At 38.6% G+C, this 121,896-nt stretch overlaps 1 protein-coding gene and 1 long non-coding RNA gene across 11 annotated transcripts; both read left to right on the plus strand.

The window, feature by feature from the left end:
* Positions 1-49,849: 49,849 nt before the first annotated feature.
* On the plus strand, positions 49,850-62,402 carry LOC141567123 (uncharacterized). Its single transcript, XR_016021443.1, has 5 exons — positions 49,850-50,095; positions 51,735-51,792; positions 55,576-55,791; positions 57,503-58,554; positions 60,661-62,402. It is a non-coding gene; the product is annotated as an uncharacterized LOC141567123 (long non-coding RNA).
* Positions 62,403-64,822: 2,420 nt separating this feature from the next.
* Positions 64,823-120,491, plus strand: TCERG1 (transcription elongation regulator 1). Of its 10 annotated transcripts, XR_016021358.1 has the most exons (25): positions 64,823-64,965; positions 70,807-71,032; positions 73,247-73,399; positions 74,402-74,867; positions 79,407-79,649; positions 83,839-83,901; positions 85,056-85,256; positions 85,863-85,975; positions 86,678-86,766; positions 94,166-94,326; positions 95,515-95,571; positions 95,722-95,788; positions 96,864-96,914; positions 97,159-97,257; positions 98,279-98,414; positions 99,235-99,324; positions 104,510-104,628; positions 108,873-109,023; positions 112,878-113,042; positions 113,313-113,495; positions 115,364-115,543; positions 116,728-116,811; positions 118,143-118,243; positions 119,055-119,148; positions 119,427-120,491. XR_016021358.1 is itself a non-coding variant. In XM_088798691.1 (24 exons), exons 1-24 carry the CDS (start codon positions 64,907-64,909, stop codon positions 119,626-119,628), a joined length of 3,459 nt encoding a protein of 1,152 aa, XP_088654817.1. In that variant the 5' UTR covers positions 64,823-64,906; the 3' UTR covers positions 119,629-120,491. The 10 variants fall into 10 exon arrangements, 8 of the variants coding, with proteins under 8 accessions (XP_088654817.1, XP_019594649.3, XP_074169826.2 ...); XM_088798691.1 differs by lacking the exon at positions 119,055-119,148; XR_012489816.2 differs by lacking the exons at positions 96,864-96,914; positions 97,159-97,257.
* The last annotated feature ends 1,405 nt before the right edge of the window (positions 120,492-121,896 follow it).

The raw sequence follows: 121,896 nt of genomic DNA on the forward strand, positions 1-121,896 counted from the left end.
ACCATACTGCATTACTGCATTGTTGGGGCCACTCCTTCTGTCGCTGCAGGGTCACCAATTGCATGGATCCAGCTTGACATGGCCCTCCTCTGTATATGACCTGTTGAGATGGACACATCTTCTCCAGAGCAAACCAACTGCTGGCCTGTATGTAGCTGGACTCCTCAGAGTTGAAACCCAGTTTAAATGGTTTCATAGGATGGGGGAGCGGAGCATGAGAAGAGCTGCTTCTTTCCTGAAGGATGAGAGGTTTGATGCCAACGAGGGAACACAGACTGTGTTCTAGAAGCTTAGATAGGAAGTAGTCAGTGCCTATGTTATTCCCAAGGGTCAGAGTAGGATTTCTTTTTCTTTTTAACGTATTTTAAAAATCAAAGTTATATGTGTCCAAAGTTTAAAGACTCAAATAGTTTAGCAAGACTTGTTATGATAAAGAACTATATGCAGTTCTACTCCCCTCATCCCCTGATTCCCCAGGGCAATTCACTTTCAACCCTGTTAGTTGGTTCTTTGGCTATTTACCTCACTACCTCTAAATACCATGTTTATATTGCTAACTCTTGATCGTTCAGTTGTAGGCATTATCTATTCACTTGCCTGTAATGAGGTGAGGATTTAGCGTTCTCTCATGCCCGACACCAACTACCATCCCCTCACCATTCTGATCTAATTAAATCTTAATTTTGGTTAGATCAATATTCAGTGTTCATCTATTTTACTCTAAATAACATTTACTGCTGAGCCACGTAAGGTACTGTGTTACTTTTCCTTTCTGCATAATATTTTATTTTTCTTTGCATTAATAATGATTGCTTTTTCCCTTTGTTTTGTTCCTTCTGTTTGTTAATAAGCCCAGACTCTCGCCGTTTAAATAAATCTCCTCTCACAACTTTTAAACACACAAATTGTTCTATCTAATTTAATCTTTCTAAAGAAACCTCTCTTGGAACCTTCTGACCTACTTCAAGCTGAATTAGTTGCCTTCTAGGCCTGCCGACAGCTGTTATCCTAGGATCCCCTTTTAGGTTGAACCCTCAGTTTCACAGAATCAATATCTTCTGTTTAAGTTTATATCCCATTTAGGGATATAACTACTTACTGTAGTTTGAGTTGAGTTTGATACTTCTTTCTTTTGATCTTTGCAGTAGCTTTTTAAATGTCCAATTTGCTGTATTTATTAAATATTTGACTTTCTTTACCTGTGAGATTTTTTTTCTTTCTCGTATTTTCTTATTTCTGGTTATGGTCTTTCCCTATCTGCTTAGAGAAGACCATTTAACTTTCTTATAAAGCTGGTTTAATGGTGTTGAACTCCGTTAGTTTTTGCTTGTCTGGGAAACTCGCTCTCTCCTTCAATTCTGAATGATAATCTTGCTGAGTAAATTATTCTAGATTGTAGGTCCTTTATTTTAACACTCTGAAGATGTCCTGCCACACCCTTCTGCCCTGTAAAGTTGCTGCTGAGAAATCAGCTGAGAGCTTTATGGGGTTTCCTTTGCATATAATTTGTTGTTTTCCCCTTGCTTCCTTCAAGATTGTCTCTTTAACTTTTGCCATTTTAATTACAATATGTCTTGGTGTGGGTCTCTTTGGGTTCATCTTGTTTGGAACTTTCTGTGCTTCCTGGACCTGGATGTCTGTTTTCTTTCCCAGGTTAGGAAAGTTTTTAGCCATTTCCTGATCTGCGCTTCTGTATTAGCTAATCTGCTGTTGGTTTCTTCGAATGTGTTTTTCATTTCAGTTATTGTATTCTTCAGGCTTTCTAACTCTGTTGAAATTCTCCCTCAGCTCTTCTAGTCCACTCTCAAGTTTGGTGAGTAGCCTTATGACAGATACTTTGAATTCTTTATCAGGCAAATTACTTATCTCCATTTCCTTAGGGTTTTTTCCCCTGGAGATTTTTCTTGTTTCTTCATTTGAGAGATAGTCTTTTGTCTCTTCATTTTGTTTAACTTCCCATGTTTGTTTATATGCATTAGACAAAATAGCTCTCTCTCCCAGTTTTGGAGAAGCAGTCTTATGTAGTGGCAGCCTCTGTGTAGACTGTGTGTATTGACTGTGTTTGGCAGGCTGGTAGCAGCCCCATGGGTGCCTATGGCATCCGGGCACCTAGCTGAGTGTCTCCAGGTGCAGGGGGCCAGGTGCACGTAGTAAAGCCCTGTTGATCTTGCTTGCTCCCTTTGTTCTGGACCTACATGGGCTCGGGATGTGTGGGGGAACACGGGGAACACACAGCAGCAACCTTACAGGTAGGCCAGAGCACCTGCATAGAGCTCCTGCCCGCACACCATATGAAAGTGGAAGGGCAGGTAGACAGTGGCCCTTACCAGCGCCTTAGGCCCTGGAGAATTCTCGCAGTCCCGGGAGAGCTCCCACTGCTCCCCAGCCTTCTCTATACAGTCTCTCATTTGTTGTAGAGACATGGTGTTGTGTGGAAGGGACCTCTGTGTAGGCTTTAATGTTGGATAGTTTTGGCAAACTGCTGAGAGCCCGCAGGTGCTTAGGACGCCTGGGGCACTGGCCTACTAGGCTCGAGCAGAGGAGAGGGCCTGTTATGACACCCAGTTCATCCTTCTTGCTCTTTGTTCACAGGCAAAAGGCTCCAGGCAATATGGCTGGGAAGGCACTGCCCTGAACTTGCAGGTAGGTCAAGCACCCACATAGAGCTCCCACCCACCCTGTGGAAATGGAGGGGGTTGTAATGGAGCTCATCAGCCCTGCTGACCCGGAGATGTCCCCCAGCTCCCCGAGGGTTCCTGTGGTTTCTTAACCTCCTCTATTGGGTCCCTTTCTGCAGTTTGTTGTCAGAAGCTGTTCATTCAGCCCTCAGTTGTCACACAGGAGTGATTAATAGCTCTCTATGTACATGTATATTTGAGTTTCTTCATGGGAGCGAGCTAGTTCAGCATCCTCCTAAGCCCACACCATCTTGCTAAATTTTATATTTCAACCATTCTATTGAGTTTTTCATTTCTCCAATCATACACTCTAACAGATCTTTTTTTTTTTTTAAAGAAAAAGAAATCTGGTTTGTTTGTTTGTTTGTTTCATGGATGCCATCTTTTTAGTTATATCTGAGTTATATCCCTAATATTACTAATAGTTTATTTTAAATTTCTTATTCCTTCAGAGTTTGTTTCCCTCAAAGTGCATGTATTTCAATATGAGTTTTGGTCTCTGTGCCTTGTATTAGACATTGGTTAGTTAAGTACAAAGTTTAATGGAAGCTCTGTACCCATGAGCTGGCCTGCTTTGCTTTCCTTTTCTATTAGAGTGACTGGGTTGGGGTGTTTCCATGGAATTCCCCAATGGCAGTGTTTGTTGTTGTTGTTGTCTGTCTGTTTGTTTTCTTTCTTGGACTGGTTAGATTTCCAAAGAAGAATCTCTCCATTTTCTGCTTGGAGCACATATACCTGGCTGCCCATGTTCAGGGTGCTAAGTGGAGGAAAAGGAAAAAGGCATTTAGAACGTAAAATCTTATTTAATTCCTTTGTTTTTTTATATGGTTGGTGTTCCAAATGTAATGACTTAAGAAAAACAACAAAAAACATTTTTCAGTGAATAAATGATCATTATTCTGCCAGGTTTGGGTGAGGTAGTTGCCTACCTGTGCCAAGTGGGTGAGGTAATGTGAGCGTCTAACCACTTCATTTGCTTATTTATTATTTAATTTTCAGTTACAGTTGACATGCAATATTATATTAGCTTTAGGTGTACAACATAGTGATTAGACATTTACATAACTTATGAAGTGATCACCCCGATAAGTTTAGTAACCGTCTGATACCGCACATAGCTATTATAATACTAACCTCTTCTTAAACAAACTCTCAGTCAGGCCACCCATTTGCAGCCTCACCTTCACTCCCACTTCCAGAGATGTGTACTGCTATCACTTCTCAAGTCTCTTAGGGAATCTGCTGTGCATTTCTGTTTGCTTATCAGCTTTTCCCACTGCTGACCAAGGATTCAGCTTTCTTGAGTTTTAGTAAACCAATCGCCTCTTACCTGTTTTCTTTCCAGTGCCCCAATTTTTTTTTTTTTCAATTGTCTTTTTTCTCATTCTTTTTGTGCCTCTAGGATCGTGCTTTAAATACCCCTGAATGGTCATTTTAAGGTTAGCTTTTGGGAGAGAGTGGAGCTGAGGCCTGGGTTCAATCTCCTACTTTAAATGGGAGTCTCCAGATTCTAAAGTAAGGTCTGAGGATTTCTGGGAGAGCTGGGAACGTGCTTTAGTGGAGGGAGACTTTGTACCCACTAAAACTATATGCAAAATTATGTCTCTTTATTTGTATATTACCACCCTGACTAAGTCTACAGCTTTTAGCAAACTCTCAAAGTGATCTGTGACCTCTTCAAAAATCTAAGTACCAAGCCTCTAGAGACCAAGTATGTGTTACATTGCAAAGAGGATGCCATCGGCTTAAAGATACTCAAATTTAGAAAAATATAAGGTCAGACCCAGACTCTTCAATCCTGCTAACCGATGAAGCTTCCAATTACAGAGACTGAAGCTTCCAATCACAGAGACTGAACGGGTCCTTGAAAACCAATTCATTCCTATTCATTGTTTCATAGATTACCTAGTTCTCGCCTAAGTCCAAAGAACTACCACACTATCCCTGAGAAGAGAGCACTCACATATTTAAAATTGTAGGTGGAATGTAACTGATCAAACTTTTGAGATGATCTAATTCACAGAGTAACAGACTCAAATTCCAGAAAGTCTTGTAAATAAGAACAACAAGCCACAAACAGGGCTACAGAGGGGTGCCCATCTCGTGGTGATCTCGAGAGTACGGGCCTAAAGGGAGCAGAAGTTACTCAGCATCAGCCAGTGACTGCCATGTGGGCAATGATCCCAATGTGAGCAAATCTTAATGATTTTTCAAGATAAGCTGGAAATCTAGATTTCTAAAATGTGATGATCTCTTTTTGTCTCTTTCCTTAAAAGGAAAAAAAAAAAAATCAGGTAGGCCAAACTAAACACCTATGCAGGCCAGATTTAGCTCACAGACCATCAATTTGTGATATTTGAGCTAATCCAATCCAATCTTCTTTTGATAGTGGGAGCCTGTGGCCCAGAATGAGGAAACTCCCATGTCAGTGTGGCCCAGGAAGGTTCTACACTGGTCCTTAGACCCCTGGATCCTTGTGTATAGTCAAAAGGTGGAAATTGGTGGTGGTAGAGTGTGTGTGTGTGTGTGTGTGTGTGTGTGTGTGTGTAAGAGAGGTAGAGTGTGGGGGGTAGGAGGGGTGAACTTTAGTGAGGAGATAAGATAAAGAAAGAATATTGGCTTTGGCCCCAGTGGCTATACTCATACTCCTCAGAGTTTGCTGGAAGAGGAATACAAAATTGGGTGGGGGTTGGGATAGTGAGTGATGTAACAATGCTGAGTAGTATTGAAAGATTCTAGAAAGGAAGTGCTGTCCAATAAAAGTTTCTGCAATTATAGAAATGTTTTGTATCTTCACAGTCTAATATGGCAGCCACTGCTACATGTGGCCATTGAGCACTTGCCATGTGACTAATGCGACTAAGGAACTGAAATGTTAATTAATTTAAATTTAGAAGTTACCTGTGGCTAGTGGCTACTGAACTGGGCCATGCAACTGTGATACTGTGATTTATAATAAGAAATTTGATCTTCATTCTGGTTCTGGCACAGAGCTCCTAAAACCCTTGGAACTTCCTAGGTGATGAGAGCATAAAAGTATCTTTTGTTATGTGAATGGTGTGACTTTTGTATCAAGCAGTCACTGATCCAGAGAGGGGCTGGAAGTTGAATTAGTTGTCAGTGACTTTCTGTGCCTCCCCATCCTGTGCAGACCTGTCCCTTTGACAGCACTGTGCCCTATAGAAATGTGTCCTGAACCCAACAGGGAGCTCGAGTGGGCTGCCTCTGGGGCAGCTTCAGGGCCCTGGAATGTGCAGGAGGACATTCTTTTGAGGACTGATTGCTCACCAGAGAAAAGAAAGGTAGCCCCAGATCTCGGCCACCACCAAACTGTAAAAGTAGGTGGAAAAGGGAAGAGGATGCGACACAGGGAGCAGCAGCTGCCAGTGTTCAGTTTGGTCGAACATTAACCCGAATTTGACCTCATGGCAACTTGAAAGTGGGGTGAGTGGAAAGAGCATGGGCTTCGGTGTCAGAAAGACTTGGGAGTGAATGCCACCTGTGCCACTTACTAGTTCTGTGACCTTGGGCAGGTCCCATGGCTTTGCCTTGCTGCCCCTACCTGGAGCAGGTAATGAATAGTAATAGTAAGTAATGTTTATTGAGTATCCACTATGTGCCATGCAGGCACCCTACTAGGCTCTGTACAGGGACACACAAGATGCCTGCCCTCATGGAACTTCCATTTTAACTGGGTCATGGGCAGTACACAGTAATTTAGAGAGGGGCAAATTGTGATACACACATGATGGAAATAAATTGCCAGGGATGGAAGTACCCAGTTCAGCTGGGGTTGAAAGGGACGGGCTCCCTGTAGAAGTGACATGGAAGCCGCGGACCCTTTATTTATTGAGTCCTTACCGAGCCAGTCACCTACTTTTAAAGGCTTACCTCATTGGAGGTTAGCACTAATGTTATCCCCATTTTATTAGTGAGAAAACTGTGGCACACAGAGGTTAAGTATCTTACCCAAGGGCACACAGCTAGAAAGTGGCCAAGTAGGGATTTTAACTAGGACTTTCTCACACCAAACCCCCTATTCTTTCCTTTACACCTCTCCTACCTCACAAAGTGTGCTGAAGCTCAAATAAGTATATATATGCAATGCTCATATACTCATGCTCATATTAAATGTCAGCCCTGCCCTTAATCACCCCACTCCTCCACATCAAATCCATCAGGGTGACTTCCTTGGGATCTTCAGGTTAAACCATTAGAGAGCAGGCCCCCAAACCTTGATCCTGGAGAGTCCTGTGGATTTCTACATTGAAATAATCTATAGGAAACGTTAGACTTTCTGCAGCCCAGCAAAGGGGCAAGGGAAGCAGGGGTTAGATCAGGGCAGGAAGACAGTGCTCCCTTACCTGGACTTCAGGTGAGTTCAACAAACTGTGAATGCTCCAGGGACCAAAAGTGATGGACAGGCTAGGTGTCTTAAGGCGGGTTTCTGAACCCTGCACCGGCCCCCACCTCCCTTTCCCATTCTGGCATGCTCCCTAATATCCTTCTCTGCTTCTCCTGAGAACTGGTGCTTCAGAGATGAAAGCCAAGAAAACGCAACAAGCCATCGGCAGCGCTCACTCAATTGATTTTTACACAAAATTTGCCTTCATGCACGAAGGATGGAAAATGATCCCATAAATAATGGATAACGAAAACAAATGCAGGGAGGAAATCAATAGTCACACACTTGATACCGCAGGGAGATGGGAGAGGAAAATATGGAGCCTGGTGCAGCTAAACAGCACCCTGGGGAACCCCTTTCTAGCACTTCCTGCTGGGGAGGGAGAGGCACATCTTGCCCTAGCAGGCCCCAGAGCCAGTGAGCTGAACCCCTGGGGAGGGCTGGGAGGGAGCTGTATCTTATGGAGCCTCTGGCTTCAGTGGGTCTTAGGGAGGTCTAGGCTTCTCCCAATGTTTCAGAGTCAGGATGTTGGAAACAGCTGCCCCTCAAGGATCCCCTGATTCCAGCCCACAGACCAGGGAACATGCGTTGGCTCTTTTCCTAAGCCACCCGTGGCCTCAGGGGCTCCAGAGGTCTTTGAGAGATGCCAAAAGTCTTTCATGCTCTCTGAGGTCCCTCTCTTTTTCTGTTCACAGCAAGTTGCCCCCAGATCTAGTCACTTGCTGTGCTGCTACAAAAGCCCCCAGAGTGGCATGGGGGTAGGGGTTTGAATCGAGCTGTGTGACTCTCGATAAGTCACTTCACTTCTCTGAAGCTTTAGTTTTCTCAACTGTCAAGTGGGGCGAATAAAATCTCTTATACTGGTAGGAGAAATTAAATGACTCGATACATATGAAGTACCTGGCACACAGTAAATACTCAAAATAAGGTAGGTCAGTCACATCACTCCCAAAGGATGCCTGAAATCTGTACCCTTCCCTCATGCTCACTTCACTGAATTCAGGGCTTCCCAGCCTCCTGGCCACGGCTGGATGGGGGCCGTAGCTAGCTGCTTTAGTCTCCTTGCCTCTGGTCTCTTTCCTCTTGGGTTCTCGCTTCTCACAGTCCTCACCTTCCTGAAAAACACATCTGATTATGTCATACCTTTCTTTTTCAGTTTTAATTGTGATCAATTTATTTGACTAGGTGGCACATTCGCGTGGTTCAAAATTGAAGAGGTGAAAGTGGTATACAGTGAAAATTCCCCTCTTCTCTTCTCATCCACCCAGCACTATTGTCAATTTCTTGTGTATCTTTCCAGAGAAGTTTCATTAATTATAGGCATCTATATCTGCTTTTATATATGTGTATGTCTCTGTGTATAAATACGTATTTATGTATCTGTGTTTTTGTGTGCTCTTTTTTCTCCAAATGATAGCCAATTAAGCACACTCCACTGTCCTATCCTTTTCGTATTCCACTTACTATATCTTGGAGCTTATTCCCTGCCAGTACATAAGGAGTGTGCTCTTTTTTTTTTTTTTTTTAACCGCTCCCCATATGTCCATTCTAGGGATATATTGTAATTTATGTAACCAGTCCCTGTTGATGGAATTAAGGTTTTTCCCCCCCAGTCTTTTGCTTCTATGAGCAATCCTGTAATGAGTAACCTTGTACATAGGGAATTTCACAGTATCTGTAGGATAAATTACTAGATGTATCATTGCTGAGTCAAGGGGGTGTGCTTGTTACTTTTGATCGATATTGCCAATTTGCTGTCATAAAGGTTATGCTTTGAACGTACCCAGCAGTCACGTGAGAGGCTGCCCCTTTATCCCCACTCTGGCCAACACTCCCAGGATGTCTTCAGCGTGCCATACACGTTCCTTTACTTATCTTCTCAGCCTCTACTCCACATACTCAGACTCTGTGTGGATTCTCTGCTCCCAACAGGCAGTAGTGTCACAGTTTCCTCATTTTGTCATACCCTTTGTTGCTGCCATGAATTTCACAGGCTGCTCCCTCTGCCTGGCAAAATGCCATTCATCCTTCAAGTCCGTACTCAAATGCCACCTCTTCTGTGATACTTTCCTGTCTTCCCTGGGCAGAGTCCGTTGGTAGCTTTTCCTTCTGATCTCCCCCAGCACTGTGTCCATGTCATTTTTATAGCACTTATCGCACGTCATATGTGTTTATGTACTTATACTCCAGGGTTTACTCATCTGTGTATCCTCAGTGAGAACTGTAAGTGCTGAGTTAATATTTACTGGATGGATGTGCGAGGTATTGTACTAAACTCTACTGGGGAAACAATGAGAAAAAAGGCAGGATCCCTGCTCTTGAGGAGTTTGTAGAGCTTATTAGAACTCTCTGGTCCTGGTAAGTGGATACCTGTCCTTTTTAATAATTTCTATAGCCATCACAGAATTCACAGGAACCTTGCAATGAACTGTACACAGAGGGCATGTATGCGCACCCTGGAGAGAAAAGAACACACACACAAACCCATGTCCATCTTAAATAAGCCCTCCCTCCCTCCCTTCTGGAACAGGTGAAGCAAAAAATGACTTTGCCAAAGTAAATAGGAAACTTTGAAATGTTAGGTGTTTGACAAAAACAAAACAAAACAACAAAAAACAAAACAAAATAAAAACACCACAGTCCCATGCTTTCTGCTTCTAGAAGGACATATTTTACTCTAAGACCCGATGAAATAGATGCCAAGAAGTGATAGCAAACACAGTTTACAGTTCAAGAAACCACAATAAGGTAAAGGCAAAGGTACAGGAAAGAGAAAACAGTGTCATGAGAGAAAGCAAATACTGAAAAGTTCAGCTCGAACATGCCAGGACCAATCACTTAACTGAACTAGGAGAGAGTTTTGAGCTTCTCATTCTCTTCACTACCCTATTTGAAACCCCAAACCTATCAGAGGAGCTTGATCCTTAATGTGGATTATTATTTTATAAATTATTAAGAAGAGCAATATCTCTCCATTTACTGAATGTCATAACAAAAGAGATAGGAGGGAAACCAAGACATTGTCTACCCAAAGAGCCCAGCATTTGGACAGTGTAAAGTCACTAAATAATTCAGCAGCTATTTGAAAGTATAGTGTTTTGTAATTTCGACAGAACCATCTTAGTCTGGCTCTCCATAGCGCAGAATTTTAAAAAGATGCTTGTCTTCATGAAGATCTATTTCTAGGAGAAATGGGAGTTGGTGGAAACGCTGGGCAGGAGAGAGGGCTGTCTAATTAGAGAGCCTGTGTTTACTCTGATTTTAAACTTTCATGAGACTGCCGAGGGTGAGGTATAACCATTTGCTAGTAATATCTTTGATTTCTTTCTCTGCGCCCACAGACTTGTGCTATAACCATACATGTCTGTGCCCTGTATACCCCTGGAAAGGGAAGCCATTGTGCATGAGGTGATTTAACGTGTTGACAAGAAAGGTTGGAGCAAATGAATGTAGCCCCACGTTGTGTTGTAGTGAGGGTGATTATGTCCTGGCCTGGCTTGTTCACAGCATCAGAAGCACGAACTCAACAAGGCCTGGAAGAGGCTGCACGCTGGGAGGGCTGGGGTGGGCTGAGGCAAGGTGTAGGAGGGCTGATCCTCAAGGGAGCCATCATTCATAATTTTTTTTTGGTTGGTTTATTTAATATCTGACCCTACTATAGGGAGGATTTCCTGCAATTTACCATGGTACATAAAACTGAACAAAGCATCCTCAGTATTACTAGGAGGCAGAATAGCATTATAATGAGAGAGCACTTGGGTGGGTGTCTAGACTCTACCACTCCCTGGCTGTATGACCTTGGGCAGGTCATACAGGGCACAGTTCATCTCTGTGGGCCTCAGTGTCCTGATCTTTAAGATGGGGATAATAATCATGGTTGCCGCCCAGGGTTGTTGTGAGGATTACTCCAGAAAATAATGGGAAGTAGAATAGCAATGCCTGGCATGTGGCAAGTGCTCATATGTGTCAGCTGCTATTATTCCTTTGCCCTTAGTTCCTCTGACCCCCAAGAATTAGGGTAGGTAAGTAGCTAGTTACAGAGAATAGAGCCCTGTATTTAATGTGGCTGTTGAGTGAGGGCCTCTGCAAGTACTTATTGGCAAGACAGACTCCTGTGGATGAGTTATGTAAGTGGCCTCCCAGAGGTCCCGGCATGGATGCAAACCAATTAAGTTAAGCACTTACCGCAATCACAAGTGCAACTCATAGGTTTAAAAGTGGGAAGAGAGTGTATGTGAACTTGGCTTTGCAGTACTTTGCTTTGTCAAATCCATTAGAAATATAGCCTGTGAATTTTCTTTCTTGCTTTTCTAAATTCTGGAGCATTTTTTTGTCTAATTACGTATAGAATTCTGGATGTATATTTTACTAGCTGTATAATCTTGGACATTTATTTATATTGTTTAAGACTCCATTTTCTTATCTTTGAAAAAAGGTTCAGTGGAGTAAACAGAAATCACCCTAGGAATTTTGAAGCACAGAGGTATTTAATACTGGAAATTAATTACTTAGAACATTGTCGGAAAGGCTGAAGGCATGGGCTGTAGGTTGGGCATAGAGGAATGACTCCCAGAATATTATGGGAGCTGTGACTTTTGTCACTATTGGGATGGTAAGTAATCAGCAGCTTGCCACTGTAATAACTGAAGCCTGGAACATACCATTTTGGATGCTATCCAGAGATCAGGAAAGTCTCCATTGCAAACGCAGTTGTCTGGACACTGGACCACTACAACCAGATTCCACTACCACTACAAATGCCTCTGGAAGCTGGGGATGAGACATTAGTATCTCCATACTTTTCCTTGCCAGGTGAAAATAGCAAACACAGCAACAAATTGCCCTTCACTTCACTTCTGCCATCTAGATCTTGCCCGAGTGCATCTACTTCATGAAACCTGTCTCACATCTAGAATCCTAGCTGCAAGGGAATCTGGAAGTGAATTATTAGCTTTCTAGACTCTTGAAAACAGAAAGGTACCTAAAAGAAGATGGAAATTGCTGGTGAGTACTAACTGACCATAACCAGTAAATATGTTCTAGAGTTATTAGGGTGATTAAATCAGATAATTAAATAGTTTGAACACTATCTAGCAAAAAGTAGGCAATCAATAAATTCTTTCTAACACTACTACTGCAGTGGAATTTAATGCTTCATTTTCAAAAAATAAGCAAAGGGAATCATTCTTTCTTCAGATGCCAGGTTGATTTTCCTCTGAGGATGGGAAAAATCTCTCCCTGGCTCAGTGTCCTGACTGGCCTCAGCGGCTCCCTCCCTACCTGAGGTCATAGTAGAAATGCCTGTAAAAGCCCCCCTTGTCTATATGCCAGAGTTTCAGGGACCTTTCCAGGCTATTCCTTTTTTCCCCCATTCAAAACCCCCCTCTCGAATCTGAACTCCACAGTTCCCATCCTGTTGGTTCAGGCCAACTTTCTGATTTTTTTGCTTGCCCCTCCTGTAGTGAGACCTGAGTAGAATGAATTTTTTGGCCTAATCTCAGTTTCATTTTTGGCTGGTATTGTTCCCACTTTATACCCAATCAAGTTTTGGAACCCTGTATTAAGCATAGAGCCTAAGACCCCATTAGTCATAAAAAAACTATAAATAATTAGGTAGAAAGATGGAAGATAGTACCGAGAATTCCAAGATAAAGCTCTAATAAAACAATGTGGTCTAAGGCAAACACAGAGAGAAAATTTATCTTCAAGGTCTTCTCACTCCCATTTTGTTGTTAAGTATTTTCCACTTACACATGGAACTTGGGAGTTGCCTTTTCACTTGGGATCGTAATAGTCATTCTCAACAAACCTTACTTATTCTGCATCTCATTTTTTTCTGAGTCTTATAAAATGGACAGTTTAGCGCAGGGATTCTCAAGGCTGCCTGGGCCTCGGTTCAGCTCAACTGAGTCAGAAACTCAGGGGTGGACGGGTGCATTCTAGGCAGCAGTAATTTTTAAAGCCCTCCAGAAATAATACTGTGTTTCCCCAAAAAGTAAGACCTAGCCGGACAATTGGCTCTAATGTGTCTTTTGTAACAAAAATTAATATAAGACCCAGTATTATATTATACTATATTATAGACCTGGTCTTATAGTAAAATAAGACCTGGTCTTATACTAATTTTTGCTCCAGAAGACCCATTAGAGCTGATTGTCCCTCTAGGTCTTATTTTCGGGGAAATACGGTAACTATAATGTGCAGCCAGAGTGGAGAACCACAGGGCTAACTAATCTAATCTGATAACCTAACTTGGGTTGACATGTCAGTGGGTGCAAATGTCTCAGTATACTATCCCAACTAGGGCAGTTCTATTTTTCTTTCACAAGGACTGTTTGCAGGCAACGACCATAGCACAAAAAGTAAGTTCCTGATGGCATCTCTAGGACCCATAATGGGATAAAGCAATAGGTAGAGTTTTGGGGGTTACGACAATCTTTTAATATCCTTGAGGTCATACGATTCAAGCAGGCGACTTTTCCACTTATGCATAGAACCAGTTCTGGCAGTTAATGTTTAATCCTTGGTAAAAAAGAATTTTAGTCTAGAAAATGAAATATATTTTACTCTCTATTCTTCTGCATAATCCCGGGCAAGTTACTTAACCTCTCTGAGTCCCCATTTCTACATGTATTCCATAGGGAAAATAGTAAGAGCTACCTCAAAAAGTTGTACAGTGACAATATATGTGATTGATTATATATGTAAAGGATCTGGAACATTAGAGGTGAAAAAGAAATTTGATCTATTATTACTATTACTAAATTCTCATTTATTCATTGGCATGGTGTTTAGAAGCTGTTTGTAAACTAGGTGATGTCAGCAGGTAAATAAATTGGACATACTCAGGTATGTGATCAATGGAAGGAATTAGCATGTGCCCTCTCCAGGAACTTGTGGAGTACTACTTAGCATGGAATAACCCTAATGGAAGTTTCCAATAAGGATGGCAAGTTTAGTGTTACCTGCCCGGTTTGTTTATCCAAGTTAAACTGCTCCTGCTGGTAAGCTGCAGAGCCAATGAAATAGGTTACATGTTCTGAATTGCTTGCTCTACCACTTTTCACATGAACTGGATCGCCAAAGTTTGTTATATGAATACTACTAACAGGGAGAGCAGGGGTGATAGAAAGTCTAAGGCATTCTAAATGTCATATGTTCATAACAGCATGAATGACAGTCTTGAAAATTTGGAAACAATTCACATGGAGCAATAATTAAATAAATAAATAAACAAATTTTTAAAAGCCAAACTATGGTGTTTCACCCATCAATTTAATGAACCTTAATGAACTTAATGTATGTCAAGCACTGAGCTAGTGCTATGAAAAAAAGATAAACAAGACATAGACCCAGCCCTCAAGAGGTCAGGGACCCCTGGGAGGACTGACAAAGAGATAATTATTAAACAGTGCTATTGCAAGGAACGGTTTTAGAACTAATTGATAACATTGAAAGAATAAGGAGACCTTAAGTCAAACATTAAGATATAAAGTGGCATATAGAGTGTAAATCTCTTGTTATTAAAATATGCCTAGAAAAAGACTGAAAAGAAATACAGTATATAAAAATGGTGGCTAGTAATTTTATATTCAGGTGGTGGTATTATGGCAAGATTTTCCCCCATCAGTTCTCTCGTTTCCAAATTTTCTCTATTTCTTATATATTATTTTCTTAACGTAAAATTCAAACATAAAATATTTTAAAAAGATGTCCTAAAATCAAACAGAAATGCTGTACCTTCTATCTCTTTGCTACCTTCAGCTAAATATCTGCCTCAGTGTAGGTTTCCCGAAAGCAAAAACCGAGACACAAGCTTGGGTGCAGGAATTTCCTTCAGGAGGTGAACCCAGGACGGCTGGCTGACAGAATGAGGAAAATGTGACACAATGAAGGAAAGCTAATCCATCCATGGTGCATTCTTGAGCTGCTTGCCCCTGGAGCAGCTGGAGCTCAGCCTCCCTGGGCACCCACTGAGGAGCCATGAAATCTGTGCCTCAGCTGAAAGACAGGAAGCTGGGCATTTATCCATTAACTCCTATGTCCCATTGATTGAGGGTTGCTCTTGGAAGCGTTAACACTCCCCAGCATCCAGGCTGTGCTGGGCCTGGACTAAGTGGTCACCCTTGGCCTGGGAAGAAGCCTGGGAGCAGAATAACAGCAGAAAGACACCAGAGCGGGAGCTAGGTGCTAACCACGAGCTGTCCACCACTGCGCTTCTGAAGTCAGGTGACAGAAGCCACGGGCATGGCACTCAAAACCCCTGCAATATCCAAATACATCTCACTTCCAGAGCTTTCTCCTCACTTCTGTTCAATGTTTCTCAACAACTCCAAACCTGGAAGGCAGGCTTACCACATTTAGGAACATCACAGAGCTGGGAGCTGAGGCCAAATTCAATCAGTACCAAGTTTTGAAAGATCTCAAGGAGTTGGAATGATGGACCATATTTAAAAATCGAGTTTAAATAGTGAGAAATGCAAATTTAAAATGTACACAGAGTGCCAAACAAACAATTACAAAGGCCAAGGATGGGAAAATATGACTTAACAAAAGGGAATATGATGCAACAAAATACAAGTGGGTTGGAGTTAAGTCTAAACATAAAATACGGGCCAACAGAAACTTCATTCTGTCTCACTGAACAAGGGGCTAAAAGGCCCACGGTACTCGGAACCAGTCAGTAGGGATGCTGGGAGCGGTTGTAGCACCCTCTTGAAGTGGGGCACAGGCCAAGTAGAATGTGGATACAGGAGAATCACCAGGGTTGGCCCCCAGTGATGGGGAGGCAGAAACCATGTACTCTGGACTGGAGAGATTGAGCATGTTTAGCCTAGAAAGAGAAGCCAGAGGGAGGCACAAAGGGAGGGGGAACCTGAGTGCTTACTTCAGGTATCTCCAGGACTCTTGAGGGGAAGCAGTGAGAAGCTGTGTGGCATTATGGTGGAAAGCCTGGGCTATAGAGTCAGACACACCTGGGTTTGTTGGAATCCCATTCTGATGTTTCCGTGCTATGTAGTCTTTGTCAGGTCATCTGTAAAATTTGAATACTAATGATAGCTGCATCACATGGTTGTGTGCGGATTAAACTAGATGAGAATGTAAATTGTTTAGCACAGTACCGACTCACATACAGATGCTCAAATAAGGATGACAGCTAGAAACTTACATAATAGAGGAATTAGATTTGGTCTCTGTGGCCACAAGTTGTTGAACCAAAACCACTAGAAGCTAAGTGATTCAATCTTAATCTATAGAAAGTCTCTGGTACCATCAGAATGGTCCCAAAATTGGACAGGCTGACTTTGGAGCAGTGTGGTCCCTGGCACTGGATATATAAAGATACTCTCTGACTGAACCCTTGGAGGAGATTCAAGAGCTTTTTAAGTTTTCTGCATCCTATGTCTGGGGTCTTCATGGGCCTTTGCTGCCCCCTATACCCTGTCTGGAGTCACCAGTGGTGAAGGTTTCCATGGGAACTAGAAAGGCCTCAGAATTCTGTGTCTGAACACTGCATCCCAGAGGAAACACACGAGCACTGAAGCAGATTCTCCAGCAATAGTATGCATTTTTATAAACTGTCTAATTAAATATTAACCCCAGAGACAAGCATTAACAGGTCTCTTATGTAAACTTTGTGCATCTCATAACCATCCAGGAAAGGGGCTTAGGTAGACTACTCCACGCACATTAAATCTGTATACCCATCTCTTTCCTCCATGCCATCATTGACAAAAGGCACAGAGGGCTGCTCTGGACTCACTGTCCTCTCTGTATCTCCTGTGTTGACCAGGGTTTTTGGGGGAAGGTGGGTGGGAGTGTCACAGGGCTCAGGACAAACTTGACATCGTCTTTGATGCTTTCCTGCCTTTCCTCCTCACCTTCTACTTTTCTTCCATCTCTGGAACCCCAAAGTATTGGATTCTTGAGAGAGGATGCAGGCAAGAGGCAGAAGAAGTTGTGGAGTAGTTAAAGAGAAGACAGGGGGGTGGAAGACAGGGACATTTAGTGGAGTAGCTGGGAATCAGAAGACATAGGTTTTTGCCCTAGCGTTGTGATCTTGAGCAAATCCATTGATCTCTCTGGGGCCCTCTAGAAAAAAAAAAATGAGGATTTGAAGTACAGTTCATTGATTTCTTGTGCAAACATTTTTGAGCATCTCCTGTGTACCTGGGATACAGTGAGGGAAAAGGCCCAGTCCCTGCCTTTGAGTTCACAGTATAGCTCAGAGGGTCTCAATCTGGAGTCTGTGTATCCCTTAGAGGTCAAGGAATGGCCTTCAGGGGAGCTGCAAAATCCTTGCTCTTGTACCCTACATTTATGTGTATGTATAAGGGTAAGGCATCTGCTTTCATGAAGTTCTTATAGGAAACTTGACCCTTCAAACAATTAAGAATCGCTGGCCCTCTTGCACTTCTTCCCAAACCTCTGTCGTTTGTGTGCCCTTTATCATCTTTGCCATGTCTGTGTATCACCAGTGCTTAATTAAATTTTTATCTAAAATAAAATTGGATGCCAGAGTATACCTACTTTAACAACAATATCCATAAAATTGTGAGTGTGGGTTTGATGAGCAAGATTATCGCTATATCTATTTATATCTGTATATCTATGTATAGGTATCTATCCATATCTATATCCATATCCCTCTCTCTCTATCAACTTTAAAATAACTACCAATCCATTACAATAAAAAATGCTCCTTATGCGCCTCAAATACTTTCCATTGCCACTGATACTACACTTCTCACCAGCAGCAAACTTGGGGAAACACCTGTCCGGGGGTTCCCCCCAAACTGGTCCAGCTCTAGGCTCCTTAGGAGTTTTCTGCCACCTTCCATTTACTCCCTCCTCAACCTCTTCTGTAGCCAGTCAAGGACAGATATTAATTTCCCTCTTTTCCACATTGTCTGCCTTTGGGACCAGGCATGGTCTGAGGCTGCTGCCAATCCCCGGAGTTATCCCCAGACCTAAGCTGGCAGCAGGGGACCCCGAGTTTCCACATTGAGCATCCCCTCTCCGCTGTGGGGGCCTGCGCCGCCGGCCTTGGCTGACTTTTGCGTGAGTGACAGGGGCTGGCAGAGGGCTGGCAGTGAGTGGAAGCAGTCCTGACACCCGAGCTGTGTGCGGCGCGCTAATTACACTGATGTGGGGTCTGGGCCGCGTGGTCCATTGCTCAGAGGAAGGATGCGATGCAGGCACCGGGAGCGAGCGGCACTACAGAGGAAATGGGGGAACAGCAGCACCTAGGCGCATCCATAATTTATAAAATGCCAGCAGCAACAAAGACAAAGAGGGACCAGAACGAGGAGAACAGAATAGCATAAAGCTTTTTAATGGTCTTTTTCTATTAATGTCAGATGGGTGACCGTTTTTCAAGTGGGTGGAAGAGTTCCAAGGCCCCCACAGTTCAGTCACAAAAGCTAAATGCTACCATTTACCCCTCCTCTCCCAGCTTTATGGATGAGCTTAGCTGTCCTATAAGCCAAGAGTAATATTTAAGCTTTGAGTGAGCGTCTGATCCTCCCAGAGAAGCTGCCTGCTCTTTTAAAGGAGTTTCTAGCAGAAGAATTGAAACAGGCTCTGTTCTCTTATAATATCTCTTGTAATCACATCACCAGCAATTGAGTATTTCTAACATTTGTAGAAGACCCTACAGTGTAGATTTTAAGTTCACAGGCTCTGGAGTTGGAACTCACCAGCGGTGAGATCTTGGAAACCTACTTACCCTGTCTGTGCCTCAGTTTCTTCACTTGTCAAATGGAGATAATAAAATTACCTCTTGAGACGATTGTGACGATTTAGAGATAACATACATAAACTTACCTAACAGAGTATATGTTTGTTAGTACGCACAAGGCTTTTAACCCTTTCCAAGTGCTTGCAAATTCAGTCTTCTTTTTTGCTATTCACATTCCTCCAGAAGTAACCGCTATGCTAAATTTATGTCTGTTCTACTCGTGCACATTAAAAAATTGTTTTTGCTCTAGAATTATCCTTAAACAACTCCACGTTTTTGAGATTTGTCCATGTTGCTACAAGGTATAATCAAACAATACAGTGAATGTTTAAATTAAAAAAAATTATTACAGTAAAACACACATTGCCATTAATCCCCCTCAAAACACTCCCCCTTGCTTCAAACACACTTATCCCATCATTCTTGCCACTTTCTGACGCGGTTCTGGAAGTCCTCTTTCATGAGTGTCTTTAGTTGTGCTGTCGTGGCTGCCTTGATGTCCTGAATCGATTCAAAATGTTTTCCTTTCATGGCCATTTTGAATTTGGGGAAGAGCCAGAAGTTGCAAGTGCCAGATCTGGTGAATAAGGTGGATGAGGACACACCGTAAGGTTTTTATTTGACAGAAATTGCCGTATCAGAAATGATGTGTGGCATGGAGCCTTTTTGTATAGCGTTGGTTCACTTGTGAGCTCTGTTGTACAGTGTCCCATAATTGATTTTTCCGCTCTTTGATTGCTGTTCAAATTATGTAATAATTAGGCCATTTCAATTCCTTTGCTTTACTCATAGACCTCACTCTGTCTGAATTTCTCTCTACTCTATCATGGATTTTTCACTTGGATTTCTTCTAAGAAGTCAACACCATTTCCTCCAAAGTATCTCTCCCACTGAATCAACATGTCTTAGGCATAGGAAGCAGAAAAAAAAATGTCCTTACCAGTGTTTTCTTCCCACACATTTTCTATAGGCAAGTTTTCTTCCCACTTGAATTCCAGGAACACCCTGGAATCAAAGATATCTCTTAAGTCTAATGTATCTTCCTTATAAGCAGCCTGAGTCATTGAATACCAAAACTGGAAAAATAATCTTACATATTAAATAAGGAAAAGGTAAATGCTCTCAGTTACATAATTGAATAATAGCTAATCACAAAAGGACTGTACAAAAGTTTTACGATCAAAGGAAATTCAAGGGCTCAGTGGATGGAATTACGCCTAAAGAACAAAACACACAATCGTAAAGAGCTTCCAAAGAGAAAACAAAAATAACCCCCCCCACCAAAAAAAAGAAAGGAAGAAAGAAAAGAAAGAAAGACCATGCACAAATGTGCCTCAAATAAGAAAATCTGACTTTTGAGAGCATTTTGGCAAAATCAATTAAGGTTGAAGATAGGCATAACTTCCAACCCAGCCATTTCCCATCTAGAATTACAAGAAGATATGCGCAAGGATGTTCACTGCATTACTGTTTATATTATCAACAAATCCCAGGAAATAGCCTAAAGCTCCAGCAGTAAGAGAGAGAATGGATAAATCTATTGTGTGGTTTTGTACAACAGATTAAATAAATGCACCAAAGCAGCGTGCAGCAACACAAATACATCTTAAAAATATAGTGTTGATTGAGGATACTTATATAGCAAAACTAATTTTTTAATTTGCCTTCAGAGAGTGGTTACTTTGGGTTGCAGGTGGGCTCAAAGGTCATGTTCAGTGTAATATTTGGGTCTGGGACAAGCATGTTACAATGCTAAAATTTATTAATTTATGTGATAGGTTCTTGGTTTTATGTTATTCTCTGTGCTTTTCTCAATGATTGAAATATTTAATAATAAACTTAAACTGCTTTATGGAAAGCATTTTAGAGATCTACTAGATTTTTTAAAGAGCTTTTACTTTTCTAAAGGAGTCACCTCATATGTTTACATAAAACTTGTGCATGATTGTTCAAAACTGCTTGATTCATAATAGCCAAAAAGTGAAATCTACCCAAATGTTCATCAACTAATAAACGGATGAACAATTTGTATTATACCCATAAAATGGAATATTAGTCAGCTAAGAAAAGGAATGAAGTACTGATACATGCTACGACATAGATGAACCCTGAAAATATTGTTGAGAGAAGCCAGACACAAAAGGTCATATATATTGTATAATTTCATTTATATGAAATGTCTAGAATAGACAAGTACTTACAGATAGAAAGTAGATTAGTGGTTGCCAAGGGCTGGTGGGAGTAAGGAATAAGGACTGACTACTAGTAGGTGTGGGTTTCTTTTGGGGATGATGAAAATATTCTGAAATTAGGTAGTGGTGATAGTCGCACAACTTTGTAAACATACTAAAAAGCACTGAATAGTACACTTTGAAAGGATGAATTTTATCATATATGAATTATATCTCAATTAAAATTTGTTTTAAAGATTTATCCACATGAACCTTTAATTAATAGTTTTGTTGTTGTTTTTAGTATTTTGAAGAACTGAGTGCAAAAAAGGCATCTACCTATCTCTCAGGGGTGCAATTAAGGGACATTTTTTGTTTTTTTTTAATTCTTTTTCTATATTTTTCAAGTTTTCCACAATAAATATTTTCTAATTTTACAATAAAAAAAATTTTTTTAGAGCATTGTTTTCAAGTGGTGTTCAACATAGCTGTAGAGCACAGAGATTTCAAGAAGAACTAAAATTCATTGGCTGTTATTTTGTGCTAAGTACTGTGTATTATTGTGTACTCGTCACTAAGACAAAGACAAACTGTTTTACAAACATAGAAAATGGGATTCAAAAACACTAAGTAATGTATTTAATGGGACATAACTTGTAAAAAGTGGAGTTGAATATTTCAAAAGCCAGAACATTTTATTGTCACTTTATTGTGCTTCTAAAAACTTAGAAGTTTAGGCAGAAATGAAGCTGTTCTGAACTCATTAGCCAGAGGGAAAATGGGTGTTAGTGAATTTGACAACAAAACAACTCCCCAAATCATTTACATGTATCTCTCCAGAAACACATCTGTTTTGCAAAATAAGCCTCCTGTTTAAGGAGAGACATATTTGCCTATCACCTTTTTGCTCGGCAACTACTCCTCCATGTTTGAGTTAAAAAGAGGAAGACCTGACATTTCTCTTTGCACACAATTAACTAATGACTGGGATGCATAATGGTAGATTTGGATAACAATGAAGTGTGTGAGGTTATTTACTACAAAGGCGTTGGGACGCTCAGCTTGGCACATGTGCCCAGTACGAAGGAAAGTGGGTATTTGATAGCTCTCCAGTTCCTCTGTCTGGGGATTCAGCCAAATGGAATTATCCAGACTCCAAACATACTTCGGGGTCTGAATTGTCGATTTCAGCTGTCTCCACTAATCAGATGAGCCAAGTAGGGGAGGTGTGGAGTTCAGCTTCTCCATCCATCAATGTCCCAGGCTGAATTTTGGGATTTGAAACTAATTTGGAGGAAGGAGGTAGGCGGGCCAGAAAGATGCAACAGCATGTTCTGCTGTAGTGCATGAAGATTTGTCTATATGTTGAAGCCTAGCAAGGAGATGGGGAAAGAAGAGGCAAGTAGAAGTCAGAGCCAAATAAGGAGCGTTGCTGGTGAGGAGAAAGCCAGGCTGCAGGGAATGTTGGTTTCAGTGACCATTGCTCAAGGCTCAACCATAGGAGGTCATGTAGGCAGCTAGATGCTCCAGGACTTGCATCTCTTAGGGGCTGTGGTGAATGTCCAGCCTCAGCTTTTCTTGGGAGACGTCCATTCCTCCTCTTGATGGGACTGTCAATCAAGGTGTCCTTCCCTCTCCTGGCTAGCAGTAGGCTTGTGACCCAAGGAAGCCACGTACCTGAGGATGCTGCCCTGGAGATAGTTCTTATCAGTTCCTGCCACATAGATGCCCCAAGATGCTTTGTTTTCTGTCCTTTCTGGTTCTTTAGAAACCTCCTTCTAAAGAACCAGAAGGAGGTGAGCTCCTTCTTAGCCTTCTGATAAATCCCCCTCTCTCCTGCCCTTTTTTTGCTTAAGTTAACCAGTTAGTTTCTATCACTTACCTAGTGAGTCCCTACTATGTAAACTTTCATCTCGTGATCTTTCAGTGGTTAGAGAGCAGCTTGAAGAATTTGGAAAGCACTCTGAGGACAGTCACAAATATAATTAACAGGTGACAGGTTTGTAAGGTCTACCTAAAGAAATATAATTTTGCCCCCAGAAAGGAAATTTAAGCTGAGTTAGAATAACTGTCTTTGACTGAGTTTATGCTCTCACACAAGATGGAGAGTTGAGAAAATTATCTTGGAAACTCATGTGAAAATATTTCCCCTGAGATATTTTGACACCTAAGACCCATGTGTCTTTTAAGAGATAATTCGTGTGAATATTTGCATCCGATTCTCCTTTTTTTCTTTTTTTTAACATATAGACATAGCAAACTTCTTCAAAGAATTGTTTACATGTGTTGTCTACAATTTCTCATCTCATAGTCATTCTTCAGTTTGCTGCAGTCTGGGTTCCGACCTCATGGCTGCCATAGTCAAATTCAATGGGCCTTTTCCCAGACCTCGTTTTATTCGGCCTCATGGCTGTATCTGACACTGTTGCCCACTCCTTCCTTTATAAAGCCTTCTCTTGCCTTGGCTTCCATGATTTCACATTCTTCTGATTTTTTTCCTCCTACATCTCTGGCTGATTATTCTCAGCTTCTTTTGGAGGCTACTTCCTCTGCCTATACCTTAAACGTTGGTGTTCTTCAGGAGTTTGACTTAGACCTTCCTTTCTTCATGCTCTACACAGATGATGGATTGTTTTATCCATTCCCATGGCTTCAATTACTATCTGTTTGCAGATAATTCTTAAATCAATCTCTCTCTCTGTCTCTCTCTCTGTCTCTCTCTCTCTCTTTCTCTCTCTCCCCCCCACCCCCCAGATGTTCCTGAGTGCCAGATCCTGTGTACAAAAGCCCTCAAGAACATTCTTTTGGATATATCATGGGCACTTCAAACCCAACATTTCCAAAACTGAGTATTCCTTTGTTTGTTAGGTTTCAGCAAATGGCATCACCAGCCACCCGGTTTTCAAAATCAGAAACTGAAGTATCCTCTTCGAATCTTCCTTTTCCTCAACACTCCACAGCCAGTAAATCACCAAGACCTATCAATTCAGACAACTAAAACAGCTCTTAAGTCTATCATTTCCTTCTAGCTCTGCTGCCATGTCCCTAGGCCAGGCCATCGTCTTCTCTCACTCCCTGACTGCAACCGTCTGCCATCCTCCATCTCTTTACCCACACCAGGCAGCCAGAGCAAACCTTTCGAAGTACAAATGAATGATCTCACTCCTCTGTGTAAATCCCATCAGTGCTTCCACTGCCTTTACGATAAAGCCCAAATTCTTGGTGGAAAAGGCCAGCGACTTCCTCACATTCTCTTGCCAGCCTCTCCAGCCTCATCTTTACTGGCTTTCTCCTGCCTCCGTCTGCTCCTGCAACGCTGAACCTCTCACTTCCTGCTTCCTCTCTCCACCAGCCTTTTACACATGTCCACATTGCCTGGGATGATTTTTGTCCCCCCTGCTTTTCACCTAACTCCTGCTCAACACATCTGCTTCCACATCTCTTCTTCCTGGAAACCTTCCGTGAGCTTCCACTTTCCTCCTTCTCCCCATGAATTCAATGGTGGTGGGACGGAGGGGAAGAAGGGAGGAAGAGAACTGAGTACTCAAAACCATTTCCTCAGGGTAAATATCCAAATCTCTACAGTGGCCCACAAGGCCCTGCATGACCTAGATTCCTATCCCTCTCTGACCTTACTCTCTACTGTTCAACCCAGGCTCATATTCTGGCCTCCCTGCTCCACTCTGCCTCGGGGTCTTTCCTGTAGCTGTTCCCTCCTTTTGGAAAACTCTTCCCACAGATATATCTATTTGCCTGTCTTCCTCCCCTCCCTTAAAAATTTGCTCAAACTTTACCACATAGGATGGTCACCTTCTGACATCCTATATATTTCTCCCCGTGTCCAGTACTCTTGATTTTCCTGAACTTGTTTAACTTTGTCCTTTTTCAGTAGTACCTATCACTTTCTAATTTAATTAGTGTTTTTACACTCTGTTTTCAGACTCCTTATAGAATATAAATTTATACATTTATACGGGGCGGGGCAAAGAAATATATACAAGTGGAGACTTTGGTCAACGTTGCTCAAGCAGTAGTTCGCCATAATCAGAAATGTCTGGACCCTGATGGTAACCACTTTGAGCACATCTTGTAATTGCAGAAGTCAAACGGGACTTATATTCATCTTTTGTTATCGGCATATATTGAGTATTACAATTTTAATACAGTTTTCCTTTCTTAAAATGTGTATACATTTTTTTGGCATCCTCTGTATATTCCACAAGAGAAGGGATCTTTGTTTCTCATCCTCAGCACCGTTGACCTTTGGGCTGTGGAATTCTTTGCGATGGGGTGTTGTTCTGTGCACTGTAGGATGGTTAGAGCATGCGTGTCCTCTAAGCATTAGTAGTCAGTAGCCCTCCCTAGTGTCTCCAGACATTGCCAGGTGCCCCTGGAGGGCAAAATAGTCCCCGGTTTACAACAACAGTTCTAGAAGATTGCCTGCCAAGATTAGGCATTCAATAATTATTTGTTGAAAGAAAGGAAAAATAAAAAAGGATGAGCCATTTTAGGCTTATTTTTAGGTCTATTCCTCCTGGATCCCCGCCCCCCCCCCCCAAGCATTCATAATTTACCATAGTCTTCACCAGGAGCCGCTGCCACCCAAGAACAGTAAAAGCTAAATCTCAGGCATGCATAGAACGCAATGACTGCCTCTGTTATTGTTTTTGTGCAAGACAACTTCTGGGGGAGAAAGGTGTGACGTTAAGGGAAATAGAAGAAAATTAGGCAGGAGAATAAAGACACACTGAGAGGTCTGCTGCCTAGAAGGTACTGCTTACATGAGTTATGTGGATTTGCTAAGTAGGATATATAGAGCTTGGGACACCGAGCATTTTTCCATTCCATTTTGCAGCCATCTTTCCTCCTCAATACATCTACAATTCCATTTGTGGTTTCAACATCTTGTTCACTTCAAGGATAGTAGTAATGAAAATAATATTAATAATAAGTATAATGTTTGTTGAGCTCTATGTGTCAAGCCCTATGCACTATCATTTAATTCATAATAACCGTGAGAGGCAGGTCCTACTATCAGCCACCATTCTACATATGAAGAAACTAAGGCTCAGATAGGTTAAATAATTTATCCAAGATAGCATAGCTAGTAAATGTCCAAGGTAGCCCAGCTGGGATTGAGAATGAGCTGGAAGGATATAGCAAGTATAGTAATTTAAGCATAGTATAAGTTATTATATATAATACGACTTATAAATAAGAGGTATACTGAGTAATATAGTACAATCACAAGATCCATGCAAAAGTTAGTCTCATTAATTGACAACTGTATATGCCATCTGAGGTTATCATTTCTTTTCCACAGTCAGAAAATATACAACACACATAAAGACAATAGTAATTTACGACTCTTGCTGGTTCTTGGATTTGAATCTTCTTTTTTACTTTCAAAGGAAAATGCTTTGTAGGAAAAAATGAGGCCATCACTTCTGTCCAGTGGAAAGACTACGTAGTGGGCTTTAGCATGAGTATTTTTTCTAGAGGATGTGTCCCAGGAATCAAGATTCCTTTGAGTTTGTTTGTTGGTTTATTATGTTGAAAGGTAAACCATGCACATGTTGCAAAATTTAAAAGAACAACAACAACAGAAGGATCTAGAGTGAAAAATAAGTCTGCCTTCCTCTCTTCTCTCCCAGTCACCTAATTCCTTTTCTAGAGGCAATTCCTGTCTCCAGTTTTACATGCGTCAGTCCTTCCAGTTCTCGGCTTAAACAGGTGTGTGGGTGAAGGCAGGGCTTCACCTGGAGAGGGTTTTCCTGTTTCCAGAGCACATCCACGTACACCTTCTCTTCTGATCGCTGAGCAAATAGCCCAATTACAAGAAAGGAATTTATTGATCAGCTCCATGCTTATCTCCTTCACAGTATTCATCCCGTATCCTTAGGCATTGAACGAAGTCGGGTTGCTCCCACTCCTCCCTCTTGGAAAAATCTGAACACAAAATGTCCCACAGGTATTTAGTGATAAATCCCAAGTAAAATAAATAAGCGCTCTCCAAGGTTGGCTTTTTAAAAAGTAGTGATCCTTGAAATTCCCTTCACATGCATGTTTCTCCCCATCTCTGCTGGGCTCAGATGCCAGCTGTACGTTGCCATGGTCCGGAGAAGGACCTGTGGGTCTCCCCTGGCAGATGCTGCCACTGTTTTAGCCTGAGGGCCCTGCAGGCAGCCTCTGGCAACATTTTAAATTCAACATCAAACTTCAACTTGAAATTTGAAAAGGGGGGAAAATGACAAGATGTCAGTGTCTCGGAACCTAGCAAGCTGGGCTTGTAAATGTACCCAGTCTGGGTTGCTTTGAGCTGGGGGAAGTTTCTTGTTCTTTGTGGCCACTGAAAGTTACTGTACTCCATCAAAGGGACCCTAAGGAATGCTTGAAGAGCTCAAAGGAGATGCTATGTCTCAGGAAGAGATTTCCAGATCAGTCAGAGAGGCTTTTAAATGAAGGCAGGTGGAAAGCTCTCCAAGGTATATTTTTAAGTTAAAAGGGCAGGTTGCAAAACAATGTATATAAAAGGTCCCATCGTTGGGGGAAAAAAATATGTGAGTGAATGTACAGCAAAAAGTTTGAAAGGCCATACCCCTGAAATTCATAGGTCTAAGACTGTATGTTTTTAATTTCATCTTTGTATCTTTCTCTATTGTCTGAATTTTTTTTTGATAAAGACTGTTATAACCACAAAAGTGCTTTCTGTATAAAATTTGAAATTAAAAAAAAAAAAAAGATAACCAAGGTGGGTTCCTGTTCCCTCAGTGGCCACAAATTCCAAAACAGAAAACAGCAAGTCCTCCAATACCCAGATAGGTGGGCCAAGTGCTCAACTTTCCAGCTAGAGTTCTGGGGACTTGTTCACCAGCACGTGCTTGGTACCATGTCAGCAAGAGCTCAATATTAACACCTTCCATCGGAAGAGAACTTCAAAGTACACCGTTGCTTTCATTGTCTCATTTGACCACACAGCACCTCTTGGAAGTTTACCGAGTGGCCATTTTTATTCTGAATGTTCATACAAAGAAACTGGGGCTCAGAGAAATTTAGGAGGTAAGCAGTCGGCGTGGATAGAAACTTTACCTTCAGACTGGAAGTCCATAGCATTTACCGCCACGTACTGAAAGAGGTGTGTGTATTTGGGAACAACCTTGTGGATTTCGAACCATCACTGCTCATTTGGGGTGGTGATGAAAACTTTCCTCTAGAACCAGAAGTGTCAATTTGGGAATCATTTGGGGCAATGGCTTCCGAAGGCGAAACATTATCAACCCCTGTACGTTACTTTGCTGGATAAAAATCTGATGTTCACTGAATTGTGCTGTCTTACTGGCCTCCAGTGAAGATTTTGCAGGATCTTAAGGGACTGAAATTTCGGCAGGAGTGCCTCTGGTTCTAGATTTAGCTCTGGCACTTACCACATGTTTCACACAACGTGACACTCTTTTTTTTAATGAACAAAAGAATGAATGAATTTGGATCAGAGCTTTAGGGGAAGGACAGCCTTCCTTTCCCTGCCCAAGCTCTGGGCCTGGTTCTCCACATGGTTCTCCTCTGAGCCTCTCAGCTCCTCATCTCCTCCCTGACTGCAGTTCTGCCTGCTGATTAGAACTTCGACTCAGAAATGAGTGGAATGGAAACATAAAAGAAAAAGGTATGCGAAGAACAGCGAGGTGGATAGTAAAATCCAAGACGTAAAAAAAAAAAAAAAAAGAAAAAAAAATCCCTTTGCTCCCCCATCTCCCAGAATAAAGATACAATTTCCCCTTAATTCTAGTTGCTCTGAGCACTAACTATAAAAATAAAAAATGAGAAATGGAGCGGGTTGTTGTCATTTCAAATACAAATGGGCCCGTACATTCAGCCTTTATGGCTAGATAACTTCCACTTCCAGTGCTCTGTCTTTATTGGCTTTGACTTATTGATAGAACATCCTGGGGCCTAAAGTCCTCCTTCCCACAGAGCAAAGACACCATCAGCAACCGCTTTCTCCTCTCAACCCATGAGTAATAATGTGGATGATGATGACGACGGTGTTATTATTATCATTTGGTATTTAGCCAACAGTTTTTCCCCGAAGTACTTAAAGCACTTTATAGGCATTGCCTTATTATTCCTCACAATACCTCCCTGGAGAGAGGGCGAGAACAGAGATTTGATTTCCATTTCACTGAGAGGAGAAGCTGAGACCCAGAGCAATGAAAGGGCTGCTCCAAGGTCACCTGAAGAAACTGGGCTGAGGTTAGGAGAAGAACCAAGGGCTCGTAATGGCTGTTTAAGGGCGCCTTCCCACCCACCCCATGGGAGAATGAGTCATTAGTTCATTCACTGAGTTGTGAGTGTAATAGGACATTAAAAGGGAAATTTGGCCCAGGCACATTCTAAAGTGAGATGCTGGAAGAAGATACAAGCATTTTCAAAGTAGGTGGCTGAGAAACCCCCTACTCACCTCAAGGGTATAAAAGGGCCATTAGCTGGAGATTAGAGGATGTATGAAGAGGGCTTCTTCACCCCAAGGGGAGAGGAGGGGGCTGTACTTTTTACCCCATGCCCAAGGAAAAAGACTTCAAGGAGACCACTCAAAGAGCTTAAAATGAGTCCCTTGCTATTTCCGGTGTACAGCGGACAGGTGGTGTGAGCTGTGTCTGAGAAATCTAAGGAGCATGAGATTGGCTGGAGTGGCCTCTGGTGCTGAATGGAAAGCTGAAACTTGGGAAATAATTGCTCTCCTAGAATATAAGGAGCAAAGAACACATGAGTGTTTCCCATGATCAGATGTGGACCATGTGTAAGAGAACGTCAGTGTGGGGCCATCTTAGATTCGGCCCAAGAGAGCCACCAGAAGAGGTAAGGGGGAGCTGGTAGAAAGAAGCTAGAAGTGGAATCCAAGAAGCCTGGACACTATGGGTGGAGCCATGAGCAATCAGCTAGGACATGAATGCATTCATTCACATTACGGAAACTGAACATTGATGGGGGTCTCCAAAGAACCCAAGAAAGCCCCTCCACAGAGTCAGCCTTACACTCTGCCAAGGCTAACATTGGCGTTGTCAAGTGAGAACTTTACTGCTCTTATTACCTCTTCTTCCTCAGCCTGCCCAGCCCTGCAGGAGTTAGGGATGGGGGTGGAGAATTAGAAATACTTACAAAAGCCTATCACATCCCATTTTTCAACTTCAGGTCTAAGGGAGGGTGGGTAGCAAACATTTAACTTTAAGTCATATTAGCTATATCATTACATGGTGACTAGGCATCTTAAGTACCAAATTGAGACAATGTTGTATGAATTAAGGTGAAAAAAATACTTAAGAGTGAACAGAGCAGTCATGGGACCTGCCTAAATTTTCATACGTGGCAGAAGTCTCCCCACGGGGAAAATTTAAGTGGACAGAGGGGGCAAAACTTAAATCGCTTTATGATTGCATTCCATGAGAGGTGCTTGTTTAACAAAATAGTTACATACGTTTTCATGGGGTCAGGGGTTGTGAAAAAAAAAAAACCACTGAAATGCTGCAAACACTTGATACTCAGCATTGTTTATGCTCAGTTTTATCCAATATCACAACAGCAGATCCCACTTTAAAACGCTGACTCTGTGTCAGGCACCGACAAAGCACTTCACATATATCATCTCATCTGATGCTCTCAGTTACCCTAAGAAGTAGATTTTCCCTTCCATTTTCATTTGAGGAAACTGAGGCATGGAGATGTAAAATAAATTTGCCCATAGGCACACAGCTAGTTAAATGGTGGAGCTAGAATTTATCCCAGGTTTGTCTGAATCCAAAGCCTTGCTCCTAAGCCATGCGATGTCCCAACTTCAGAATCTTACAAGCTGTTGTCACTTCAATGCCCAATGCTCCCGCCAGTCACTGTGGCACACATTTAATTTTCTTCCCTCTGCATGACTGTGTCACAATCTGAAGCCAGCCCAAACTGAGTACCCTGAACTCAGTGCAGGGTCTTGGCACATAACTGACACTCAATAAGTAGCTACCGATTGGCTGGTGACATTTATTTATTTGTTTAATTTTTTTTAAAGGAGGGCACAGCTCACAGTGGCCCATGTGGGGGCAGAACCGGCAACCTTGGTGTTATTAGCACCACACTCCAACTAACTGAGCTACCTGGCCACCCCATGGCTGGTAACATTTATGTACAAGTGTGTGCTTTGGAGTCAAACCAACATCTGCCATTTAATAGCTGTGTGACCTTGGGTAAATTATTTACCATCCCTGAGCCTCAGTTTCTTCACCTGTGAAGTATATTGATAATGCCTCCCTGTGAGGGCAGTGGGGAAGACTGAATATGCCTATCACCACTCTCTATGCCTTCAACAATGATTTGCATGAATTATTTGAATGAATCACCAACTCCAATGCTGCCTTGTGTTGTTGCTTATTCATATGTGTAAGCCTTATCTTTCCAAGCAGATCAGCAGTCCCACAGTGGTGTGGGTCACTCTCATCCTCTGTACAAGTGTTAGGCAGATGGTGCTTGGTGGACACTAGGAGCTGATTGCCACTGTCTTTTCCACGGAAGCCTGCACGGTCTGGAAGGCTTCCTATCGATGTAGGGAAGTATACAGTCAGGAGGAAGTGCATTTCAGGAAAGGGAAGTAAGAACATATGGCTAATATAGTTGCCCAATAAAGTCGTTAGATGATAAAAATATATGTTATGAGCCAACTCATATCTTAAGTGCCTTATATATAATCTCATTGAATCCTCTATTAATGCATTCTTTTTCTTTTTCTTTTCTTTTTTTTTTTTCTTGGAGAAATTGAGGCTTAGAGAGGTTAAGTAACTTGTCCAAGGTCATACAACTATTGTGGGATGATGGTATCCAAGCCCATTAACCACTGCTGGAGTTACCCTTAGTAATTCCTACCTCTCATATCCCTTACTTATATATAATTTTAGTGCTAACCTAGCGTGAGATTAGTTGTTTGCATGTTTTTTTCATACGTATTACTTTGTAAGCATTTTGAGTGGTTACAAAGTCCTCCTCATCTTTGTTTCTTTCCAGGGCTTTGCTCAGAGCACATGCTTAATAAATGCTTGTTGAATAGGCTATTGGCCAGATCGACATCAAAAAGAATATGTATCACATCTGTCTGCTTCTCTCCACTCCAGTGCAACTCTGGTTCAAGTTGCCAACATCTCCCATGGAGAACTATAAACCAGCTTCCCACTGTCTCCACTTCCATCCTTGGCCCCTTTAATTTCCACACTGCAACTGCAGTGATTTTTTCCATAGCATTTGTAGCAGGAATACTAATTTGAAAATATTAAACCAATGTATCATTCTTTTTCCCATAAAGAAGAGTCTCAAGCAGTTAATCTGCCACTGCAGCCTCTGTTAAGAGTGAATGGTGATGTCATTCCTGGTGGAAGGAACAAGTGAGGCAGGGAGTACACACCAGAGGAAGAGGGAAGCCTTCCACTCCAGGGGGCTGAGGGGAGGGTTACGGGACAGGCATGGTAGAGTGTGTGCCCAATTGCTCCTGTTAGGTCAGTGGAGGGGAGACTTTTACCTGGCTTCTTCATTCTGATTTGGACTCTGGGAGGAGACTGCCTTGCAGGGGGCCATCTAGGCAAATGTGGCACAGCCACCTCGGGGTAAAACTGATGGCAAGACATAAGGGGAGTTAAATCACAAGAAAATCTGCCCTTGGCCCCTGAGAGCATGGAAAGTACCCAGAAGTTCCCCTGTGTTCTGTGAAGGGAGGTAGTGGAGCTCTTGGAAAAGCTTACTGACCATGGAAAAGCTGAGGACTGCAGGGCTGACCCCAAGCCTGGGGTTGAATGGGAGTCAAGGGTAGGCTGCAGGTCTGCAGCACCGGCAAGACCAAGATTGGGGCCAGTCAGTGGGGCTGGGGTGTTGGAGGTTCGGGAACAACACTAGGGATAAAACAGGCACACTCACCAGTTACAGTCTTCTGCAGCAGGGACGTAACGAGAGAGAGCATGGCCCATACTGCTGGAGGGGCTAGAAAGGACACTGAGACCCTCACAACGACCCACATGTAGGTCCAAGGCCCTCCCCCGGCTACCACAAGGATTCACGTGTAAGCTCCCTATACCTCACAGGCCATTTGGGGGGAGGGAAAAGGCCAAATCATCCTGGCATTTTCTGTGAATGAGATACTGTGTTTCCCCGAAAATAAGACCTATCTGGACAATCATCTCTAATGTATCTTTTGGAGCAAAAATTAATATAAGACCCGGTCTTATTTTACTGTAATATAAGACTGGGTATAATATAATATAATACCAGGTCTTGACTTTTCACGGTATGAACGTTGAAAAGTCAAGTTTCTACTGTTCTTAGGAAAAGTTTAAGATTGGATCCACGCAGGGAAGTAGAGACTACATTTTCTTTGCGCATCTGAATGCATTGAATAAGGTTTCCAGTTGCTGGTAAATTCAATCTAAGCTCCTTCCAGTAGTTTAAAAGGTGCAGCACGCATTATCTGGGCCATGTCAGATGCCCCCAACTCATCTCTGACCTTGCATTGGTTCTTACAACATGCAACCTCTTTTCCTCAGCAGCTGCAGATGGCGGCTGCTACTGGTTCACAAACTTGTATTCTCCTCAAAAGGGCTGTCTTTTGTTGCAGAGCCTCTTGGTGGGAGATGCCCCGGAGGTTACCCCACAGCACACCAAGTGTGGGCGTGGCATGGCCTTTGGCTGACTGATGAATGGAGTGTAGGAGCCCAGCCCCTTCACCTGTGCAGGCCAACCTCTAAGATTTTTTGTTTGCTTGTTTTTAAAGATTTTATTGGGGAAGGGGAACAGGACTTTATTGGGGAACAGCGTGTACTTCCAGGACTTTTCCAAGCCAAGTTGTTGTCCTTTCAATCTTAGTTGTGGAGGGTGCCGTTCAGCTTCAAGTTGTTGTCCTTTCAGTCTTAGTTGTGGAGGGCGCAGCTCAGCTCCAGGTCCAGTTGCCGTTGTTAGTTGCAGGGGGCGCAGGCCATCACCCCTTGCGGGAGTCGAACTGGCAACCTTGTGGTTGAGAGGACGCGCTCCAACCAACGGAGCCATCTGGCTGCCCGGGAGCTGAGCGGTAGCTCATTGTCTTCATTCTAGTTGCGGAGGACGCAGCTCCCTGGCCCATGTGGGAATCGAACCCACAGCCCCGTTGCCCAGAGCTCGTGCTCTAACCAACTGAGCCACCCGTCCTCCCCATCTAAGTTTTTCATTTGTCCTGCAGAGCTACCAGTGGGATCCGATCCAGGCCAGGCTTTTCCTAAACCTCATCTTTGCCCAGCTCCTTCCCCTGCCCTGTCCTCTCTCTCTCCCTTCTCAGTGCCCTCCTCCCCATTACTGGTTTCTTCTGAAGGCTGTCCCTCAATAAATCACTCACACAAGAATTCCCATCACAGCCTCTGTGTCCAGACCACCCGACCTAAGACAAACCTCTGTCACAGCCTCTGTGTGGGACATGGGAGAGGGAAGAGGGGAAATGGAAAAGAGAGCATAAGCTACCTCTGAGGTGGGGAACCATAGCAGTGTCCCCGTCCTCTTCTCCATCCTTCCCACCTTGATGCAACCACGCAGCTGCCATGAATGTGCCACTCAGAACTCCATCAATTATTGAAGAAGCCCTGAAAGGAGGGAATGTAAACGAAGATGAAAGATTCCAATGGAAGGCAGACAGGTCCCACTGCTTGGGGAGGACCTAAGCTATCATGTCTGGGAAAAAAGCGTTTTAGTTTCCAGCCGTGAGAAAGCTCCAAAGGCTTTGGAGGCTGAAGAAGCAGTTCTGACAATGACGCGAGAGAGCGGGCAGGGCTGATGGGTCTTTTTCATCTCCCCTCCTCTTTTGCTGATCAAGAGGCAGACGCTGTAAATCTGATGGCAAGGTCTGATGTGGTAGCAACCCTCTTTTCATCCGCCCTGTTGTTTTTTGGAGACATAAAGGAGTGGGAAGCCAGCCAGACTCTGACTGTTAGGAATGTGGCAGCCTCCAGAAGGAACTGACCTGGCCAGAGGGAGTCTAGCCCTGGTCCTCAGAGGGATAGACATGCTTCTGGGAGGCATGAGATGTCAGTCCCTTTTGAACCATCCTTAGAGTTGTGACAGGCGCTTGCAAGTGTAAGAAGAAGGAGAACAAATTCAGGTCAAGAGTAAAATCAAAGCGGGAACACTTTCAGAGGGATCTTTACATGAAGTATTGTCCATCTGAGACAAATCTCCCCCTCTCTCTTTTGGAAGCCTAAATGTCAAACAACTATAAATATTAATAAATATTAAAAATAAAAACTTATCATGAGGCAGACACTGAACTAGGCACTGAAATAAACCCCAGGCCCAAACTGAGAAATGCTCAGCAGTGGATTCAAACCAACCCGGGAATCCAGTCATCCAAAGACAAGACCCTCCATTGCATCTCTGGGTGTAAGTCCAGATTTATGATTCAGGCTTGATTGGGAAGCTGGGGAGATTGCAAACTCCTTGAGATGAGGGGGTTTGCCTTTCTTGTTCCCCACTGTGTTTAGAACGGTGACTGGGACCTAGAAGGGGCTCAGTAGATGTTTGCGGAATGAAAGAATCAGTGGGCAAGATAAGGGTGCTGACTTTGGATTCAGTTGATAATCCAGTTCCTTTTCTTATGAGCAAAGTTTCTTGGGCAAGATATCTTGCACTTTCTCAGATTCAGTTTCCTCAACTATAAAGTGAGAAAAAATAGCGTCTGCCTCCTAGGTTTGTTCTGAGGTTTGAACAAGCTATGACGTACAGATACAGTGAATGGCGCAGAGTAAGCACTGGCGAATGTCGTTAGTAAGACTTGTATATTTCTTATGACAAATGAATGATAAAATCAAGATTTTACAAGAGTAAAAACTGAATTCCAAGGAGATCTGTGAATAAAAAAAAATAAAGTATAACAGGGTAGTAAAATCCCAATTTTCCTGACCAATCATTGGAAAAAGTTTTAGAAAAAAATTAAGGCTGTTCTTAGTTGTCAAGAAACTTAAAGTAATAATTTGGAAATAAAGGAGGCAGTAATGTGTTACAAAATCCAGTATGTCTATTCCCATCTATTTCAAAAGACTCAAAATTAAATGATCATAAAAAGATCTTTGAGAAATACTATCAAGGGAAGAAAGAAAGTTATCTAATTATGTATTGTGTGAATTATATCTAATTCTAATCCAAATTTAATACAAATGCATTCATTTATAATAAAAACCTAATGATGATTTAAAAGCATCCTATTCAGCTTTGATTTTTAAAGTGAAATACTTACTTCCTCACACAGATCCGATGTGATATGTCTAGGAGAGCCCATGAATATTCATACCCAGTATATGAACTACATGTCCATATCCATAGAATACACTTCTTACCCAAGCTGAAAGATGCACCCTTTTTTTCTCTGGAAACAAAATCATTAAAGTGTAGTTGAAAATGGAAAAGCCAACAGTTCCTTAAATAAAAGTTGCAGCATCCAGAGGGGCTGCCAGTCTAATAAATTGTTTGTTTAACTGGTCTGGGATGATGAGGTTGACAAGCCAACATGAAACTTGCAAAGGAAATCTGCCAAGGTGGGCGATATGCCTGGGGCTCAGGCTGCCTCCGGTCCCTCCATCAGGCATGGTGAAATTCTCAGAAGCCCCACCTGCTCTGCTAATAGCAAAGGCACAATTTGCTGACTGGTGTCAGTCTGCGATCTTGCCTAGCCCTTTCCCACCGCAGGCAATCCCTATATTTGGGGCCCAAGAGGTTCTTCTCTACTTAGCGCTGCCTTGGGCTGCTCCACCTCTTGGAGGCCTGCCAGGTGAAGACATCTCAAATGAGAGTTTGAGGTCTTGAGCAAGAATGCTCACATTCGCCGGTGTACTTCCTTTCACTGACTAGCTGTGGTCCTCAAAATAACTTGTGTGTTTAAAAAGATTTTTCTACGTTGACCCCTGTCTTCCAGGTACTAGATGGTAAAAGAACCCTATACCAGCTTCTGTTGTAAAATAAGGAACGCTTTTGGAAAGCTGCTTTCTCTTCTGCGGTAATGGGGTGGAGTCAGGCACACACTGGGGAGTGGCTCAGCAATGAAATGCATGACCTTTGGAGTCATACACGCGACCCTGGAGTTCAGGTTCTACCACCGAGTTGAGTAGGGTTGTTTGCACCAGCTCAGCCTCAGAATAGAGGACTCTTCGTCTCTTAGATGGGGATAATATCTGTGCTACAAAGGAGCTGAGAGAAGGAAATGAGCATGGGTACAGCGACGCAGGAAGCCCGCAATAGATGTGAGCATTCGATACAGTTGATGCTCCTGGAAGTGGGAGAGTTCCCCTGCAGGACCTGGCTGAAGGAGGGCTGCGACCATTACCGGGCCGAAGAGGGGGGACCTCCAGGCAGATGTGATGCTCCGTCCCTGCCCCCACGGCCTTTGCTTGAACCTCTATGAAAGCTCTTATTCCACTTTCTCCTGGTTGTTGGCAGGTCTGTCTTCCCAGATAAACTGAAGGCCTTCTAGGGTCTTATTAGATGTTGAATCACTAGGGCCCAGTGCAGTGCCTGGCCTAAGTATGGAACAGAATTAATTCAAATTGCAGCTTCCAAGTTTTCCAAATACGGTTTTGGTATCAAGTAAAAGGGAAAGAAGACTATGTAGGTGGGGATTCTTTTATTTGTCTGTATAGAAAACCCAATCTATACTGTCATAAATACAGGTAACTGGGAAGTCCAGGAGGAGGTAGGGTTGATTCAAATGATGCCATCAGCAACTGATTTCTCTCCCTCTATCTCTTGGCATTGCTTTCTCTGGTTGGCTCCATTTCAGACAGGCTTTTTGCTTCTAGCTAGCAGAATGGCTGCATAGCTCCAGACCCAAAACTTTCCCAGTTTCTAATGCAGCAGGAAAAAAATCAAGAGTATTTATCCCAGCAAAAGACTCATTGCAACTTTAACGTGGTCATGTGTCCATCACGGAGCCAATCATAACATTGTAAGTTGATTGGCTTAAACCTGAGCTGTATACTCCTCCCTGAGCTGGAGGTGAGAACAACTGCCCTGTAATCGTGAACTGAGATTGGAGTTGGGGTGGGTTCTCAGGGTTGATAATATTTTAAAATGTACCTGGGATTTAGTTTTTTTTTCAGGTCTGGCTGGACCAACCCATCAGGATGTGATTGCCATTCAAAAGATAGTTTGTTACCCACAATTCCCAAGAGGAGGGGGCATGTCCCCACTGCATAGGACCACATAGGGGAAGCGCCAGGAGACAGGAGGAAAAAGCATGGGCAGAAGCCTTTATTGTGGTTTCCAGGGGAAGGAATCTTGCCTAGCCCCTTCCAACCGGAAGGGTAAATAGCTGAGCAGGTTTAGGATTGGATAGTTTGAATACTTTCAGTGGCTTCTGGGCTACAAGGTGGTCCCTAGTTGCCTGACATGGCCCTGGGGTGATTTAGGGCAGGGGAGAGTGTCTGGGACTGCAGGAGTCTGAGGAAAGGAGGGGGATGGGGAGTAGAGACTGCGGATTGATTGGTTTGCATATTAAAAGAGTGTGCACAGGCAAGTTGTTTGCTATTTCTAGGAATTAGCTACCCCTGGGAGAAGCAGTCCCTCTCCAGGTCCACAAGACCCAAGATGTCAAAGCATCATAAAAAATAGGAAAATTGAAAACATGATTAATACAGTACTGGTTGGCAAAAAGCCACAGATATCGACTACCAAGACCAACGTCTACTGTAGGGATGCCGTTTCATTCATTTAGCTATTCATTCATTCATTCACTCATTCATTTAGTCACTCCACACTTATGGGTCATCTCTAATGTGCCAGACACTGAATTAACTGCAAGGGACAGAGATGTGAATGAACCAGACATGGTTCCTGTCCTCCTGCTTTTTACAGCCATTGATCAAATAATTAGAATTCTTAAGAATACTTAGTTCAGGCCTGCTAGGACCTCTCCCAAGTGATATGGGATCCAGTAATTCATTTTAAAAGGCTTTAATCCACTTATTTATTTTAAGCTGTAGTGAGATGTTTGGCTTGGAACATCTGGGCCCCTGGAGAAAAAAATCTAATACTCATAAATACTCATAAATAAAAATACCCCACAAGTGAGCAGATGCCATCAAGACCTGTATGGCATTTTAGAGATTATGAAATGCTTTAACCGTTCTCATTTATTTCTTACTATATCCCTATTAGTGATGGTCATCACCTCATTGGACAGCTGGAGAAGCTGTTTTCAGAAGACGCGAAGTGATTTGCCTGAGGGTTTATAATCAGAAAGTAGCCAACCTAGGGCCCGAAACCAAGTTCAGGTCTCTTTCCTCTTTACTGGTACTTTCCAACCTGTGGGACCTCAGCAGTAGCACATGGATAGAGCATCAAAATACACGATCTCACAGAGCGAGAAGTTTATTTCCATTACAGTTCTCCTTCAATCCTTCTAGTTCTGTCAAAGGCTAAGTCTCACATCCGTGCTAATATCTCTTTTAACACCTTTCACTTCTCTCTGTCTCTCTCTCTTTCTCTCTCTCCCTCTCCTTCTCTCTCCCCCAAGACCATGCAGGATGCAGGACTCAATCTCACAACCTTTGGCAGGTAAACTAGATCTAGAATCTAATAACATTGGTTTGCTTTATTTATGGTAAGCAATATCGTTTTTCCCCCTTATGGTTGAGATATTACATTTCCCTTTGACATACATTTATTTTTAAAATAAAAAATGTTGATTTAGAATAAACACTAAATAAATAATAATGTAAGTGGTTTGTAAGTATGTGGAAATCATGAAAACAGTACTCAAATTACTGTAATCCGGGAGCACTGTGTAGACCAAGCAAGTAGGAAGAGACCCCTGGAAGGAATAGAAGGTTCCTCTTTTTCTGTCTTGTCGAGGGCGGACAAAGACTAGGTCAGATCCTGCTGCACGTAGAACAGATGGTCACAAACCTGTAGGACAGTGGTTCTCAAGTCAGGGTCCACAGACTGATGGCAATCCACAATGTCGTTCCCAAATTCTCTGTGAAAAGAAAAATAAGGACCGTTGTATGTCAGTGCAAGAATGCCAGTTGTTCTTTCTTGGTAAGAATACACTTTATTCTGGAATTACCTTTTTTTTCCCGTATGAATGTGTTAAAATGCTCATTCTTTAGCGATTACTTGATGGAAGTAGATGGCCATTGTTTATTGTTTTGTGGTTGTTCCAGTATCTTTAGGTGGCACAACAAAAAGCTGGTAATCTTATGTTAGCAACCCCCTCCTCTATTTTTTTCAATATATCACTGAACCTCCGTTCTAGGAGACTTCAATTGCAGGAAACAGCTTGCCGTCTATTGTTAGAGGAAAAAGGTATTGATAGACCCAGCATTATAATTGTGGTTACTAGCAATGCAAAACAGCAAGCCATAAATCCTTATTGAACCCAGGCACTGCTGTTTATCATTGAAGAGATCCTTCTTTCTGTCCAGTGTAACTAAATAAAGATGGGAGATTAGTGAAATGAGATAGCTGTTAAATTAAAGAGGAAAAAAGTTCAAGTTTCAAGGAGGCTGTTACAAAAACAAAGAAATATACAAACCAACCAACCCCCAAACTCCTAGACCGATGTGTCGCTCTCAGTGACCTCTTAGACCATCTCACTTGAGGTGAGAGAGCTGACAGCCCATTAAAGATGACAAACCCATGGTGTCCTGCCTCTGATGATGCAAATGTAAACTGGTATTATCAGACTAGCTAACTCTTTGACCTAACAATTCCTTTTCCACTCATTTTCCTGAGGAAATACCTTAACTGGGCACAAATAACCATAAGGATGCTCATGAAAAACATCACTTGTAATAGTGAAAAACTAGATACAACTTAAATCTCCACGAGATTGATTGGGTAAATCATGGCACATTGATACAGTAGAACACTGTGCAAATACATAAAAATATGCTGCAGAAAAACACTCCATGTGGTGTAAAGATGTTAAGAATCTAGTATTAAACGAGAAAAGCAAAAGAAAAACACTCCATGTTGTGTGAAGATGTTAAGAATCTAGTATTAAATGAGAAAGGCAAAACAGTGAAACATAAAGAACACGGGATACAGTATGATTTAATTTTTATTTAAAAGATTGGTAGAATACACTGGATGGTGAAATTATGGGTGAGTTCTCTTTCTTCTTCAGTGTGGAGGTACTTTCTAAAAAGGTCACTAGTGACAATGTACTACTTTTGCTTTAAGGGGAAAAAAGTGATTTCCTTAAATTGGGCTCCATTTAACCTGTTTAAAATGGATCAGCAACCATACGCATGAGCTTAAAGGTGGGCATGTGTGGACTTGCATTTTGCAGTGCTGACGCGCTTCCTCTAGAACCAAAGAAAGACACTAAACCTCTCTGCAAACTCTTTGTAGATTCCCATCTGTGACTTAATAAATATTTGATGCAGTGGCCAGTCAACATCCCTACATTAGTGAAACTTCTGCCCAGGAGCAACTGCACAGCTCTCAGTGATGAGATCCGAGTAAGTTAAAAAGAGTGTATTCATTAGCCACTTCAAAGGGTTTTGGTTTTATTAGCTGGCGATTTTGCAGACTGGATTATTGGCTCTGCTGTCTGCTGCATGATGACCAAAAAACACGCTACTGTGAGGAGCCTGCTTCTTCCCCTAATAATTTTTTCTTTCCTTTGTGCTCACAGCCTGGAAGGCAAATGCAGCATGACTCTCCCCTGCAGTAACTCTTGTTTAAAACAGCTATGAATATCTAAAGTGAATTTAGGATCTGCCCAGTAACTTCAAAGCCAAAATCTTGGAGTCTGGTCCCCCTGTCTGGTGTAGTTTTGTAAAATGGGTGGACTACTTATTCTCTCTACACTTGCATGGTTACAGCTGATAATAAAGTCAGCACTTGGTCTCTAACTGTCCTAAGTTGACAAGTTGAATGGGTGAACAAAAAAGTAGCAGGGTACAACCGTGTTTCCCCGAAAAGAAGACCAACCTAGACCATCAGCTCTAATGCATCTTTTGGAGCAAAAAATTAATATAAGACCCGGTCTTATTTTACTATAACATAAGACCAGGTATAATATAATATAATATAATATAATATAATATAATATAATATAATATAATATAATGTAATGTAATGTAATGTAATGTAATGTAATATAATATAATATAATATAATATAATATAATATAATATAATATAATACCGAGTCTTATATTAATTTTTGCTCCAAAAGATGCATTAAAGCTGATGGTCCTGCTGGGTCTTATTTTTGGGGAGACACAGAAATCTTACTGCTGGTGCCGAAATCTCTTCAGAATAGTGATCCTGATTTCAAAGTTTGTTTCGAAATTTGTAAGCATCAAGTGTCAATCAAAACTGAAGATGAAACTAATGAATGTTGAATTCTCATGCTTTAAGGTATACTTCCTTTTTCGAATTTTTCGTTCTCTACTATTTTTACTGTACTGTTTCATTTAAATTTCCTACACGCTAACTTCATTTGTGCGATTGAAATAAAATTGCAGTATATACAAAAAAAAACAAAAAAGCAGGGCAGAGGAAGGGACCTGAAACTAGCTGAAATTGAACCCAATTGCAGGAGCTTTCAGAAGGACGTTGGCAAACCTCTACCTGTTCCTGAAACCTCAGTTTAGATGTCATCTCTTCCTGGAAGCCTACCACGTTCCATCTCCACTCTTCCAGGCTTGATGACCCTTCTCTGAGCTTCCATAACTTCTGTGCTTTTCCTGAGAGAGCCCTTAGGTTATATTGTACCTGCTTGTTTATATCTCTCCCTACCAAATTGAGTTTCAAGAAGACTGTCCTGTCTACCACGGCCTGGTGTAGTATCTGGCACTTAGAAAATGCTGAAGAAATATTTACTGAATAGAGTAAACTTTCCTTGATATCACTGCTGTAGAGGACTTAGGAAATTCAGGATCATAGGCCACCACATTTGAAAGTTTCCTCCATGCACTACTTGATACCCTACTCCTCGTAGCTCTTCAACCAAGCAATTGTCCAGTCTGCTTCGAACTTATTATGACAGGGAGCTGACCTCCCTTTGAAACAGTCAGAGGTAGACTTTGAAATGACCAAGGAAGAGGAGGAAAAGAAAGGACAAACAGGGTAGATACGGAACTAAATTGGGAAGTAGTTAATTCAACTGCCCCTTTTTCTGCAGGGCCTTGATATCACCTGAACGTCAAGTAAACCTCACCAAAGTGGCCACTAATAGCAGTTTAAGGCTCTGCCTTTCAAATCAGAGGACCAGACCTTTCAAACCAGAGAACCAGACCTTGAACTCTAAGTTCTTAAACTCTTAAGTCCTTGAACTCTAAGAGGAACATATTGGAATCTCTTCTGAAATATCATTTTTATTTGAAGATCAGCAGGGAAAACACTTTTATATTAAAAATATATATAGTATGGAGAAAAACATATGCACGATTTTAAAGAGACAGCACAAGACTTGAGAAAAATTGATGAGAATCTTTGGGGCTGAGCCCACAGACTTCTAAGGGTTAAGAATTCACTCTTGGGGGGCTGCCAGTTGGCTCAGTTGGTGCGAGTACAGTGCTCATAACACCAAGGTTGCCGGTTTGATTCCCACATGGGCCAGTGAGCTGCACCCTCCACAACTAGATTGAAAACAACGACTTGACTTGGAGCTGATGGGTCCTGGAAAAACACACTGTTCCCCAATGAAAACTGAAAAACAAGAAGAGAATTCACTCTGGGTCTGATGGGTTACTTTGGTGGAAAAAATATGAGAAATAATGGTGGCTTCACCTGCTTATATCCCTGGAGGTATTTACATTTTCTTTGGTTTCTTTTGGAAACTAAAGAAGCTTTAAAACTAAAAGGAATTAGTGCACAATGGTGGAATTTCAAGCAGCATGAATTGGAGGAGGACAGATATTTCCCAGAAGAGGCGTTGCATTTTATAAAGCCCATTCCCTAGTGCCCTGGCAGCCCTTAACAGCTAGTCCCAGAGCAGGATGGGTACAGTAAGTGTCCATTTAAGTCAGCTTTGACTGTGTTTGGGTGAGTGACTTAACCCTTCCCTCTAAGCCTCAGTTTTCCTAGCTGCAAAATGAGATTAGAATATTTACCTCTTAGAGGTGTTGTGAAGTACTGTATAAAAAGTACCTAGCTCAGTGCCTAGCATATAACAAGCACTTAATAAATAATGGCATTTATTATAACATTAGCATATTCTCAGTCAGGCCCACCCCTAAATTTGTTGGCTTGATTCAAAAATATAAATGGAGAAACTTATATCAAATATTGAAAAGTTTTATTATATAATAAAATATATTCTGTCCTTCTACCTTTGAAACAAAATTGAATACTGGCCTCTTATTGTCCTTTAAAAAAATTCATTTTATTGTGCTAATAACACTTAACATGAGATCAACAAGTTTTCATATGATTGAATATCAGCAAACTTCAAAGTTGACCAATCTTTAATATTTTGCACATACCTGGGAGTTCTGCTGTTTGACTGATGTTTAGATGAGTAATGACAAAGGTATATATCATTCATACGTTATGACATATTTATTACATAAGATTTATTTTTTCTTATCTTTTTAAATGCAAAATTACTAATTATGTTGTTATAATCAAGATTTTTGAGTTCTAATGATTATAGTGCCAAATTGGTCAACTTTTCTTAAGTCATTGTATTTTTATTTTTAAATTAATTTTAATATTGAGAAAACTTGCTGTTTAGCCAGCCAGTAGCAACTGAAATTGTTAATAAAGTTATTGCAGTACCATTTACATTCAGAAATCAACAATGGCTTTTGCATATAAAGTTCGAATAGTATGATGGGGTCTTCTGTAAATTATTATCATAGAAAATATAAAATAGTCTAATTTTATCATATAAATCACTATCACATTGCAATTTTCATGTTCTCTGAAAGAAATATCTAGATCCATAAAATATTTAAGTTCTTTTTTTCAAAAATTTTAAGGCTGGAATATTATAAGACCAAAAAATGACAATATGTTCTGTGATTTATTCAAATCTCTCTTTAACTATTCCTTGATCTATAGTAACCCCAAAGTAGACTCAATAGAAATTAGTTTGGTGATTATTTGTGTGTGAATATTCCGTTTTATCGTGATGCAAACATTTCTATTTACTTGGTCTGGTTTTCTTGTATTTAACAGGAATGTCACATGTATTACATACTTCACATCTAGTTTATTTTAATTTAGAATTAATTTAGAATAAAAGGCAAATAGCCACACTCCTATCAGTTTTAGTTTTTGGAGTTTCTGCAAACTTTGGCTAACATTATTACCAGAAAGCAATGGTTCATACCAGATAACTCGGGATAGTGCAAATTCAAAAATAATTTTCTATCAAAGATCACGATTCTCTTTACTTAAGATTCATCTTTTATTTTGTGTACAATTCTAGTGCATCTTGTTATCTTGTGTAAGTTAACTTTTTCTGCTTTCATGGAACTTACTCAGCATTCCTTTTGCATTTCCAAAAGTGGTTGTAGTGACATATATGACATGATTTTTATCAAGATGTTTCATCTTTGGGCCGATACAGAAAATATCCTATGTAATCACTGAATTGTTCCAAAGATGCCATCACTTATTGGCACTGTTGAAAGCGTGTCTCTTAATAAGAACTTCAAATGATGCATTATATATGGCTCACAAAAAATGCTTCTTCCTTACCAACTGCCATTATCATTAGCTTGCACTCATTTTTCTTTTAAATCAATGCCTAAATTCAAGGTTATTTTTATAGTTCAACTTTTTACAATGGGTATAAAACCAATAAAATATTCATTAATTGTGACATCCTCAATTTTTATCTTCTGATAATTCAACAATATGATAAATGTCAATTGTTCAATAAGATTTGCCCTAATATAATCTAGTTAAATTAGTTATTAATTTTTAAAATTTATATGTAATTTCTTCTCATGCTTTTAAAACTATTTTGAATTCTCTATTTTTATATGATTTTTAAAATTAGTTTTTATCTATCTTAAATGCTTGGCCATTTGGAGCTTGGCTAAATATGGAACATCTATTACTATTCCATTAAAAATATCACAGTGATATTTTATATCTGTACTTATTTGTTTACTGGTTTATTTGGTGATTACTATTGATCATTTGCTGTTGTCTCAGGCTTTTTTTTTTTCAGCTCTAGTATATAGGGCAGTGAAATATGTAATAATAATAACAAAAGACTTTGTCTTTCAAGTTAAAATATTTAAAAAGTTGCTAAAATTTCTTTCTCAGCTCGAAAAACATTTTAATATGATCTATTACAAGTTTTCTGCCATATCTATCCAAAGGAAAATTCCTAACCAATACTTTGGATCAAGTTATGTTTCTATGGAAGCATTCTTATGATTTCAGAAGAGTATAATAGACTTTTTCCAGGATCACTTTCCACCAAACAGTAAAGATCCAAAATTTTCATCTTTCTTATCCACTTTGCTAATTTTCTTGCAATTTCTTTATCTTTTAACTGCAGGCCAGAATTGCATTTATTTCTTCAGAGCTGAGAATTTTATATAAAAAAATTCTTTTTCATTGTCTTCTTTTTATCAGGAAAAATTGTTTTTTCAGTAAAGAACATAAAGTTACCAGTGTTTCATCTGACCTGTTCAAGTTGTGGATTTGCTAAGACTACTTTTGTTCCTTATTTTTATTATTTTGCTCAGTAACTAAATCTTCATTACATAAAGAATTTTAATGCCTGTTTGTAAATCATATGCCAGTTATGTTTAGCAGAAGTCTGCTTACTTTCTGCAATTAAAAAGATTGAAGCAGACTACCTCGGTATGTTCTACTTCTTTCTTTGCAGTCCTTACTTTGCTGAGCTCCATTTTAATATTTTGTGGTTCTACTCCATTCTCATCTTGTTTTCATTCTCAGTGTTCTACAGAATTAAAATGTAACCATATTCCAAAGCTTCCAAGTTTGCATATACTTCACAAAAATGTAATTGAAGTAAATGTGAAAATATTGAAAAATGAAAATAATTTTTCCTAGATGGTCTCAGAAAGTTATTTTTCTTCTAAAATATCCAAAGTATCTATTAAAATTAAGGAGCAAAATAGAAATAATAATTAAAAATTTTAAAATGTTAAAATAAAGCTGAGTTATTTAGTCTTTACATGTAATTATATCTTATAAAATATTTCCATACACAAAATTATTTGCAATTCTTACATTCAGTGTCCAATCTTTGCTAATGCAAAAATTAGTATTATGCTTCATGCTTCAAACATGCTAGATCTAGACTATGTATAAGAAAGATTTTAAAATAATATTGTTTAATATGGCAAAATCATCTTTGACTGTCATGTGTAACGATTGCAGATACTGCAGTATTTTGTGAATACTTGTAGGTCTACAAACTGGAGCTGAAAGAAAGCAAGAAAATAGATACTCAGCACTCCTGGGAAATGATACTTCATTATGCAAGAATCTATAGCATTCATGACATCTGAGAGGAAGGGTTTGACAAGTTAATTAATTTGTCTTTTCTCTTACCTAAATCCTTCCACTGTAGAAATTCTTCTTGTACTCCTAAGCAGTGCCTTTCCATGATATTGGCAGCAGGACAACTCTTGATTCTTCATCACATTTGGATCAAGTCATCTTTTATTTCCAGAACAGAAGGCAGGGATGTGGAGAAGCATTTCTGGTGTCCTGAATGGGGTTAGTCACCAGTGCGGATGTTAGTGATATGGCTGCTCTGTGTCAGCAATGGGCTCCTGATCCCAGAGGTTCTTGAATAAATTCACCTTTTCATTGTGTTAAATGGAGTACAACTCAGCAACAAAAAGTAACAACTCGCTGATATGTGCAATGACATGACTGAATTACAAGAGCATTATGTTAAGTGAAAGAAGTCTGGTACAAAAGGTTACATATTGTATGGTTCTATTTATATGACTTTCACTTAAAGGGAAAACTATAGGGACAGAAATCAGACCAGGATTGCTGGGGGTGAGGGGAGGTCATTGACTATAGAGTGGCACAAGGGATCTTTTAGGAGTGATGCCGACATTCTATAGATTGATTGTATTGGTGGTTATACCACTGTATATACATTCGTTGAAACTAATTTCACTTTATACTGAAAAAGGGTTAATTATAGATTAAATTATAAATTACAGTTTATATCATAATTATATAATAATGTAGTTATATAATATATAATTAAAATTACACAGCACAATATATATTATGTCACATAATTATAAGTTAAATAATAAAGTATAGCATATTATATATAATTATACTACTATGTATAATATGATAATATATACATATTATAATTTAAAAAATAAATTTTAAAAGCCCACAAAGAAAACAAATAAACCAGCAAGGGTAGGAAAACCTTAACATTGAATATAAAGAGAAAAAAAATGAACCTATTTCAAGGTTTAAAGGTTTTTAAAATAACCTTTACCTTTAGTAGGCTATATTCTAAGGATTAAAAAAAGCAGCAAACAGTCTTGAATTTTATTAAGACGTTTGTTGTTGGTAGTGGTATTGGTGTAGTAATTCTTACAGTATTAGTTATATTGTAAGGAGGAGCAAATGAGTAAAATGTATTGATGTTGGTGAAAACCAGGGTTCTCACTGTGGGAGAAAGGAGATAAAAATATGGACTGGGAATAAAAGAGGAAGAACCCTGTGATGTTAGATTGGAGTTGGGAGAATCAAGATAAAGTCATGATTTAAAATAAAATACACCTCCTGGCTCTGTCCACTGAAAGGGCTTGGAAGCAATGACAGCCCAGTAGTAATGAGCACCACCCAGTTCTTGGTTACTAAGAACTAATTTCCATGAAAAGGAACCAGGTATCCTTGGAAAAATGGCCGATTCCAGGTCTGGATCAAGGTACAAAGTACAAGATGAGCTTGGGACTTCCTCTGCTAGAGAGCAAAGAAATGTTCAAACACTGATGGGAATATATCAAAAGGACACAGAGACCTGCTGGACGGGGCCAAATTTGGGACAAATTGAAAATCAAAAAGAAAATTGGTGGTAATAAATAATCTGAGTTCATAATGATACTCAAGAAAATTTTTAAAAGTTTAAAATGAGTGTGAGGGAAGAGGGAGCTCTTTTTCTTAAAAAATTAGAGTGCCAGATAATAAATATAGAAGAAATGATGGAATTAGAAAAATTGTGAGTTTTGTAATCACTACTATGATAGTTGATTCAGGCAAGGTTTATTAATGAAGGCTAAAACATTGAATAAAAGTTGTTGGGGAACAAGATATTCCCATATTTTCAAAGTACCATCCCATGGATGGTAATTGCTTATTAATTATGCACAGGAAAAATGTCTTTACAATGGAGAATTCTAGCAGACTACACCTTAATCAGCTGATTAAACTTAGCATGACCAATAACAGGACACAATGGCATCAGGTGCCTCTTGTGATACGTTGAGAAAGACCCAACATCACCCTGATAGAGTATTTGCTAAAAATCTTTAACTAAATCTAATTCTGAAGAAATAACCAGACAATCCAAATTTAGGGGCATTCTATGAAAGAACTGGCCTGAAAGTCAATGACAGGAAAGAAAAAAAAAAAAAAGACAGGAGAATGGTTTTAGAATAAAGGAGACTATTGAGAGGTGACTCTTAAAACAGCATGTGATTCTTGATGAATCCTGGATAAGAACAAAAACAAAGACAAAAATAAGGCAAAACAAGCCAAATCAATCAATCAATCTCCAAAGGGCATTACAGGCAAAATTAAAGAAATTTAACAAGATTTTTATACTAGATAATATAGTCAATATTAAACCTGTTATAATGACAATTTAGTTATATAGGAGAATGTCTGTTTCTTAAGAGATAAATGCTGAAGTACTTTGGAGTGAAGCTTCATAAAGTCTCTAACTTACTTTCAAATGATTCAGTCAAAAAATCCCCTCCATATATATGGAAACATGTACACTGAACATGTGTAGCTAAATGGCGACACTGGTGAATCTAAGTGAAGGATATTTGAGTGTTCATTGCATTATTTTCTCACCTTTTCTGTAGGTTTAAAAATTTTCATAATACAAGTTTGGGGGCGAGGCATGAATACATGGACTGGAGGTAAGTGCATGGCCCCAAGACAATCAATCTGCCGGGTGGCCAGCTAGTGACCTAGGACCTGGGTGACCTGGCCTGAAAAGATGAGCTATACTATATCGATCAGGATCCTTTTGGCTTCAAGTAACAGGATACCTGAGTCAAAGTAGCCTAAACTGTAAGGATACCTAATTATCTCATGTAACAAGAAGTCGAAAGGTAAATGGCTTCAGGGTTAGTTAATTCATCAGCTCAAGGACGTTGCAGCCCTCTTCTGTCAGTTTCTCTGTAGTTCTCTTGGCTTTACTTCATGCTTGCAAAATGGCCACCAGGGCTTCATGTATCATGTCCTCACATGACACATCCAAAGCAGGCAGGAAGAGGACGGCTAGCTCCTTCTCAGACTTTGCTCTCTTGTAGCCAGGATAACACTCTTTCCTAGAAGCCCCCCAAGAAGATCCTCTTACATCTCATTGCCCTTACACACCAATTTTGATTCGCCTCCTGGGGTTGTTCACTTGAACAAACTGATTGGGAGGGATGGATGTTGGACGGGTCACCAGTAGTGTTTGCCACACGAGCCAATCAGACTCACTTGCTCAGAAATCTGAGCCAGGAAACCCGGCCTGGGTTTGCTATGAGCAGTCAAGGTGATGGTAAACGAACAGCAAGAAGTTGAGTTGAGGCTATGGCACGCCAGGTGGTGCATATAAGCCAAGGTTAAGAGAAGAAACATTCTGACAGAGAGGGCGAGGAAGCCATTCGGTAGAGAAAGGAGAATGGAACACAAGATGCCAAGGTGGGTGGAGCTGCTTTGAGTGTTACAAACTGCACCTCCAACTGCTTAGATCCCTGATATTTTCTGGTATGATTTTAGTTCCAAGCCACAGAAAATGTACCAGGTAGACTTCATGGGCCAGTAACAAAAAACAAACAAAACCAAAACCACCCAGCCCCAGCACAAAAACGGAATAAGTTATAAGTGTACAGGAATGCCTTAAACCCCCCAAGGCAGAGCCTATCCTTAGGGAGTACTAGAACTGGAAAGGGCTAGAACCAGCTGACTTCTCTCTGCCTCTTCCTCCGTGTTTCTCTGTAGTCTATTTCCTTCTTATCTCTGCTGTAGGGTGTCACCGCTTCCTGGTCTCCACGCTACCATTACATCCACTCAGACCTTCTAAATTTGCATTAAAGTTTTGTCCCCACAAAGAAGCCATGTGGTAGTCAGTCTCCTAGTCCTAGTTTCCAATTCCCAGAAGAGAGAAGCTGAGAGGCCTAAGTTGGGTTGAGTCAGAGGTCTAACCTACCAAGCCCACAGGCTCCAGGTCACAACAGACAAGCATGGGATAAGGAAAAGCACTGCTAGGAGAAAGGGGTCATTGACTCAAAGCTGGAAAGATACCCCAAAATGTATCCGCCATGATTGTTAAAATAGTGGTTTTCAAGATTGGGGATGGGAATTTGCCCCTCCCCAGGAGATATTTAGCAATTTCTGAAAACAGTTTTGGTTCTTGCGAGGTGGGGGTGGGTGCTACTTGCATGTAATGGGTAGAGGCCAGGGGTGTTGCTAAACACCCTAGAATGCTCCCACGACAAAGGACGATCTAGTACAAAATGTCAGTAGTGCTGAGGCTAAGAACTCCTGTCTCCCTTTTGATTCTAGTCACTGTTCTTTCAATCCAATGGAGCATCTGTATCCACAGAGCACAGCCCCAGGCCTGGTAAGTCATAGGACTCAGTCAATCTCTTTGTTGAGCAGAGTGAATGAAAACTCCATTCCCCGAGCATGTGGATGCTGACTGTTCTGCTCATTACCCGGGGTCAGTGTGCATTTTCGGGGAGCCAGATGGCGTTGAGGTTCTGCCCTGGGTGGGCAGATTGTTCAACAAAAACAGAGGATGCAATAAGCAGGAACAGATCCAAGCAGAAGACAGAACTATAAACACATGCACAACTTGCTCTGGCAAGTGCTCCAAACAGAAACAGCTGCCTGGCTGGTACCTGCCCTCCCCGCACACCATAAGGAAGAGCTGCAAATCCTGAAGTCCCAAACAGCTGTCAGCTATGGTAGGAGTGTCTTTTTTCCCCACTGCCTTGTCTGGAGGGAAGGTACAGGCTCCAAGGCATGGGGGTTCTTTTTGGCTTAGTCAGTACATGTACTTTCATTTTCTAAGAAGCATTGAGAGCCTGAAATCTTAACAACAACAACAACAATCTATAAATGGTTCAGAGTGGGGAAGGCTTCAGAAACAAGGAGAAGAAAGAGTTTGTAAGCCTGGGTATTTCCCCGAAATTCTTGATAAAGCTGAGCCTGCAATTTGGCAAAAGGGAGTAAGTTTTCTGAAGTTTTCTGGCATAAATCTCCGAAGTTAGGTAACTCCGGGTCTTTGCTGCCCTCTACTGATTGTATGAAGACGAGCAGGGAGTTTGCGAGGAGGGGCGACTTCAGCGGATGGATTGCTTCATTCCTTCACTTAATTTTTCAACACACATTCCCTGAGCTTATCCTCCGTGCAGAGGTTGTGCTAGGCATTAAATATGGTGGTAAAAAATATAGACAGGGTCCCTGTTCTCATGGGATGTACATTCTAGCAAACAGACAGACTGTATAAGTCAACAAATAAACATTTTAAGGTTCTTCAAAGTGCTCTTGAGCATAATCAACAAGGTCATGTGGCAGAGGGAGCAGTTTAAGGTTGGGAGGGCTGGAAGGTGACCTGTGAGCTGAGACGGGAAAGACGAGACAAAGCAAGCTGTCCTGAGAGCAGGGCCAAGGGCTTTCCAGGCGGATGGAGAAGTGGGTGGAAGTTCTGGAGACAGAAATGAACTTGGTAGGTCCCTGAACCCAGCGTGGAAGCAGCAGTCAGCGTGGAGGGAAGGCCAGAAAGGTAAGCAGGGGCCAGGTCATGGAGGGACCCTACGATCCACTAAAAAGCTTGGTTTTTATTCTGGCCAAACCTTATTCAGGAGAAGAAACTATTGAAGTGTCACTATTTTTGTTTTTAAAAGGTTATTCTTTTCAAAAATACATATTCACTATAGGATAGCAATAAAAATTTTCCAGAAATATCAGGAAGTTCAAAAAGGTGTATATATTAGATAAATAAGTAAACATTTAGAGGATGACATTGTCTCCTGTGTGGATAAGGGAAGGTAGGTCACAGGACAAGACTAGGATACAGAGCCAGACAGAGTTGTGGGGAGTCGGGCTGGGCCAGAGTGATGCCGTGGGGGTACACAGAAATGGATGGATTTGAGGTGCCTCTGGGGTTTGCACCTTCAGAATCCACTGATGGGTTGCATGTAGAAGATGGTGGGAGAGAGAGAGAGCTGCCAAGGCTACAGGGGCAAGAAAATCAGCTGTGACATGTCGTTGAAGGGAAGTGGCACCTGCAGGCTCATTCCTGGCTCTTTGCAGTCCAGTGGGGGAGGGCCATTTACTGTGCACCTTTACTCACTTTCCTTCTGCTCTGTGGGTGATTATATCTGACAAGTCTCAGGGAGGCATCCCTCAGAAAAATGGCTGTAAAGCCTTTTGCTAATATGAAGCCTCCCATAAATGTCAGGTGATGAGAATTACAGCCCCACAGGCTCATAAAAGAGAGCGCGTGTCGTGGCTTGAGGAAGCCACAGCGACTGTGAGGGCACCAAGCTGTCTTTCCAAGCTGTATTTTAGTTTCAGGGACGATATAACCAGAGGAAGTGGAGTGCTAGCTGAGGCCAAAGTGGCTCAGAACCTTTCTTGAAAGGCCCAGTTATCAAACCTGTCAGCAACGCTTTCCCTTCACCTGGCCCAGGGCTTCTTCAAGGTGAAGTGGAACATATTCCTAACTTGTGCTAACACAGCTAGGAGGGAGGAGTGGGGGTATTGGGGAACCTGGCCTCAGGCAGCCTCTGAGTTTAGGGAATAAACAACATACTGTTTTCCACCTTTTGCAAGCCTTGACCCACCTGTCAGCTAATTAGTACATAGTACCCACGTGTGCTCCCCTGCTCACCATCTGTCTGGAAATCCTTTGAGGCACCCCATATGTCTAATGGCCTTGACCCCCAACTCCCTTTCTTTTTCCCCTTTTAGTTCTCTCTCTCTCTGTTTAGTACACACTCAACATACACCTAAAAATCACTGGGATCGTATGATAAGCTTGGCATTGTGCTGGGGTCCTGGAACCTGGGCTGTGGGACTGAGAAATATGATATGAAGACCCTACTCAGAAAAAGCGACTCATCTAGCTGACCGCCAGCTGGAGGAGTAACCTCTGAGAGCCCATACACACTGGAAAAATAGAACAATAACAAATAATGGTGGCTTCCTGCCAGGCACCTGCCAAAGCCGTTATCTCAGGTGGGCCTCATGATAACCTCATGAGGCGACTACTGTTGCCATTCTTATTTTCAAATGAGGAAGCTGGTGCTCAAGGAGGTGGTGACGTTTGTGGGGCGACACAGCTGGTGAGGGGCAGAATCCTTTTCAAACCAAGTCTGCCTGATCCTGCTTCTGCCTGGGCACTGCTCCGTCTCTGGCCTGTCAGTTAGGATAACGTGAGATTCCAAATGGCATGGGGGACATTTTGCATGCTGCTCCAGTTCGGAGGCCATGCTGCTCTTTGTTTTTGTCTTAAGTTCTCTTCACACACACACACACACACACACTCACACACTCACACTCACCCTTTGATCCATCACCCCCATCTTGATCCCAATCCTTCGGACCTTAATGGCACTTTGACATTGAATCAAAATTATACCAACGTGCTTACATGTTCATTAAGAAAGCATTTTCAGAAGCAAATGTCAATAACCCCAACCACTAAATGCCAAGAAATCATAAACCCCAATAAATAATTAACTCCCCCAAACACCAATAAATTTCTAGATCAATTTTCTATATTATAAAATATTTTTTCAATTTTTGGTATTAATTTTCTTTTTTATTTACAAGCAGTTATTTCTGACAGAATTAGTTCGTCATTTAAATTTCAAGGTGAAGATTTGAATAATCCAGCAGTTCTGTCTGTATTAAATTTTACCAGTTTTTATATTCTTTGTGTGAGGTTTCTTTAATGACTGTTATTTCTACCAAATCAAACTTTCCTGGATCACATTTTGCAGATCTGCGTTTCAAGATTTGATCTTCAGTCAATTTTTGGTCGGTGCCACATTTTACCACATGCAATCGTAGCCATTTTCAGTTTTAATTTGTGTGGGTTAGTTTCCCCAGAAATATCCATTATGAGTTGGATGGCAGACTAATTGTTTGCTTGTATTTATCTCTTAGCTAACCAGTGAGAAAATTGAGATCATTTCATGCAACAGAGAGAGCTATGTAAAACAGAGACAAAGATTCAGACATGGAGAGATAAAGACAGCAAAAGGAGATAAAAAATAATAAGAAGAAAAATGATAGCAATGGTAATAGCTAATGTTTATTGAGCACTTACTCTAAGTCCTAAACACTTTAAGTGGGCTGACATTAATTTAACCTTCACAATAATTCTTTGCAGATATGTAATTATTATTTCCAGTTTAAGATGGGGAAACTGCAGCACAAAGACTGAATATAAATTGTCCCAAATCACATCACTGCTGAGAGGCAGATCCAGGATTCAAACCCATGCAGCCCGTCACTGAGAAGCTGTGGCTGGCTCTCCGTGTACACTGATTGACTGCTTATGCCTTGACATTGCAGGGCCAAACATCCTCTGGAACAAAATGATGAGGTGAGTCAAAATGTCTTTCTTCCATCCATGACTTTCTGCCACCTGAAATGTCCTCCCACATCATCTGTGCCTAACATGCTTCCTCTAGGGGAGCAGGCCTGACCTCGAAGAGGGGCCCACTGCCCAGGAGGCTGTCTCCTGCCCCTCTTCTAGGCTAATCCCTGATTGAGATCTTATGATCTATGCTGCACTTTTTGCTTCTTACTTTTCCTCATTAGACCATAAGCTCTTTAAGGGCAGGAGTTGGCTGTTATTCTACTGTTTCCATTTCTTAGTATAGGACTGGTCTGAATTAGAAAGGGCTGTGAGCATTCTTGAATGAATGTGTCATTCCACTAATAATGATTTGCTTTGGCCTAACAAATTCTTCTGCATAAAGGAACTTGTGACTTTTCATGGTAGTTCTAGAAACTTCCTAATTCAAGGCTCATGATGATTTGATGTTCTAACGCAAGTGACTGGGATGTGGATAAATCATTGTCTCCACATTCCTCCATTTTCTATTTTGTTCTAAAAAGCCCTATAGTATCTGGTGATAGTGGAGTTCATTCGTAAGAGAATTTGGATATGATACAGAGTAAACCAAAGTCCAAAAGCAGAACAAGTCTACTTAGAATATTTGTCTGTGATTATAACTACAAGCTTAATCTGTAATGTTGGGTAACACTATAACCCCATGTATTAACCCAGGCTGCCCAAGTGAGAAATCTTAATGTTGCCTAAAATTTGCCCCACACTCAAATCCAATCAATCATCTAGTGTTGTTGCTTCTACCTTTTAAATAGCTCTTGACCTTTACCCTCTTCTCCAGTCTCGCTGTCATTGTCTTAGCTCAAGGACTCATCTTGGTCAATCTCAGCAGCCTTCTCCTGTCTCCCTAACTGCAAGCTTGCTCTCTTCTAATGCATCATTCTCACTGTAGTCAGATCATTTTAAAAACAAAGCTGTTCCTGTCACTCCTCCACTTGAAATCCTTAAATAGTAACTTCTTATCACCTACAGAATAAACTGTAACTCCACCCATTTTTCTAGTCTCATCTCCTAGAACTTTAGTTGTTTAGTTCCTAAAATCAATTCCAAAATGTTGTCCCTAATGCATCTTTTCCTGGCCCTTGTTTGCTTTCTCAGTTGCCACCTCCACAGTGGAGTCTCTTTCCAAACAGTCACTCCTATGTTTCTGCTTGAATTTCTAGCAATATGGCATAAAGATTCAGAGTAAATGCAGTAGGGTGGAACTGCCTCTCTGTACCATTGAATTGGTATGAGTTTAGGCAACTTGCGTAACCTTTATGATGCAGGCCAAATGAAAGGGCTTCTCACTATAGAAACTCTAAGTCTCCTTTTCCCTAGTGTTTTAGCTCCATAGCCCCTGGTTATTATCAGTTTTCAAATCAGTTTCTTAATCATAAACAATAGATTGTTTTTAATGTGAATCATAGAAATCGCCTACCCACTGCTTTAGATAATTACCCTAAAGCTTGTGATTAATGTCTGTTGACTATCGTCATTGTAGCACAGTGTTCTTTCCAGGCCTAGCTTCCGGGTGAATAATAACCGAATAACCGGTTAAACCACAAGAAAGACCAGAGACTCCATGAAATTGAACACATTTTCATTACGCAGTCACCCTGCGTCAATGGCTTCGAGTCCTGCTTCTTGGACCAACTGTTTTATTAACTCTATTAACTAAAATCTATCTCTCCTCATCTAGGGGCTGTGGGGATACAACTGATAGCCCAACAAGACTTCCAGTACCTCCTGACCAAAGAAGTCAACATGGTCCTCCAGGCGGATCTCAAGACCCTCTCTCCTCATCTAAGGTCAGATAGATCGAGAGTCCCACAAATCCCCAATAGGTAGGGACAACGGCCACATTCAGCAGGAAGCAAATATAGAAAAAGAGATCTCCTGTCCCTCAACTTCACTTAGAGACTTATGGGGATCACGTCTCTCAAGGGGGACATAAAGCAGGCAGTTAGAGATAGGAATTGGGTCTCCAAGATGCCCGAACACATCAGGTAACATTCCTGCACTTCCAACATAGTCTACAGGAAATAACCACCCGAAAGACCTCCCTTCTCTGCCCAAACTTGCCCTTGTTTACCATAACCATTAGCCATTGTTGATCACAAGTATCAATCAAGCAGCCCCATAATTAGAGAGGAGTAGCCCATTCTAGAAGAAAAGGAAATGAAAGCTTCAAGTCCTTGACAGTCAGCACCTTTTGAGCCACACTATTTTGCTCGGGCCCGCTCCTATCTCTTTGGCATGTACTTTCACTTCTAATAAACTGCTCTTTCACCACTGTATTTTTATGTCTCATTCAATTCTTTGCTCGAAGTGCCAAGGACCTGAACACCGTGCAGAGAAGGGTCTGCTCTCTGGTAACTTGTATAATCCTTGGTTACTTCATCTGTGGAGAGGGGATAATATGTAGCTACTGTATATAGTAGTCATGAGGAATTAAATGAAAAGTTCCATGTTAAACGCCTGCATATGCTACTCATTCAGTAAATACTAGTCATTTGTCTTGGCTAAGATTTGATTTATCTACTTTCTCTTCTAGATTATGTACTCCAAGACAGCAACTTTTGTGTCTTTAGCAGCTATGATAGTTCCTGGCACAATATCGATGTTAATTAAATGTTTGCCAGATGGACAAGTAAATGGATTTGCCAAATGGACAAATAAACTATCCCTGAACACCTAATTGGAATGCTTGATCTAATACATTTGTGTAATGAAGGAGTAACTTCTAAAATGGTGAGTTATTGCTATAGCAATACAAAATTATTACCTCATCCCATCCTGAGGCTGGTGTGGTGCTTAATGACACCACAGATGTGGAGTTTTGTAAATTTTAAGAGAGATTTCAATCAGATTTAAGTGAGGTTCTCGTCCTGTCTCTGCCACTGACTGCGTATGTGACTGTGAGAAAGTTAGTAATCAAACTCTCAGGGTCTCTATTTCCTCATCTGTGGACAAAGAATATTGGACGAGATGATCTGAAAGAGTCCTTTCAGCTTTTTAATCAACTTCTTTTGTAATTTCTCCAGGTGGTAATTTTTGGGAAATTGTATATGAAAGATAGTATTTGAAATAATTGCATTATAACTGCATCATAAATATCACCTTTGCATAAGGGTTCCTGAGATATTGTTGTTCTTGTTTTAATTTTGAGAAACAGAAAAAAATTTAATAGTGTGATTTTAGAGTTAAAATGAACTATAAGATACATAATTGTTTTTGATAAAAGAAGAAAAGAGAGAGCCCTGCAGTCCAGTTCAGTAAAAGAATAGTGTCGACTTTACACAAGGGATTTGATTAACTGCTTATGTTAATAAACCAAGAGACTGTAAATGTGTTATTATGTATTTTGGGACAAATCCAAAGTTCCTGAGAGTTAAGTGAAACTAGTAAAATGCACACACAATGGACTTAGATATAGTCATCTATATTAATAGACCAAGAGATTACAAATGTGTGGTTGATTATTCCAGGACAAATCCAAATTAGCGTAATCTTTGGGAATGTGAGTATCATTTAATAAGTGGAAACCTAAGTAATCATATGGTGTTCTATTGGGGAAAAATGTGGAAACAAAACACAGAAGGTCAGCCTAGAGCAGTGTACTCTACTTTCTGGCTCAGAAATCCCAGGTGGTTCATGGAATTATCTTAAGGGTTTGCAAATTCATGAGCTCATCAACCATTCATTGTTGATTGAATCAGCCAGTGGTGTCAATAATAAAAATGACTTCCTTTCTGTTTATTTCCTGTAAAGCAGAATAGAAAAGAACATGCTTCTTTTTGAATTTCCTTCTAGCTAGAGAAATAGGAAGAGGTTCTTGGGTAGGGCAGAGAGTTCCCCAACGCAAGGGTAGGCACAGATGGTCTAAGTGGAAGGTATATCTTTATTTGGAATAGAGAATTATCAGGCTCTTGTGACTCAGTGACATTAAAAATTCAAATCCAGTAATTGATTGCCCTTGTTCTACTTCCAATCAGATTGAGCTGCTTTCTGATAATTTTACTTACTCTGTAAGTTTGCCCAGAGAGGAGGGAAATGTATGGTCCACGTGACAGTTGTAATTATTTTTTTTGTAAATTAATAAATTTGCATTCTGGTTTATGGAGATGGGTCTTTATGTGCTCAGTTAAAAGTGAATGTCCTTGACTTTGGGTGCAGTCTTATTTTGCCAGCAAAATCTATTTGGGGGACTGTGAAGCTAGGATTGCAATCCTTAACCCCATGTATTTCCCAAGGTCAAGGGTACATTGGGAGCTCTTTTGGTGCTCATGTAGCTGCCTTTTCTAGGGATACCCCTGTGTACTGCTTGCTCTTATCAATGGGATGAGCAGCTTGTCTAATCCGCTCATCTTGTAGATGACAGACTAAGTCATACATTATAATATTGCTGTGCTTTCCACCCTCTATTATTAGCATCACTGATTGCTAGCTATCTGGAAGCTTAAAACATATCTAAAAAAATGCCTTATTTTTTTAATGATTTTGGACTTACAGAAGAGTTGCAAAGTTAGTATAGAGATACTCTGCACTCAGCTTCCCTTAGTGTTAACATATTACATAGCCATAGTACGTTTATCAAAGCTAAGAGGTACAATAGTAAGTAAACTAACTATATTTTATTCAGATTTCCTCGGTTTTCCCCACTAGTGTCCTTTTTCTCTTCCCGATGCAATCCATGATACCAAATTGCATTTAATTGTTATATTTCCTTTGCTGCTTTAAATCTGTGACAGCTTCTCAGTCTTTACCTGTTTTTCATGACTTAGACACTTTTGAAGAGTATTGATCAGATAATTTGTAGAATGTCCCTCAATTTGTGTTTGCTTAATGTCTCCTCAGGGTTAGACAGAGGTTATGGATTTGGGGGAAGAATACCACAGAGGTGAAGAGCCCTTCTTACCACATCATATCAGGGGTGTATGCCGTTACTGAAGATGCTAACCTTGATCACTTGGTTAATATGGCATCTGCCAGGATTCTACACTGTAAGTGTCAACTCTGTTAGGTAGAGTCACTAAGTTCAACCTGTGATATTGTGATTTGTAAGCAATATATATTTGGTCATTCAGATCGAAGAAAGAGTGAAGATGGTGAATATATAAAATGGAGTCATTTTAACCAAACTGTTAAATTATTAACAGTATGAAGTTCAGTTGAAGCATGAAGAAAGACTCCATTCTTTTTCTAACTAGCCTGGGAAGTTAAACTTTTTTGAACTTTCCAGTCCTGCATCAATGCCTGAATATACATCTGGACCTCCAGGTAACCCTCTAGTTATCCCCTGAAGGACTCACATTTACATCCACATGGCATCCATTATCCAGACAACCAGGAAGTTACCAGACATCCTGGCACCTATCTTCTGGACCACCTGGCAGCCATCATCCAGACTGCCTGACATCTGACTGATACCTGTCTTGGACGAATGCTAGGACTAAGAATGCAAGACTGATGATTTTCAAGAATGTACTGTTCATTATAAGAACTTTTTTCTTTCTCCTTTGGAACACTCCTGGGTTTTTGCCTAGCTGTGTTCCCAGTTTGCAAACTATAAGACCCTTGAATAAACCTCTATCATTTGTTTCTAGCAAAGCCTCCAGACTTTCTCTGAGTTCGTCTGACAAGATGACCAAAATACGTTTCTCATATATATTTGGTCTTTAGCCACAATTCCTGGCTTACAGCTCCCTGAACTCTTGGAATCTCCTAAGTGTTGAGAGTGAAACAAATAAAGAAGCTGAAGCTATGAGAAATCAAGTAACTTACTTGCCCAGGATTACACGGCCAGTAGTTAGTAGAGGCAGGACTAGACTCCTCATCTCATTTATTCCAAAGCTGTTAGCAACTGCTACCCGTACCGCCTGTGAGGCAGCCAGCAGGTGTATCTGGTCAGGCATTTTCCATTTCTGAGATCTCTTTAAATGTTTCAAAGACCAACAGATCCATTAAGGAATAATATAGCTGCACAGTACAGTAGACAGTGCTGGCCTTACACATGCGTGCGTACTTCACTAGGGGCTGGGGATTCAGTGAGGAAACTAGAGAGTCTTTGAAAAGTATTCACAGTCTACAGAGAAGAGAAAGAAATGATACATTAGCTATGCTACCTTTCTGGCTTGGGTGAGACAGGGATTTAGCCATCCCCACTTGGCTTTGGTATGAGATATACCTGTGCTTGAATACTAGCTTCACCTCTTATTACCTGTGTAAATGCCTCTTTGCACCAATTATGTAATGTCTCTGAGCCTCAGCTTCCCCATATGTAAAATTGGGGACAATATGTGTGCCTTAAAGGGCTGTTAAGGGTATTAAAAAGAGTGTGTGCAAAATATCTACCATGGGTTTAAGATAGGTGTTCAAAAATGGTAGTTATTAAAAAGAAAAGCCTGATTCAGCATTGGAACCTCTTCTCAAGAGGCACTTCTGAAGAGCGACTTCATAGCCAGGACTTAGAGCCCTGATGATATTAATTTGTCTTAAGCCAATCCTGCTTCTTTGCCTCACTTTGATAAACTAAGTTTTGGGGTCTATAATTCAATTGCAGTCAATTGGGCAAGGACGGTGTTTTTCTGTTCTCTACAGCTATGCACATTTTTAGTACCCTGAGATATATCAAGCTTTGATGACAGGAAAATCCATTTGGTTTTTTAAAAGATATTATACATTGAGTCTTTTTAATTATTTTCTTCACATTGATTCAATAAAATGGTTCACTGTAGACACAGCTCAGATTAGATATTTGCAGTATTTTTATATAGCTATTGAGTACTGAATTTCAAGGATATGTTTATGTGAGTAAACTACAGCAATGAAACACTGAAATGATTTTCTATATATGTATATAACCATATACATATAATACATATTCCTATGTATACAAGCCTGCTATATATAAAAATAATACAAGACATAAATATCTTAAAATATATATAGATATACAAATACAATGAAATTATCAAATAATAAAACTTTTATTACATCTCCAAGGAGTTTCATTCATTAAAACGGACCTTTTTCATCTTTTATGTATGCCTTTGACACGATTTCTATAAGGGATCCATTTTGAATTTTTTTTTCCAGCACTGGGGATTAGGTTTTTATGAGCTTCTATACCAGTATTATTTTTTCAGTAGTTTGCCAGGACTTGGGGATGCATGCTGATGTTGAAAAAAGGGATTTAACCTTCCACTCTTAGTCAGACTCCAGTTTGTTCAAATGTCACATATTTAACGAAATTTCAATCATCCTTTCCTTCTCCGATTTCTTATGCTCAGAACTGTGTTCAGTTCTTATCATGTTTTGTCATACTTAATTGATTTGGAATATTTAACTGGGATTCAGCATAGCATTGTATTTACTGAACTATAATTCACATACAATAAAATTCACCTTTTAAAGTGTATAATGCAATGAGTTTTAGTCTATTCACCAATTTGTGCAATCATCACCATTATCTACCTTCAGAACGTTTTCATCCACCCCACAGAAATCCCATACCCATTAGCTATCACTCTCCCCTTCTTCTGGAAACCATTGATCTACTTTCTATCTCTAGGGATTTGCCTATTCTGGACACTTCATGGAAATGGAATCACACAGTGTGTATCTTTTTGTGTCTGGCTTCTCACTTAGCATAATGTTTTCAAGGTTCATCCATGTTAAAGCATGTAGTGGTGCTTCATCACATTTTATGGCTGAATAATATTACTTTGTATACATACATCACGTTTCTTTATTCACTCATCAGTTGATTTGATGTTTGGGTTGATTTCACGTTTGGCTATGAAGAATAATGCTGCTATGAACATTTGTGTACGAGTTTTTGTATGGATGTATGTTGCCAATTTTCTTGGCTCAGGGTGTTTAGAAATAAGGCTTTGCTGCCATTATTGCCTTGTCTGCCATTTACAAGTTATGTGAACTTGGACAAGTTACTTCTCTGTGACTCAGTCGCATTTATAAACGATGGCCATTCATAGTACCCACGTCTCAGTGTTTATGAGGTCTAAACGACAGAATGCGTGCAAAGTACTTAAGATAGTTCCCAGTATTTATAGTTAGGTCTGAGTAAATTTATTTTAATATTTTGAGCAACTTAATAAGGTTTATCTTCATTGTGCCTTTGAAACCCCAGAGCCTAAAGTTTTTTTTTTGTGTGTGTGTGTGTTTCCTTTAGTAAGAAATAAATATTCAGAATTCCTTCTGGGTATTAGGGTGTGCTAATTTGAGACAAGTGTATTTTAAAATTGAAGGACAGATGCTTTAAACTGTAAATTGTGATGAAGAGGCTTATGTTCCCCAACTTATCTTAATGCACCAACTTTTAACACTCATCAGCCTACAACTAACTATTTAATATAATTTAGGAGGTATTCTTCTACCGTGTTTCCCCGAAAATAAGCCGGGTCTTATATTAAGTTTTGCTCCAAAAGACACATTAGGGTTCATGTTCAGGGGATGTCATCCTGAAAAATCATGCCAGGGCTTATTTTTCTGGTTAGATCTTATTTTCGGGGAAACACAGTAGTTACTAATCTATTATTTAATAACATGGCTATAATCTGGTAACGGTTTAAGACTCCTTGTTCTGAAGAGTTGGGAAATAGCTCATTTTCACAGCAACTCTGTGATTGGTCTAGGCATGACTCAGGTCGATTTTTAATTGGCTCACGCAATAGAAATGGTCTCAGATTGAACCAATATCGCCAGTATGTGGCCAATATGGCTCCACAACTGGTTTTCCTGGAAGCCAGCAGACACGTGGCTACCGCAGGCCGTCAGTACGTGGGAGGACCTAGTTTTGCCTACCATTAGAGGGCGCCCGCAGTTCCTCGTTGCTTAAGTCTCATTTCCCATAAAGCCTCCGGGCAACCAATCAACCGTCTGTCTCCTTACCGCTTTCAAAGTCGGCGGGCCCTTCCACCAATAGTAAGGCAGATGTCGCCCTCAGCTCTAGGATTGATGGAAAGTACCACCAATCATTTCACAGATCCCTAATGTCTCCGCCTCTCTCGCATGGGATTGATGATCCGTCCGGCCAATAGGGGACGTCGAGTCGGCGGGTGGATGAACGCGGCCCTCTGTAATGGCGGAGCGTGGCGGGGACGGGGGGGACGGTGAGCGATTCAACCCGGGGGAGCTCAGGTAAGGGACCCCGCTCGTTATTACTTCTCAGCATGCTGGAGTCCCGGGATAGGCCCGCCGCGCGAAGATGAGGGGTGGAGGGTGGGCAGAGGAGCCGCGGCGGCTCGGGGCCAGGACCGCATGGGGTTGGAGAAGGGGGAAGGGGAAGGTGGCTTGAATGAGAGAGCCGGGCTGGGACTGGGCCGCGGCCTCCTGCGTGTTCTCGGGGAGCTCCTTGTGGTTTTCGTGGGCCCAGCGCTTCTCGCGGCTGCGGCCCGGAGGCCGGGCCAGACATTCCCGCCATGGGGCCCCTCCTCAGCCTCATGCCACCTCCGCCTCGGCCCACCTCAGCCTCCCTCTCGGCTCGCGCCTCCGCGGGCCCCGTTTTCCTTCGGGACACCTCTCCACTCCGCAGTTAACTCCCCGAGACCCCTCACTACTTCTGACTCAGCCTTCTCCACGCCCTACGCGGCCCTTCGGAGGTCTCTACTTCTGCCCGGTTCCTTCCCAACGTCGCTTGCTTTTAACGTCTTGTGGCTTTTCTTCTAATCTTTTTATCCCGTATCCCGTATTTGTGAATAATAACAATAGCAGCCACCGTTTGTTACTTACTTCTATATGCCAGTGAGCCCTTTACTTAGAGTTGTCTCATTTAATGCTCACAACCAACCTTTGGAGTAGTTCCTTTTCTCATTTTGCATGCCACAGACCAGAGCCACCTTTAGTTAAGTTACTCGTCCATTTTACAGGTGAGAAAACTGAGACTGGTGTAGGTTTGAGGAAGTAGAACAAGGTCACATAGGTGAAATTGTAGCTCCTGGACGTGGCTTGAATCCAGACAGTCAGGCTCCAGAGCCTGGAGTCTCTATCGCTGTGTCTGCTCACGCCTTCGCCCTAAAAAGTACAGTGAGCTTTCTTCTTCTGGTGTCTCATTGCCTATGGAATTTTGTAATTAAGATTTGGGAAAGTGAAAGTGTCTTGGAAAAATCTTTAGTCAGTGGTTTTTGAGGAAAAAGAGGTACTAAGCTTTATGTATATTTGATACTTTTTTTTTTTCCTGGATGGGAAAAATGTCATTTCAGATGTTCAGCTCCCATTCTGAATTGTGCCATTGTCAGCATTTGAAAATAAAACAGAGCAGTGTCGGTTACGAGCAGTGTAGTACTGTCCAGAGCTCAAGATGAAATTGTATAAAAAATGAGCTCAAGGTTGTAGGGCAAAAATATATATATAACGTCTTTTGGTTTCTGAATTGTCACACACAAAAATCCTTACTTTGGCAGGAGTAAAATTTTGTCTTACTTCAGAGATGAATCTCAAATCCTTTAAACCCCATGTTTTTACTTTAGTAATGAGTGATCAATGTGCATTACCAGGGCTTTTCTATATCAGTGGTGGAAGGTTTATTCCTGATTCTGATCTCAAGAGAATGATACTTGGCTAGTTTCATATGGATTTACGTGGGAACAGTACTTTGCATTTTTGAGTATCTTTCTTCAGCTTTACAAGGAGTAGCCTTTTCATTTTATTAATAGTCATTCAGACTGTACTAAACTGATTTGAATAGGTCCTTAAATTCGATGTTCTGTTGCAAATATTTAGCCTCTTGGGTTGAAGGTTGCTTCCAAAGTATATTGTACAGACCTTTATTTCAGCATTTCTCATGGTTTAAGAGAAATTAGCTGTTTATATGGCCTCTTTGATGGTAGAAATTGGGGTTTAGTTTTTGTATTTGTATCCTGAAGGTATTTCGTTGTGTGTCTGTCATAGTACCTAGCAAATAAGGTGTTCAGTGAATATATAGTAAGGAAAGGAATATAGGTGATTTTGAGATGGTTCACTTAGTAGACCCATGAATGTGTGCTATGTGCAGTCACCGACCTAGGTGACTTGAACCAGACGAAAATCCTTTGTCCTCAAGGAGCTTCCATGCTAATTAAGATTGATCTAAATTCTGAACTAATCACATCCAATGAGGAAATCAACCTGCAAGTTTGAAGTGACTTGTACAAGGTCACTGAGTAATTGGCAGAGTCTGGATTAAAACCTAGGTCTCTTCCCACATGTCAGCAACACTTTTCCATTTTTGCCCCTCCTATTAAAGTATTTGCAGTTTTATCTTCACCATTGGGGAGATTGCATATGTGGATAGAGTACTTCTAGAGAAACACATTTGTTCTTGTAAAAAATTTTTTTTGTTTCTATTTATGCGGTAGGCTTCTGTTTTCCAAAAAGGTTTTAAGTAGTAGGAATGCAAATAACCTACAATACACAGAATTTATTTGGAGATCCAAATGCCATTGATCTCTTTATGGTTGAGGGCCATTAAGATAACTTTTAGCATCGTATTTGTAAAGATTCTTTACCCAGGGCCTTTGTTTACTTATTAATACTTCATGACTTGTGACAGGGTACTTGCAGTCTAAATTTTCTCAATTGTAAAAATGGGAATAAGAATACACTAGTGTTACCATTGACTGCTGCCATAAACAAGTTATTTTTCTGTGCCATACTTTCCTCTGTAAAAATGGTGCCAAACTTACCTCTTTGTGTTGTGAGGATTAAAAGTCAGTACATATAATGTCCATGGATATATATCCGTGCCTAGTATATAGGAAGTACCTAGTGTTTGCTATCATTATAAAAAAAATATTTGAACACTTATCATCCTGGGCACTGGGATGCAGCAGTTTACTAAGGGAAAACTATATATTAGTGAGTGTACTACAAAAGTAACCAAGTGAGAGATTTCTTCATAGCATTTATCTTAATTGAAACTCGAATTGGGTAATGAGCCACAGAGGGTCTGGGAGAGGCTAGGAGGGAAAGAGTTTGAGGTAACATCTGAACTGAGACTGATAATGAAAAGGAGCCAGTTATGTAGAGATCTGGGGAAAAGCATTCCAGGCAGAGGGAACGAGTGCAGAGGCTTCAAGGTAATGAAGTATTTGATCATAAAGAAGACTAGAATCTGTAGAGAGGTCAAAAAGGGACAAATTATATAGAGCCTGGTAGTAATAATTAAAGTAATAATAATAGCTGCCACTATTACTAATACTAATGCCATTTAACACTAATACTATTACTGCTATACTAATGTTACAGCAACAGTAATAAAAGCTAATACTTATGGAGCACTAATGTGCTAGGCATTGTTCCAAGTACTTTATTAGCTCATTTAATCCTTACTGCAGGTTCTGGTAGGTTGGTTGTGATGGAGCAGTGTTTATGAAGAGCTATACATCTGGCATCAAAAAATGGCAACTTTAGGCTGCCGATGGAGGATTTTGTGTGAATTTTGTCACCATTTTAATGTCAGACTTTTGAAAGCCATCTAGTCAAACTGACAACTAAGTGCCTCTTACAGGTAGAGCACTTTGCTAGGTTTTGTAGGGGAATCAAAGTTGAGATAGTTAAAGTGGTTTACTGTGCATCAGGTATTGTCCTAAATTTTTCACGGGGATTATCTCATTGAACAGAGATATGAGATAGGTTTTATTTCTATTCCATGCTAATTTACATCTGAATATACTCAGATTCAGAAATTATGTAACTAGTCTGACAACAAAAGGCAGAGCCATGATTTGACTTTTTCGTGACTCTAAAGCCTAAACACTTAATTCAAGCTATATCTAGGAAGTGTGAAATTCTAAAGAAAGAAATACTGTAGAATTTTTGAAAAGGGAGAGTTAGCCTCAAAGGAAATCCAAGATTAAGGTACATTATTAACTCAAGGCTGAAACAGAATAGCTTTCCTTGGTAGTTAACTTTATTTCTGCACTAAAGGTTAAGACATTTCTTTAGTAATAGTGGTCATGTGTCTTTTGGGAGTGCATGTAATTTGAAAAAGACTATTCTGATATAATCCATACTCCTTTTTGCAGTCATTGATTTTAACTCAATTTTTTAACTTTGAATGTAGGATTATGTGCAAATTTGGTTATAGTTGGTATAGTAGGTCTGGATGTGTTTACTATCCTAGAAGGAAAATTGATTCTTTATTAGGATTTTTTTGTATCAGAATTGAACTGTGATGTGGGAAAAAAGTTCAAAGCATCATTAATCTTAAGCAAAGGGTTGAAACATGTAGGGAAGTTGAAAGAGCCTGGTGAGAGAGAATATAAGAATGATTATCTTCAAATATACATAAGGAGTATAATTGTTGATCTCTTGAGAAATGTAAACTTTATAATGGAGAGATTTATAGTAACTAATGGGAAGACTAATAGGTGCTCAGTAAATTGACTATGGGAAATTATAGTAAAAATAGTTTTATTAAGATTCTACATACCCTACTTATGAGGTAGCTTAGGTACAGTATCACCTAGGTATTCATTGGTTCATTTAACAAATATTTATTGAGGCCTACTACATGCAGACCTAATTATGTGCTTGGGATATAAAGGTGAACAGGACAGAATTCCTACTCAAAGGGGCTTAATAACAGACAGCGTGGTGTAATGTTTGAGAGCTATTTTCCTGTGTTTGAACCCTGGCTTTTCCACTGAACCAGCTGTGGCCTTGGACAAATGATTTAACTTCTGTGTGCCTTAGTGTCCTCGTCTGTAAAATGAAGTTGATAATATCCATCCTGTAGGGTTGTTACGGTGATTAACTGATTTGAAAAGAGCTTAGAGGACCACTGCTTGGCATATAATAATTACTGTTAAGAGTGAATAATTTTTGTTTTTAAAAAGCACTTACCTGCTTAAATGCTATGGAGAAAATAAACTAGGGTGTTTAGCTGGAGATGAAAGGATGGGCAGTGTAGAGAAAGGCTTTCTCTTTAGGTAGAGCATAGTAGTTCTCTCTTAAACTGCTTTCCTCCCCCCTTGTAAACTTTGTATTTGGAAGTAATTTCAAACTTACAAAACAGTTGTAAAAATAAAGCTAGTATACCTAGTGTTAATATTTTACTTTTCCTGCTTTATTATTTGCACGCATGCATGCTCTGTTACTCTGAACCATATCAGGGTAAGATACATATACCATGGCCTTTTACCCCTAAATACTTAAGTGTGTATTTTCTAAAAATATATTCTTTTGCTTAGCTATGGTACAATTATCAACTTCATATATTTACAGTGATACAACACTTTAATCTACTGTCCATATTCCATTGTTGTCCATTAATCCTCTATAGCCTTTCTTCCCTAGCCTTTCTAGCACAGGATTTGGTCTGGCGTTAGTGCATATCTGTTTAGCTTCCTTTAATCTAGAACATTTCCTACCTTTAGTAGAACAGCCTACCTTTTATCATCGACATTTCTGAAGAATACAACCCTGATCCCCCTTTTTATTATAATAGAACATTTCTTATTTTGTGTTTGTCTAATATTTCCTCCTTATTAAGGTTATACATCCTTACCTGAAATAAGTGATGTTGTGCCCCTCTCGGTCACATGATGTCCATCTGTCCTTTTTTAGATGATATTAATTTTGATCCCCTGGTCAAGGTGTTGCCCAATTTCCTGTTTTTTTCATCCTCCTTTGCAACTACCGTGTTTCCCTAAAAATAAGACCTAGCTGGACCATCAGCTCTAATGTGTCTTTTGGAGAAAAAATTAATATAAGACCCAGTCCTATTTTGCTATAATATATATGACTCGGTCTTATAATATATATGACTCGCATTAGAGCTGATGGTCCGGCTAGGTCTTATTTTTGGGGCAACATGGTATAAGCAGCATGTGGGGAGACATTTTAAGACCACCCAGATATCCTCTTCATCCAGATTTCCTCTTAGATATGGTGTCCATTAATCAGTCATTCTTACTGATGCACATTCGATGTAATTAGAGATCAGTAGCTACATTTTTGTAATTTTGACAAGTAAAAATGTACCCATTGTTTCCCACACAGGATGGCTCAGCAGCAGGCCTTGCGGTTCCGAGGCCCTGCTCCCCCACCGAACGCGGTGATGCGAGGCCCGCCACCGCTCATGCGGCCTCCTCCACCTTTCGGTATGATGCGAGGCCCTCCTCCACCGCCGCGGCCCCCCTTTGGACGTCCTCCTTTTGACCCTAATATGCCGCCAATGCCTCCTCCCGGAGGGATTCCTCCTCCTATGGGCCCGCCACACCTCCAGGTAAAACATAGAGCTCACCATTTCTTCATTGGCATTAGTATCAATATCAGATCTCAGTGTTCTTAGTTTCACTTTATAGGAAAATATAATCCATGTAATAAAATGGTGCTCCGAAAAGCAGTGATAACAGTAATTCATATAGAAATTTAGAATGGGAATTTAGATGGTGATAGAAAAATAAGGGATTGAATAGAGTAGTTCTTACCTGCCTTTATCTCTGAGAATTGTCTTTAGTAATCCATCTTCTTTATGGGAAATGAAGTTTGAAATATTAATGTATAGAGTGAGGGAAGTTTATTTTCAATGATACATGTTGTCATTAAGCGTAAATGTATATATGTGTATATTTCTGAGCAATTCTTGCCAGAAGTGATTCCTCAGGTAGAATGTAGAAAGTGACAACAAATACATTTTGTACACACATTATTTGAATTTTTCTTTCCCCTGGGGAAATAAAAAAGGTTATCTTATAATTTTAGAAATAGAATCATTGTGGGATTCTTTCTGGATATGAGGCACATATCCCTCTCAAGTATATGTAGATTCAGTTATTGTCTGAAGAAAGGTCATGAAAGTGGCATCTCTCAAATGTCTACTTTTGAGATTGTATTCTTTTTGTTTGGGTATATATTTGTTTACTTAGTTTATCCAGCTTGTACAGTTCTGAAACGAAATAAATATAGTGGTGGTATCTGCCTTTCATTAGCTTAGATAGTCAAGAATAAACTTAACTAAAAATAGTAAAAAATAATGAGGTACTACTATTTAAGTGTTGTTATCTCTGTTTAGATAGGGTTCTATTTATGGAAGAGACACAGGTTTTAATAATTTGCTTAATAATTTTATTGCCTTACTAGTAATGAATAGCCCCTCCCCCTTAAGTTAAGTGGTTTTATGTTTTCTTCAAGATTAGAATGAAAAATAGCTTTTTGACCTACTGACTTTTGTGTAACTTGTTACATATGAATTTATTCTAATATGTGCCTTTATGAGTTAAACCTACTTGTAGAATATAAAATGTAATGGACTCATGTAACCCTCTGATGGAAATATGTCAGATGTTGTAATGGGATACTTTATAATGTGATACTTTTCTTGGTCTTGCTAGATAATTGTGTGGCTTTACATTAAATCCAAGTGATTTCCTGCAGATGTGCATGTGATATATTTGGGGTGGATATTTTATAAAGTATGGGTCTGTGTGTTGATGCTGGAGAGACATTAAAATGAATCCAAAAAACAAGTATGGGGAAGAAAATTTAGGAAAATAAAATGCCGTTTCACATTATTCGCATAGTATCAGTGCTGTTATCCAGATTAAGGTGCTTTGGATAATTGAATTTTAGTGTTATTTGTAGATTATAGAGGACATCTTTTTAATCCCTGTTCAAAATCTTTTTAAAATGTTAGGCCTCTTGTCTGCTTTAATGAGTAAGGAGCAGCAGTTACAGTTGAATTGTTTGGCTCTAGATCTTAGGCTGTGTCAGCAATCACTGAAGAATGCCAGTGAAGGAATTACCAGAGATAGGATTGAACCAGTATGGCTCCAGGAAATATTAAAAAAAAAAAGTTATATATACATACCATCTAAATTTCTATTTTCCACTGAAAGTAAAATGGATAATTATTCTACTGTATCTTTTAAACTTGCTGATATTCATGTCTTTGAGCTACATTTTTATTATTATTTAAAAAATAGGAAAGAATTAATATTTTCCTAGCTAATACATGTTTTTTTCTTGCACGAAGAGAGAATAAAGGGTTAGGTATATCCCATTTTCTTTTTTAGTTATTGCTATGTTATTTGTAAATCATGTTTCTCTTATAGTTGGGTCCTGTTGTAGGTGAGCTATGGAGGCATTGGTGTGGCTGGTGTTAAAAAAGACACAAAAATTGTTTTGAAAGTAATCTAGTGTCCAGTGTATGAAATATGCAGTTAAAGTATAAAGACTAAAGCAGAATTCACCCATGATGCTGTAACAAAGAGATGACTACTGTATTTTGATGTGTTTCTTTCCAGTCTGTTTAGTAATCATTTTTGTTACAGAGAAACTTTGCTAATATACCCTACGTAGATGGATGTATTTGAATGGACTATAAAACTAGTTTTGTTTCTCTTACAGTGCTTTGTTTTCCCTTGGGTAGAATTCAGTAATAATTGGAAGGAAAAAAAGATGCATAGCAGTGACCATTACTGTTCTTGTGAATTAACAGAGACCACCTTTCATGCCTCCGCCCATGGGAACCATGCCTCCTCCTCCGGGGATGATGTTTCCACCAGGAATGCCTCCTGTGACTGCTCCTGGTACTCCGGCACTGCCTCCTACTGAGGAGATATGGGTTGAAAATAAAACTCCAGATGGGAAGGTAAATTATAAAACATGTTTAAGTTGGTGACAGAAGAATAAAACTTAAGAGTTGTGGCAGATTGAGATCAGTGACAGTATTCTTGCTAATTAAAAATGAGCTGTGGGTAAGCAGGGGGTTGGGAGGGTGAGACTCCAGGAAAGGCTCACTGAATTGGACTTATGCACAGGCATAAGGTTGCCTGTGATTCTGGAAGCTTGTATTTCAAATATGTGTCATGGGTCCCCAAACTTCAGGTTTAGTGTTCGCTAGGACTCACAGGACTCACCATATACTGTACCCATAGCTAAGACTAATTACCGTGAAAGGATACAAAACAAAATAGGCGAATAGGAAAAGGTGCACGGGGCAAAGTTTGAAGGGGAATGAAGCACAAACTTCCAAGAGTCCTCTCAGTGGAATCACGTAGAATGTGTACAGTTTTTTCGGCGTGGAATTGCGAGAACGCATGTGAAGAGTTGTCTACCAGAGAAGCTCACCTCAGCCGTGGAGTCAAGTGTTTTCTTTGGGGACTGGTAACATATCTGGCACTATCTGCCTAGCACACACCAAAATTCCAGACTTTCAGAAGGAAAGCAGATATTTAGCATAAATTGCATTGTTTGCATAAACAGTTTAGGCGCAGTGAGCCATTCTTACGAGTTAGGGAATGATGGTAACCCTCCCCAAATCCAAGTTTCCAGATGCCAGCCAAGGGCTAACTTTGCAAGTAGGGTTTTCCAAAGACAGCAGTCAGGCCTGCTATGTTAACTTTCCGCACAAAAATATATATGTGTTTTTTTTTGGTTAAAAATAGAGTGTGCTCATTATAGAAAATAAGGGGAAGGGGAGGAAGAAGGGGAAAATTACTATAGTCGCATAATACATAGACAGCCAATGTTGATGTGTTTTTTCTAAGTAGTTTTATTTTTCAATATCTTTTAAGACAAAATATAATTGGGTTACTGTTTTTTATGATAGTTGATAGATTCTGTCATACTGGTGATTTTGCTTCTTCTGCAGGTTTATTATTACAATGCTCGGACACGTGAATCTGCATGGACCAAGCCAGATGGAGTTAAGGTTATTCAGCAGTCAGAACTGACACCTATGCTTGCAGCCCAGGCGCAGGTTCAGGCCCAAGCCCAGGCCCAAGCCCAAGCGCAGGCCCAGGCCCAGGCCCAGGCCCAGGCCCAGGCCCAGGCTCAGGCGCAGGCGCAGGCTCAGGCCCAGGCCCAGGCACAAGCACAAGCTCAAGCTCAAGCGCAGGCCCAGGCCCAGGCCCAGGCGCAGGCCCAGGCGCAGGCGCAAGCTCAGGCCCAGGCCCAAGTGCAAGCCCAAGCGCAAGCACAAGCACAAGCAGTGGGAGCATCCACCCCTACGACCAGTAGCCCAGCACCTGCCGTGTCCACGTCCACACCTTCATCCACCCCGTCCTCTACCACTCCTACCACGACGACCGCCTCTTCAGTGTCGCAAACAGTGTCAAGTGAGTACCTGGCAGCATGTGTCCTCGTTTAGGGGCCAGAAAAACAGACACGTAGGGACTCCATTCCCAAATGATCCTTGTGTTTCAGGTATTATCCTTGATGTTATTTAAGAAACATATTTGACATAAGACTTTTGGGTTAAAGAACAGGAATTTACATTAGTAGAAGAAATTATTTGCCCAGTTGCAATTCCTGAAGCTCAACTGGGGAAGTGCAGAGTGAGCCATTCAGCTTGGCTAGCAGTAATGCTGGGTGCTGTGGGTTTGCAAAGTAAGTGTAAGTCTCAGTACCTACCTTATAGAGCTTCCAGTTTTTCTAACTCAGACTGCCAGCATAATGCATGTAAAACAATTAGAGTATAGTGTGCAAAATTATACAGAGAAAATAAGATAAAACAATTGCAGAAAAGACAACTGGGTGGACTGCATGGGTATGAGGTTGGTCATGAAGGATTTGTGGTTGAATTTGAGTAGGTTCGAAAGTAAGGAGAAGTCTGTCAGGTGCGGGGGACAGTATAAACAAAGCTCAGGAAATGAGGATGCATGTAGTTTATGGGATTATTAAGGAACTCTTTTGAGGTGGGAAAGTTTACATTGTTACTAGATTGAAAAGTGTGGACCCAGGTTCTGAAGAGTTAAGAACCAGGCAAATAGGTGACTCAGCCTGCCACCGGGGAGCCTGTATAAATGCAGTATTCTGGAAGAATTTTCTGGTGCTCATTTTTTGGGTAGTGTTGCAATCTCATTTAGAGGTGGATAGGTCCTAGAAATGGGATGCAGGCGGATGAAATGAGTTGAGAAAGAGGCAGTCAGAAAGGTAGGAGAATTTTCAGGTATAAAGTCGCAGAGGCCTAAAGGTTAGGTCTTTTCTAAAAAGATTAATAGATTTCAGGGATGAGGAAGGGAGAATATTAATTTGCTTAAAAGAGTGTCATTAATATTTATACTACGTGTGTGTGTGTGTGTGTGTGTGTGTGTGTGTGTATGTTTGTTGCTACTTACTTTATAGCTGAGATTGAGCCCCAGAATATTTAAGTAATGACTGTTGATTTATTGTTTTTTATGATACTGTTATGAAGATACGTATCCCTACGGGGTGATTATAATTTGGATTATTTTGCTACATGGATAATAGATAAGAATAAGAAAAAGAAAGTGCCCCTTTCCCCAGTAGCTTCAGGGTCTTGGGAATTATTAGTGTACTGTATATTGCACTGTAAGAAGTGTGTAGATGAGAGAAATTTAATCTTAGTAGATTCAGATTTTATTTTATTGATACAAGAACCAAAGAAGTAAGGTACATGTAATTTGGAGACAGTTTTATAAAGGCCCTACTTGATATTCTTTGTCAGCGTGGGGAAAATGTACTTAGTAGGAAGATGTACGTAAATAACTTTGTCTGTTTTGTTTCATAGCTAGGGTGAATTCTTATATGGAAGTGTAACAGTGATATGAGCTAGCTGGTTGGGGGTGTCTTTGCCTTTTTCTAGGTCAGTGCTTCTAAAACCTGTGTGGCAAGGCAGGAAGCTGCTGGTTTGTATAGGGTACCTGTGGAGGTAATGGAGAAGGTGATTAATGAAAGCAATGTGGTTCTATGTGGAGGCTCTGTGTTGCTTATGTTTTGTTCCCTGCCTTCTTAGGAAGGAGAACTACAGTGTTTTAAGGAAGATGTGTAGCCAGGTACTATCCTATATGTATTCCATTTCTGTGTATGAGTGGTCTGTCAGGTCCATAGCTATCAACTATGCTATTTAGAGTTCCCGTTTGTCATTTTTTCGCACTGCCCTGCAGTGATTGGGAGGCCTTTATTCTAAGAGCAGAATAGCAAAATCATGTTCTTTTTACTGCCTTTAAACATCAATTTTGATATCTTTCTGAGTATTCCTTACGTCTGTTTTTATTTCACTTGATTCAGTGTCGTCATATTACCGTCTTAATATTTCTCCATCTGTTATAGCTTTTTTAGCTGAGATCTCAGGCTGGATTAGTAGAGTATTTTGAGGCCTAGTGTTTCACTAGTTACTTTAGCAAATGGAGTCAGTAGGAATTTACCCACTATAAAGCCCGAGCTGCCGTTCTCCCAGTTTCCCATTTACCGTGTTTTGCAGTGTATAATGCACTCGTGTGTATAATGTGCACCCAAGTTTTTGGCCCAAACTTTCAGAGAAGACAATTTTTCATTTTAGTGTTTTATTTCAAATTTTTATTTGTTTATATTTAGGTACTTGTTTTTTGTATTATAAAGGAATTTTAGTGTTTATTTATTTATTATACTTTTAACTCATAAGCATAAATAAAAGAATTTATATAGATATGGAATTAGTACTACCCACCTATAATGCGCATCCTTATTTTTCTTTTAAATTTGGGCAAAAAAGTGCACATTATACGTGGCAAAATATGGTAATTATTTTATTGCCTTTATCCCTTTCCTCTCGTGATCTGTGGCCACTAATCAAATTCAGAAAATCCTGTGTCAGCAAGAGAAATGGGTTGAGTGAATACTTTTACCATCTCCATTGGTGTTCCTTTCCACTTGAAATTTGGCACCTTTGTAACTCATTTTCCAGCCTACAGTATTTTGTATCATAATTTTAGTAATTATATTTAAATATTATCACCATAATATTTTTTAAAATGTAATTCTATGAACTGCAAAATAGACCTGGGTAATGGGACTGAAAATTGAGAAATTTATATTTTAACTCCAGTTGAGTATAAATTCATTTTATCCTGTGCAAGTTTGTGAAAAGTGCTGATAAAATGCTACTTCTCAGGGAAGTTGGGAAGAATAACTATATATATTTTCAGCCATTACAATAGATTACAAATGCTAAATGGTGTTATGTATGGGACTGGGCAAATGTTGCATGTAATTTGTGTTTTTCACACTGTTATAAAATTATATTAATATGATACTGTACCCTAAGGCTAGGTCTATGCTAGACCAACAATTCATTCCTGGGCCCCTGAAGATACTTGTTTGGCCCTGCTGTCTATTTAGCCAAGGTGAGTCCCTCATTAAAAAGTATGAAATTGCTCACATCTTCCCAGCCTAAGTGAGTTTTTCATTATTAGGAGCTGAAAAAAAATCTCAACAAATTTTTTTATCAGTGGGAGTACTGGGTGGTTTGTATTGCACAGCATACTTTCCTGTAGAATAAGATTGGCATAAGTATTGGGAAAGCACTATTTTATTTCATTGAATTTGATAAATTTATTCTTAGTCCAATATAGGTAGAGTTTGACATTTTTCTTTACATCAAGAAAAAGATGAAGTATTTGTTACCAATGAGTTGCCAAAATGAATTTTGTTTTGGAACTAGATGGTTTATAAATAAATAACAAAAATGTTTTGTAATATTTGAGAACTGAAACTTCTTAAAAGTATGAAACATTAATTTGTGTTTTAGGTCACAATTTGATTAAAAAATGATTACTAGGGATGAAATGTTTTATTTTTGATACTTAAAAATAAATTGTTAGCAGAACCAAATTATCCTGAATTTCTGATTTTCCTGGTCTCATACTGGAAACCTGAATTTTTTTTTTTTTTCATTCTTACTTTTTTTTTTGAAATAATTATAGAAAAACCCAAGTTGTTTTTTATTCCATTTGTTCATATCCAGTCAGTCATTAGTTATTGCATATGTTTTTCTCTCTGTTCTTTTTTGCTTGGCCAATTCCAGATATGTTGAAATTGATTTTCCCACCTGTGTTCTTCCTTTACTTCTATGCATCAATCAAGTTAATTCATCAAATGGATACTGATTATTACTCTTTCATACAGAAACCTTCATTTAGCCTCCCTTAAACCCCTTTTACATTCACGAAGTTACACAAATAACACGTGAATGCATTCTTACTAAAAACTTAAATTCTAAGGAAACACGTGTAGTAAAAAGTGAAAGGCATACACAGATGTAACAAGTTAATATGTTTCGGTGTGCATTCTTCTAGATCATTTTTCTACGTTTACATAAGTTCTTCCTTTCCATACCCAGTAAAGTGCAGACTCCTTAGCTAAGCTTTCTGGTCAGGGCCTTCTGCTTCATGCCTCTGGCCTGCCTTTCCAGCCATAAATAACTCACAAGTTCTGTTGGTATGCCTAGTGTTTTACTAGCTGATTGCCTGCCTTCTGTTTGCTAAACAATTCTTGTTGTTCTTTACTCTTTCTTTTATTCACTTTTCCCACTACTTATTTTCTCCTTCCACTTTGTCATTTTCCTTGTTGAATTCCTAGTCTCTCAAGGTCTGCCATCACAGTATAAAGTTTTCTGTACCCTCTCACAGTTAGAAATGGTCTTTGGGTCTTGATTTACATTCCTATACATTGATCCCATTTCACTTTGTATTTTAGTTATTGTTTTATATTTAACTATTTTTAAACTTCTTGAAGAGAGAACTTTTGTTACAAATTTCTTACGGTGCATGGAATGGGCCTTTAAATACTTACTTACTGAATGAGTGAATGATGAATGAATATCGTAAAATGGCTTATGAAGGAGTGATACATATTTTTGTTTTATCTTTCGTCAGCACCCACAACACAAGATCAGACCCCAAGTTCTGCTGTTTCGGTTGCCACGCCTACAGTTAGTGTTTCAACTCCTGCTCCTACAGCCACACCTGTGCAAACTGTTCCCCAGCCGCACCCCCAGACTTTACCTCCTGCTGTTCCTCATTCAGTACCTCAGCCAGCAGCAGCAATACCTGCTTTTCCACCAGTAATGGTACCTCCGTTTCGTGTCCCCCTTCCTGGCATGCCAATTCCACTTCCAGGTAAATCAATAGATTATAATAGTCTTTCCAGCTATGTTTTCATATTGTCAGTTAGTTTGTTCTCATGTGTCTGTTGCATTTGAAATTTGCCTTGAATCTCTCCTGTTTGAAACGTTTTTGAAAGATTCATGGCTAACTGCAATATTTTCTCTTCAGTTTTGGTAAATGTCCTTTTTGTTGTTGTTTACATGTCTTAAAATTAGAGCCACATTTAAAGCTACACTTATTTTGGGTAATGGCCTCAATGAATAAAAAATGATTATCTTGTGTAAATATGTTCTAAATGCAATATTTTTAAGGGATTGAGTCCTATGAAATTGAGAGAACACAAGTCATTGATTGCTAACACAAGTTGAGTGATTTATATATTGTGCATGGTTCTAAGCACTTTATATGTAATAACTCATTTAATTTTCACAACTGTCTTGTGAGGTAGGTACACAGACAAATTACTTGCCCAGGATTACATAGCTCATAAGTGATGGTGCTTGAACTTGAGCCTGGGCACTCCATCCAAATACCATACCCTTAATAACTGTGTTATACTGGGAAGAAAATGTGAGTCACTTAACTGTAAAAAAAATTTTTTCTCTAAAACAGAAACCAGAAGTTCCCCTTGTAACAATTGTGAAGAAAAGTATAACGTGCACCATTTAAACGTTTAGATAGAGTGAATTCTTTTTCTTTCTTTTTTTGTCTTAGGGGAAATTGTTACTACTAAAGAAGGAATGAAAAGATTGTGGAGTAGAATTCTTCCTATAGGGATTAAAAAGTGATAGTGTTGGGCATCCTAATTTGAATGCATTTGCTGTTGTCAAATATTTATTCCTTAATCCATGGTCTATTCTTCTAGTATTATAGTTGAAAATACGAATACTGTAGGTCAAGTTCATTGTGCTAGCTTGCAGCAAAGATAAATAGTACCTAGGCCTCTTGTCTCCCAATTTTACATTCCTCCCACTATCTGTTGTTGCCACCCTGTTGTACTAGTTTCCGTGTAAGAATAGGCTTGTGTACAGCTGCTTCTTAGGTTTGTGCACATTTTAATTATCACTGTTGCTCTAGTTGTCTTTTTCCTTGTGATCCTTTTGAAAAGAACACTCAGACAATTGCACCTTAGTAAGAAAGTAACCACAAGTTTCAGGAATTAGTGTGGTGTTTTTGTAGAAAAACTTTGTACATGTTGTTGATGTAGTGTTAGGTAATTAAATGCCCAATGTAATGTTTAAGAAACTTAAGTTATTTAAAACTAAAGAAAACCAATACTACTAGGGACTACCCTTTTTCTAAGTTAAATTTAAGACAAGTAGCTGGATACTTTCCTCTTTAGATAAACTTTTTGTAGAAAACTAAGTGATATAGGGACAGTAGCTTGATATTCTTGATAACATCTTGCAATCTTGGTCTGCTTTAAGGTGAAGCACAGTAGTAAGACCAGATCCTGGATTCTCAGTGATCTGAAGAAGCTGGGGTTAATTCTATAGAGAGAAGATTGAGAGATAGCATAATGACATCATTGAAGTATTTGAAAGGCTATCATCTGTACAAGAACTTAGTTTGCTTTAGAGGTTTTTAATAGGACCAGTGGGTAAAAGGTACAGAATAGCAAAATTCATTTCTATAGAAAGTGGAATTTTGTCACTATAAAATTTCTTCAGTTATAGCTCCATTTTGATGTCATGGTCTTTCTTCTCCACTCTCACCCCATCAAATGTTAGAACAGATGGTGGTGACCGTTTGACCCAATGAGGTGGTACTTAGGAAGTTTGGCAGTACAAGACATTTAATAAATGGCAGCCACTGGTGACATTTTGTAGGTCAATTGGAAGAGAACTTGAGTTAGAGAACCTGTAAAATTTTGTCTAAGTACAGATTCTTTGGAGAGGGAGCTAGTGTTTTATAGAAAGTAATGTTTGTTTATATAGTAAGGTATCTTTGGCATTAATGTTCATTTTCTCATTTTCCCTTTAATTCTCTCCTTTAGGGTGCTGTAGTGATAAAGAAAAAGACTTTTCTCTTCCCCACACCTTTGGTTTTATGTTCAGTGAGATCTGTATCTCTGGTTTTCCTACTTTATATCAATTTGGCAGTAAGGTAAACAGGAGAGATTTGGGTGAAATTTATCTTGGAATCTCAGATTCTATTCGAAATAGCTATGTGTGGCTCTAATGAGAAAGACTAAGGAAGAGATAGTCAAGTAAAATGAAGGAAAGGACAGGAAGAGTTAGGTAAAATATCGGAGTAAGAATTGGATTTGGGCATGTAAAGTGGATTAGGATTATAAGATTTCTACTTCTAAGACTAAAGTCTTATTTGGAATTTTAAGAAACTTATTGTCAGTGACAGAATTATCCAAAATGCTAAATGGAATTTTCTAATTTCCTAATAGATCATAATTTGAAGACAGAGTTGTAGGAAACTCGAACAAATGCTCCCTTTAAAAAAGGGAGAAATATGTGGTTATTTTGTGAGCCTTCATGATGTGCACATAATAATTACCCACAGAGAAAACATTAAGTTTATCTTCTTAGCATGAGAAGAAACACGTATGACCTTTCAGTGTGGTCTGTATGTTGAAGATCAAATATAAGAGTTCTGTGTTGGCCCACTTGATATTTAACAATGGCAGTTATGCCTAAATATGAATAATTTGACTTTCTTCTTTTTAAATAGTGTAGTTAAAATTACTTATTGGGAATGGTTTTGGAGAACAGTCTTTGAGGATAAAGTTCATTTATTCCAGGAATTGAATTTCTATTGCTGACTTAATAGGCTCAGTGGTCCTGCAGATGGCAGCATTTATAATAATTTAAACCTAATACCTGTGACTTCCTTAACCAAATGAATTTTTCCATTACTTTCTTTTAAGGAAAATAAAACTATACATATAACTTTACTCAGCATGCCTTTATGATCCAGTGCTGTTGTTTTAGTTTCAGAATTAATAGAAAGTTTAGCTTTAATAGGCTTTATTAAAGTAGTAATAAAGAAAAACAGCACTTTTCAAAAATTGGCAGTAGTTTTGTGTGTGTGTGCATGAACATAGGTACATTATTCACAAACCCAGGGGTTTAATTTTAATTTTTGTTTCTGAATTAGGAGAAATTTCTTTTCCTGTACTTTAGTGGGGAAAATAGTATGTTTTTAATTTTCATTAGTACCAAACTAGGTTTAGGTTTTTAGTCCAAACAAATAGAAAATAAAATTTAATTCCCTATCCCTTTCCTTTCATCCTTCAGCCATTTCCTCCAAAAAATTTTTTAATTTCACTCTTAATTTTTAGTATCCTCAGTTAATCAGTCTAGTTTTCCAGCTTTTCCTTTCATTCCCTTTTTATATCACCATTGTAATGCATCATGATGAGTCTTCATTCTTCTAAGAACTGTACGTAATTTCCGTGCTTTAATACAAGTGCTATCTCTTTAGCTGGCTTAAGTGATAGAGGTTTCTGAAGCAGTCAGCCCATGTAGTCATTAATGAGATTAAAGGGGCTGTGTTTTTCTTAACATGTTAGCCTGCTTCCACCGTGTCCCAAGCACATGGCATTCATAGAGCAGGCACTAAACATGGATATTTTGTCGTTAATTGAATGCTACCCTCCTTTTCATCTTTGCCCTTCCTTTATTTACAGTATTATTTGCAGTGGAATATTTGGCTCCATCTCATACCTTATTTTCTTCCTTTCCCTTCCTTTGTCCTATCTTATTCTTTTTCTATTTCTGCATGGTTATGCTCCATGCCTCAGCTTCTGCATGTAGTTCCCACTTAGAAGCAGCACAGAGAAAGTCAGTGTCTTGTCAATGTCATGCTGCATCTGCCTTTCACTGGTTTCTAAGCAACAGCAGCATGGGTTTGATGTCCTGTGGGAAAATGTCCCACATGAGAACTTGTTATGTATATGTTAACGAAGGGGCTTTCCTTTGTTGAATTTAAACTCTTGAGACTCCTTCAAATATTATCAGAGCTGGTTTGCTAAAAAGGTAATTGATATAATTTAGAATTAGTTATCATTGGATTTGGCGCCACTTCCCACAAAATGTCAAACAAAAAGAAATTTTATTCCATTCTTGGTCTTTTTCATTGGAAATAACATTCTAAATTGTAGTGGTAAATTATTTTCCTGAATCCCAGTGGTAGCCGACATAACAATGGCAGCTTTCCAACGTATGCTTGCTTATCCATTTTACAGGTGTAGCAATGATGCAAATAGTCAGCTGCCCGTATGTAAAGACAGTCGCTACCACCAAGACCGGTAATTTTTAAAACCATCTTAGTTTGTTTTGTCTGTAAGTTGGCATGGTAGTGAATGTTGTTGTTTATCCTTTTATTTATTTATTTTTGCCCAAGTGAGTGGATTTTTTTATATTTTTCTTTTTAACGAGCAGTATAAATGCAGTTGTCATATTTGGCCAACACTTAATTTTCCCAATTGCCTGTAGTATTAGCTTCTTTGGTTCACAAAAGCAAATAAGGTCAGATCACTTTATATCTTAATTTTTGTAATAAGTGTAAACAACTTCATTCTCATATTCATAACATTTAATTTTATTTTTTGATACGTGTTTTTAAGTTAAATATAAAAAAATCATTTCCATGTGTAAAGTGATGTGATTATGCTTGCATGCTAGTGAGTATATGTGTGTGAATATTTGTGTGTATCGCATAAATTTATATTTTAAGGGGATTGAAGATAACTACCTAAAACTTAGATTCCAGTATAGGATTTGAGGTTTTGTTTTTCAATTTTGATTCACATATTCTTAATTATTTATGTAATACCAGCTTTTTTAGCTATCTTGTAAAAACATAAGTTGCGGCTTATTTTAAAAATAGAAGAAACTGTTTTCTTTTAGGAAAAGACTAAACTGACAGTTATAGGGCTCTCTGACTTAATCACTTAGTATTTAAAGTAGACTTGAGAATAAACTCAGTCATTTAATTTAAAAACTGAGAATTTTATTCATACCCTTTTAAGTACCTTAGAACTAGAAAATGATTTTGCCTCAGGAAACATACTCAGTAAATATACTTGTTGCCTTTATTTCATTAGAATTTGAAAAATTCTTTATGAAAATATATTTCTATTAATAAGTAGAGACTATACCAGGATTTTTAGAATTTATTATTTTAAGACTTCGTCATAGGTGTGACCCAAATTTCTGACTGTTCTTATTTATGGTACTTCTTGGGTTGAGTTTCTGAATTTAATTGAATTTAGACATTAGAACTAAACAAGGGAAATAGACTTAAGTAATTAAATCACATTTTATGTGATTTTCTTTTTTTATTCCAACTGGCTCATTCATTTATTAATATTTACTAGGAAGATTTAGCTCGTATTTGAAAGTTTTATTTTGAATTGCAATTTGATATTTGGGTCTAACTTTTGTTTACTTCTTCTTTTAGGTGTGTTGCCAGGAATGGCCCCTCCTATTGTACCCATGATACACCCCCAGGTCGCTATTGCAGCTTCACCTGCCACCTTAGCTGGAGCAACAGCAGTTTCTGAGTGGACTGAATATAAAACAGCAGATGGGAAGACATACTATTATAATAATAGAACATTAGAATCAACCTGGGAAAAACCCCAAGAACTAAAGGAAAAAGGTATAGTTTTAATGATTTGGTGGGACATAGTATAAACTATAACATTATAAATAGAAGACTATTCCAGCTGGAGAAATTAAATTATACATACATACAAATATATATTTTTACTCGTGTCAGGAATGGCATTATTAATCTGTTATTTAATTATCGGTATCCTTATTGAGGTTGATAGTACTGATCAGAAAGGAATGTATGTATCGTATGTGTTCCAAAGTAAAAAAATTAAGCCCTTGAAGTCTTGGTTGAAGAAGACTCATAATTTTCTATACCACAAGTCCCTGTTTCTGTTCATAAGTATCTTAGTATCTTATCCCTTTCAGCAAAATGAATGATTGCTACAAATGATACACGAATGACCTAAAAGACCTTTTCTCTCTGAAATCAGTAGTTCTTTTCTAGTGACAGTTTTCTGATTGGTATAGCAAGGTATGTGAAGTTGAGCATTATGTTAGATTCAAATGAATGATGATATTACAAGGAAGAACATTGTATCTTTGTGGTTGGTAACTCTAGTTACGGAATATCCTAACTCTTCAGTCCCTGAAAGTTCTTGGAAAATTACATCAAAACCATTGAGTGACATTATCTTAACTTTTTACGTAGAAAAATTAGAGGATAAGATTAAAGAGCCAATTAAAGAACCTTCTGAAGAACCTCTGCCAATGGAGACGGAGGAGGAGGATCCTAAAGAAGAGCCAATAAAGGAGATAAAGGAGGTAACCTGGGAGCCAGCATTGATTATGGGGTACAGGTTACTTGTAACTGAAAATCCATTTGATAACAGTTTCAGATAATTGTTACAGATTTCATCTCTGAAAGGGTTCTTTGAAGTTTTAATTCAGTTTTTCCTTTGAAAGTTTTCATTAAATTACTTCTTATACTAAATCAAAAGAAAACACCTTATACCAGAGCTTGGACCTGATCTCCAGTCTCTTACTTACAGACTGGTACATGTTAAAATTACAACTACAACTTCTTCATATTTGGGGAATGTTCATTATATTTTTTGTCTGTCCTCTCCTAGCATGGAAGAATTGGTATGCATCACTAAAAACTTTGATTTTTGGAAGCTTCCTTTATCCAGTGAGGGAATAATGGTAGTCATGTTTATAGTAAGGAAATTAGCAGAAAAAATGAAATGACCTTAAATGAAAATGACCTTAAATTTTGTATACTGTATTCCCCATTTCTGCTCCTAAGCAGGTGGTTAGTGAGTCTGTAAGATAGAACCGTCTACTATTGTGGAATTCAGTTCTGTCTAGGAGGCAAGAATTTAGAGCTTTCTTAGAAATTTCTACTCAGTCTCCCTTTCCTATACTAGCAACAGACCTTATGTTGTTTGCACTTTGAACCATTGCAGTGATACTGTGTGGTATAATTTTACAGTATTAATTAAATGGGAGTAATATTTCTCATAGGAGCCCAAAGAAGAGGAGATGACCGAAGAAGAAAAGGCTGCCCAGAAGGCAAAGCCAGTAGCTACTACCCCTATTCCTGGTACTCCATGGTATGTGGTTGGCTTATTGACTTGTTTATTACACTTGAAAGCAAAAGTACTTTAAAAAAGTATATGTCAAGTGTATGTTTTTATTTACCGAATATTTTGGTTCTTGTTTGTTGTCTTTTGAGTAGCCAACCTAAAACTCAGTTGCTGCAGTGTCTTTCTTCCTCCCTTCATGGTGCTCTCCAGTAGTGTTTCTTGTTCATAATTTATTCTTTTGTTTGGTTCTCCCTCTCCCCGTCAGTGCTTTCTCTCCTGTTCCTGCTCCAAATCACTTAACCATATACAGTTCACACATTGTAATGAGTTGATTTGTAATCTGTAGATTCCCTTCCAACTTGTATCTCTTACTTTTTCTTCCTTATTATAGAGAAGGTAAACGTGTTTGTTCTGTAGAGTCCACAGTCTGCATGAATCTTCATGGTGCTGTTTACTAGAGTCCTCCATTCCTGAATTTCCTACAAACTAGCAAGCAGGTACAGAAATGTGATTAGCTTCAGGCTTGATCTTTTTGGCAAGACTAGTTCATGGTGATGATGTCCCTTTTTATGTGCTTGTGGTTAGCAGCCACTGCTGATTATTATTGCCTAGAGCAGTGGTTTTCAACCAATAATAATTTTACCACTTCTTCCCTTCCCCCCCATCAGTGGATGTTTGGTAATGTCTAGAGACATTTTTGGTTGTCATAACTTGGAAGGTGTTAACAGCATCTAACATCTAGAGGGTAAAGACCAGGGATGCTTCTAAACCTACCATGAACAGGACAGCCCCTATAAGAATTAATTATTTGGTCCAAAATGTCAATAGTGCTGAACTTGCAAAACTTGGCCTAGATCCATTAAATCATTAAAGGTTGAAAGTGGCAGTAATGTATTTCTATCCTTCCTTTTCCATTTATTAACTGGAATACTTAGAGATGCTTCCCCTTAGCAACATTAGTTATTTAGAGGTACAAATTGTATAGGAAAGAAAGGATATACTGGTTTTCAGAATAATGAGTTTGTTTGAGTAATACAGATTCATAGATTTAAATGTATTTTCTTAGCCATTGCAGTTATTTATCCCGATTGATGTTCAGTTTCGGCTTTGGCTGGGTGAAGCTTCTTAAGGTTGACTCCTGAGGGTGTTTTTGTTACAACCCTATCTTTGATACCTTCCTTTTTTTCTGCTCTTACATGATGTCTCTGGCTTACCTCATGAATTCCCTGTCTCAGACCTAGATTCAGCCATTTCTCCAAGGATCCCAAAGTTTCCTTTTGTGGGAAGTTGCATTAATAGGCTTCCACGTGGGATTTAGAGATAGTTGTTACTAGTGAATTACTCATTTTTTTACCTCTTTGGTAGATACAAATGGAAGATACATATATTTAAATATACATCCTGAATTCATGCCATTACTTGCAATTCAGGTCTACAAGATTTTTACTGAATCTCATTGTCTCTGTTAGTTCAATATCTCCTTTCCTGCTGAAAATCCTGTTTTTGAGTGATAGCAACATAATTACTCATTTACTTTTCTCACAAACAAGTCACAGAACAGTACCAACAGTAACAATAACAGTGTGATTACTGAAGACAGTTTAGCTCTTTTCCCGGTTATTTTTGTTTTGGGTGTATCACTCTGGGGATGTTGTAGTCAAATTATGTTTTAAAGGCATTTGGAATATTTGTTTTCTGTGTAGTTATATCACCAACTTGATACACAAGCTTGTGGTTAGCAGCCACTGCTGATTATTATTGCCTAGAGCAGTGGTTTTCTAGGCAATAATATGCAGAATTTTAAAATATAATTATGCAGAATATTCACCTGGTTCCAAAACCAAAGTTATGAAAACACTGTCTATTCAAAGAATATATTCCTGGGTTGTGGTTTCTCTGAGTATTGTACATGACAAGCCAGGAACCTGCCCCAAACCCCACCGGTCTGAGCTTCGTGGGTCTCATCAGCTTTCAGACTTGGGCCCTCAGATTAGCGAAATATTCTTTTGGGATTTCATTATTGCTTCTCTTCATCTGTTTCTTTTTCTTTTTCTGGAACATTTGTCATTTATATGTCAAGTCGCTTGTATTTATTATCCTCTAAGTCTCTTTTTCTCTTACTTATGTCTTTTGCTTTTGGGCTTTGCTTTGTTTTCTCATTGATCTGACATAATATAGAAAAGAATAATGAATGCACAGAAGAATACAATATGAAGGACTTATATGAAGTAAAAAGTTGTAGAATTCCACCTTCACCAAGCCTCTTCGTTAATAAAAGTTTGGTACATATGCCTTCTGGACCTTTTGCAATATTGTGTTTTATGTACATGGAGGTGTGTGTGCAGCATACATGCACATTGTAGTGTCCTTAAAAATATGTGTATTCTCGGTGATTTTTACTAAATAGGTCTCAGAAAATTTTCAGTTTTAGTACATATAAATCTACTTGTGAGGGCATCATTTTCTGTTGTATGAAAATGCGTAATTTTCCTGCAATGGGTGATTACGTTATTTCCCATTTTTTTGTGTGTGGTGGTGGGGTTTGCCCTTGGCATTACAAAAATTGCTGTTTAGGACACCTTATACATGTTTTCTTTTTGAATTTATTCAAGTACTTCTGTTTGATGTGCTGAATCAAGTGATACAGCTATTTAAAATTTTGGTGACCATAGCTTAAATGGACCTTGGTAAGGGTTTTTTCGGGGGGAGAAGGGGCTGTACCAGTTAATATTTCCAACAACAGCCAGAGTACCAGTTCTTCTGCACTCACCAGTGTAGGGTTATTCCTTTTAAATCTTTGGTAACCTGATAAGAAAAGGATTCTTAGGTTTCCAGAATGCTGGTATAATTGAACCTATTTCATGTTTATTGGCTGTGGATTGCCTGTCTTCAGGTTTTGCTCCTCTCTTTATGGACTTGTCTTTTTCTTAATGATATCTGAGAGCCTTTTTCATGTATTACAATTTCTATCTTTCTGATATCTCATCATACATAAGTTTTATACTTTGATCAGGTCAAATTTATTGATCTTTTTATTTATAGTTTCTAGGTTCTGTGTCTTAGGAAGCATTCCCATTTCTCCCCCCCACCCCCCAAAAAAAAGCAACTGTATTTTTAGTGCTTTTACAGCCCATCAGAGTACAGGTATCCCCTGCTTTTTAGAAGTTCATCTTCTGCTACTTTTACGGAAGACCTACATTAGTACTTGTTTTTTTGCTAACTGAAAGAAATCCAAAGAGGATTTTCGCTTTTATGAAAAAAGGTGAAAATACCGTTGAGCGTTTGTTTTGCAGCAAGCCTTTATAGGCAGCGCATACCCCCAGCAGCTAGGGTGGTCCCGCCAAGCCCTGTCCGGAAACTACTCTCAGCGTCTAAGCGTCAAGCCGCCCACAGCTTTGAACTTGTGTCTGTGAGCATCTGTGCAGTATCTCGATTGGTTTTGTGCATCAGTTAGCAAGATGTGTCCTAAGGTATCAGAAAAGCCTACGAGAGCTCAGTAAGAAAAGCCTACAGTAAGCTTAGTGGAAAACTGGACGTAATAAGCGTTTCGTTCATGGTGAACAAAATACATTGTCCATATCTTGAATTTTGGGTCTGGGAATGCTCAAGAATTTTCCATATAAATTAATGGTAATTGCTTCTTTGCTTTAGTATTTCCACTTACAAAAGGTTTCATAGGGAACACTCTACTTTCGGATAACAGAGGAAATTTGTACATGAAAGATAACCACTTGTCCAAATTATTTTGCAAGTTCTATCAATGAAGGAATTTATTAGTGTAACTTTAATCCTTAATTTATTATTTTATGTTTCTTATAAAATAGGTAAATGTAACTGTAAACAAATTGTTCAGCTAAGGCAGGGGTATGCCACTTCATTTGGATAATTAAATTTTTATTGGTCTGTCTCTTGATATCTTCTGATGTCGCTCTTCAAATTACTTTCTTTAGAGATAAGTTAAGAAGCTGAATGTAAAACACAAAGTTTCATGTTTCTCTTACCTATATTGGGAGTTTTTTCTAGAGGTCACAGACCAATTGTAACTTTTCGTATTGCTTACTAAGATTGCATCACATAGATTTAGCTTGAATTTATTTTTATAGTCCCATACAAAGTGAGGGCCGCCTGTATTTGCCATGCTTTGTTTATCTGTAGTCTATGTTGGGTTTTTATGAAAAATTTATCTCTAACTTCTAGTCACTTTTATATTTACTGAAAGTGGCACAGGGCCTACCCTCCCTTTTCTCCCTCCCTCCCTTTCTTTCTTTTCTTCTTTCCTTCCTCTCTCCCTCCCTCCCCTCTCTGTCTGTCTTTTTCTTTCTGCTGTGTTTCTATGGTTATTTTTGTTTTTATAGCTTTTTACTCCCAATTATTATGAAAAAATTGAAACATACAGAAACATTGAAAGAATGTTTCTAGAACAGTTAACACCATCTATAGACCACCTAGATTCTACAGTTAATATTTCATTATATTTGCTTTGTCACTTATCTGTCCCTCAATGCATCTGCTAATCAGTCTTTTTTTGATACGTTAAAATTTGCAGATATCACTACATTTCACCCATAAATAATTTATTATGCATATCATCAACATGGCAATTTTGTGACAAAATAATTCTTTTTGTTCATAGCTTTTCTGTTAATTCTGAAATGTCCTGACAGCTTCACACTCCACATTTATCCCTAATACCACTGGCACTGTATTAGCAACTTAGGTATTTTGAAGCCAACATGAGTTAGAACAACATTTCTATTGTAAAGTATTTGCTGCTGTTAGTATAGATCAGTGTTTTAGAAGCTGCCATAGAAAAATTTAGACTTAGTTTTTTTCCCCAATAAACATCTAACAAGATGGATTAAGTGTCTCATGATGGTTCTAATGGAACTTCTTGAAGAGAATTCTGCACTGAATATTTGGATGAAAATGTATAACATTCGCCCCACCCCCAAACCCCTACGGTACTTTAAAAATTAAGTGTAAAGAGAGGTCAAAACTAGAAGCATTTTGTGTTCTCTAGCATCAGTAAGCCTTAGGTTTTGGTTGGATTTCATGACCAAAACAAAAGAGATATCTAGTCTATTTCCCTAAAAGATTTTAGTTTGGTGATGTATTATACATTTTCTCTTATTTTTACTTGTGTTACTGGGGTATAGTTCAAGTAAAATAAGCTGCACATACTTAACATACTTAAATTTCATTACCACCATCAAGACAAACATTACCAGTACCCCCAAAAGTTTTCTTGTGTCCCTTTGTAGTCCATACCTCCTTCTATCTCCATCCCTAAGTATCTCTCTGCTTTCTATTATTATAGATTACTTTGCATTTTCCAGAATTTTATATCAATAATCATATAGTATATACTTTTTTCTGTCTAGTTTCTTTTTAAAAAATGTTTAACAGCTTTATTGGGATAATTCACATACCATGCAATTCACTTGTTAAAGAGTACAACCTAATGATTTTTAATATATTCAGAGTTGTGTTGCCATCACCATAATCATCTTGAGAATGTTTTCATTACCCCTCCAGAGAAATCCCATGCTCATTAACAGTCACTGCGCATTTCTTGTCAACTCCCTCAGTCCTAGGCACTAATCTCCTTTCTGTCTAGATTTGCGTATTCTGGATATTTCATATAAATGAAATCATATAATATGTGCCTTTTGTGATTGACTTGGGTAATTTCTTTCACTTAGCAATAATGATTTTTGACATTTATCCATGTTACTGAATATATCGATAGTTTGTTCCTTTTCATTGCTGAGTAGCAGGCCTTTGTTTGTCTATGCCACAGTTTATCCTTTCACCTGCTGATGCACATTTGGGTTGTTTCCAATATTCAGCCATTCCACGCCTACATATTAGCCTCTTTGTAATAGCCAAAAATTGGATATAGCCCAAGTTAATTACAACTGATATGGCTATGAACATTCTTGTGGAGACGTATGTTTTTATTTGTCTTAGGTAAATAACTAAGAGTGTAATCCCTGGATTATTTGGTATATATGCTTAACTTCCTAAGAAACTGCCCAGTTGCTTTCCAAATCATCCTTTCATTTTGAAATTTCCATCAGCAGCGTATGCGAGTTCTAGTTGTACCATCCTGTTTGGGGTTCACTGAGCTTCTTTAATATTTATATCTTTTACCAAATTTGGAGAAGTTTTTGGCCAGTATGTCTTCAGATTTTTTTCTGCCTAATAGCCTCTTCTGGGATCCCAGTGCTATGTATATTAGACATTTTGATACGGTCCCTCAGGTTCCTGAGACTATTCATCCCCTGGCTCTCTGCGCCCTCCCTGTGTTCAGAAGGGATCATTATTGATCTGTCTTCTAATTCACTCATTGTTTCTTCTTTTGTCACCATTCTGCTCTTGAGCCAATCCAGAGAAATTTAATTTCAGTTGTATTTTTCATTTGTAAAATTTCCTTCTTTAATTTTTTTTTTTTTTTTTTTTTTTTTTTTTACAATTTCTGTTTTTGTGCTGAGAACCCCTGTCTTTTCATTCATTTCAAGTTTGTTTTTCTTCATTTCATGAAGCCTAGGTATAAATGCTGCTTTTAAGTCTTTGATTATTTCAACAATAGAGTCTTTGTCTGATAATTTCACAGTCTAGGTCACCTTGGGTTTAGCAGCTGTTGATTAACTTGATTATCTGGCCATAAAGGCCTGGTTTCTGTTGGAGTTTAGTTACCTAAGGGCCACCCTCAGGGCTGAGATTTGAGGGAGGAGAAATGGGAAATTTATACCTGTGCAGTTGCTTCTCTAAATTTTGACTCTCCTCCATACTGCAGTCTTTTTTTTTTCTTTTTTTTAAACTTTATGGAGTCTTCCCATAATTGTTTTTTTCTATTTTGTCTGAGTTTCTGGTTGTGATTAATAGGAACAGTGAGCTGTAGTGGACTACAGTGCCACAGCTCTGTTGGTACTTCTGTTTCTTATACCAGATATAATCAGATATAAAGGCTTCATAGAAGTTTGCATTTGAGTATGTAATTCTGATTTGATAAGAGATATTAAGAATTGTGTCATAGGTAAGGTACTATGGTCTGTTCTTTTAGCTTTAGATTGCTTAGTTGCATTATTACTTGTTGCCATTAACCGCATCCTTTGTGATAGGTTAAATGTAGCATTCTCAATTTGAGTGTGCCTGACCAAGTCCCTGTGCATTCTAAACTCTGATCACAGTTGCTTTACTTTTCCTGGTTTTCTCAATATGTTAAACTGTGGTTTTCACCTTAGGCAGTCAACTTTGTTCTGCTCTAAAAACCTTGTTTGGTTCTCTATAAATAACTGTTATTAAATGTAAACATATCCTTTCCCATGACCACCACCTCCCCTTATAACAGGATGACAGTAAACGACCTAGCTATAAAATGTGTTTCATAACATAAGGTAATGCTATTTGAATCCATTCTTAGGTGTGTTGTTTGGACTGGTGATGAACGGGTCTTCTTTTATAATCCTACCACCCGTCTTTCTATGTGGGACCGGCCTGATGATCTGATTGGAAGGGCAGATGTTGACAAAATTATTCAAGAGCCCCCTCATAAGAAAGGAATGGAAGAAATGAAGAAACTAAGTAAGTTTTAAATTAGGAATTCATTTTCTAATGTTAACATTCTTTTAATATTTTGACAGAAAATGTGAGGCCATTTAGAAAAACTCTATTTTCAAGGAATATAAGAAATTTGAGAAATGGAAAATAGACTGCTGTGTTAGTTTGAGTTCAGTATTAGTGATATAAAAAATAGAGAGAGTTTGGATAAAAACATTTAAAAAACATATTTTTTTTTTACTTGTTGAAACTTTCAGTTAGTACGAGATATGTTGGTATTGCTGATGTTTGCTTCATACTTACTAATAATACTAAAGTGCTCCTCAGTGAGTCTTGTGTCCCCTTTTGTGATGAGTTATATATTTTCTGAAATAAAACTGTAGAGTATATTAAAAATACTTTGTTTACTAAAATTTTGTAAGATACGAAAGCTTATTTATATTAGTCTTTTAAAATAGATGAAATTTAGGGAAGGTAAGCCTTATTCCTGAGACTAGAGACATTTAAATGTTATTAAGAGATGATCTTTAATCTACCTCATGTTCAGACAGCATTCTGATATATATAATAAAGACAAATATTTGTACATAATTTTTATTGACTTTTTTATTGGTAATTTGCCCTTGTACTGACATGATGTGTTTGTATAGAGTCTCCCCATGTAATGTAGAAGCATGGTAAATGAATCATTTTGTTGTACATACTTCAAATGAAACAAACCCTAATATATGTCACTTAAAATAATAGAGAAATCTTCGTGGATTGTGGATATGTGGTACTAACATTTTCTGCTTACAAGTGATTTCTAAATCAGTCAGACGTTGCCTACTTGGTGCTGAAGATATGGGCACTAGCTTACCCCCACCAGCAATATGTTTTATAGCTGTGATACTGATAAGACTTTCTACCATAGTGTTGCGTCATGCCAAGAAAGTATATGATTTGCTTTTGTGTGTTTTTATGAGTCTATTTTCAAATATTCATCCATTTATTTTTTAAATACATGCATCGAAGAATCATTTCAAAAGAATTGAATATTTACTGTAAGGGGGGAGTAGTAGAGGGGGTATAGAATCACTATGCTTTAATGTTTTATAAAGTAGTGCGTGTTATAGGATGGATATTTTATGTAAACAGGAATGTTTTAAAATAAAAGAGTGTATAATATACACATATGACTATTCATAATAATATTTGAAATGTTTTTGCCAGGGCACCCTACCCCGACAATGCTATCCATCCAAAAGTGGCAGTTCTCTATGAGTGCAAGTAAGTGAACTAACTGTAAATTGCAGCTTCTTTGTAATAACTGTTAAGGCAAGTGTTCTAGGACTGCTTAGCAGGATTCATGCCTAGATGTTTCAGTTGTTGCTTGCTTATTTTTATTCTGACAGAGGTTAATTAAATTTTATGTTGTAGTTAAAGAAGAGCAAGAATTAATGGAAGAACTTAATGAAGATGAACCTGTTAAAGCCAAAAAACGGAAGTAAGTAATAACTTACAATTTATGTAATTCAGGTAGATTTTAGCTTTTAAAGGTTGATTAGATCACAGTCAGTTCTTGATTGGGACAGGTAATGTGTATGTTGTTAGGAGACAGAAGTGATGATTGTTCTCTTAGGCCTGATATTAAAAAGTTTTGCTTTAGAATGTAGAAATGGTGTCCCTTCTGTTTCTAGATTTGCAAAAGATTTGGGTATTCAAATATGTATTATGAAGCCAAGTGACATTTTAGGGGTTAATTGATAAATTATTTTCAAACATCGATTAGGTCTTGAATTTTATAAAAAATAATTTTTCTCCCTAATGTAGACCCCAACAGACAGCATTCCAGAAATCTCATGAGTGCAGACAGACTGCTCGTTCTTTGTACATACTTATCACTTCCTTAAACCTTGAGTCTGGTCATTTTACCCTCTGGAGAGGGAACCCATGAGCTTAGAAAGTGTACTGAGAAAAAGAGACTGTTTTTAAGTGGAAGGAATAGCTTGGCCAGTGCTCTAGAATTGGGTAAAATATGAATGTTACTAATTATGGGGGTGGAAGGGTGGGATAGTGGGTGTTTGGGGTGGGGGGCAATGGGACCATTATTTAGCAGCAAAAAGGAAAGTCTGAAGACGTTAGGGACTGTTTGATCATAGTCCTTATCTGAAAAGGACAGATTGAATGCAGCCAAATTATGGCAAAGAAATCAGTAAGATAACCCCTATCAATGGTGGTTCTTTCTAAAAAATTTCTTTATTGGCAACGATGTTAAAGAAATTAAGATATTAAAGAGAGTCAGCAGCCACAGTAACACTACTATTTTCTTTTTTGTAGTTGACATTTTAGTTCTTGACCAAATGTATAAGTATTTTTATTAGTTGTAATCAACTGATTTTGTGTGCTTTTTAAAAAAAATCTAGAATAAGACGTTTGTTTTCTTAATTATTATAAATGACTGTATTCATTCTGTTTATGTACCATAATTTTGGCTGTTCCTGCAATGTTAAACTTTTAGGTTGTTTTTAATTGTTTGTTCTTATAGACAACTCTGTAAGGTTTTTAACTGCTTTTATCAGGAGAATGTCAAAGAAGTCCTTTATGTGGATTGCCCGAGCTTCTCTATTTAGGTACAAAGCTAAAAGCCTATTTTTCCTGGCTTAGTTTTTCTTTATTTCTTTTATTGAGATAGATAGTGATAGTTTGTATTGTGACATTTTCATTTAGTATAATTCTATAAAGATTATTTGTTTTCATTAGTTATATTTCTTGGATGTCTTTTAACTCTTATTTAAATAGTTCTTAAATAAATTATAAGAGGGTATATATTGTTGGGCAAATTGCTTTTACCTGTTTGTTTTGTGCATATCTTAGGTCACAGACTATCTCGCTAAGTTCCTGCAGGTCACGGACTATGTCTTCTATTTCTTTTGATTCATACCCTAAGTTAATTACCTCTCACCATATTTATAGGTTAGCCTTAGTTTTATTTAAATTTTCTGGGCTACCTTAACTTTTGAATTTTCTGATGTTCTGTGTTTCTAATTCCCTTAAGTTTATGTAGGGAATATGAACCAATTTTATTTTTATACTGAGCAGATCATATTTAAGAAGTAAGATGTGCTCAAACACACTCAGCTATTGAATTATTTAATTTATTTTTTGATTATTCACATGAACGGGCCTCCTTCATAGTACAGATGTTTGAGAGGTGACTCGATTTCATGTTCACAATCTCCCTTGAGTACCATACAGCAGCAGGGTTGCCCTTAGCCCTGGGGTCATTTTTGGAGGAGCAAGAAGTAGTTTAGTCATTGATGAACAGTTCTAATTCCACCTCACTACTCCTGGGCCTATGTTGCTCTCTGGAACCTGTTCTTCAGCTTAAATCTCAACTTATCACCCAGAAAGTGAGTAAAAAAAATGTCAGGTAGGTAAGGTATATATATCTCACATATCTACTTGGCCAAGTTTGCAGATATTTTAATTTTATTTTCAAAATAAATATTTGAGATTACTAAGACATACCAATTTTTATTAGATTTAAAAACTATCTTATGCATTTATAATGTAAAACATTTTGGAGAATACTGTTTTTTCTGTATCATTTCAAGAACTAAAAATTATATTCTGTGCTGTTCAATTCTCAGACATAAAATTTTACTACAATGTGAGATAAGGTTTTTGTTTTTTTTAAGTAAGGTAGTTCATTTTATGTATCAACTAGTGTCAGGGAGAGACAGCACAGTAAAGGTATATTATTTTTCTTACAATGTAGCCATTGTAACATCATTAGAAGTTCATTGTAAGTTTATTATTAAAATGAAAGTTGCTTATCCCTTACAGTTCATTTAAAACCCTCAGCATAATTTGTTTTTGTCAAAAATATGCTGCTCAGTAGTGAGTCTTGAATATTCCATTCATTTTAAGATTTTAGTAAGATTCCTTATTAATACTTTGTCAGTTGATGCCTTATTTTTTTTATTTTTTATAGGAGAGACGATAATAAAGACATTGATTCAGAGAAAGAAGCTGCAATGGAAGCTGAAATTAAAGCTGCCCGAGAAAGGGCCATTGTCCCTCTGGAGGCCCGAATGAAGCAGTTCAAGGACATGCTGCTAGAGAGAGGGGTCAGAAAACAATCTTTGGGGGAGATATTTCTGTTTTGTATAAGTAATATAAATATGTCTTGCTAAAAGGTCAAATCTAAGGTTAGTGCTCTTGTTGTGGGGGGGGATAAGGGAAGCCTATCAAATTACTGTTCTTTTTCAGGCAGCCTTTTTTCTTGGCTAATTATATCATGCTTAACTAAATGCCATTTACCATCCTTTTAAGTACAAATAACATTTTAACGTTTATTGGGTCATTAAATTTTGGTGAGTAATGTAAGACGAGTATTAACATTGCGGGATGGCGGACTACCTGGGATAGGTAAGGTATATACGATTCTTCCTTTAATATCTTCAGAATGGATTATGATTAAAGGAGAACTGGTACTTTGTGATATTGTTATTAATGAAGCTTAATTAAGAAGGGATTTCAACGTTTTGGTTATGTGCACAGACTCATGTGAATTAAGTAAAATTCTCGATTTTATATCAACATTGTTCGCAAGATTGGAGCAAGCATAGGAAACCAAAATACAGATCTTCAAGGCTTTTTCTGATGTACTGATTTTTAAAATGTCACACAGTAGTGGTTATTTTAATGAGTAATTAAGTGTCTGTTATTTCTATATAATATAGAAATGTTCAGAGCCAATTAGTGTGGAAATTTTTGCTATTGCTAGCCTCCCACTGCTTGTCATTTATTAGTGATGGAAACTTCAGGATGGTTTTTATTGTGTCTCCTTTTTAAGCAGATGTCCTGTAGATTTCAAGTAAAAGTATATGACCTTTATGTTTTTAGAGTCAACTTAATTCTGAGGGCAATGTATTTTTTATTTTAAAGGTGTCTGCGTTTTCAACATGGGAGAAGGAGTTGCACAAGATAGTGTTTGATCCTCGGTACTTACTTCTCAATCCTAAGGAGAGAAAACAGGTAAAAGGAGACTACCATTTAAGAAACATATATCACTTGCCAGGATAATTTTTAAATTGTAGGGAATAAAGTACCATCCTGTATTTTTTCTCCCCTTTTCCTAACACTACTACTTTAAAAAACAGAGTCTCATATCTTGTAACACAGTCGTCCTCCAGGTGGGCGTTTCTGCCTTGGGTATTAGTTTTGCCCTTATGGGCATGGTTATTGCCTCACGGAGATTTTGTCCTTATGCCTCATACACACTGAGGTTATATCTAAGGTTTCCAAATTCATTTCAAGTGCATTTATTAATTTATTGTTTTATTGGGCAAATGATGCAAATTTAGGGTAGAAAAGTGGCAAAGTATAAATGAGTAAAAAGCAAAAAAATACCATTTATAATTCTACCCAGCAAATAGGACCACCTTTGAAGACTTTGGTTTATAGCCTCCCTGACCACTTTGTGTGTGTGTGTGTGTGTGTGTGTGTGTGTGTGTGAGTGTGTAAGTATAATGTAGATAGACAGCACTGGAAGACTTAACGTGTCTCACACACTACACACATGAAGTCCACATCTATGGTGAAAATGTCTTTTCACCATAAACTTTGAGAAATGATGGACGCTTCAGGGTCTCTGCTGAAGGAGAGTTGTTTTGTTACTGAGTTGCCATTTATTCCCTTGATGATTCAGTGACATGGGATCTCATGGTGATTGCTTCTTTCTCTAAAGCATTACACACTTCCAACTTACATAATTTCTGAATTACCTGGATCACTCCGACTAGGGATTTCTGTAACAGGGTATGTTAAACCACTGGCTGTAGCGTTGTTGAGCTTGTAAGATTTCATTTGGCAACAACAGTGTCCTTCTTCCATATTTGTAATTTAATGGTTGGAAGAATTCTCTACACAATTTGTGCATATAGGTCTAACCATAGAGTTTTTATGAAAAGAGGAAATTTACAGTGTGCCAGACATGTATTTTAGTACTTGTAATAGAAAGACATGACTTTCCAAATATATTTACATCAGCATTTCAAACACAGTAGTCTTTAAAAGCAAAAAGAAAAAATGACTGTGTGTGATGGTCTTTCTCACTTGAGTTGTTGGCCCTACCAAAACTTGTTCATCAGCCTTAATTCTTAACTTGTCTCCACTGTAAATTTCAAGTCTATCGGCAAATCTACCTCCAAGAACTTTTCTAAATACTACTACTTACCATTTTCCCTACTAACACCCTGATTCACACTACCAAACTATAATACAACTCTGAACATTTGTGTAGCCCCTAATTGATCTTGCTTCCTTCCATCCATTCTTGCTTCTGTGTAGTCAAGTTCTTTTTCCACACAGCAGCCAGACTAATTTTGAAGTTTAAGTGACAAATTAAGGCAGTGGTCCCTTGCTTAACATCTGTGCAGTGCTTCCCATCTTGTTTAGGATAAAATTGAAAGTCTTTATCATGGCCTGTAAGATTCTGCATGCGTTCATGCCTGCAAACTTTTTTTTTTTTTTTTTTTTTGCCTGCAAACTTTTTGAAGCTCTTTTACATTTATTTATTCATTCTAGCCACCCTGGCCTTGCTATGCCTTGCACAAGCCAGGCACATTCTGGTACTTCCTATTCCCCCTGCCTGGAATGTTTTCTCCCAGGTGTTTGCATAGCTGGCTTCATCATTTCACACAGGTACTTGTCCAAATGCCTTCTGAGCAGCCTGTCTAGTGTTTAACCTCAATATCCTTGAAGACTTACTTGAAAACTTTTATAACTTCAACTTAAACTTACTAACTTTTCTAACATTTTGTTCATGAGTTGATGTTATAAGAAAATAACTGCTTAAAATAGAACATAAAGCCAAGTGTATTGGGAAGCATGACACCACAATTAGGACAAAGTTAGAAGCATACGAGTAACAGAACTCCTACTAATTTTCTGAGATGTTCTTTCTCAGAGAATAATTCCTAACCCTGGTGTGGGTTATCCCAAAGGAGGGGATGTGAAGTTTCCTCCAGCTTCTGAAAAGAAAGTTAATATAAAGTCACTTGGATTTTATTTATAATTTTAATACTCTTTTTATAAGTAAGAAAGTATATACTGAGAAAAGAGAAGGATTGGAAACAACTCTCCCCTTCACATCAGCATGCAGATACTTGCATGATTTACTGCAATGCTATATTTAGGAAGTATTGAAAATGACCTACCTGCCTAGCAGGGGACTGGTGAGACAGTTAGAGATGTTCTGTGTGGCTGTTACAGACTGGTGGAGGTATACGCACACGCACACACACATACACAGAGGATGCCCAAAAAATTGTGTACCCATGACTTGTATTCATTTTTTGTTATTGGTATATATTATGACAATTTTAGTAGTTTTTTTCCTTTCTTAAAATGTGTTCATTTTTTGGCACCGTGTGTGTATTTTATATATATAGACTGACCTGGAAAGATGTCTAAGGCATTTTAAAGAAAACATTTTATTTTGGTCTTTTCTCAAAGATATGCATGCACGTACTTAAAGAGCCCAATAACTCTGTATGTTATTAAAAATATTAGAGTGCTGCCCCAATTTTACCTTCCTGAAGACATTTCTTCCAGAGCCTTGTGACTTACTTCAGTCTGGACTGGTTGCCCTCTACACCTGGTGTACACTGTCACTTTTGAGGAGGACAGCTCTTCACCATTATCCTGGGGAATTTCCTTCATCTCTCTGGTTTTTGGTGGGGGCGGGAGTTCACCTGTTCCCTACATCATAAGTCTTTTCTGACTTGATTTATTCCTGTTTGATGCATTCCATCCTGTAGTAGCTTCTTGAGAGAACATGCATAGGAAATAAATATTTAAGGCCTTATATATTTAAAAACATGTTTATTATATCCTAATTTGAAATTGGCTGCCTAAGGAATTTGAAGTTGGAAATTTTTTTCCTTCAGGATTTTGAAGGCTTTGCTCTACTTCTAGTTTTAGTGTTTTTGAAGCCCGTGTGTTACCTGTTCCTTTGCATGTGGACCTGTTTCTTTATTTTTCTTCTGGGTAAGCATGTAGGATTTTTCCTTAGTCTTTAGTGTTCTGAAATTTCTTGGTGATTATGTACCCTGGTGGAATGGTCTATTGTGCTGGGCACTTGCTGGTTCTTTCAGTGTGGAAACACATCTTTCAATTTGGGAGATTTTCTTGATTTACTTTTTTTATTTGCTTCTGTTTACTTTTTCATTCTGGGACAGAATTTGCCCTTCTGGTTTGGTCTGCACAGTTTCTTTTCTTTTCTGTCCTGTTTTCTACCTCTGCCTTTGGTTTTAACTTTCTAGATGATTTCTGCAATTAGTTTTTTTATTTCTTCTGTTATCTTTTAATTTCTAGGAGTTCTTTGAGTTTTTCTTGTTTTACTGAGCGATCTTAGCATACTCGTATAGTTGGGCTCTTACCATTGGGGGCTTTATTGAAGAGCAGTGGTTCTCATCCAGGGGCACTTGGGTTGTCACAGCTGAAGGGATGCTGCTGAGCACTGTTGGGCCCAAATGTGGAAAGTGTTGAGGTTGGAAAACATGCTGTAGGGCGAGTGAGGCTGGTTTGTTGATCCCCTGCAACAAGTAATTTTTAGGCTAGTCAGATTCTGGATAAGAACTTGCAGCCTCCTGGCTGGAGGGCACAGTTTTTGCTTTGGTTCTGAGAGAACTGTGTTGTAATGTTTGCTTAATTCCTACATTCTCAGTCTGGCGTACCTCATTTCTAATTCATATCCCCCCAAGTCCAAAGATTCTGTGTTATCATCTAGAGCAGGGTCAGCATATTTTTAACATAAAGGGTCAGGTAATATTTTAGGCTTTGTGGGCCATCTGGTCTCTGTCACAATTGTGTAACTGCTGTTGTGATGGAGCCCCATAGATGTAAGTAAAGGAATGAGCAGGACTATTCAAATAAAGCTTTATTGATGGACACTGAAATTTGGATTTTATTTAATTTTCATATGTCATGAAATTTTATGCTGTTTTTCTATCCAACCATTTAAAAATGTCAAAAGAGGCAGCAGGCCAGATACGGTCAGCATATCATGATTTGCCAACTCTTCTTGCTCTAGAGAACAACTACTTGCCTTTTATTGAAGTTCAGGAGTGGTGGTGCCCCCCGGATACATAAACTTGGCGGGGGATGGCTAGTGATTGTACTGCTTCTTAAACAGCCTTATTGTAGCTGTACCCCACTCGCACTTCCAAGGGTGTTTTGTGCTACCAATTCCTGAGCTGTTTGAAGATTCTCTAATAAAAAAATGGTTCCTTTGTTTTCTTGATTGTTGGTTTAAGGATCAGCTTTCTTGTATCTGCCAAATCCTTTACCACTCGTTCGTCTGCTTTTCAACTTACAGAGTTACTGTTTCTCTTTCTTCCATTTCCCTGTTCTTGTTGGTTTGTGACTTAAAAAAAGAAATCCCTCTACTGTCATTTTATTAGTGTTTGAAGAAGGCAGGAAATAGGTGTGCATGCTAGGTTCTTCCTCTTGCCTATACATTATTAAGCGGGAAACAGGTAAAGCATGGTTAGATTTTGGTGAAAACAATTATTTTCTTAAAGAGAAATTCAGAAATAAAATTAAACTATAGATTCCATACTTTTTTTTTCCTAGAAGGGAGTTGAGAGGACTAATTAATCTTAAACATTTCTAAATTGCTTGAAATTCTTTTAATAAGCATGTATTCCGTTTATAATTAGGAAAAATAAATGAGAGGGACTTTTAACTTTTCTATTCTGGAAGCCTGAGCAGAAGACTATATGTTTCTATAGTACTATTGACTAAAGCTTTAGAGTGAGACTTGCTATAGATCAGGGGTGTCCAAACTGCGCCCCGCGGCGGGCCAACTGCGGCCTGCAATCGATCCATTTTTAATTGGCCCGCAGCAAATTCCAAAAATATATTTAGTTTACTTAAATAAACCAGGTGAGGCAATACGTACTTCATCTCGAGTGAGTGGCCCAACTGTTTGTGTATTTCACCGCATATGGCCCTTGGTGAAAAACGTTGAAAAAAGTTTGGACACCCCTGCTCTAGATAATCTGCATATAATTGAGTTACCTGTAGTTATCTATTTTCCTACTATAGATTGGGCAGAGATAGTGACTTAGTATTTTTTTTAATAGATTCCATAATTTGGTACTTAAATTATCTACATGAAAGACTGACTTGTCAAATTGGTTTATTTTTGTAATAGGTATTTGATCAGTATGTAAAGACCAGGGCAGAGGAAGAACGCAGGGAAAAGAAAAACAAAATAATGCAAGCCAAGGAAGATTTCAAAAAAATGATGGAAGAAGCAAAATTTAATCCCAGGTATGTAGTTCATTACTGTCAGCTATCAAAATATGTATGTGTTTTCTCCTAAGATCAGTTGAAAAATTTTTAAAAATTATATATATGATCTTTTGGATATTTGGACCTGAAAAGCTTCTTATTTGATCTTTGATTTCTGCCTTTCTAGTCTTCATTCCTAATATATTTCCTTTAGAGGAATACCTGGTTCTCTATGAGAGAAGCTGGTTTTCAAGAAGGGTAACTTTGTTTTAAATGCTTCCCTGTGGGAACAAGTTTCCTTCTCTAGAAACTAGTAAATAATAGAAAATCTGTCCCTGTCTTCTTTACACATAATAAATTTCAGAGCAGGGACATTATTTTGATTGAGTTTCGTTTCCATTTTTCTGAGTGTCTAGATTATAGTTTTGTCTGACGTTTTCAATTCATTCTTAATATGTATTGAATATATGTAATGGGCTGAAGAAAATGAGATACTTTACACTAGCATTATAATAATAATAGCATCAATTATTGGGTATTTTATGTGCTCTTAAAGATATATGTATGAACTTACACATATATTTTTACATGTATGCACCTAAAATGTGCACATATACACACACACACACGCACACAGAGTATCTCGTTCAATTTTCAAAACAGCCAATATGATTTAGGTACTCATCATACCCATTTTACAGATAAGGAAAATAAGACATAAGCAAACTAGGTAACTTGCCCAAATGAATGTGGGATTTCAGCTAGATTCCAGTGTTACACAAAATAGTCCAGGCAGGAAGAATGCTTTCTTATTTATGCCTTAGTTGTGGTAGTAGTGGTATTAGGTAATTGTGAATACCTCAGAACATGTAGAATTTCTGAAACTGTAAGGTAGAGTCATGGAGTCTAGGTTAAATGGCACGTTTTATAAAAGTTCATCTTGTTTCAAGTTATTTTTGTCAGTGGAATGATGTTTGAGAAAGTATATTTCGTATTATAATTTTATATTTGAAATATGAAGAGAAACCTGCTGTGGCATTGATACAAATTTCCGGAAATAAAGCCTATAGAAGATTGTGGCTTTGAAGAATATAAATTCCTTCAGTGAGTGATAGTTTCAGACTCTCCAGAGGGCTTAGGCTTTTTCTTAATTTAAAGAGTGAGCTCATGGATCACGGTGGGCGAGACTGGGTTGTAAAGGACATTTTTGGAGGCAGTTGAGGAAATTTGAACATGGATTGTTATTACATTGTATTAGTAGAGAATTAGTAATTTTCTTGAGTGTTGTGGTAATGGAGAAAAAGGGGTTTATTCTCAGGAGATGCCTGATGAAATATTTATAGATGAAGTCTCATGGTGTCTACAGCTTATTTTCAAATGATTCAACACAATATATGTATTTATTAAAACCCTCTGTGGGTCTGGGCATGATTGAGACCCAAAGGTTTTCCTTTTATGGATTTGATGAAGTAAGTCTTCCGGTGTCACAGTACCCAATTGATGTTCTTTGGAGCAGATGGAATTGTTAGGGTGATCTGTGCTATGGGGTTCCTTCAGGTCATGTACATGACTGGAAGTTTTAGTATTTGGGGCATTGTGCTGTATTGATACATTTAATGCTAGCATAGAAATTAGGACCAATTTTAGTAAGTAGCAGAAGACAAGGAGGAATAACTTAAAAGAGAAAATATTGCCCACTGACCTAAACTTTTCTGAACTGGGAAAAGACCACTATCACAAAACTGTTTGGTAGAGTTTGTAGATATAAAGCACTGGAGTTTATTCCAAGGGAAAGAATGACTGGGAAGAGTTACTTATCTTTAGTGCCTGTCTCCTCTATGTCTTTTGTCTTTTTTAATGGACATTTTGGGTCAACTCCTGATCACTGTACTGTTCCCCATCCCCTACCATTGGTCATCACCCACCCCACCCCCGGCCCTCCCCCACCAAAAAGGATTCTTATACCATATCTGTTATAAAATAGTTCTTTTTAGAGTTAAGAGATGAGTCATATAAAAACATCTCTATGGGAATCCAATGCTAAAACTTCATTTTAGTCTGTTCTGGTAAAAATTATTAATTATTTTACCTATTATAAATAATACAAATAAGTGTAAAATAATTGAATTCTCACTTTTATACATTAATTTTACATTTTTAAAAGGTTTATTCTTTAATCGCAGTATTGTCTTTTCTAATACTTTTCTATACTTCCTAAAATTATAAAGCAAGGTGCTTAATTTATTATGGAAGAAAACAGATTTAGTGGACTACATGTGATCCTTTTTTTGAGATACACTTCTGTTTTACCTTAGAATTTTATTGTGGTTACATATCCATTGTCCAAACCAGATTTGCAACATATCTTGTTAAAAGTGTTGAGTCAATGAAATTAAATATTGAGAGTAATATCTAATATAAAAGATTATTAGAATCTGGCTGGTTAGCAAAGCTTAAAAATAGTAAATGTTAGCTGTGAGTGGTACTTGTAATCTTCATTTGATGTTTTAAATTCTTTATAATTAAAGCCTGTAATGTTTAACATATAAGTTTAATTTGCATTAAAATAGTTAAATAGTTTTTAAAGAGGGAAAATAAGCTTTATATTTCCCTCTTAAAACATGCTAAATGTGGAGTGTTTATTATAAGAGTAAATTCTTATTATAGAAGGAAAAACCTTTAGATATTAAAATATGTCCAAATACATGAAAGCTGTATATAAATGCCTTTTATTCATGAAGAAACTTTTGTTTTACGCCTATCCTCATTAGCCCTCATAGGCTTTACCCTTGTATTTAGCCTGCTTGGTGTTTGCTGGGCTTTTGGGATCTATACATTAATGTTTTTCATTAAATTTAGAAAGCTTGTGTTCAGTATTTTTTCTGCTGATTCACTCTTTTCTCTTTTAGGATTCTAATCACACATATATCAAGTGTTTGATATTATCTTTCATGTCCCTGAAACTGTTCTCCCCCTTCCTCCAATATTATTTTCTGGGTCCTCTTTTGATGAGAGAATTCCTACCGATCTAACAAGTTACGGACTCTTGCAAGTTACTGACTCTTGGTTCTGTCTCTACTCTCATGTTAAGTCCGTTCAGTGAAAATTTCCTGTCAGTTCTGTTTTATAGTTTCCATATCTCTGCTCAAACTCACTATTTGTTCATTGACCATGTTTTAATTCTTTGAACCTATTTTGATTTAATTCTTTCAACATAATTACAGTTTTAAAGTACCTGTCTAAGACAACATCTGGGCATCTTGGGTTCCATTTCTATTGGCTTTTAAGTTTTTTGTCTATGGATCACATGTTTCTTTGTATCTTTAGTTATTTTTAATTGAATATTGGAAATTGGATAATAGGTAGAGATTCTGGAGTCTCTTATCTTCCTCTGAAGAGTGTAAATTCTTGCTTTAGCAGGTAGTTCAATTACTGGCTGATCACCTTAATTTTAGGTTTGATTTTATGCTTTGTTAGTGTGGATCTTAGAAACTGGAAGGTATTTCTCTCAACCTCCCAACTTTGTCTCCCTTGTGGATTTTTTTGGTCATCGTCCTAATACTGTTTTTTTCCAGCACTACTCAGTTTCTAGTGTCTCCTTTTTGCTTTTAACCGTGTAGCAGCTTGGTACAGGAGGTGGTCTTCCTGTCTTACACAGCTGGGCCTTGGCCGTGGCCGCCTGGGGAATCCCTCTGTGGTATTCTTCTGGGGCACCCTCTCACTTGAGCTTCTTCGCTGGCGTATTAGCACCCATACTCGGACCTTTGCTGCGTCTCACTCATTGGGAAAGTTGTGCTGCTTAGGCGCTACTAGCTCTCTGCACCGTGGGAGATTGTCCTGCAGCAGAGAGGGCAATGCGCTTGCCTCAGTATGCTCTTCCTGTTGCCCACTGCTTGACGTCAGTTGCCTTTTATATTTTGTCTTGTGTTATAACGTTGTTTATGGAAGGAGAGCTAATGCAGTTAGTTATTCCACCATGGCTAGAAGCAGGCCTCAGCCTCATCTTAGGATGGAAATAGATGAACTCGTAAGTCGCTTGAGCCACATAAATTCTTTGCTCTCTGATGTGTGGATCCCCCTGCCACCATACAAATCTCTAACCTCATTTTCACCCGTTAGCCCTTTTCACTCCTTTCTGTAGCTCATTGTTCACTGTTTAGATAGAGGTTGGGATTTGGTGTCTCTGGTTTACATCCTTGCTGGGAAAATGGTATCTTCTGTTATACCTTTCTAGAAGCAGAAATAGCTCTACCACAGTTAGCACACTTGCCGTTTTGTTACAGAGCTACTTTTAGTGAATTTGCAGCCAAGCATGCTAAAGATTCACGATTCAAAGCAATTGAAAAGATGAAAGATCGAGAAGCCTTATTTAATGAATTTGTGGCAGCTGCAAGGAAGAAAGAAAAAGAAGATTCGAAGACCAGAGGTGAGAAGGTAAGATGGTTTTAGTTCCAGTGGTGTGATTGATGGAAGTGTGAATGGGAGGGGCCTAAGCTGGTGCTGTGCTTCTAATCTCATTCACGAGCATAAAAGGACCCACATTTACTGTTTAGTCTTTTAACTTAATTTTTACTATATAATTGTTTACATGTGTGTATTCTCTCACTTGACTTCCATAATGCTTATTTTAGTAGCTTCACTAAACTGCATAGGTTTGCTTTAAGTTTTTTTAATACTAAGATGCCAGGTAAACCCAGAACTGGTTGTTGATGCCTCTCTGGTGCCAGCTAAGTGCCTGCGAAGATTTCAAGATTCTTTATAGGTGGTAACATTTAAGTTTCAAAAAGCTTCTTTATCTTTTTTGTCCTCTAAAAGCATTTTAGTGACTTTCTAATCTTTTAGTAAACATATCTCACATGTGAATCATTGCTTATCAGAATTAAAGGTCAGCTATTAAAGATGAATGAATTCCAAATGTCATTTGATAGTGTCAGGAGTGGAGAGGAGCTCACCACTGGGGAGCCAGACTGGTAGGGAGATGGCACCAGTGGCGTGTGAACCATCAAAACCTGCAGCTACTCTCCTCAGTGTCCCTGTGTGCTTCGTGAATGGGGAGAAGGAACCTCTGAAGCCTAATCACTCTTGACATTTCAAATTGCCTCTTATTCCAGGAAGTTAAAATATCATAAATTCTATTTAGAAATGTTAGGGAATTAGTATCACTTTTGCTGGGAAGAAGCCTCTTTCATTGAAAATAACAGTATTAGGTGAAATGACTTTTGTCAGAAATGTTTCAAATTTCCTGATTTGTTGGGCCTAAAAGTAGATTTTTCCAGAATTATTTCAGTATTAACATTTTTTTGGTAAATTATGATACTTCTCAGAGGAAATGTGCAAAATTGAGTTCTACTTGAACATCTTATGTGTTATATGAGAAACATGTTAATTGATTGCTAGTTTTGACTTTTAGCCGTAATCTATTTGATTAAAGAAAACCAAGTAAATAAATGATTGATATGGTATGATTTGTATGATTGCTTTTATACAAATTAAATGTTTTTTCTCTTTGCATTTGTAACTAATTTTTTTCTTAAACACTTTTTTAATGTAACTATTTTATGTATTCTGTTTTATGACAAGTGGATAGAGTTTACAGTTTTGTGCTGTGCGGCCTGTCAGTCATTTCAGTTCTGACAGCTATTAATCACTGATACGTAAAATATTATGGGATTCCCTAGTGAGGAAAAAATTGGTATCTCTCTGTGTGGTGACTTTAGCCTCCCGCAGTTCCAGTACTTTACATTTTTTTAGTCTGTTTCCTTGTGAAGTGATGAGAGTTGTGCCCAGAATGTGTTAATTAAAATAAGAAACTAAATAGACATTACATCTAAATAAACCTATTCAGCTTTATTTTCTTTTGATTGTAAAATTTTAATTCTCTATAGGTTTGGCTTTGTACCATTACTAAATTTAAAAAAAAAAAGGAAGGAAAAAGAAACTGTCTCAGCCAATTTAAAGAATGCAAAATCAATTACTAACTAGGTCATGAAAGCAGAAAACTTTAAGGGTTAAAATGTAGTATATTTTATATTCACATTCTGAGAAGTGTTTGGCTAATAAAGTTTTACCACATTCTTCATGACTTTCACTGTATATTTATTCTTATGAAGTATATTGTCTGTACTGTTTTTTGGGTTTGTTTTTAATCACATTTTAACTGTGTAATTGAATAGCAAGATCACTACCAGTAGCATGCTGGTATATTGGGTGTCTCTTTTCTTGTTCTTCTCTAACCGAATCAGTAGCTGAGTCAAAAGCCTGTGAAGGACACTTGACTTGGTGAAATCTTTTTTTTCCCTTCCGTAGGCATTTTCAAGTTAAAAGAGTACAGTCATTTTCACGTAGCTTTCACTGGTAATTTTCCATTTTACAAAAAAAGTGCCCCTAAAACTGTTTATTTTTAATAGACTGTTTTGTTTGCCAAAGTATAGCTACAGTCAAGTTTTTGGTTTTTTAATTATAATTTATTATAACCAATTTTTATAAAATTTTGGTTCAAATAATTTACCATTTGGAAAAGCACATTTGAAGTTGCACATAATGCAGTTAATCCTTAAGGCTCAAGGGACTGTTTCTCCCTATTAAATGAAACAGCCTAGATGGTAAGGTACTTTTATTTAAAGTTTACTTTGGTTATGTATCACACATTTAAAAAACTATCATTTTTATTTTGTAGGCTTTGTATTTAATATTTGAAAATTATTTTAAGTTAATATGAATTCCTATAGCTTAGAAAGATTCCTATTTGATAGAGCGTGCATGTTTTATTTAACTTTTATAAATTTTGCATTCTAGTTATGTGCATCTTGGGATTTGGTGTTCATCATGTCAGATACAAAGTAGACAAGATGAACAGAAAATTGATGTTAACATCTCTAGGTCAAGTAGTTTCTTTATCACGTCTGGAAATACTGGATTTATGAGTATTTCTCATTAATCCAAATAAAGTCAAGATCCAAGTTCAGTAGTGGAGAAATCTGCAGTTGATTAGCTCTTGTCTTTAAAAAAAATCCTTTAATATAGAAACTGTTTCTTATAACCTTACAAGTATTTTCCAGAAAGGACCTCAGCCTCCCTTTTAATCCTCTGATAGGAGAAATAAAGTTATAGAAAGAAATGAGAGGTTTGGAATAGGCCGCAGGAATGATTCATTGATTTTGTGCCAACACATTTTAAATTCTGATTTCATTCCTACCTTCTCATTCCCTTGTTCAGGTGAGAAGGCAGCATGTTTAATCTCTCTGGGGAGGAGAGGTTCTTGACATGGTCAGAATCTCTGTTGAAATGACTTTGGCTACCTTGGTTATCTTCCCTGGTAGGAGTACAGAATGATATAGATGAGATTAAATTTTAATACAGGTCCTCAGTGGTTCATAAAAATAAATGCCTCATTTATCCCTTTCCCTATTTTAAAAAAATTATAAATACAGTTTGGGAGAGGGGTCCTAAGTATTGTATATGTTGATACTAAAGGATTGATATTGTTTAATACCTTTGGTATAATGTTACTAACTTGGTACATCAGTTGTTAAATATGTTATTTCATTAACACTTATAATCTGAGTCATATAACGGTAAAGGCATACATATTTAATGGCTAAAAAGTACAGAAAATCTGAATGTAGTTTTTTAGTAATGATTAATTAATTATGACCAACATAGAAATGCTGTAATTTTTTCTTGAATATAATGTTACAAACATTGCTCTTTTTTAAACCAAAATACAAAAATTTACCCTATTTATTTGTTTTCAGGCATTTGACAGTATAGTTTTAGATTTGTAATGAATAAGACCTGCTATTTGTGCTCAATTATTTCTAAATTCCTGTATTTTAACAAAAAAAATTTCATTCATCTGCTTTTTAAAATAAATCATTTTTACCATCTTGATGCTAAAGTATTTTACTGTCAGTTCGTAAGCTGGATCTTAGCTAAAAATAAATCCAAAGTCATATTCCTTATGAAAAGATGACATTGCTGAGATCAAATATTATAAACAATATAAAAGTTTTTTCTATATTTGAATAATTTCATTGGAGAATATGATTTATCTTGAATTTGGTAGATTTTAAATGAGAGCCTATATGTGTGTTGATTTTTATATGTCTCATGAAAGAGCAATCTGATACTCTTACTAAAATTTATTCCACTCTAAATAAGTGCATTTAAAAAGTTGTTATTCTCATCTTTAAGGTAAGGGAACTATATTTGTTTTTGTAAACATTTAGATATGAGGAATTTCTCATGGCACATTGTTTTTCCCCCCCCCATGTTGTTTTGAAATGCAGATTAAATCAGATTTCTTTGAACTATTATCTAATCATCACTTGGACAGTCAATCTCGATGGAGCAAAGTAAAAGACAAAGTAGAAAGTGACCCACGTTACAAGGCAGTGGATAGTTCATCAATGAGAGAAGACCTTTTCAAACAATACATCGAAAAAATAGCCAAGGTAACTATTGTGTTGACTTGTACTGTAACTGTGGAATCATCAAATCCTTAACTGTGTTTTTAAGGTATTTGCTGCTCCTTGGGGGTTTGGAATTTTTCTTGTTGATATTCTGAATATAAGAATCTCTAGTAGTTGATTTGGAAATGAGGTACAGTATTTAGGTATATTCTTGGTAAAAACTAGGTTTTGAAATTTTACATTTGGCAAACTTGTTCTGTAGAAACGCTTTGAAGCAGTGGTAAGAAGGATAATGTAATTTTACTTTTACAGAATTTAGACTCAGAAAAAGAAAAGGAGCTTGAAAGGCAAGCCCGCATTGAGGCAAGCCTCCGAGAACGAGAGAGAGAGGTTCAAAAGGCTCGATCAGAACAAACGAAAGAAATAGATCGAGAGAGAGAGCAACACAAACGAGAAGAAGCTATCCAGAATTTCAAGGCTCTTCTGTCTGACATGGTATTGTTACTCTTTCACCTTTCTCTCTGTAAAGTACTGGATCTTACCAATCCATAACATTACCTCTTAGTCAACATTTTAATGTTCTTTAACTTGACTCTGAGGGAAACAATTTGGTAAGTTATTTATCAAGCCTTTTAAAATTGAGTGCATGGTTTCAGCCCTGTTGAAATAGGAAAACCCTAGTTATTTAACATTTTCAGAAGTTGGATGTTTTGTACGTATGAAAATTCATAATCTCTCAGTGTTAAAGCTTTATTTTTATTGGTTTTGATGGATGCCATCTTAAATTATTACACTGACTGGCTGTAGTAATAAATTGTGCAGAACATACTTTAAATTTGTTGTTGTTGATCTAAGGTCATCAGTGTGATGACCGGTTATTGTCCATGTAGATGGTATGAGATGTAGGACTAAGGGTGCACTGACCCCAGGAGATACCCTGGAACGTTTTTGAAAATCCTTCTGCATTACCCAGGGTTGCTGAGGTATGTAGGTTATTTTGTCCCTGCAGTGAAGGCCCTACTCCTGCTTCTTTTCTCTCAGCGGGCTCTTCTCATCATTCCTGTCCCATTACAACGTTTCTCCCCTTGCTTCTGCCAATCTTTCTGTTCTCTGGACAGCTGGAGTTGTTTCCTCATCCTTTCCCTGCCTCTACTTCCCCGCTGGGTTCATCTTATTGCAATCACAGAAATCTTTGTAGAAGACAAAGCTGATTTCGTCACCCTCCCTGGTGCTTACTCTCACCAATGGCCTACTCTTCAGATTCTGTCTCCTCCACATAATATAAAAGACTCTTCATTTCTTGATCCCCGCACCTTCGTATTACCTAACCCTCTTTGGTTTCCTCTCTTGCCCCTAACTAGGCTCTAGCCTTGCGGAACTTAACCTTTAATGAATCACACTGATGAATCCTACTATTGCTCATGCCAGTCCCTCGACCGAGAATGCTTTTAAACTGCCCAGCACAGTGGCGAACTTCCTCATTCTTCAAGAGCACACGCAGCTGTCTCTTCTGTGAGGCTGACCCACCTGGGCAGACCTGAGCTCGCTGTTCCTTTTGTTGCCCTGTGCTCAGCGTATACCTCTGCAGCACCAATGACATGTGACCGCAATGACTGGCTTATGTGCCTGCTTCCCTAAAACAGTGAGCCCTTTGAAGGAAGGCATCTTATTTTGTATTCCCAGTGCCAAGTATAGTACTTAACCTGACACGTATTTAGATGCTTGATAAATGTTGGTTAAATCAGTGTTTGTTTTTTCTTCTTTCTTACCTTTTTGTATTTTCAACCTCCCATATCTTTTATCCTTGCCAGCAGTGTGACTTTTTTGATAATGCCATTACCCACATTGAAGCATACCGTTCTGCTGGTTGGTGAACCAGCAAGGCCTGTCTTCTTGTCTGTTACCTTGTCTTCTTAACCATGTTCATTCTTGCTTATGCTTCCAGTATGTAATTGATAAGTCCAAATCTGAGTTTAGGATTTGTGGTGTGTGTGTGCTTGCGCTACTTGGTGCTATAATTAGACAATGTATATCTTATTTCATTTGTATCCATCTCTCTACTAAAAGTTGGTAAGGTGTTAGGTAAAATACCTAAGTATTATTAAAGTTCTTGGGGACCATGGTTGATGGGAGATACCTTCTCTTCATCCTTTCCCACCTTTACATTCATACTTGATAGCTTAGGTGTGCTCTGGGAGGTAGGTTTTCTGACTTAAAAAGCACATTTTCAGTGACTGCTTAACTAACGTGAAGTCACCAGAAGCTTCTTTTGTTAAATGTGTCATCTTTTGTAAACAAACGAGATTTTTATTGTTGAAATATAAGAACATACGTCTGGTGATGGATACAGTTCTCTGTTTCAGGTACGGTCTTCAGATGTGTCATGGTCTGATACCCGGAGGACTCTCCGGAAAGATCACCGCTGGGAGTCAGGATCCTTGTTGGAAAGAGAGGAGAAGGAGAAGCTCTTCAATGAGCACATTGAAGCGCTCACCAAAAAGAAGAGGGAGCACTTTCGGCAGCTTCTGGATGAGACTTCTGCAGTAAGTTCCTTGTTTGTTCTTACTGATCTGCACAGATCGCCGTTAATAGTTCCCAAAAGTAAAACATTGGTACGATTTTTAGTGGTGTGCTCTTTAGATCCATTACTAGAATTCATGGCTTTTATGACACTTTCTTCTAGGATTTTTTCCCAATAAAATGTTGATGGCATTCTTACTATTTAGAAATTATTTCCTTTTGCAGTTTTCAAATTCATACCTGCTCCTGTGGCTATTCAAAATATCCTCAGCAGGGGCCCGGCCCGGTGGCTCAGGCGGTTGGAGCTCCGTGCTCCTAACTCCGAAGGCTGCCTGTTCGATTCCCACATGGGCCAGTGGGCTCTCAACCACAAGGTTGCCAGTTTGATTCCTCGAGTCCCGCAAGGGATGGTGGGCAGCACCCCCTGCAACTAAGATTGAACCCCGGCACCTTGAGCTGAGCTGCCGCTGAGCTCCCGGATGGCTCAGTTGGTTGGAGTGCGTCCTCTCAACCACAAGGTTGCCGGTTCGACTCCCGCAAGGGATGGTGGGCTGCGCCCCCTGCAACTAGCAGGGCGGCTGGACCTGGAGCTGAGCTGCACCCTCCACAACTAAGATTGAAAGAATAACTTGAAGCTCAACGGCACCCTCCACAACTAAGATTGAAAGGACAACAACTTGACTGGAAAAAAGTCCTGGAAGTACACACTGTTCCCCAGTAAAGTCCTGTTCCCCTTCCCCAATAAAAAAATCTTAAAAAAAAAAAAAAAATATCCTCAGCAGTGTGTGATCAGAGATCCCTCCTAATGATAGATTTAATAGATGCCCTTTTATTGCTCCATTTTCTATCTGGTATCATGGCCCCTTCGTGTGGCAGTGTGAACACTGTTGTCCAGGTTTTGCTCTTGTTTATCTGCTCTCTTTTGGTGATGGTTTCCTCAGAAGTTAGGAAGTTGCCTTGGAAATGCAGGGTTTGCAGGTGATTGTCTTAGGCCCCCTTGCAAGTATGGCCATGAAAATAACTCTTGTGGCAAGCAAACAAAAAGAAACTGCCTTAAAGCTGCTTGCTTGTCCCTAACTAGGCCGGGTATACTTGAGCATTCTAAGCGATGGCAGGTCAGGGTGTGATACTACGTACCACGCGCTGCGGTTTGACCCCTTGGTAAGAGAGTTGTATTTATGTTTTTTATTCACTTGTCTTTTCAAAGATCACCTTAACATCCACGTGGAAAGAAGTAAAAAAAATCATTAAGGAAGATCCTCGGTGCATTAAGTTCTCCTCCAGTGACAGGGTAAGAGGATTTTTGTCTGAGCTTTACTGTCAGTTTATAAATGTTAATTGGGTGCTTAATCAGCAGCACTAGTATCATGACCAAAATTAAGTTGATGGTTTTAAGTGTATAACAAGTGTATGAGAAACAGATTTGGATTTGAAGTTCACATTCTCCTTTTTGCACGATCAATTAACAAGACAGCACAATAGAAACTTTAAAAATTTCATCCTTGGGGTTAAAACTGTAGTTTGGGATCCCAGAGATTTAATGAAGCTATAGTTCTTACTTATTGTGTAGTCAGTTGCACTGGATGGATGTATTCAGGCTGGCAGTTAATGCCACGCTGTCAAAGTGCCTCACTGAAGCTACGCCAGCAGAACTCCATAGCATCATCTCTAGTTCTTGAAAGCTCAGAGGCTTTGGAGTAGGGGAACCTCAGATGCGTGAGGTTTGTGGAAGTGGGGCCCTGTTCTGGTGCCCGGTGACTCCCATGTAGGGAACAGACTCACCTCGGGTCTGAAATAGTGAATGATGTCAAGGAAAGTGTAGCTTACTCCAGTCTGTTTTATTCCTTGGCCTTTCATTTGTTCTTCCCATCATTCTCCTTTCCTGGTTGGTTTCTCTAGGTCTAGAACTCCAAATACTCTTCTTTTTCATACCCTATTAAGTTGTGTTTTAGACGTTTGGGCCACAAGATACACATGGCTGGGAAGTGTGGCAGATACACAACTGAGAGATCCAATCACAGTTTCTAACTTTCTGATTGTTTAGAATTGATAATAAGGTCTTTTTTTTTCTTTTTTTTCTTTTAAGCCCAGAGAGTTTATACCTGTCATAACTATTACTAAAAAAGTTAAATGCTCAGTATAATTTATTTATGAAAATTAGGTTGATGTATCCATAAATTATACCACATTAGTATCTTTGTGCTAGAAGACATAAATACAGTCTATCGCACATTTAACTCTTAATTTCTTTATTTTTTAAGAGTGTCTGTCTACCACTTGAGGTTGTTACGAAGATTAAAGGGGATATCCTCATAAAACCCTCAGTGCAGTGTAGCACATAGCAAGCCCTCAGATTTTAGCCACTACTATTATATTATGTGGTTCCTAATTCTTGCTTTCTTTTTTTCTAAAAAATGTACATTGCAGATCTTACATTTTAATGACTGTTATGAATAGATAAATGTACCTTACTGTGTTTTTCTTTTGAATTTTTTATTTTATGATTTATTCATGTGACTTAGAAATTTAACAAATAAATTTATTTATAAATTTACTGGTTTAATATCTGATTTAATTTTGGAATTGTGGATTTTTTTTTCTAATCTTGTTGTCTTTTTGCAGAAAAAACAAAGAGAGTTCGAAGAATACATCAGAGACAAATACATCACAGCCAAAGCTGACTTCAGGACGCTTTTGAAAGAGACCAAATTTATAACATATAGGTGTGTGCAATGAAATGTTTCATATCAGCAATTATCGTCTTTACTAGTTCTTGCTCTAATGGCCAAAGCATACTTTGCATTCACACACATGTTGACATTATTAATTTTTAAGAATAATAAGCCAACTTTTATCAAAGGCCAAATACAGCCCATCTGTACCTTAACTTTTTTTTTTTTGTTTTTTAAAGAAAGGGCCCAGATGTCAATTCTTATTTTGTGTTACCCACCATCCAGTTTTTTAAACATACTTTTGTTTTTACTTCACTGCTTTTTTAGGAGTACCCCCAACTATTTAAGAGTTGTATTTCATGAAGAGAATTTTTAAATAATCCTTCACTATCAATTATCTTTGCCTCCTCTGAAGACTATTCAGTGTTGTTGAACCATTCTGAAAGTTGAAATCTTATTTAAGCTCAGCAAAAGCTTTTTCTTCTCAGAGGAAAGCAGTTTCCTGGATACTTTTAACTAAAAATTTTAAATTATAAAATCAGAGCTTTCAAACAAGATTTCTCTGTAACATACCCAGTAGTTCCCCCCACCCCCAACAATTTATCATCAGGAAAAGTTTTACATTGCTTAGCCACCAGTAGGCAGGAAACCGTTGTTGTTTCATGCTCCGGCTTTTCTTCTTTAAGAGAAAAAAGTTGAACCATCTTAATGAAGGGTATGTGCACGGGAGGATAGATAGTGCTGAGGGTGTGGTTTTTAGGTATTTTGTCATTGGATTTTTTGGTCAGGATCCTTAATGTTTTGCATCAGCTTGAGCTTTTAAACTAGATGTGAAGTAAGACTTCTTTCTACATTTTTATAGTTAATTTAGTGAAAGATGTGAAAGTGAAAGCTTGTGAAAGATGCTGGGATTGGCAGCCCTGCAGACTGAAGTCCTCTGTTCATCCACAGAACAGGTACAGCACGGGCAAGATTTACCCACCCACCCTCAGCCCTGATCTGGAGGGACCACCAGTAGGGGTGGGAGGGTAATTCAGCTTCTGAGGCCCTTTCACTCCTTGGAGTCTTTGCTGAGGCGACTTACAAAGGTGACCACTGCAGTGAAATTTTTCTTAAAAAAAAAATTTAAAAAAAAATGGAAACACAATTAGGAACTAGATGGACATTTCCAGCTCATTTCTGAAAGACCTGTGAACAGCAGTCAGTAATTCTTGGACTTCTTTTCTTATTTCAGATCCAAAAAGCTAATCCAGGAATCTGATCAGCACCTGAAAGATGTAGAAAAAATTTTGCAGAACGACAAACGGTATCTAGTCCTAGACTGTGTGCCAGAGGAGAGGCGGAAACTGATTGTGGCGTATGTAGATGACCTGGATCGCCGGGGTCCACCCCCACCACCCACAGCGTCAGAGCCCACGAGACGATCCACAAAATAACTGCATACTCTTCCACAGGGGTATCTATTAATTCAAAATGCTTGCATGAGCCAATTTCGGGTTTTTACATGTTATGTGCAGTAGTCAAACAATTGCAGAACCATCTGACGAAAAGGAGGAGAAGCATTTGTGAACAAGTTGCTGAACAGAGAACACTTTGGAAATATTTATGCTTTTCTTTGTGTGGCATGACTGACATACATACTCAAATATAGGCTGTCTCTAGTAAATCTAAAAATTTGAAGCTAAAAATCATCCTTTTATGAGGTGTGGAAGTCAGTGACTTTTGGTGACGTTCTTCTAGCAGTGTTATACATGCAAGACATAAGAGCATTTGTGGTTTGAACTTGCAAGATACAGATACCACAGACTCCAAGAAAACCTAAGTTGGGGTTTGTTTTGTTTTGATTTTGTTTTTTAAAGCGGGTAAAAGAGAACACACTGAAAATTGAATTCTTCCAGAGGTTAAGATTATTATAATGGACATACTTTTACCTTTGTCTCTAAAGAACACTTTAGTTTTATTTGGTCACTTATGTGCTTTGATTATCCCCTCTAAATTATAGGCCAGGTCTTGTTGTTTAGCCTAAGAGAAGATTTCTGTAGTAATTTCTTCTCAGGTATGGAACCACGGTCATACTAACATGTGGGCCATAATAGGACTGCTGGTTAAACACCTTTTATTCACCATTAAGTGATCTTTATCAATATTCTGCATTAGACAACAGATTACCTTTCTGGGTGTTCCTTGTAAACTATACTCCTGTTGGAATGTTAAACTTTTGTTTCTAAAGTTTAATTTTAAGATGTTTGAATGTTCAGTTTATGTATTTGAACTACAATAAACCAACCCTTTTTATATATGTGGATTGTATATGATTATTACATAATTTGTAAAAACTTCTTTTAAACCTGTTCTTTCCAGCAGCAGCTGATGTAATTTAGCACAAAGAAAGCTGACTTTAAAATTGGATATCACATCATTTTGAAAGGCTCGAGTATAATAAATTACTTGCAGCATAAGACAGAAGGGGCTTGGAAAGAGCCATTTTGGTGTTCAGTCCCTCAGCAGTATCTCACTGCTTTATATGAAGATGCTGAATTTTGTGGTCTTGTCTTTGCCTTTTATATTAACAGTGATAGTTAATGCTGCTTTGGCATCCTTTCAGTGTGTCGTACACATCATACCATAAAACTTACTTTTGATTCCCAGTTGTTCTTGGCAGCTTTACCTCCCCAGTTTAAGAAGATCCTATTTCATTCCTTCATAGATTCCTAGTTTCAGAGTACCACATAAATGTTTAGAAAAATATATGTTAGTAGGATAATCTATTTTCTCTGTTATCTCACACCTTCTATGATTGTAACAAAACCTAAAAAGGAAACACCAACTGATTTGTATTTGTATGTTACAGACACACATCACACACAAACACATTCACATCTCTGTTATAAATACTTAGCTTAAATATATTAAGTGCCACGAAACTTACATGAACTCTGTGTAGAAACTTAGAATTATTTGGCTAAGGTCGACTGGTAAAATTGTAACTAACATAATTTTTTTGTTTCCCCTTCTCTCTCTTTTTTTTTTTTTTTTTTTTAAGTTTATTTTTATAAATTCATTGAGTGGTTTTTAATTTTTGTAAGGAGTGAGACTGAAATGTTTAACAAAAAAAATGACTGTTACAGATATGTGACTGTCCTACAAAGGTGAAATTTCCAGAGTGCTTTATTTTGTTATTTTGAATTCCATAGTATTGTTTGCCCATGCACTACATTCTGTTTCTCAGAGTAGTGTGAACAAAATGGTTTGGTGACATCTAATTTCCTACTTTTATTGTAAAGTACTTGGGATTGATTGCTGATACAAATTGCAAATCAAACTCTTCTACGCAGATTTCTTTAAGAGATCAAGCCAGGACTTTGTGTGTTAGGTTCTTAATGAAAGGGATGTTGTCATCACACTGGGTTTCCATATCTGCATCTTGATTTGGTGCTTCTCAGCAGACTTTGTAAACATACACTATTTCGTTTATTCTGAGACCTGTGCCAATGTTAAGGTCTGACCTTCCCATAAAGCCCCATTGTGCCAAAGGGTAAGTTTGAAAGGAGCATTTAAGACAAGACAGCTTGAAATCTCCTTCTGAGGTGAAACATAATTGTTTTTATTTGTTTACAAGTTAAAATATCAAACACTGGAATTTTATGTCCTACATTTACTATCTATAATGTATATAAAAATCTTAAATAGTTCATCGCAGACAA

The sequence above is a fragment of the Rhinolophus sinicus genome, chromosome 5 (assembly GCF_057876585.1).
Source record: "Rhinolophus sinicus isolate RSI-liver-muscle chromosome 5, RSI-T2T, whole genome shotgun sequence".
NCBI classification, from domain to species: Eukaryota; Metazoa; Chordata; class Mammalia; order Chiroptera; family Rhinolophidae; genus Rhinolophus; species Rhinolophus sinicus.

Coding starts and splice junctions, on each gene's coding strand:
- TCERG1 (XM_088798691.1), top strand. CDS start 64,907: ATGGCGGAGCGTGGCGGGGACGGGGGGGACGGTGAGCGATTCAACCCG. Junction 73,400..74,401: donor ATAAAACTCCAGATGGGAAG/GTAAATTATAAA, acceptor CTTCTTCTGCAG/GTTTATTATTACAATGCTCG. Junction 98,415..99,234: donor ACATGCTGCTAGAGAGAGGG/GTCAGAAAACAA, acceptor TTTATTTTAAAG/GTGTCTGCGTTTTCAACATG.